General features: G+C 40.1%; 2 protein-coding genes across 9 annotated transcripts; one reads left to right on the top strand and one right to left on the bottom strand.

Annotated features, from left to right (window-relative positions):
* Positions 1-155: 155 nt before the first annotated feature.
* Positions 156-64,815, top strand: Pur-alpha (Purine-rich binding protein-alpha). 5 transcript variants are annotated; one of them, XR_010517436.1, is made up of 5 exons: positions 156-466; positions 8,037-8,334; positions 8,949-9,701; positions 42,219-46,239; positions 46,281-46,922. XR_010517436.1 is itself a non-coding variant. In XM_065217570.1 (5 exons), the coding sequence occupies exons 4-5, from the start codon at positions 42,436-42,438 to the stop codon at positions 63,379-63,381; spliced, it is 918 nt and encodes a 305-aa protein (XP_065073642.1). In that variant the 5' UTR covers positions 156-466; positions 8,037-8,334; positions 8,960-9,701; positions 42,219-42,435; the 3' UTR covers positions 63,382-64,815. The 5 variants fall into 5 exon arrangements, 4 of the variants coding, with proteins under 4 accessions (XP_065073642.1, XP_065073640.1, XP_065073641.1 ...); XM_065217570.1 differs by lacking the exon at positions 46,281-46,922 and adding an exon at positions 63,285-64,815 and having other exon boundaries at positions 8,960-9,701; positions 42,219-43,256; XM_065217568.1 differs by lacking the exon at positions 46,281-46,922 and adding an exon at positions 63,285-64,815 and having other exon boundaries at positions 42,219-43,256.
* Positions 64,816-75,056: 10,241 nt separating this feature from the next.
* Positions 75,057-139,081, bottom strand: LOC135697715 (cationic amino acid transporter 2). 4 transcript variants are annotated; one of them, XM_065217506.1, is made up of 9 exons: positions 138,935-139,081; positions 138,464-138,872; positions 95,152-95,443; positions 94,806-95,090; positions 93,932-94,658; positions 93,684-93,874; positions 93,352-93,627; positions 91,387-93,201; positions 75,246-75,791 (listed from the first exon to the last, which is right to left on the bottom strand). In XM_065217506.1, exons 3-8 carry the CDS (start codon positions 95,390-95,392, stop codon positions 91,487-91,489), a joined length of 3,435 nt encoding a protein of 1,144 aa, XP_065073578.1. In that variant the 5' UTR covers positions 95,393-95,443; positions 138,464-138,872; positions 138,935-139,081; the 3' UTR covers positions 75,246-75,791; positions 91,387-91,486. The 4 variants fall into 4 exon arrangements, with proteins under 4 accessions (XP_065073580.1, XP_065073578.1, XP_065073579.1 ...); XM_065217507.1 differs by having other exon boundaries at positions 138,954-139,081; XM_065217505.1 differs by having other exon boundaries at positions 138,464-139,081.
* Positions 139,082-144,179: the final 5,098 nt, after the last annotated feature.

Genomic DNA, 144,179 nt, shown 5'->3' with positions numbered 1-144,179 from the left:
ATGCTCGCCGCCAAGGTGACGGCGCATCGTTGTGTATGTGTGTGTGTATGTGTATATGCGTTTTTCGGTTGTTCGTTCCACTAAATACTGATGGGTTGAGAGTCCCCCACTCGCATTTTGGACAAAAAGTCACTCAAGTTTCGCGATTTCTAGTTGCTGACTGCTGCTGGCTTCTCACTCTCGTTGTCGTCGGTGTCAAGTTCGGTAGAAGGTTGAACACTTGGTGGTCGTCGTCGATCGGATTTGAAAAGAAGTGCAGAAGAAAAAAAAGCTAGAGGCTGTCCTCTGTGCTCCAACTGTGCGAAGTAAAATCTACAATTTATTGTGAGTGCTTAATTTTTGGGACGCCTCGTCGTGTGCATCGGAAAGTGATCGTTCCTGGCGTCAGAACACGGAAAATAGGATGTGGATTACGGCCTAGGTTGTGCGGATTAGCGGAAAAGTGGAATGCGTTGGCCAAAAGCTGGTATGTGGAATTTCTGTGAAAGTTATGAAATTGGAAGAAAAAGGTTTTTTTTTTCTCTGCCTCTTGACACTCAGTTGGTTGATGGGGTTGGTTAGTGGGTTGCTCTGGGAGGGGAATAGGTATGTGTTGTGTTGCAGGGGGTGAGCGTGGTGAGTGGTTGCAAAAGGTGGAATGAGAGCGTGAGTTGCTTGAAAATGTATTGAGCCGTCAGGAGAGTGAGAGAGCTGAGATCCACCACCCATTTGGTTCTGTAGGTGGTGTTTGTGATGGAGTGCAATGTCCAGGAAGTGTTGCTAGGCAGGCTGTTTGTTTTATTATCGAGAAAAGAGTGTGAAATTGTTTTGAAATTGTCAGAAAAAGTGAATCACAAATAAAATCTGAGGGTTCAATGCATCCAATGCATTTCGAAAAATTCAAAAGCAGTTTTTTTCAACACATTATTTCAGATTGCCAACCGCGTCATTTTTCTTTTTAATAGCAAAAGAAATATAATGACGAGAGCTTATTACAATCTGAAATGATGCGTCGAAAAAAAAATCTTTTGATGGTTTCGAAAATGCATCAATTCAGTGGCAAAGGGGCGTAATTGCTTTTGTAAACAATGGCTTTAACCATCCATTTCTCGCGAATAAAAGCTCACACATGAAAATCAACGACATCAACAGGTAGAGGAATATATCCTCTACCAGCTGGAATTGTTAATTTTGAGGGGTGAGCTTTAATTTGTGAGAAATCGACGGCTAAAGCCATTATTTACAAAAGCAATTACGCCCCTTTGAAATGTTGACACTGAATTATTGAACCTTTTCTGATAGGTTATTCACCACCAACACCTAAGTGTCGTTAGTGAAAAAAAAAAACACTAGTACTGGGTGCTTTATATAATGATAATTGAGAAGTAGAATTCTGCAGGTAAAAATGTTAAGCAATTCATTATTGTTTGGTCATTTTAAAATCACAAGAGTTTTACTTTGTGCGCTAACCGAAATCTTTACAGAATACTTTTTCTATTAGTGAACTTGTTTTCGATCCAGTTTCAACCCATGCAAACCTCCACTAGAGCAAGGCAACAAAATCAAACGATCAAACTGACGCTTGTTGAGAATTATGTGAATTCTATTTTGATCCAAAAATGAACAAATTTGGTTTACGGATTACATCATGCAGTATCCTCCCGCTGCGAAACCGAACTTTTTGTCGGTTTGAACCTCAACCTGAGCTAGGTTTTAAAAACAAACGAGCAAACTGACGTTCCGGAGAACTTTGAGATTTGGGCGTAATTGCTTTTGTAAACAAACAACGAATAAAAGAACAATCTCGCGAACCAACTATACAAAATGATAGAGGAACCATTCCTCTACCTGTTTGTGTTGTTAGTTTTTTTTAGATTGGGTTTTAATTCGCGAGAAATCGTCAAATGACGTGTTTGTTTACAAAAGCAAATACGCTATAATCTCGAAGTTCTTCGGGTTTGTCAGAAAACTAGCAGACCCAATCACAAATCAGAATATTGACAGAACAATGTATTCAATCGCGTGTTTATGTATACTTTTTAATATGACATTTTCCGGATTAACAGGGTCCGGATTATCAAGTAATCGGATTAGCGAGTGTTGGATTAGCGGGGAATACTGTATATTCACAAATTAAGGTTTAATTGAGTTTTTGTTGTGAATGTATGCCGTTATATGAAGTTCAAAGATCTTTAAACGTCATGAGTTTCTTTTACTCATGTTTTTATTATGGTAAGATGAGGCCGATGTTTGGATTCTATGGAGTACTGATATACAGAGTGTCTATTACCTGGAAAAATGCTGGAAAATTTGGAATCTTCAAGGAATTTTATTTTCCCTAGAAAAACCTGGAATTCTTAAAGAATTTTCAAATTCCTTTATCAAGCAAATTTTCAAGTTACTTTTTCTCTTTGAGCGAAATAATTCTTGAGTGAATTTATCTTTAGTATCAACATAAATTCATATGCTTGATTTTTTTTAAGGATAGCATGAATAATTTTAAACTTAAACAATTTTTTTTTTTAATTTTATATACCTAATGAAATTACACTTGTAGAAATTTGCATGATCCTGGAACGAAATAAATATTCAAGACTACGGACATAGAATAAATTCCATAAACCCAGATTTCAAATAAACTAAGGGCCTTGCAAGGGAATTCAGTAGAAGTGAGGATTCCTTTCAAATTAGTCATGAGACATTCCATACTCCAGGTAAAACGTAAATAGAATTCCAATGTAGTTCTGAGTAGAATTCCAAGGGAATCTTGACCATGAGTAGGATTCAAAGTAAATGTACAAGGGAGCTTTGTGGAGCATTCGAAGTATAATTCATAATAGTTCTGTCTAAAGCTGCAAAGTAATTTTGAGGACACTTTTTAAGGAATTTGCAAGGAGAACTGAAAGCGAACTTGTAAGTTGAATATCATGAAAAGAAGGAGAATACAAAAGGAAGTCTGAAAATAATTGAGAGAACATTCTGAGGATGATTCGAACAGTATTCACCTTGAAGTTAATAATTTTACTAGTGACGGTATCCATCCTTGACGTAATGGATGAGACGTAACTAAACATGTCATGTAAAATTAAGTGCTCCGTGATCACTTGACGAAAAGTACGATTGATTGAGCGGAATTTCACGTCTGTTATGACTAAATTTTATGTCAAAATTGACGCATCAGTCTCAGAAAACAGTGTTCACTTGGCTGTCGACAGAAGCAGACCACGCGATCGTCTGTTTACCTGTTTACTCGTCCATTGTGTGGTCTTCCTCATTGTTCTTCATCAGCAGTTCTTTCGGTCGATGCGTCGTCGACTTTAGAAAGCAACAGTTTAGTGATGAGTGTGTGAGTGCTGACCTCGTTTTGCGTCCATTGCTGCAATGGAAGAGCTCTGCCCCCCGTTAGCGATACTGCCATACAATGACACCACCGGAAGCGGCTCCCGTTCTGATGGAGGAGGCTTATTAGATAGCGGAAGATAAAGTGTTTATTGTGTTGTACCTTTTGATTATTGTTTTAAGATGTATTGTATAGTGAACAAGAATCCTCGGCTCTGTAAAGTTATTTCAAATGAGCCTTGTCAAATAAATTAATGAACAAAAAAAAAAAAATTGTCATAGCACCTAAATTTACACGATTTTTTCTAAGTGTGTACTCTTAGGAGTATTTCAAAGAACATTTGAGGAAAGTTTCATGGAAATTCCCAACGGAGTTTTAAGATAAATTTCAAAGGAACATTTCAAGGTTGTTCCTATAATCATATTAAGTTTATAACGTTGTTTTTCCTTTTAATTGTACTACTATTGTATCGCTTTCACTTTCAATAATTCGCTATTCACTTTCACTATTTACTTTCTCTATCACTTAAAAAACTATAACCGGTACGTATTTCGTCTACTACTTAGGTTAGGTTAGGTTATCTTTATTAATGAGACTACCCAACTAACAATTTTAGCTGCAGCTCAGCTTATACAGGCAAAAATTAGCTGCATAAGCCTAATTTTGGCAGTATAAGCTAATCTGCAACTGAAATTGTTTGTTGGGTACTGTTTACTATTTGCAGTGTCTAGTAATAGACTATATCTATGACAAGTCTATGATTAGATACTGAATAATCTTGCAAGTAGTAAACGAAATACGTATCTGTTATAGTTTTTTTTAGTGAAAGTGAAAGTAAATAGTGCAAGTGAATAGTGAATTAATGAAAGTGGAAGTGATACAATAGTGGTAGAATTGAAAGGACAAGCAACGTAATAAGGTATACAATTATTCTACTAACACGCTCATCAATCAATTAAGATTCAAAATCCTAGAAATTTTCCGTCGAAGTCCTGGAAAAACCTGTAAAACTCAGGTAATTTTATTTAGCAAAATGATAGGTTAGTTAGTTAGTTAGTTAGTTATCTTTATTAAGGAGACTTTCAGTCGAATGCTGATTCGTCTCCGAAAAATTGATACGTCGAGCGGCATGTTTTGGTTATAAAAAAAAAAATCCCCAAAAAGCGCTACCGGAACTTGCTTCACATGTTCCGGAGTGGCCACATCAGTTTGTACTGCAGGCAATGTATGTCTATAGGCTTGATTTTTCAAAAATAGGAATTTGATACGTCGCACGGCATGTTCTGATGAGTACGTTGAAGTCGCTTGATCTATCAAAATCATTAAGTTTCATACGTCACTCGGCATGTTTTGTTGATAAAAATCAATTGTCCTCAAAAACACCCTATCGGACCCTGCGGACCCCTAGAGGTCACATCGGTTTGTACTGAAGGCAATGTATGCCTATAGTATGGTATTTTGCATTTCTAGCTGGACTCCTCATAAGTGCGGCATAGCTAAATAAAGTGCGCTTTTACGTTGTATGCCTTGGTATCTTCTGCGCATTTTTTTTTTGTTCTGAACCAAGGAAAAGTGCTTCCAATACTCCAAAACGATTTAACGTAAAAGCCAAGGGGTAAGTCACTCATCACATTGTGCCGCAATTAGATTCGGCACAGCTTGGGTACATCCATCGACACACCTTCGGCACACATTCGGCTCAATCTCGTAGGCATTGAATTGTTGTGAATAAAATGGGAGCACCGCTGGACAACTGTCATTGAAGTTTTTCACAACATTACGTGCTGTTTGACTGTATATTCAGGAACATCCTCTAACTGGATATACCAGGGAACTCAGACCAGCAGTTCACTTATAGATCTTAATACGAAAGAGTGAACTCAAGAGAAAGAGGCAGTTAATCAGACCCCATTATTTAGTACCCTTAATTCAAATAATGCTGCAACTCACACAAAACAAACTACAGAAGTCTATTCATCATCCTCTATAGTTGGTCTCCAACAATGTTCCCAACTGGTTTTGGCCGCTGATAGACCGTTGCTTTTCACATCACGAAAGGCTAGGTTTCTGGTCTACCTTTGAGGGCAGGGCTGGAAAGCACCTCAGAGCGTTAGCAATGCAACTTTGTGCATGCATCTCACAACACTCGACAAAGAGTGTGTGGTTCTCCCATTTACTTCGCATTTTCTTTTCCAACTAATTTGTGAGAAAGTGATCCACACAAACCAAAACATTCAGGTGTCAGAAATACCGGGTTGCCGGGATTTGTATTTTACAAACAACGCAGCTTGCTCTATGACCGGCACAATCGGCACACTGACACAAAAGATGACCCAAGATTGGTGGGCGGAGTGACCTACCCCTTAGTGTGTCCGTACTTTTCGTCACGCTTATCCTGATGAATGTGAAAGTCTTAGTGGAATAACTGTATAAGAGAAGGAATAGTAATGTACATTTAATTCCACTACCTTATTTGGTTAGCCTTGCCAGATACGCGTATTTCGTCTACAATGTGCTTAATGCGCTATATTCTGCAGATCTTTTTTGGTAGTAAATGGTAAAAAAAAACAAATTGTTTATAAATGCTGTTCGAGGGATCTTCTCCAGAATGAACCATGGCAGAGAACTCTCATAGTCATTCCATGATCCTTTAAGTCCTTCATATATCCCCCTATTATATCAAGTTGATCAGGAGTTATCTTGCGGTATAAAACTAGTCAAACATTGAAATTGAGTCTTTCAGATATTCTCTGATAATATCAAGTTTATCAGAAGTTAAATTAAAGATTTTCCACGATATAGACGGAAGTTGAATCCTTCAGATATCCTCTCACTATATCAGATTGATTAGGAATCATTCTGATGATCTTCAGTCACTTAGATATTATCTCATCATATCAGGTCGATGTAAGATTATCTTGAAGACCTTCAACTGATCAAAAACTGAAATTAAGTTGTTCAGATATTCTCCCGTCAGTTCAAGTTTATCAGGAATTGTCTTATAGGCTTTCCACAGGGCAACAACTGAAGTTGAGTCCATCCGATATTCTTCTATCATATCAGGTGGATCAGGAGTTATTTTGAAGACATACACTGCCATAATCGCTTGGTTTCCTAGCCATAATTTGCTTGGTTTCCTATCCATATGAAACAGTGATACGATTATGGGCGATTATCTAGGAAAAAATAGAAACTGTGACCTTCAGATATTCACCCATTATATCAAGTTCATCAGGAATTATCATGAGGACCTTCAACTAATACAAACAATTAATTTGAATCTTTCAGATATTCTCTCATAATATCAAGTTGATCGGGAATCCTGAAGACCTTCGACTAAAAAAAAAAAACTAAGATTGAGTCCTTCAGATATTCTCTCATCATATCATGGTTGTAAGATTGTGTTGAAGACCTTCAACTGGTCAAAAATTTAAATTGAGTTCTTTAGATATACTTTACCTTATATCAGGTCGATCAGAAGTAATTCTGATGATTTTCAGTCATTCGGATGTTCTACCATCATATCAGTTTTTTTTTTTCGAAAATCACGGCGGCGCCGACTGGGATTGAACCCAGGCCTTTTGGGGTGATAGGCAATCACGCTTACCACTACACCACCGGTGCCACTATTTACAGTGTTTTGTACATTACAATTCTCTGTTCCATTTGACCAACATACAATGTTCTGTAGAATAATTCAAACAGTAAAAACGCATATTTTTGCTTTAGACTGTAATTCGCTATAATCAGTCCTTGCTTAATTATAGCATATTTTAACCTTCTTATTTCATGAGCTTATAGGGGAGAACGGGGCAAGTGGAAATACAAAGTCAACTAGGCTCATCTAGGTATATGACTCGACGGAACCCTTGGCGGGTGTCTTACGAGCACAAATCAAGACCAACAATTGAAATGGCCTTAACTGCATTTTGTAAACAAACTCTCGCGAACCAAAACCTTCATTCGCAAACCTAAACCACAATCGGGTAGAGGAGAATTTCCCCTACCTGTTCATTATGTTGGTTTGCCTTTGCGGACTTCGGTTCGCGAGATAATGGCCTTGCAAGGTTTAAGCCGAAACGAAGCGTTTTTCGTATGAACGCTTGTAGGAAAAAGCCCGTTTCCCGCCTTGGTTCCATAATGTTGTCCCTGGTCAAAAGCCCTGCTGATCAACTTGCTTCAACCTAAGTAGGTCTCAATTACAATAATCACCAAGTGGCATCACTGATCGATGAACGATGCACCTACATATACTCGTATGTTTGTATGATGTCAGAGTGAAGTGGTGTTCTGTTCCGAGATCCAACCAACTTGTTTCCAAAGGGGGGTCAATCCCACAGCACTCGATGCGATTCCCCCTCACGTGTATGTTGTCAACGTCTGTATGGGTATGAGCGAGCGTGCATACATGCGATTCGGAACATCAGACGGACAAGATCGAAAATTCAGCAAACATACAAGCATCTCTCCACCAGACCAGCCGTTCAGAGCATGATATTAGGTGGTACAGCAGCGATAGGGTAGCGTGCGAGCCTGAGCACCGTCAGTCAGTAGTGAGATCACGCTCGGCTCGGGAGAAAGAGTGAATATGAGTGTACGCGACTGAGAAAGGAAGGTAATCAGGCAGGCTGGCAAATGAAAAAAGAAGAAAATATGTTGGAAAAATGATTGAACTTTGCCAATTTCAGAAAAGATTTTTCTTCTCGCACACTTCCAGACGTTCCCAGTCGACTAAGCGGAGGACACAGCCGGATCGGTGGTGATCGGAAGTAGGTTTCCGTAAGTGAAATCTGGTTACAGCTGCTGGAGGACGGGACCGAGGATAGCAACCTTCTGGGTCTGGTGGTGGAATCCGAGGTAGCCGCCAGAATCTGGTATCGAGACGGTGGAAAATTACATGGAACAACACCATCCGAAAAGTGAATCGATCCGGAATTGCAGCATTTGTCGTTGTTGGTGGAACCAGAAAGATTGTTTTCGGGCTGCTTGAGAAGTGTGCTAGAAAATAGCGAAATGTGAGCAAAATCGTTTGATATCGTTTTATTGAGGAGGGCAGATAGAGAGAATAGAAGGTAGTTTCGAGGTGACTGTGCAAATTATCAAGAGGTCTGACTGGAAGGGAAAAAAAATAATTTAGTGACTTAGTGGATGACGTAGATCATTTTCGGGAAACGAATCAAGAGGCACAGTGAAAAATCGAATCGAACAAAGCAAATCTCTCTGTTATGAGATTTTTTTTTATCTCTCCTTGCAATTTCTAGATTTATTGAATTAGGTAGTTGTTGGCTGTTTCATTTTTTAAACATCAATTTTCTTTCTTTTCCTCTCTATTCCGGTGCATTGCGACGACTACTGGTGGATAATCGTTCCTGCTGTTTCATCTTTGCTGCCTTGTTTGTGGTGTCTTTGGAAAACGAAACGGAAAATCAACGAATGAAATAATGATGATTGTGTGATGATTATGGTGATGTCTATATACGTGCATTTAAAATGCAATATTGAAAACTCGCGTTTGGTGTAATAATTCGCGTGCATCCACACGTACGTATACGCGGTGAACAAATACTATCGAACGTAACAATAAACGTCACATACGTCAAATCCATACTTAACTATCGATAAAAAAAAGACACACTACAGTGGAAAACGCGAATCAAAGTGCACCAGTACAGGTGATCGGTGGTGAGGTGCAAGAGAAGATACGAACGAAGACGAAGAAGAAGAACCACGCGAAGCCAAAAATGATTTGCGAATGACCAAACGAAAGGAAAAGCGATAAAGCAAGCAAGAAAGGAGCAGCAGCAGCAGCAGCTTCAAAGCAAGCGAGAAGAGTGCTATCGATTTTCCTCGTGATCCAGAGCAGAAAAGAAAGAAGGTGACAGAACGAGAAAGGGAGAGCGAGTGACCGAGCGTGTGTTGAAGAACAGCTGAGACGCGGACGAATTTGTAGGCCACTGGCAGAAAACAGCTGCGGTAGAGTGCTGCTGCAAGGCTGCTAGCAGGGGGTGTGTGTATGTTGAAAAGTGGGTGAAAATTTTAATGATATGAAGAGTGAAGAATACTATCGTCGTCGTTGATCGATTGCGGATTGTGATTTTCTAAATATCTGATATTTTTTTTCGGGGGAACAAAGCATAAGAGTGTGTGTCCTCCAGAGCGGAGAAGGCAGCTTGGTGGTGTGAAGAAAGGAGTCGAAGGAGAAGACATCAGAGGGCGGTGTTGAGGCGTTGAAGGTGGAAAAGTTCACGCACTCACGCACGCGAGTGAAACATCTGTTCGTCGTCGGACGGATCGAACGTGGATTGGTGTGAGAGAGTATCGGACGGAAAAGCGACGAGAGCGATAGCACCAGCACAACACAGGTTAACGACAGCGTTGCCAGGTAATTGTACGAAGAATGTAACACAAATCTCTGAGGGCATTTGGAAGGAAGCAGAGGGAGCTTATATTCGATTAGTTGGGTGCAAATTTCATTCGCAGAGCAGTACCAAGTAGGTATAGTTACTTCGGAGCGAATGATCAAAAGTGTAATGATTGATTTCTGTGGCGCAATTCTCGTGTTACAACTGCGAAATTTGGCCACCCCACGCCCGATTCTCGGTTCAACCGGGGTGGAGTGATATTGGGGTTTATCATGCATTCTATGTAAACCGATGCAGTAGGTTCAATGATTTCAACATTGCATCCAGTTTTACGAGGTTATCAGCGGTCAATAGTTTGAAGGGGATTTAGGGGAGACACCTTGTCTCGAATATCATGTATCTTTTTTCTCGCCTTAAAGTAGTTCAGAATGGAAATGGAAGCATTGTACAAAATGTTGTTCTTCCAAATAGAAGTTATGAAAATGGATACAACAAAACGTTACTTTATCTCAGCATCAGTTTTTTGTTTGCTGTCGCACATTTTGGATTCGCTGTTATCATTTATGCATTCATGCTGACAAATCAAACAGCTTGATTTAAAATAATCTAATATGAAAGGACAATCTTGATCTAGATCAATCCAGCTTATCAACAGTAATTTGTGTGATATCAAAACTGTATGAGGAATTGGCTTTTCGCTATATATTTAAATACGGACAACTTGAAAATAAAAGGTTCACATAGTCGTGTGAAATAGTATAAATTAAAAATATTAGAAAATTTCTGATAAATTTGATTTTTATATTATTTGCTCAGTTTTCAGATCATATTTTTCTCAACCCCCACTGTTTGGAACAGTTTTTTTTTAATTCTGTTCAAATTTTTAAATTGCCATAATTAAAGTTAATAATCTTTCCGATCTTACTAAAGTTAATAGAGTGACATCAATGTTCATTTGCATAATTAATGTTTCGTACACTTTGTATTCAGTAGTATGATTTTCTCGCCGAAACGGTATTGAAGTAGAATTGAAGGTCCTAGGATATGGCAAGTTTGCATAACTCGATAAATCAAGACTTATGATTGCAATTTTTTACCGATTTACACCATATGTTTCTTTCGATTAGCTACAGAAGTTTCTTTCTGTTTACTCCAGATATTTTTTTCTACTCCTCGCAAAAGCTTCTTACAAAATCCAACTGAAGTTTATATCGATTTTTCCACGAAAACTCAAGGGGTGCTGTGATTTTTTTTAATGGACATTTATATTTAGTATGGCTTCTCTAAACAAATAGCAATTTCTCGGGAAACCATATCAAATTAGTGAACGTGATTCGTGATTTTTGGTAAATTTCCCGGCCATGGTTTGAGAACGCGCTGCAGTTTCGTGTGGTAAGCTAACTGATCTCATACACGCATTTAGGGCAGTACAACCTTAATAAAACTGTGACGTTTTTGGACAAAAGTATATTTTAGACTTGAAGTGGACCATAAAAACGTTTAACATGGTAAAATTTTCCTGTCTTAAAAAGTCGTGTTGCACTGTGTAATTTGAAGTGTTTTCTTAAGAAAGTTCCAAGGGAATTCCGCAAAAATATCAAGGGTATCGAATTTTTAATATATAATCAAAAAGGCGGCATTTTGAGAAGAGCTGTAGGTGAATTCTAAGGATACTTTTGAGGGCAGCTTGAGATGAAATAAGACTGAGCAGAATTTCAAGACGATTTCGTTGTAAATTTCATGAGAATTCTCAGTAGAGCTAAGAAATTTTTAAAACTTATCCGGAAGTACTTTAACTATTTATTTTATATTACTTCTGAGCGAAGTCAACGATTTTCATAGTTGAAGATGCTAATTTCAAATAACAGACTAAAGTGGTAATTTTTATACGATAGATGAGGAGATGAAAGTATAGGGTTGATAGTCAGGGTTACTTCCACTCACTTGCTATAAAAAAAAATGTTTTTCGGAATTATGAAATCATGATATAGTATAATGCTAATTAGTACTTGTAAGTTACAGGAGTAGGTCATGAAGTATATGTTTGACACATAAAATCTGTCAAAATTGCTTTCAGTACGTCACAATCAGCGATTTTACGACTCGTGAGCGCTCACTCTGAGTGAACGCTCACGAATCATAAGATCGCTAATTGTGACGCTCTCAAAGCGAAATTGACAGGTTTTATGAGTCAAACACATACTTTACTACCTCTTCTTGTTATTTACAAGTACAACATAGCATTATTGCATCTAATGATTGCACAATTCCGAATAATATTTTTTATAGCAAGTGAGTGGAAGCAACCCTGTTGATAGTTCCGTTAAAGTACGGCGGTGTGAAATTGTATTTATAGAGAATAGAAAGCGAGCAACGTCAACTTTAATGAATGAAGGTACAAATCGGTTTGATCATCTCTCTTTACCAAACTCCCCTGTTAGAGAGCGATTATGAGGGGCAGGGTTGCTTCCACTCACTTGCTATAAAAAAATATTATTCGGAATTGTGCAATCATTAGATGCAATAATGCTATGTTGTACTTGTAAATAACAAGAAGAGGTAGTAAAGTATGTGTTTGACTCATAACTCATGACACGAGTCGTAAAATCGCTGATTGTGACGCACTGAAAGCAATTTTAACAGATTTTATGTGTCAAACATATACTTCATGACCTACTCCTGTAACTTACAAGTACTAATTAGCATTATACTATATCATGATTTCATAATTCCGAAAAACATTTTTTTTATAGCAAGTGAGTGGAAGTAACCCTGATGAGGGGTATTCCCCCCCGCACTGGCAAAAAGAGATGATCACCGAAATGCTCAAGTACCGACGATGTGTTTGAAACAGTTCTATCGATTTTTACCGCACTCAAGTTGTTATCTGAAGCAGGCTTGCTTCCACTCACTTGCTATAAAACATTGTTTTTCGGAATTATGAAATCATTAGACGTTATAATGATAATTTATACTTTTAAGTTACAATAAGAGGTTGTAAAGGATGTGTTTGATTCGTAAAACCTGTAAATGCTGCTTTCAGAGCCTCACAATTAGCAATTTTGTGATTTGTGAGCGCTCACTCTGAGTAAATGCTCACGAATCATAATATCGATTACTGTGACGCTCTGAAAGTGAAATTGATAGATTTAATGTGTCAAACACTTACTATACAACCTCTTCTTGTAACTTACTAGTACAAAATATCATTATAACATTTAACGACTTCAAAATTCCAAAAACCCAAATTTTATAGCAAGTGAGTAGAAGCAACCCTGATCTGAAGGAAGGCATCCACTCGTAGGTTTGGAAATTGCAGCTATTGTTACCTCTACCACGGTATGTGCTCCTGTCATCGTCAACTTGACGATCTCCTGGGGAAACGGGAAGGGTAGGTGTCCCATTGTCGGTACTTGAGCGTGTCGGTGATCATCTCTTTTTGCCAGTGGTGGCGAGGGGGAATACCCCTCACCATACCTCTCCAACGGGGGAATTTGGTAAAGAGTGATGATCAAACCGATTTGTACCTTGATTCATAAAAGTTGTCCTTGCTCGCTTTCTATTCTCTATATATACAATTTCACACTGCAGTACTCTAACGGAACTATCAACTCTATACTTTCATCTCATCTATCGTATAAAAAATACCACTCTAGTCTGTTATTTGAAATAAGCATCTTCAACTATTAGCTGGAAGCTATACTAAATTCTCGAAAGAATCATCAAAAATCCGAAGAGAATCTTAGGATTAATTAATTGTTGGAGTGTTCTTCAGAGAATTAAAGGATCATTATTTAAAAAAAAATTAGTGACTCGCAGAGAGAAGCTCAAGCATGTAGTTTGATCAAATTTATTTTAGAGGAATTTTGAAAAGAACTCTGTGAAGGGAAATTATTCTAAAGTAAAATTGTTGAGAACATTCCAAAGAAATCCTGCAAAAACATGTTGTTAAAACATAGGTTGATAAATTATGGATTTTTTTTTTGAGTAATTACCCATTAAACCTAGTGATCTCTTTGGATCAAACGCATTCGGTTTAATTTTTAATTTAAATGTATATTGCACAACCGGGAAAATTTGCTGAGATATGCTGGTCACCATGGCTAAAATTTCCGAGAAATTTACAAATTTAATGTGTAGAACTATCAATAAATTAAGACAAAATTTCCAGTGCATGCTAATGGAAACGTTTCGGAGAGGTTGGAAAAAACTTAAGGGGAGACATTGGAAAAAGTAAGAGGTTGTATCCAAGACACGACCTAAGAATTGACGTAGGATTAAGTGCTCGGTATCTATATTCGGCAACTGTGTTAGGGAAGCTTCTTTTTCCCATCACAGAAATGCTTCGTTTTCTGATGACAAAATTACGTATTTTCGTGCACTGAACACACGAATTTTTTGGATTATTCAATAGATAGTTGAAAAAAAAAACGAAATTTGATTGAAGGAATTTTTTTCTAAAACGAGCGGACACCACCACTCACCACACGATTGAATAAACACCGTTCGGCGAGACCGGATGGAATTCGATTTTGAAATCTGTGCTAGGGAAAGCGCTTTTTGCATGCAATCGGTGATAATTTTGATCACCATTGCAACAGTTGTGTAATTTTCAATAGTGACCTATTGAAAATTTATGCGGTGTTCATTTTAGCAGATTCGTTTTGCTTGTAAAGAATTAAAATCTATCTGCTATTAACAGAGTTATAAGTGGTCAATACCTGACCACTTTTCGTAATGCAGTCGATTTTGGTTTTTTGACATTCCACCCCCAATATGTTGCCGAAAGACGTGATCCTATGTAAAAAAAAATCATCCGGAAAAAGTTAGATGAAACTTCTAGAGGAAGGTGACCAAATTTGTCGCGATAAATAAATCCAGAAAAAGCCAATAGAAATTTCCTGGGCAAGTCGGAAGAAACTTTCAGAGAAAGTTTAGAGAAACTTCCAGAGGAAGTTAGAAGAAACTTGGAAAGCAACCAGGATAAATCGTAAGAATTCTACGGTGGAAGTAAGAAGAAACCTACCCCGTAACGTAGGTAGATCATCTTTTCGTGGTACGTTACCGGATGCAAGATCTATCACCGATTCCTAGTCCTGACTACAACAATCTTTAGTTAGTCTTCATTTATGTTATTTCTTATTTTCTATTCATTGTTCCCTAGTTTGAAGTGGTTAAGATGGTCATTATCAGTGTCATTGCTAAGGAATCCAATTTTGACTGGCACGCCTTTGGAGGGTGCTCTCACTCTTCGAAGGGTATAAATAGTGGCACCTTTCAATAAGAATCGTTTCCTTGCGATGAAGGCAAGAACCACAACTGTATCAAAACCGAATATTTTATCATTTCTCAATATGTAGTGATGAACTACAATACTACAATAGATCAAATTACTGGTCGCAGTGGTTTTATGCCTGAACAGATGAAAACATAAGAAGAAACTCCCAGGGGAAGTCAGAAGAATCTTTCAAAGGAAGTCGTAGAAAACATCATAATAACACTGAAACAAGCTTCCGTGGAAAAATAGCAGAAAGTGGCGGCAAAAATTCCAAGAAAAGTCAGAATAAAATTCCGCAGTACTCTTAAAAATAGAGAAAGTTGAAATAAATTAATCTGGAGACGCCTGAAGCATCTTTCAAAGGAAATCACAAGATTCTTTCGGAGGTAGTTAGAAGAAACTCCTTAAGGAAGTCAGTAGAAATCGGCGAACCTGGAAAACTAATTCTGATGAATTCGGATGACTTTCAATCCTGAGTTATCACCCGCTGCCTTGTGAGTCAATTCTCAACAAAACTGTTCACTACTCGTCCATTTGAACAACTTTGCTGAAGACAGGAAACTGTAGTGTATTGACCATACCCTGTTAATACAACTTGGCTCACCTCCAAAGATAGAGGTAAAACATACTCTCCTATCAGGAAGGGACCTTACTCTTGGAGTAACAGATACGGACGAAGGTGAACGAGGGGATTGATTGAACGTACGAGAAGAAGAGGACGGACGGATTCCACGAAGACTGAAGGATACGACGGGACAACATCCAGGAGACCAGGGCACAAATTCTACAATTTTCAACAAAGTTGTAGCTGAGAAAATTTGCTACAATCACTGCTATAATTTTTAAAAACATAGTGATGTGGTGAATTGTTAGATAGATATGAACAAAAACGTTGCACGTTAGTGGCGGCCCCTGATGCACCGGAACCAATGATCCGCAGCAAACTCCCATCTGCTCCATGGGAAACAGTAGCTCTTGATTTTCTTGGTCCACTTCCAGAAGGACAATATCTGCTGATTGTTATTGATTGTTACAGCCGTTTATGGAGGTCATCGAGATGGAGAGTACGACCACGAGTGACGTTATCAGAGAGTTATCGATCATATTCAGTAGATTCAGCTCCACATTTCAGCGCCGAGTGTGATGAATTCCGAGAGTTTTGTAAAGCCAGCTTTTGAATACTATTCCCTACCGACCCAGTCTAATGGGGAGCTCGAAAGGCAAAACCGTTCAATTCTCGAGCGCCTACGAATCGCACAAGAGTTGGGCCATGACTGGAGAAAGGAGTTAAGGCTTTACATGCTTACTTATCATGCCAGCAAACATCCGTCAATTGGAAAATCACCTGAAAAAAAAACATGTTTGGCCGTCGTATGAGGAGTAAACTACCGACTTTGCATATTTTCCAGGAGGATGCCAGCGTTCGAGAACAAGATTTGGTTTCAAAATAAAGAGGGAAGGAATATACGGATCGGAGACGTCATGCGAAAGCAAGTGACTTACGTGAAGGTGATGTGGTTCTGCTGAGAAGAATCGTAAGATACTGACTTTGCAAAACATACTCACCTATCAGGAAGGGACCTTGCTCTTGGAGTGACAGATACGGACAAAGGTGGACGAGGGGATTGATTAAACGTACGAGAAGAAGAGGACGGACGGATTCCACGGAGACTGAAGGATACGACGGTACAACATCCAGGAGACCAGGGCACAAATTCTACAGAAACTCCTATCTGATCTCGATCTTGAGTTATGTCTAGAAGAACCATATTTGCACCTAGTGAGTCATATTCCACCAAAAATGTTCATTACTGAACGGGTGTCGTCCATTTGAACAACTTTGCCTAAGAAACGTCTATCTGGACTTGATTCGGAGTTATCAATATTAGATCTTTATTTGTACTCTGGTGCCACCTAGCGAATCAATTATGAACTAAACTATCTACCGCCAGACAGATATTGTCCAGCTGAACAACTTTGCCAAAGACTGAATCATTCTATCTGGTATAGTTAAAGAACTATAACTGGAATTGTTCGCCGTATACTCAGTCATGACAGCTTGTGTCACTTTTTTTTGACTGCTGGAAAGTTATCTTTAATTCAGTGCCAACATTTCAAAGGGGCGTAATTGCTTTTGTAAACAATGACTTTACCCGTAAATTTCTCGCGAATGAAATCTCACCTCTTCAAAATAACAATGCTAGCTGGTAAAGGAAACATTCCTCTACCTGCTGGTGTCATTATTTTTCATGAGTGAGCTTTTATTCGTGAGAAATCGACGGCTAAACCCATTGTTTACAAATACAATTACGCCCCTTTGAAATGTTGGCACTGAATTAATGAAAGTATTTGTAAACATCAGCATAATCATATGGTCGAACATATGATACTCCAGCTAGTCGTGTTGCCGGTTTATCCAAAAGAGAAAACATGTAGTTTTATTATAATTTATATTTACCATAAAATAGTTTTTCATCGCCTAGGATTGCATGTTTTCGATGAATAGTAAATAGTGTGTGTGTTTCCAACTTGTATTAGACCTATCTTCAAACGTTCTTCAGAAGGGCCTCTTTCTTCTTTTTCTGGCAGTTTTTTCGGTATCTTTCAGAATATAATTCGAACATTCCGATTTTCTTGAAAAGGTCGTTCTTAGTTCAAAAGTTTTAATTTCGCCTTCAAAATTGACAAAAATATAAAATTAATTAAAATAGTAAATACCGATAAATACTGATTTTTTAAAAACCATTGATACCGATAAGCTTGAAAACAATCTGGCAATGCTGAAGAGAAGCAGACTCGAAAGATAATATGAAAGATATTATGAACGTTAGAAGGAGCCAGAATCAAGCAGTCACGAACTGTCATTGGGAACCAAGCAGTTTTATTATGCTTTTCTTACAGTTGAACAAAAATACTCAAGTTGGTGTTGAAATCTTGCGTAATATAATTTATGCGAAAACAGTACACAGTTTTGGTCACAAACTGCTCATTTTCTAATAAATTTCACGCAACATAGTTCTTTTTGAAGCAGTAGATAGAATAGAGTTTAAGCTTGTTATAGTTACGTAAAATAGTACATAATTCTAGTTATAAACTGTATTTGTTTTTTGCGTTGTAAAAATAAAGTGCGAAATGGTCACTGCACATCACGAACTTTAAGTGTAAAAATTCATTGGTGTTGATTCAAATGTTAAGATTCACCTACTCTTTGCATATCTATAGTAAACTATGATTCTAATATATCAATTATTTTAAAGAAAAACAAATTTCAACAACTGCGTGACGTTATTAACAAATGAGCAGTTGGAGTGTACAGGCATAGAGGTAACTCTAAGACTTGTAGGTCCCGAAGAAACGAGCTCTACTTTTTGGCTCAGCTCTGGTACTATCTTCGGTCCCAAGCTAATCGATTTACCCCTCGAAACATAGGAAATTCCACTAACCCCTCAGTTTATCTGTCAAACTTTCATAGCGAATCAAAACAAACATTGTGTAGGACTAGAATTTTGACTAGAATGGGGTACGTTAATCGATTTGCTTGGTACCAATAGGCTAGTCAAGTAGTGAGCCAATTTCAAATCGATAGTTTCGTATTGATTGTTGGTACAACTGTGATCGAATCTTCCGTCAGGAGCTGGCAGAGGTTCCTAAATTGATTGAAATTTTGATACTTGCTACAAGGTAACAAAGCATTGCTAAAAAGCACTGTAGGAAGTATTGCAATGTTTTTATTATTCTGGTTGCTTAAGAAAAACTATTTGGGAGTGAATAGCACTCCAATCAAAGTTGAGAACAGGAAAAGCATGAGAATTACCATTGCCGGCCACACCTATCCTCTCCGTTACGGGGAAAGGAAGGATATTGTTGATGTAACATCTACTTAACGAAAGGCCAGCGACTCACCGGCGCTCCTATAGATGCTACGGAGTTGCATAGTTGGGTAGGAGATGGCTCAGGATTCGCTTAAGCAGGTGATGCGATCATAGTAATTGTTTTGTTTTGGATGAGCTTGGGAATAAACCCACGATCTTCTACTCCGTAAGCAAAAGCGGAGGCAGCCGCCAAGCAACTCGAGCTCCTCGTTGTAAATTCCAATCCTGTTTAAAGTCAAATGTACACAAACAAAAAGGAAGGGCCTCACCCGAATGATCCAAGCCATGCGTGATAAAAAAGATTTGAAAGAATATGCACTTTGAGGGGCACTTGGCCAGTTCTGAGGACGGAGATGAACCAGCTTGCGGCTGAAAATCTCCTAAATAGAGATAATAATAAACAGTTCTGAGGACTACTCCAACGACGGTCGATAGCCGTGAACATAATGCGTACTCGCGACAATTGGGAATGTTGTAGGAATTGACGCACTGTTTTGCTAATTAACTGAAATATAATTCTGTTCATAGGTTTTGGGGAGAAACACCATTTCACGTGACACTTCTGACACACTTAAATTTTTTCGCCGAGATTCCAACAGCCGAGTAGTTCTGCAATTTATTTGACTGAGATTCAGTAAAACAATTGCCGAGAGTCCATAGCTGGTAAATATCACGGCCGTCATGTGAGAATGAGAAAATAGGTCCTCTCACTATCACGAGACGAAACTACCTATCATTAGTTTTCTTGTCATTTTCCAATGATCAAGCACTCATGAGAATAATTCTATTGCGGTTTTTGCATCTACATTTCTAACTGATTTAGATTAATTCAAGCTAGTAACCGTATGTAATCGGTAGAGTCAATATATTATTACGATTTTCTCGGTACAAGTAACTTTAAAAGCACTAAATGAGCTAGTAATTACGATGATCACAACACTGTCACATTTTGTCATGACGAAAAATTCGATGAGATTTTGAAGAAAATCTCTATCATCGTTTTCTCATCCGATGATAGTGACAGAAGTATCTCTGCAAATATCGCGTGAGATCTTTCATTGAAAATGAAATTTGCCAGCCCAGACCGAGACGAGATACCAGCTAACAACAGATATTTTGCAGTGATATCAGCAAAAGTAAATGCCGAGGTAATCGGCTGTTGGAGATTTTACCGAGCTAGATTAAGTGTGGATGAACTGATTTTTTTCAATTCATTAATAAACTTTTACAGTTATACCACAGACAAACCGACATAACTCATTGAATATTTCTCATTGTAAAACATCGTCGCTAAAAACATTACCGCCATCTGTTGAGTACACTGTGGTGGGTAGAAGGCTGAACAGATGGCGGTAGTGTGTAAACGTCAAACGCAAGGGAATTTACTATGTGCGCCACAGGTGGCAGTACTACCAGCTGATATAAATGCTTGTTCGATGAACAACCTATGAGTGTTATGTCTGTTTGTCTGTGGTTATACCTACCCGCTGAGAGTATTAACACTCCGAATACGGTGGGTAAAAAACTTTACGCCGACTACGAAGCCTCCGAAAAACGTGTAACGGCAAGTTTGCAATGGCACAACTTAGCCATTTCTTAATGAATTTCAAAAATTGTGGTACCTTTAGAATTCCTAGGGTTTCTAGATGATTTTGATTGCAAAAAACTTGAAAATAGAGTCGTCTACTTTTTTAAAAAGCGAAAAGAGTTGTTACACGTTTTTTTGAAAGGTGTGTTTGTAGGGTTTTGCAAGTGGCGCAAGATCTGTAATTTAGATTAATGGGCACAAATGTTCACAATTAGCCAGAATACAGTCATGGTTCCTATATATGGATCCTGGAGACAACGGAACGGTCCTCGAAAAATCCGGAACATCCGTAAAAATGGTCAATCAATGATCCTGATCCTAGAGCTCCGCGTTTTTTTTTATAAACATTAGGAACTGTGATGATAGAAAGAATTTGGGCTTGTGACATAAACATGAACCTGGATGTCCATAGGACCGTCCTCCGGAAGATCCGGAACATCCGTAAAAGTGATCAACCCATGAAACTGATCCTAGAGCTACGCGTTTTTTTTTAACATTAGGATCTGTGATATAAGAATGAATTTGGGTCATGGACCAAGATGGCCATCGGACCGCCAGCGGAAGATCCAGAACATCTGTAAAAGTAGTAAATCCACGATCCTGATCCTAGAGCTCCGTTGTTTTCTTGAAAACATTAGGAACTGTGATGATAGAAAGAATTTGGGCTTCTAACATAAACATGAACCTGGATGTCCATAGGACCGTCCTCCGGAAGATCCGGAACATCCGTAAAAGTGATCAACCCATGAAACTGATCCTAGAGCTACGCGTTTTTTTTTTTAACATTGGGATCTGTGATATAAGAATGAATTTGGGTCATGGACCAAGATGGCCATCGGACCGCCAGCGGAAGATCCAGAACATCTGTAAAAGTAGTAAATCCACGATCCTGATCCTAGAGCTCCGTTGTTTTCTTGAAAACATTAGGAACTGTGATGATAGAAAGAATTTGGGCTTGTGACATAAACATGAATCTGGATGTCCATAGGACCGTCCTCCGGAAGATCCGGAACATCCGTAAAAGTGATCAACCCATGAAACTGATCCTAGAGCTTCGCAGTTTTTGAAAAAAAAACACTAAGAACTGAGATGATAGAATGCATTTGGGGTCGTGACATAAACATGGACCTTGATGGGTATGGGACCGTCCTCCGAAAGATCCGGAACATCCGTGAAAGTGAAAAATTCACGAAACTGATCCTAGAGCTCCTTGGTTTTCTTGAAAACGTTAGGAACTGCGATATTAGAATGAATTTGGGATCGTAACATAAACATGGACCCAGATGGCCATCGGACCGTCCTCCGCAAGATCTGAAAATTCCGTAAAAGTGGTCATTGTATGAAACTGACCCTAGAGCTCCACGGTTTTTTTCGAAATCACTTGGAACTGTCATATATAAATTAATTTGCGGTCGTGACATAAACATGTACCTAGAACGCCATGGGACCGTCCTCCGCAAGATCTAGAACATCTTTAAAAATGGTCAAAAATTCTTTCAAATTTCTATCATTTCTTCAAATTCTTTCTATCATCACAGTTCCTAATGTTTTCAAGAAAACGGAGCTCTAGGATCAGGATTGTGGATTTACTACTTTTAAGGATGTTCCGGATCTTCCGCTGGTGGTCCGATGGCCATCTTGGTCCATGACCCAAATTCATTCTTATATCACAGATCCTAATGTTAAAAAAAACCCGTAGCTCTAGGATCAGTTTCATGGATTGATCACTTTTACGGATGTTCCGGATCTCCCGGAGGACGGTCCTATCGACATCCAGGTTCATGTTTATGTCACAAGCCCAAATTATTTCTATCATCACAGTTCCTAATGTTTATAAAAAAACGCGGAGCTTTAGGATCAGGATCGTGGATTTACTACTTTTACGGATGTTCCGGATCTTCCGGAGGACGATCCCATGGCCATCTGGGTCAATGACCCAAATTCATTCTTATATCACAGATCCTAATGTTAAAAAAAAACACGGAGCTCTAGGATCAGTTTCATGGATTGTCCACTTTTACGGATGTTCCGGATCTTCCGGAGGACGGTCCCATGGCCATCCAGGTACATGTTTATGTCACGACCCCAAATATTTGTTTATATCACAGTTCCTAATGTTTTCAAAAAAACCGCAGAGCTCTAGGATCAGGATCATTGATTGACCATTTTTACGGATGTTCCGGATTTTTCGAGGACCGTTCCGTTGTCTCCAGGATCCATATATAGGAACCATGACTGTATTCTGGCTAATTGTGAACATTTGTGCCCATTAATCTAAATTACAGATCTTGCGCCACTTGCAAAACCCTACAAACACACCTTTCAAAAAAACGTGTAACAACTCTTTTCGCTTTTTAAAAAAGTAGACGACTCTATTTTCAAGTTTTTTGCAATCAAAATCATCTAGAAACCCTAGGAATTCTAAAGGTACCACAATTTTTGAAATTCATTAAGAAATGGCTAAGTTGTGCCATTGCAAACTTGCCGTTACACGTTTTTCGGAGGCATCGTATTCGGAGTGTTAACAACAATATTATCAGTTATGTCAGGCAAGCTGGCTGCAGTCATTGCGTAAAATATATAATATATCTCATGACTATAATTCATTATGCGTCTCTAGTAATCATCACTGGTGGAAGTGTGTTAGAGAGTGTCGCAGTATGTTATTGATGTTCAAAAGGGGGTGCTTGCCCGGTTGGTTCTTAAGGACAGAATGATTAACTTTCTGTTAAAACATACTAATCCATTTCCCTCTCATCATTGTCACTCACTGGGTAACAGTAACAGTGATGTTTATTCCAAAAATGAATATTGATCGAAATGAAAGATATTTTCAACAAAATTTTATAGGATTTAGAATTAATCAGTAGGGGGCGACCCCGGCGTAGTGGTTAACATTCATACCTCGCACGCCAAAGTCACGAGTTCAAATCTCACCCCGGACAAGTCACGAATGACCCAACGAATTTGACTTAGATTTGAGTACAGTTCACTCAAATTCACAAAAACGCAGGTCACTTAACGACTGAGTATAATTTTCCTCGGTTTTCCTGGAAAACCGTTTTGAATATAAGGAAAATCGAGATATGTTTCACTCAGTCCATTAGTATACTCGTAGACTGAGTAAAATTTTCGTCGAATTTCTTCATATTCGAGCAGATTTATGAGGAAAAGTGAAGAACATAGGGGAAATGGATGTAAAGGGTGTCCACGATGAAATTGCCACACACAAAATTGATTCGCAAAATTCGAGTTTTCATCCGATTGCCATCAAATTTTCAGGGATTGAGAAATAAATATTAAACTTCATTTTACCATTTTACTCGTATTTTATTTACAGTCCATACGCAAATGCCCGCACCTTGGCCTTAACCCCGGCCATAAGATTCTGCACAACCTGTGAATCAACCGTTTTTTGCATGTAAACCCATACTTTCTTCAGTTCCTCGACTGTCTTCACTACCTTATGTCGTTTAAGAAGGTGCTGCTTCATAATCGCCCAGTACTTCTCGATGGGGCGGAGCTCCGGAGTGTTGGGAGGGTTGAACATTTTCGGCACGAAATTGACCTTATTGTCCGCATACCACTTCAGCACGTCCTTGGAGTAGTGGCATGAGGCCAAATCCGGCCAGAAGATTGTTGGGACGTTGTGGGCCTTCAGGAGAGGAAGCAGCCGCTTCTGGAGGCACTCTTTTATGTACACCTGTCCGTTCATCGTGTCCTGGGTCACGAAAGGTGCACTCCGCTTCCCGCACGTGCAGATGGTTTGCCAAACCAGGAATTTCTTCGCAAATTTGGACATCTTCTGAGTGCGGACATGCTCCGGAACGCTGAACTTATTCTTGGCCGTGAAAAATAGGTTGCCGTGGATCTGTTTGAAGTCGGCCTTCACATATGTTTCGTCGTCCATGATGCAGCATTCAACTTTCGTCAGCATGTTGAGGTACAACTTCCTGGCACGGGTTTTGGCGGACTTGTTCTGCTTCTCGTCGCGATTAGGGGCCTTTTGTACCTTGAACGTTCGAAGCCCAGCCTTAGTTTTGGCCTTCTGGACAAAACTTCGGCTTAGGTGCAGCTTCTTAGCCACATCCCTAACGGAGGCGTTCGGATTTCGGTTAAGGCCCCAACTACGCGGTTGTGATTTTTGGTGTTGTACGGAATACTTTTTCCTTCACTTCTGGGCTTCCGATCGGTGGTCAACCGTTCCTCGAACCGCTTAATCACTCGCGACACCGTGGAATTCGCGATTCCCAACGTTTTAGCGATGGAACGATGCGAGAGATCCTTGTTCTCGTGATGAATGCGCAAGATTTTATCACGCACGAGCTGTTCTTTCGACTCTATTTCCGCGAGTTTTGATCACAGGACTTTAAAACTTGCAGGATGTAAATAATGCACTATGAACTAAATCCACCCAAATCATTAAATTCTACCCAACGGTTAAAAAGTTAGAGCAATTTCATAGTGTGGCAATTTCATCGTGGACACCCTTTAATGTCGGCCTAAATGCCCCTAATTTGGGCCCATACATAAATTCAGCAATCGACTAATTTTTCAATTGCGACCAGAAATATCCATTAGTACCGTCCCAATGACGCGTTCATCTAGATAAAATTGATAAATAGCAGATTTTTAGTGATGGGCCCAATCTTAGATCCATAGGCCAACATTAGAGCCATTTCCCCTATTACTCAGTCATGAGTGACCTACATTTTTGCGATTATGAGTGAAAAACCACTCAATTTTCAGTCGATCGCATCGGCCGTGCATTAAAATTCCGATTAGGCCCTTCGGACTATTACTTCTAGACCAGCATGTTATAAGGTCCTATGAGCCGAATGTAAATAATGACTTTACACGACTGCTTATGAATCACAACACGTCCACGCAAACTAATTTTGATAGAGCAAACTTACTCTACCAGATGCTGCTGTTGGTTTGCCTGAATGAGTCTTAACTCGCGAGAAATCGACGTTTAAATCCATTGTTTACATTTGGAACATAGGCATCACATGTTGTTCTAGAATTGACTTGACAGTTCGTCGTATGTGTGGTCGTAAGATGATCTATTTGGCTTTTATATTGATTCTAAAAGCATCGTGATTTATGTTATCTGGATCAACTGGAAAGAAAACACTGTCTCTTTCTTCCTCATCACCCAAGTAATCAACAAGCCCGCTAATTGGGTTCTTTAATTTTGAAAAATGTATAGTATTTAATAAGCTTCGTTTTCTGAGCACAGCGATATTTTTTTCGAACCCACACACTTTCATCTCGATTTTTAAATCAAGATTTAAAGCAAAATAACAACATCACTGTTTGACACTGAACTAACAAACTGACAGCTCGCTCCCATATAAAGTGACTCCGAGGGGCGCTAATAAGTTTCCGCATTTTTTGACAGATAATAATTCGGCTAACTGTCAAAAAACCAGAAAACTTATCCATTGTGCGCCGGCCTTTACGCGAGAAGTGTGAGTGACGTTAACAATTGACGAGTGCACGGATGGATTTGAGTTCACTCACTCGACAAAAAGTGACACAACAGCGGGGCCCTGTTTACTAAAAATGAACATATATGTGTTCATTTTTAGTAAACAGGGCCCCGCTGTTGTGTCACTTTTTGTCGAGTGAGTGAACTCAAATCCATCCGTGCACTCGTCAATGGGGTGAATGATAAGGAGTGAAAAAGTAGCGTGATTTCACATGCCGGACCTTTGTAGGTCATCTGCGATAGGCCGAAGTTGCATCCATTTATAGACCCAATTTGAGTACAGCAGACCGACATTACATCCACGTACCTGGAGAGTTTTCATGTTAAAATACTGAGTTTTACAATTTTCAGTCGTGCTTAACTAATATCCAAATAATAAGAATATCTAAGCTTGCATGTTGACAGTGAAATCTTTTGCAGCTCAATTATTAAATAAGATACATGACTTAAAATGTAATTGACGGTTTCATATCAGACCGAGGTTAGGGACATGTACCCTACTCAAATCAATATTGAGATACCATTAACCAAGGTTTAGGTAAAAATATTTAGCACAAATTTTCATAACAAGAAGAACAAGCTATAAAATAAATTCCGTGTGTGCTATCTGCTACTTCATCCCAGGGGATGCCTAGCTTAACACATACTTCCATACTATGCGCCTGTGTCAGTCTTGTTGTAATTGTTCGTTGCTCACCGGCAAACCGCGGATAATTAAGCAGTTTTCAGCAATTTTCGGGAAAAATCGTCTAAAACTGATTAAATTATCAAAGTAGATTTATGTGCTGATGTAGTGAGAATAGGTAAAATTCTGTATCCCTTCTGAAAGTGATTGAAATAAGCGGTGCTAAATTAGGCGCTGAGATTTATTGTTATTGTGATGACTTTGTATGTGTCGTAGTTCTAAGCCGAAATAAAATGCAATGTTTTTCTAAAGCAGTTTTGAGATGCTGCTTGAATAAAAGGTGAGCTTATAAAGATCATTTTACGGAAAAACCTGTGATGTATTTATTGTGTTTATGCTGGAAAAAGCATCAAAAGTTGCTGGTGGCTATTTTCCTCTTAAATGCAATATGTGATCATAAGAGAGTTGTCCCTGCTCGGCCCGTTCAAGGTGGCCTTGTCATGGTCAGTCGATTGTGTCAATGAAGGAAGACGCCTGGCTGAGAAAAATTTCCTCCGGATTCGTCATCTTCCAAATCCATCACTGCAGCCCGTGCCGCAACTTTCTGGCCACACGGTAGTGCACGAGCAGCCGTGTCGATCAATGCCAGCGTCGTGATGCCAAAGGAGATTCAGCTGCTGCAGTAAGTGCGGCGTTTTAAGTAAACTCTCGATTACACGCCACACATCTGTGAAAACCCACTCCAGCACGCCGCAGTAAAGGGCAAAATAAATGTTTTAAGAAATGTGAATTTTCATTGGTTTACCATACTTTGTTCGCGAAGCCCTCCGATTACCCGGTAACATGTTGGCCATGCGACACAGTTCAGAGGTTTTATGCTGATATGCTAGTTTACCAGGGAGTTTTGGTTCAGTCATGGTCACAATAAGTACTTAGAATTAGACTGTTTGTTGTATCGAAAAAAATATGAATGTGGAACTTTTCAAGAACAATATTCAAGAAGAAAACTTTTCTTGGCGTATCTACAGGAGAATTATGTAACCATAATAGTCATACCGTACTGCCGTTTGAGGACAAAGTGACGTATACATCACTATGGTAAATGCTAATTTCTTTTTCCATTTTGAAATTCAGTGTATAACGACAACAAAAAAACTTGAGTTTGGGTCATTATTCATCATACGAATGTTTGTTGAAATTGATGATCATCTATGGAAACATTGTAGATTAAGTCATTTTAGGAAACTTTGTCGAAGACGTCAATTTTCCATCTCTTAAGTGGACGAAGTTATAGGGTGAAAATGGAGTACAAACGGTAGTACCCCCTTAAAAGCCGTTTTTTACCATAACTTTTAAGTTTGAATTTTACAATTTTTTCAATGTTCTACAAAGTTGTAAGTGCTCTAAAACTGCACATTTTTGCTGCAAAGAACAAAACGGTATCCCTTTGATTTAAGTATTTAAGCCCCTTTTTTATATTTTTTAACGCTATCTGTAAGGGGGTATTAAGAGATGAACTAGCCTATGGCTAAAAATCTCTCAAATAAAGAAAAAAAAAAATGTAAGGGGGTATATCTTGCAGGTTAGCAGGTATTAGCAGCTAATCTCAACGTTATTTTGTTCAGCATCTTCTAGTCTGCTGTTACATACACATTTCATAGGGGGATCCAAGGGGATGCCTAATGAATTTTCCCACTGCTCTTTCAATGCTTATTCTGGTCCCCTACAACTGGGCAAAATTTGAACGAATTTGGTTATAATCTCGATTTGCGGGAGAATTTTAAATTTTGTATGGGAAACGAAACGATCCTAATCATTTCTCAAGTAACCATAGGCACGTTATTTCGCCATTTTGGCTATATACGGGCCTCGTCGGAACTTGCAAACACTGGTATAGCCGTTGTTCAGCTGTATATAGCCGGTTTTCAAGGGGGTACTAGCGTTAGTACTCCATTTTAACCCTATAGCTTCGTTCACTTGATAGATAGAAAATTGACGCCTTCGAAAAAGTTTCTTAAAAAGACTTCATCTACAATGTTTCCACAGGTGTTGATCAATTTCAACAAGACATAAAAAGATATATTTTTTTATCTTAGTGTATACCGTCCTTAATCAAAAATGTTCACTTCTCATTAAGGTATTCAAAAAATGAAGACAAACACATCAAAATGCTACACTCAATAGTTTCGTCGCAAATAGCCATAGGGTTAACTACCCCATTTCCGGCCTATTAAGCACAACCCGCACTTAGTCTTTCTTAATATAGCGCAGTTAAGCACCAAACGGAATATTATTGTTACTGATGGCTTTCAAATTTATTTACCTTTCCGTACATACCGTAAGATTTTATGAAGACAAACCAATCGTTGACATATTGTCAAAAGTCTAACACTGCTTCTTGACGCCAAACTCGGCCTACGGATTCTAAACTCGGCCTAACGCATTGAAACATCATTGAAATGCCAATGAATTCACTTCGGCCTTTCGGATGAAGATAAAAATGAATTCGGTCGGAGCGCTTGTTTTGTTTTTGAGAATAATGGGTGCAAACCTTCATATCACGCGTTCTCATTACTTCGTTCGGTAGCTTATTAAATAAAGTATCGTACCAAACGCATAATTGACTTGTTAACTCTGAAATCATGGACTTATTTGAAGTTTTCTGTTCGATAGGCCCAAAATGGGCGATTAGGCCGAAGTAGTGCTCTGCCCTATCTCACTATTTTTGATTTCGTCCCACTGTGTGACGTTTGTAGATGAAAATTGCAAAAAAAAATAACATCTTCTTTACAGGACTTTGTCAATAAGGGTTATTTTTTTTCCTCTGTACGGGACATAAATCTACTGCGATCAGTTATTTGATCTATTGTGGTATACCACGTGTCTTAAGTTTAGTGCATGTCGTATTATCAACCGGTGGAAACTATCGATTTGAAATTGGCTCACTACTTGACTAGCCTATTGGTCCCAAGCAAATCGATTAACGTACCTCATTCTAGTCAAAATTCTAGTACTACACTATGTTTGTTTTGGTTTGCTATAAAAGTTTGACAGATAAAATGAGGGGTTCGTGGATTTTCCTATGTTTCGAGGAATGCATCGATTAGCTTGGGACCGAAGATAGTACCAGAGCTGAGCCAAAAAGTTGAGCACGTTTCTTCGGGACCTACTAGTCTTAGAGTTAGCTCTATGGTATTACTCTATCACTATTGAGACATGATGAAGTATTCGGTTTTGATACAGTCGTCATGCTTCGCATGTTTTGTTCAAGAAAATATCGTAAAAAAATCCAAAACAAGGCTACCACATCCATAAGAGTCTACGGGGAAATAAACTTTTAGCAGCGTTCGTGTCGACGTGCCTCCCTTAGCTCAGTCGGTAAAGGCGCAGCTACAAAGCAAGACCATGCTGGAGGTGGCTGGGTTCCATTCCCGATCCAGTCTAGGAATTTTTCTGGTTGGAAAAATTATCGACATTGCTGACTCTATGCCACACAATTATGCTAATGCAAAAATGGTACAGGCATCGAAAGCTGTCAGTTAATAACTACAGAAGTGCATCTAGAACACTAAGTTGAGAGCACGCAATGGGCTGATATGCGATAAGCAATAAGCTTACAATACGAAGAAGAAGAAAGTCGTCTCGGCTTGCTGTTTTTTCCCAGATGGGACTGATATGCTTTTATGGATCGATCGAAAAACTGACTCTCCTGAACAATTTTGGTTTTTGCGTGTACGTCACATTTTGTTACACGACGGCAGCATGATGGTTTATCAAAACCATTTCACCAACATATTTTTAACATTTTGTTTTCGCTTAAGGATAATGTCATAAAAGGACTTGAATGAGTTGTGTAACGTCAACAATCTTCTCTCCTAGCGTTAAGTAATCAATGAATGCTTTCAAAGTGTATTGTTTAATTAAATTACAAAGTCCAAGGCAACAGTAAAACGTGCGTCAAGCAAACTAATAACGATTGTTTTTAAGAAAATTTATTTATGGACTTAATTATTATGTTCTAATTCAGTTTAATGACGATAATATTTAAACCTCCAACGTCATTTGTTAGCTACACGGTGATTCAGAGTAACAGTCGGTTTAAAAAATGGTCATAACGATTGAACGCTTGCATGGATTTTTGATAACAGTATAAGTCAGACTTCGATGGACATTATATACATGCCCATCGCAAGTACCAGTATATCACAGCTGATACCCGTTCTAAATATCACACGTGACTCTTCAGGAGACTTTGGTCCACCACAAAGGTAAACATAGGTTTCATAAATCTAGATGAACATTCCAATAGGTCCTAGGGATGATCCCTTAATTTCGCAACACTCTAATGGGGGTAAGGGTAAGCTCAAGGGGGGAAAGAGGGTTCAAAATTCTATGATAAGCAATGTAAGGTATATGAAAAACGTGAGACAGTACCACGTGACATAATTCTCGCATAACACAAAAAAGGCCTATAATAAGGTTATTCAAAATACATATTTTGCTCCACCAGACGCAATCGATTCTATATCAGGTCCTGATCATCCTCCCAAAATTTGAGCTCAGTTGGATGCGAACTCATACTGTACTGACTCATCATAACATCCCCATTCTTCCTGAAGCTGGTGAGTACATCCCTGCGCCATCAAAGATGGACATTAAGCGAACATCCAAGACTTCAGAAGTGGTACTTGCCCGGGACCAGACGGTTTAAATGTGGAATTGTTGAAAAATGTACCCGAAGAGTAAATATATGAACGAACTTCATACAGTGATCGAAAATATTTGGATTGAAAACAGGGCTCCTGAAGATATTTCTGAAACTATTCAGATACCAAAGAAGCTGTATACCTTAAGGATTAAGTACAATAACTCTTTGTAACGTGGTCAGCTCGATCAGTTTGCTGAAAATACCTGAGAATGTATTTACATGGCGATGGGGATACAAAGAGAAGGCCAACGAAGAGAATCTGTCAATGTTACTTAGGACATAATTCAAAGTTCAGCTTAAATTGTTCCCACTATAAATACTATGGATTCCACATATAAGCGGAGGCACAAAAAGTGCTTTTGGCAACCATGAAAAATAAATACTCTTACTGGCATCCGTGAAAAATGTTCATGCCATCAAGAGCTGTTCTGCAGCTTTGCTTTGTGCGGGAATTTTCAAAATGAAATGCAAAGCAAATCTTTGCAACAATGAATAGAAGAGTGGTTTGCGTAATATTTCCGTCTTCCGTTGTTCGTGAAATAAATGGAAATGTGGAGTGTGGAAATCGTTATGTGGTCTTTCATCAGACTTCCATCCAACCGCAGCACCGTATTTGCAGCGTAAGATTGTCGGGTATGGCGATACATTCGATTTATAATTTATTCAAGAAAAAAAAAATAGAATGAAATTAATTAAATAATAATTTGCTCAGAATATTGCAATACTTCCTCTGCAAAAACACCATAATGACGTCATGCTCGTGTGGCTACACTGACAGTTCGATTGACTGCATTCTACTTCGTCTCCGCTTATCTATGGAATCTATAGTATCTACACGCTCGTCAGATTTTACTCTAAAGTGAGTAACTTTTACTCAGTTTCGTATTTGTATGCTGAATGTCAAAAACTGAGTAACATTAATTTAACAAAGTGAGTAATATTTACTCTAATTAATTAAATGTGGATCTTAAGTAGCGAAAATTTCATCAGGATTCATATACTTGTTCAAATGATATCGAAGATGGAACGTGACAGACGTGAATAAAATCTGCACACTCATGTGCAAAATTCAACGTGGTCAGGAGGAATGATTGCAAAGGCTCTCAAATTTCCAAAATCGACTGTAAATACCGTGCTTAAACGCTACCGGTAAACACTAACGTTTGATCGTGCAAAACAAAACAAACGTTCGGTAAAACTTTGACCTTCATTTTAAAGGCTATTGAATTTGAAAATAGTATAAAAACATGTTCAACCTTGTTAAAATGATCAAATTTTGTCATTTTAGTGGAGATTTAGTTTCAAAGTAGCTGAAAAGCAATTGAAATGAATTGCATAAATTTTACCGAAAAGTTCAGCTGTTCAGATTTCGGTAAAATTGTTGAAGTCAGCGATAATTTCTAAGTGTGTATGACCGAAAACTACGAGCGAAGGTCATAAGGGCAGTCCAAAAGAATCCTGGGATCTCCGGTGGCACATAGTACAGTTCGGCGAATCTGTATGCGAGAAAGATTCCGGTCGTACCATGCCAGCAACACGAATGTCCCAACAGGACGCTGAAACAAAAACCTGGTTGCCAAAAACCGTGCAAGGAAGCTGTACGAGCAAGTTCTGACAAAGTATAACGGATGTATTTTGATGGACGATGAAACTTACGTAAAAATGAACTTTGTACAAATCCCGGGCCAAAAATTTTACTTTGCTTGACGTAAAGCGCCCATTACATATGTCAATACATTGACAAGCATCGTATTGTCAATTTTCCTTACAATATAATCAATATATAAATATTGACAACATTAATGACAATTCACTAAAGCGTTTGTTACACAGGTCAATATATTGACAATAAATTGACATACTGACAATATTATTGAAAAGGTAATATTGATGACGATGGTTTGATGACGAGTATTGTTGAGAACTGATTTTCATTTCACTTTCTCAATATTCTTCCCCTATCCAAGAGGAGGGAGAACGTACGTCATTTAGACCGACTGACTCACAATGCACCTTCACACATGCAGTGTTGCCATTTTGTTTAAATCTTCGTGTGTGATATAAAATGAATATCTAACTAAATAAAAAAGTATCATTTTTCAGTCGCCAATCACTAGCCAGGCTTCGTCTATATGGATGTTCATTTGCTACAAAATCACAAGCATAATCATGTAATTTTTTTTACTTTAAAATAAAATAAATACTATTTGCGTTTCACATGCCTACACGTAACGCAAATTAAATAATATATGCAAGTTTTTCCTTTAGGAAGGTTTACCAAAATTTCATCAGGATTCATATACTTGTTCAAAAGTTATCGAAGATACAACATGACAGACGTGAAAAAAATCTGCACACTCATGTGCAAAATTCAACGTGGTCAGGAGGAATGAATGCAAAGGCTCTCAAATTTCCAAAATCGACTGTAAATACCGTGCTTAAACGCTACCGGGAAACACTAACGTTTGATCGTGCAATACAAAACAAACGTTCGGTAAAACTTTGACCTTCATTTTAAAGGCTATTGAATTTGAAAATAATATAAAAACATGTTCAATAGACTGATGCAAATTTTGACATTTTCGCTCCACAGTGCTTAAACGGTTCCAAATCGGGTCCTGATTAGTCTCCTAAAATTTGAACTCATTTGAAAAGAAACTGACTTCGCACAAACCATTTGAAGTTTATATGGAAATTACTATGGGAAAACCAAATGTTTTGTTCATATCCATATAACAATTTACCATATAGCTCTGCTTTAAAAAATGATAACTGAGCTCGTAGAAAATTTTCTCAGCTACAACTTTGTGCTGAACCACTTTTCAATATAATGTTAGCATCAAAAGTTATCAATAATTCAAGCCACTAATGTCTTACGATTATGCTCAATCAACTGTTCAGCAGGCAACGTTGGTGTTTCTGGCGCTTGGAATAGAGCACAAAAATCATGGCTACTATGTCACACTGCAAGATACAGTGTTGCTCACAAAACAACTGCTTGATCATGCCATAAGATTATCAATCTCTTAAACAATTAATAACTATTTTATTTGACGTTTGGCTCAACAACTACATTCTGCTAAGTTGAAGCTGAGAAAATTTTCCATAAGTATAGCTTTTGAATTTTTGAACAGTGCCATATGGAAAAAGGTAAGAAGACAATGAACAAAAAGTTTGGATTTCCCATAGTAATTTCCATATAAACTTCAAATGGTTTGTGCGAAGTCAGTTTCTTTTCAAATGAGTTCAAATTTTGGGAGACTAATCAGGACCCGATTTTGAACCGTTTGAGCACTGTGGAGCGAAAATGTCAAAATTTGCATCAGTCTAATGTTCAACCTTGTTAAAATGATCAAATTTTGTCATTTTAGTGGAGATTTAGTTTCAAAGTAGCTGAAAAGCAATTGAATTGAATTGCATAAATTTTACCGAAAAGTTCAGCTGTTCAGATTTCGGTAAAATTACCGAAGTAAGCGATGATTTCTAAGTGTGTATGACCGAAAACTACGAGCGAAGGTCATAAGGGCAGTCCAAAAGAACCCTGGGATCTCCGGTGGCACATAGTACAGTTCGGCGAATCTGTATGCGAGAAAGTTTCCGGTCGTACCATGCCAGCAACACGAATGTCCCAACAGGACGCTGAAACAAAAACCTGCAAGGAAGCTGTACGAGCATGTTCTGACAAAGTATAACGGATGTATTTTGATGGACGATGAAACTTACGTAAAAATCCCGGGCCAAAAATTTTACTTTGCTTAACGTAAAGCGCCCATTACATATGTCAATACATTGACAAACATCGTATTGTCAATTTTATTTACAATATTGGCGTCTTGCAGTGAAACTTTTCCAAGATTTCGCCACCTACATTTCGAAGTGAGAACTACTAGAAGGAGGATAGTTTCCAAATTCTCCAAGTAAAACAGACGATTTTTGGGGCAAATCGGTCCATAAAGAAAAACTAATAATTTCCGGTGGATACTTTTGCTTGAATCGTGTAAGAAAACGTGTTTGCAAACTAACTGTTATTATTTCGGTATGGATCGGAGATGTTTTCATGGAAAATTATGCATAACAAGTTTGCACCCACAGGGAGAGGTTACCTCCTGCGCAGCTGCATTTTTCGGAAAATGGTGAATATGTGCGATTTCCACTAGGATAAAAGTGGAAATTAAGTGAATTTACTTATACCCCGTTCACATTACAGCCTATATCACGTAATATAGGCTGTCTTGCAATGAGCACTCATACATATGATTTCCAGTGAAAACTAGATGTATGAGTGCTCATTACAAGACAGCGTATATCACGTGATATACGTTGTAATGTGAACGGGGTATTAGGAAAGATTGTATCATGCTGGTGATAATGAAAATGGTTGTATAGGACGCCAATATTCGATAAATGTTCATTTTAGCCTTTTTTAGGTAAACAGATTGATACTCACAATTTTCGACGGAAAACGCAACGGAACTTGATTTACTCAACACGCACCATACTATAAAATGGTGCTAGATGGTCTTCAAAGTGATAACAAGATGACAAATCATCTTTATTTTGAGTAATTGAGTAATTTACTTCTGTTTACCATCATATTTACGATGCAGCATTGATGGAGCCGTGAAATGAAATGAATATATCTTATGAAAGTTCACCTGGAAAAGTCAAAGATGCACATCAGTCTGATCGTAAAAACGTTTTCTTCTTCAATTCGAATGTTATATTGGAAGGATTTCACGTAGGCTTGATGAAAATTATGATTTAATGCTAATTTTCACGAATTTTATATGCAGTCTGTCAACATTATCATCATCATGCAGTGGCGACATCTGCGTTGAGCTTTTGCGGCAATCTTCCAATAATCAATATATAAATATTGACAACATTAATGACAATACACTAAAGCGTTTGTTACACTGGTCAATATATTGACAATAAATTGACATACTGACATTATTATTGAAAAGGTAATATTGATGACGATGGTTTAGCAAACCCCACACGCATCAATATATTGACGCGAAGGGGAATTATTGACAATAATATTGATGATGTGAACTCAGAAATATTGTCAATCTCGATATATTGACGTCAATATAGAATGTTTTAACAATACGATTATTGTCAATAAAAGCAATCGTGTAGGGTCCACTTTTGATGACGAGTATTGTTGAGAACTGATTTTCATTTCACTTTCTCAATATTCTTCCCCTATCCAAGAGGAGGGAGAACGTACGTCATTTAGACCGACTGACTCACAATGCACCTTCACACATGCAGTGTTGCCATTTTGTTTAAATCTTCGTGTGTGATATAAAATGGATATCTAACTAAATAAAAAAGTATCATTTTTCAGTCGCCAATCACTAGCCAGGCTTCGTCTATATGGATGTTCGTTTGCTACAAAATCACAAGCACAATCATGTGTTTTTTTTTTACTTTAAAATAAAATAAATACTATTTGCGTTTCACATGCCTACACGTAACGCAAATTAAATAATATATGCAAGTTTTTCCTTTAGGAAGGATGACCAAAACATCAGCATAATATTTTATATATGGGAAACTGCATACCATGAACGTGGGTTATTCAACACGAGTGGTAATTCCACGCAGTCGACAATCGATTTGATTCAATTCCATTAATTCGTTATCATGTTGTCCTGTGTATTTTCTGTGTCCTGTCAAAAAGTTACAACATTATTGCCGTTGACGGAACCGTCGAGAAATCGACAAATATTGACAGTTTCTTATTGGAACTTTCAGAGGAGTGAAAGGATAGTACCTGAGTGGTGCGAAGTGAAATTTTCTTCATGTTGGTAGTGTTGAAATAAACGTTTCATCACCGTCGGTTGGTAGAGAGAAGTGTCAAACGGCTTTTTGTGCAGAGCCGATTCGTGACTTTGTGATTGTTTGTTGACATTGTTCATAGCTGGAGTTTTTACGGAGTGGAATAAAATTCAGAATGAAGTGTTTTGCTCACTTTTGCAATTATAAATTGTCTGCAAAATATACTTTTCATTTCAGGGAAGTCAAGAAAGAATAAAACCCTGACACATCCTCTACCTGACTTGCAATCAAACATAGTAATTTTTATTTGTATAAATTGTTGCAAATCAGATGCAAATTTAATGTGGCCGACGATATCTATGGAAGTGCTGTCGAAATTCCCTGGGACCTCCAATGGCAACGATTTGACTTCCCTCCAAATCGTGTGAAACTCGAACATGAAAACTCTATAGAACCCCCGTAGAACCTCGCTGGCAGCAACTAAAATATCCACTGAAACCTCTTCTGTCGCGGGAAAAATCTGTTGAAATTTCCTGGAACTTTTGTACTATCATCACAAATCTCCTTAGAACGTTCTCCGAAGTCACAGTCGTTCCTGAGCGAAAAAAAATCGGAGGGGTTTTTTTTCAGCGCAGGAGTCTACTTTGGTCCAAAATACGCAATAATACTGTTATTTTTAATTGTTTGAGTCGTTTCGAATCACGTTATCAAAAAGATCAAAAACATTACTGAAAAATATTTATTTTTTATTTTGGACGATAACAATACTTCTATCTATTTCAACGAACCACAATGATAAAAAAGTGGTTCGATTTGACAGCTCGAAAGTGGTTCGATTTTGAGGTCCGTCTTCGCACCACTCAGGTCGGTGATATGTGATTTTGCTGGAACCAGTTCAGTAATTCAGTTTGCTGGAACTTGAATCTAAATTTTGGTGTCTACATGTCCAATCAGTGACAGCTACTCCGAATCACCCTGTACACTGCACCAAAACATCATCCTCTGTTCGAATGAAACTTCAGACTATTCAAATCGACGGTTGTTTTATAATCAGATGATGCTCTTCTAGAATACAGGATGAACATTGATACGATAAGCGAACGGACCTCAGTTAGAATACACTGAACCAAAACATCATCCTGGCATCGCATGATTATTGCCTCACTCAAGCCCTTTAACTATTATCAGAAGATTTTGAGATGATCATCTGTTGGAAAATGAATAAATGGATGATTTTAGATCGATTTGCAAAAACCTAAGTAGTCATAAATCATAGGATAATCCTATTATTTTCAACTAATTATAAAATGAAATTGTATGATGGAATTTCGGTTGAAAATCAGGTCAAACATCTAGTCATATTTACAATTTATTTATGATTATATTATTAACAAGTTGGGATTTCAACTGAGGTAGGTCCTTGAGAGACGAATGATGATGGCGAGGTAGAGCCAACCGACTGTCAAAGATGTTGTTATACAGCAGATTGATGTTGGCTTCGTAGAACTCCCAGGAGTTGTCAACGATGTCATTACAGGAGCGAGTATCCGTAGTTGATATGGGCCTGGGAAAGAATGAGAAAACTACAATAGTCTCATCGTGCATGTGTATCTGGAAGGAAACTTATCTTCTGGCTTCGTTTGTAAAATTGGTCGACCACAACGTTCTGGATGTTCCAGTAGCGCTGACCGTTCATAATGCTGACATTCTTGAACATTAAATACATGTGGGTTAGCAAAATGATACGTATACTTACATCTGAGCATTTCAATTATCTTAAAACATTTGAAAACATATAACAACTGTGCACTCAAGCTTTCACATAACGTGTGTTATCATTTTTATTCGGTTATATTGCTGATTGCAACTGAAACTGGATTGCTTAAATAATCTAAAAAGTGTGATAAAAGTGCACGTTTCGGTCAAATCGTTTTGGTGTCTTTGGTGCACTTATTGCTTACTAGCCAAGGAATAAGTGCACCAAAGGCACCAAGCCGATTACGGAAATGTGCACTTTTACCACACTTTTTAGTAAGTGAAAACGCTGTTATAAGTCCAGTTTGGTGTGAAGTGCGCAATACAATATTGTATAATTGAAATCAAATGATTTAAGCTATGGGACTATCTCAAAACATATTTCATCCGTTTCCGTACTGAACGTTTTGCATTATATCTAACATATGTATTGCTAACGAAATACAAACAAAAACATGTCAATGTTCATTCACCAATCAAAAAAGCATCACACGTTTCCGAATAGAAAATCATCCGACTGATTTTGTCATACGGTTTTCAGAAAAATTGAAACTGGATGCAACTGAATGATGTTTCATTCTCTTAATGGAGGGTGATTTGGTTCAGTGTATGTAATGCTCTCTGTAGAATGATTGTCATCCCAAATTGAAATGCATATGGTATCGGTTCAGCCCCATTACGCAAATCATCCAAAACGACGATGAAAATAATGCTATCGAACGTCATTTGCTTATCTGAGCTGACATAAGAGGTGGAAACATAGTCATCGCTATCAGAGGGTTGGTACGAACAATGGTGAAGCGTGGAAACCGAAGATTGTCTGTTTCGTAAATTAATTGTTAATTAACGCTAAACGCAATCATCACATTAGAATAACCAATTAACTAGAACAAAGATGAAGAGCCAAAGACTAACCAATTGAAATGTTAAACCAATGTTAACACATAAAAAAAACCAGCAAATAAACGTACATTTTACTACTACTACTTAAAAAATGGTCTATTTCGTGGTGGAGGAAGTTTCCTCTACCAACGTATGGAATGACTGTTCATGGCTATTCAATATGGAAATGTAAACAATAGAATTATAAATCTAATTTGAAGCATTTGCAAGTAATCTTATTCTTAAATTGTTTTCCTCTGAGAGCTGTGTGATTTACAGCAAATTTTCAAATAAATATCAAATCATTATTTGGATGACAGTCATATGGATGCTCATCAGATGATGACGAATTCAACCATAAGGCAATCATCCGAAATTCTAAAGCACATTCAGCTATTCCATAGCAAAACGATATAGTGGTTCTCAGAATTTCGTAACAATTGGTAGTTTTGTTCCTAATCGAAAAATATTAGACCCTATTTTTTTTCTTATTAGGGTGACCATTTCCATGTTAGGGTAGTCAAAAAATCGATTTTTTTCTTTTTTTTTTTTCCAAAAATTACATTTTTTAAAAATCTTAACTTTTGGACCACTGGTCCGATTTGAATGATTAAAATATCAAATAAAAGGTTATTAGAAATACTTTTCACCATTTATAAAATTGGAATTTTGTATAAAAGGGTACCCCTCACCATCCCTCTCCATCCTATATACAATTTTCACACTGCCGTACTCTAACGGAACTATCAACCCTATACTTTCTACTCCTCATCTATCATATAAAAATTACCACTTTAGTCTGTTATTTGAAATAAGCATCTTCAACTATGTAAATCGTTAACTTCACGCAGAAGTAATACAAAAACAAATAGGGGAAATGACGGCTTCGGCATGCCAGACTATTTTCGGCAACCCAAATTGAAACACTATTTTCACTGGATTTTCTTACGAAAACACAAACGCTGAATGCATGCAAACGATTCTTTATGCTTTAAGCTTCAATTTGACTATATTTTTACCGATGAGCAAAAGCAATCTAGCAAGGTTTTCTTGAAATGAAACACACGCACTACAAATTGTAGCTGATTTCGAGTTGCCGATAATAGAACAGCAGATTTACATGCAGTTCAAATGGAACGGTTGCTGAAGAAAAACTGGTTGCCGACAATACTCGCTCTCACTAGAGAAGTTTGGAGCTTTGTAAAAGCGTTTCAAAACAGTTTTTGACAATTCTTTCGACTGAAATTGTTAGAGCAGCTGGCAGCAATAGATTGTAAACAAACCAATACTGCATATGTGTCCGTTCGTTAGAGAAAAAGGCTATAGAAAGAAGGTCGCTGCTTAGGTTGCCGAGAATACGTAAATTCCCCTAGTTAAAGTACTTTGATTTGTTTTGGTGTGGACAAGATTGGACCTGAGTTGGTTCCAAACAAAAGACTTTTTTTTACTATGGTTTATTTTTAATACGCGTTTTAAGGGCACTAACGAACTCCCAAATTGCAAGGTATAAATGGAAATGAGTTTACTTGAACAGTTACATTATGGGCGCTGGAGGATTAATCTCCTGCTTCAAAAATTTAAATAACAACATTAGCGTAGTTTGTAACAGCAACACCTATTGAAGTTGCATTCTTGCTCATATTTCCTTTAAGGATGATAGCTCTTTCTAGTTAAAAACGTCTACGGTAACACGAAATGTTTATCTCAACTCTCTCTCTATTGTTGGCATTTTGCTTTGATGATACATATTGCCATTAAATTCAGCTGATCGGATTGAGCATTCCCTGAATTTACTTGATTTTGAATAACATGTTAAAGTTCAATATCCTTAGCGGCGGCTTCGGGCTCATTGCGTTTCTATTGCAGATGACTTTTTTTTTATTTTGCGATGGATTGTACCTACGTTCTAGTGAACCATCATAGTCGGATTTCCTTCAATTGATCGATTCTGAATGTCAATACAAAGAGCAAATCTATTATTTTCGTTTTATATCTCAGCAGTACCTACCTATGCGACGCTGCAGAGCAAAGGTGTCAATCTCATTATTGTCGAAACGGAATTCTTTGTACACTGAAGAAGCATTTAAAGTTCAAATTTCGATTAAAGGTAACTCTTTTTTATGTGGTCTGTTTCTCGGGAAGCCGAGGTAGGGTTGTGATTAAAGCGAACCTCTGATATGAAATACCATGCTGCTCCATCGCCAAAGATCATTTTGTGGAGCGTCATTCGATATTATGCGTGAATAAGCACGAAATAGAATTATCAAAATGCCACTAGCTAGCAATAATGAGACCGTTTATTGCTGTGGAAAAGGCTAATTCTCAAGTCGTTATCGTCTCAATAAATAATGTGTTTTGCTTTTGCTGCTCCGAAGGACCGTGCTTTTCTATGTAATCAATTTTCCAATAGATTTAAAAAGTGAATTCTGTTTTTGGGGCAATATCAAACAAATTAGTGTATCAACTGAATTCAACTTGTTCTTAGTAAAGAAGCCCTTGCAATAAAATGTTACTAACGTCCTGTCACTCTTTCTTTCTGTTCTAGATCAACCGGTTGACTGGCAACTCTGTTGTTGAACGTTACTGTTACGTCCCGCCATCCTCGGTAGGATAGGGAGCCCCCGGCGCGGGAGTGCGTGCAGCGACAGCGGTAGCACTCTTTCCGCGCTACCTACTAGATTTTCTTTTGGGACCCGGTTACAGAAGCGGCTTAGAAAATAAATTTTAATCTGACGCTCGGTTGGTTCGGCGGTGCTTCTGAAATGTCCGACGCCGGCAGTGGACACGACGGGGCCCAAAAGGACTACTCGCAAAAAATGGACGGCGGGGGCGGTGGGGACTTTGACTCTGGCCAGCAGAGTCAACAGACCGAACAGGAACTGGCCACCAAAATGCTACAGATCCAGTCGAAACGGTTCTACCTGGATGTGAAGCAGAACCGACGCGGCCGGTTTATCAAAGTGGCCGAGATCGGTGCCGATGGGCGGCGTAGTCAGATTTTCCTGGCCTTGTCCACGGCGGCCGAGTTCCGAGATCACCTGTCGACATTCAGCGACTACTATGCCTCGCTGGGCCCACCGAATCCGGACAACGTGCCCGAAGACGGCAAGCTAAAGTCAGAGATGATGATCAAGGACAACCGACGGTACTACCTTGATCTGAAAGAAAACGTCCGGGGACGGTTTCTGCGCGTTTCACAGACAATTACCCGCGGTGGTCCCCGGTCGCAGATTGCCATCCCGGCGCAGGGGATGATCGAGTTCCGCGATGCCCTGACGGATCTACTGGAGGAGTTCGGCACGAACGACGGCGGGTTCAAGGGTGAACTGCCGGAGGGCCGCCACATGCGTGTGGATAATAAAAATTTCTACTTTGACATCGGGCAAAACAGCCGGGGCATCTACATGCGGGTGTCGGAGGTGAAAAGTAACTTCCGGACTGCGATCACCGTGCCGGAAAAGTGCTGGTCACGGTTCCGTGACATCCTGACCGATTACTGCGACAAGATGAAGAAAACGTCCGAGTCAACCACATCGTCGATCACTGCCGATAACCCATTGCAGAAGCAAACATCAAATAATATGTAAATTAGTGACGTGAGAGAGAGAAACAGATCTTTTTCCCCCGTTTGTTTCTGTTCCCTGGCTGAGTTTTTTTCCCCACGCTTTATTATTTTTCGTTTTCGGTTTTTGCCCCGTTTTTTCAACTGTTCTCGACGATTTTTCTGGTTTTTTTTCTCTTATTTTTTTTTCGGTTAATTGTTATGTTTCCTTACTCGTTCACTTCCGGAAGGATGATATACTAAATTGTAGAGATGAAATGAAGAGTATAAAATATATTATACATATAGTTATAGAAGAAACAGAGAGGATCAGATGTAATCTGAATATAAATTGCAGTTATAAAGATTTAAATAAAGGAAACAGAAGAAGAAAAAATTAACAAAATTAAATTTAATAACACAGACGAAAAAACAAAACCGAGCGAAGAAAATAATAACACACAAACATAGGAAACAAGCGAAAAACACAACAACCTACACACAGTTTCACACGCAAATCGTGCGTTTTTATTTTATTTTCGGCCAATAAATTCGCCAATCCTCAAGCCACCCCTGGATTCGGACGATTCTGTCCATAGAGATGCGATTCCTGTGCATTCTGAAACAAAAAACGTAGGATTTCCTGGTGTGCTGATGGCAGCACTTCCTTCGAAAAAGATGCAATGAAATGTCGGAATTTTGCATGGAAATGTCTTAACTTCCAGCTTTAATATAACAGACTTATCTGGCAAATTGAAAATGATGTTCTCCGAGCCGGTTACCAGCAAAAATTCAGTCACTGCTCAATTTTGCTGGATAAAATGGTGCAACATTCAGTAGAGTAGTTGAGTCTATCCATATGGAGGTTCGTAAGACCAAAATAACGCGTAATCTGTGATCAGTTGTTCCAATTACTTGCCATTTTTGAAGTTAAAGAACCGATCATTTCGGAGTAAGTGAGGAAGTTGTCCAGCTGTTGATATGATGTCATTTTTTTCACTTCTATCATCAAGCTTGAATAATGTGCATGCAACTGAAAGCTGACGCTACATTTTCGCTGGCAACACTTGAATTTCCTATGTCGACAGTGGATTTTGACGTCGGAAGGTGCAACTCGGACAAGAGTTTAGTGGTGGCGCTACAATCTCGATTACTTTTTCAAAGGGACGTATCAGCTTATGTAAACAATGCATTTCATCGTCGATTGGGCGTAGCTGGTAGCTCGCATACACTTACTAACACCACTAGCAGGTAGGGGAAATTTCCCCTATCTGATGGTGGTGTTAGCATGCGTGGGCGAGCTACCAGTTGCGCCAAATCGACGATCAAATGCATTGTTTACAAAAGCTGATACGTCCCTTTGAAAAAGTTATCGAGCAATAATAATTAAATTTAGGGACGATCCATAAATGACGTAGGATATTGTAAACCCCTCTCTCTACCCCCTCGTAGCGTATTTTGCTATGCTTAATAAATGGCTGGCCACAACTTCTGAACCTTTTTTGGGAACTTCCCTGAATTTATTAGCCCCTCAGTGAAGCTACCGGAGCTTATCTCAAGAACTGTAATTACTCCAAAGTTCTCGGAACTTCTCAGAAGTTCTTTAATTTCTTTCAAGTTCTCGTTATTTCTCCGAAAATCTTGGATCTTATCTCAAGTTGTTGGAACTTCTCAGAATTTATTGGAGTGAAGTGTTTGAACTTTTCTAAAATGTTTCAAACTTCTTGAATCTTCGCTGAAGTTTCCGGAGTTTTTCTCAAGTCCTTCGAACTTTGCTGTAGTTCTTAAGGGCCACCCGCAATAGATTCGTCTGCGTTGACGTAACTTTGCCGCAACGCATCAGATTCGAATCTAATGTGGGTGGCCCTTTAGGCCTTCGCTTAATTTCTTGGAACCATGTTAAAGATATTTTAACTTTGCTTAAGTTTGGATCTTCGCTGAAGCTTTTTGAAATTTTGCTGAAGCACTTGAATTTTCGCTAAATTTCTTGGAGCTATGCTAAAAACATTTGAACTTCAGTGAAGATACATGAACATCACTGATGTTTTGGGATCTACGCTGAAATTTTTGAAAGTTCATGGAACTTCTTTGAAAATCTTGGAAAATTTCCGAGAATTTTAGAGAAGTTTGCAAAAAGCCCCGAGATCTGCATCGATGGTCCAGAAAGTTAGTCGGAGTTCCAGAATCGGCAAAGTTCCAAAAACTCCAAAGAAGTTTCAAAGATTTCAGAGTAGTTTGAAAAAGTTCCACAAAGTTCATATATCTTCAAAAAGGCTCAACTATTTTAAGCAAAGGTCCAAGAAACTCCGTGAAGGTCCATCAGCTTCAGCGAAGTTTGAGATAAGTTCCAAATGCTTCCGAAAAGTTTCGAAAATTTCTGCAAACTTTGGAGAAATTCCAAAAGCTCCGGAGAAATTTTGAGAACTTCGTAGAAATTGTGCGAATGTAAGAGAAGTTCCGAGAACTACGGAGAGGTTCATGTACTTGTGGTAAGCCCCAAGAAAATTCAACTAACTTCGAAGAGCGTCATCAAAGTTCCGAAAACTTCAGCGATGATGTTTGCAAAATGCCCAGAGTTTTAGAAAAGTCCCAGATACTCTAAAGAAGTTTACAAAATTTCAGGCTAGTTCGAAAAAGTTCAGCAAAGTTCAACTATTTTAAGCATAGCTTCAAAAAATTCCGTGAAGGTCTAACAGCTTAGGCGAACTGTGAAGAGCCTTATGCTAAGTTCCAAATGCTTCACCACAGTTCCGAAAATTTCAGCAAAGTTTAACAAATATTAGAAAATTTTCAGCAAAGTTAAAAACACCTCAGTGAAGTTCCATGAACTTGAGATAAGTTCTGAGAACTTCGGAGATATTCCAAAAGGTCCGTAAAAATTGTGGAAATTTCGTAGAAATTCCGAGAAATTAAGAGAATTTCCGAGAACTTCGGAGAGGTTTATGTACTTGTGATAAGCCCCAAGAAAATCCAACTTAGTTAGAAGAGCGTCAGCAAAGTTCCAAAAACTTCAGCGAAGATCTTTGTAAAGTTCCCAAAATTTCAGAAAAGTTCCCGAAACTTCAGAGAAAGTTCAAATATCTTCACCACAGTTCCGAGAAATTTAGCGATGCTTCAGCGAAGTTTGAATATCTTGAGATAAGCTCGGAGACATTCATCGAAGGTTCCGACCCATGTGTTGATGGGTTCGATGGATTCCAGGCGTATTAGTCGTCTCCTTGGCACTCGATTGCCGTCAGTGATTGGCACACGATTGTGGAACAAAGACCGACGTTAAATAAAAGAGGTTTAAACATGTGCAGTTTTCAATTTCTGTTAATTCTGAGAATTATCTTCTTTGATCGGTATCAATCAAATTTTACCAGCTGTTCAGTGTTGGAAAAATCAATCACTTAAATGAAAATAATATGCTTGATACTGATTCTACAAGCTCCTTTGATATTGCGAGACTATTTACACTATGTAAAAATGAAGCTGAAAGTTGACTCGACACAAAGATGATTTCGTTGCACATTGGTTTTCTTTGAAAGAGAAAGTGTAGTTTGCTATTTCTCTTTACGCTTCACCGATGGCAAACACGAAGTGACTGCTGCCAGCAGTGACGGTAGTTTCGCGTCACGTTCGGGTGTAAAGCAAAACTCATGAAACTCAAACTCACCTTGGTTTGGTGAGAACTGTAGCTGGTGAGTTTTGTTTGCTTGATATTCGTGGCCAATTGGGACATTTTTGTATGGCTGAAATTTTGGTCATCCACATAATCTGGTGCTTTTTCACTTTGGTCACCGGACAGTTTTAGTCAATTAATGATCACATTGACCTAAACAGTTGAATTGTTCAGATTAGAAATCACTGTTGAAGGGAGTGAAGCTATTGTAAAGCCAAACAATTTCTCAAGTGATTACTATTCCATTGACCAATATTGATGGCTATTTTCCGGCAAAACTACCAGTTTCGATTTGGCCAACGGTATGGACCAATTGTTGGATGAAATTATGGAATTTTTTGCACTTTTTCGGGTAAATATAAAACATTCAAACCTCATGATCCGCGTTATCTACGGATGCGGGGTAGTTCAAAGCAGCCTGTTAGAAGCATTAAAATTGGATTTGAGCTGAAAATAGTGCGTTTTTGATGTTTGAAAAATTGTCAAATCTTCATTATGTACACTTTTTTGGGTAATCAAATTTACCACAAATATTTCAAACTGTTGCAGACATTAGACATGTTTATGGTCTTTAATGAGTAAAAAACAAATTTCATGAATCCAAATGTATGTCCAATAACTCACACGCTTACTATGACCAATTGAGTACTTTAGTCATCAGCTGAGTCGGGCTTATACAAGCTTGTGCATGCTCTCAACTTAGTGTTCGTTGAAGCACTTCCACAGCTATTAATTGAGAGCTTTCTATGCCAACCAATGCATGAATTTGTATATTTCGTGGCAATCACAATGATGCTCTCTATGCCCTGGGAAACCAAGAAATGGTTCAACTCAAAAAATCACTAGACCGGACCGGGAATCGAACCTAATTCATTCGGCTTGATAATACCGTACCTTTACTGACTAGGCTATCTGAGGCCCCAAGGTTTCTCACCTACCCGATTTTTAGCCAAAGGAATCTTCAATCCCAAACACGACATGCATCAGCTCTGCACAGGTATCGCTTCCCGCAAAATTCTATCCGAAATCAGTGCTAAATAATACCAAGCAAAGCAAGAACACGAGCAGTGAAATTGAACGTAGCCGAATTCTTAGCTGGCGCCGAAGTTACAAACAATGAAAAAGCGAGAAAAAGAACAAAGCAAAAACAATTTCCAAAAAACAACAACAACAACAAAAAAAGATAGAATGATATAAAAGAAAAACGAAAATAGTAGACAAACATAGTAACAGATAAATGATGTAACTGCAAGCCACTCACAGCATAGATAAACACACAAACACACACATACACAAATACACAGAAACACACGCGTACCAGAGAGAAGAGAATGACGACGATGATGATGATGAACATTACAAAATAGAGGCAGTGTGGAGAAAAACATAGAACTAGAGTTAAAAAGTCCCTCTTTTTGAGCAACAGCAACAACATCCAAGCCCAGAAGCTACGGGAATAGCGAAGAGAACAAGTAAATGATGACAAAGTCAATATATATTACTGTTAAATGTTACACACAAAACAAGTGGAAAAAATAGAAAGGAAGAAGGTGATGAAGCGGTGAGGATGAAAAAGTATTTAAACTGCGAAGATTGTAGAGAGAGAGAGGAGATCTTGATGAATCAAAATTTTTAAATTATATTTCTAGCGTTGAGTAAAACCGTACCCTCATATGGATATGAGGTCAAAGGAGAATGAAAAAGTTTAGATCAAAAAGATGTCCCATTTAATCGACAGTAAGTTGTTTTTATTGAATCGTTTTTTTTTTTTCGTTTAAGTTTCTCTCGTATATTCAAAAAATAATAATTAAATCGCAAACGAATCGATGTATAAGTAGTAATTGCGTTTCGAGAATCATGCTTGGCATTGATGATGAAGTAGAAGAAAGCTAATTGAAGCAAGAAACAAACTGAAATACTGGTCGCCCGAGCGAAAATAATGGAAGAAAGCCTCCTAGAGGTAACACAAAAAAAAAAACGTGCATGGAGATCGGGACCAACAGCTGTGATCTTAAACAAGAAAACAATATGAAACCTTTTTCTTTAAAACAAAACAAAAGGCAAACAAAGTTAGCTTTTGTTTAATGTGAAATGCAAAGCACCCCCCCCCCCCCTCCCTCTTTTTAAGACAATATTGAACCTTAGTTTTTTGTTTTGATTGCTGGAAGAAGCTGCTATAGGATTAAAACGTGTGCGTGACAATCCAACAAGTGACACCCGTTGTCGTTTCGCGGTGTCGCTGTTTCCAGTTGTTATTTGTTGATTTTAAAATGTTTGAAATAGAACGCAAAATCCTGTTTGATTGTTTTGTTTCCGGTTGAAAAGTGATTATTAACACTTTAGGAAAAAATTGTTGAATATTTGTCGTTACAATCGATTGACTTTCCGTGCATGGAAGATGCGGGTTGGTTACTTAAAACATCGAATTTTGATCGGGCGCATAGCGCGCTCTGGTTTAATTTTGTTGATGCCGTGTGTTATCGATGCTGGTGAGACGTTTCGGCTAGAAAGTGTCATTGGATGTGTTGCTGTCAGTTCGTGCAGGCTGTTTGGGATTTTCTCTGTTTGCCCACTACGTCATTAACTATGTAGGCAGTTTTTTTTTGGGATTCTTGTCCCCCTCCTAATGCGTAGACGATTGTCCATACACAATTTTTAACATTTGTATGGGCCGTGGATAATTGCCAATTCACACAATGATGCGCTATACAGCGCACTATGTCCGACGCTATGTTTAACGTACAGAATGAGAGTAAAATCGTTTGTCGCGTTTGGGTTTTTCCGATGTCCAACTTGACCGACAATATTAGAAGCAAAATCAGAGGAAAATATTTTGTAGGCCGGGGAAAATTAAATCTTTTAAGTGTACCGAATTATTTTTTTTCAAAAATGATTCTAATTTTGTGAAAATCAATTTTTTTTCTCGGATTTCTTCAAAATAAATCGCCATAGCTTTGTTTTACTAGCGACATCTGTTGCGAAAATCTGGTTCACAGGGTAAGTATAGATCCAGGGGAAGCTCTTGTATTTAAATTTCGACTGCAAGACCAGACAACTTTTGGTGACGTTCAGGTTCAGATTCAGGGGGGCATGTTCAGTCGGTTGGGCTTACGAAACATCCTGAGTTAATTCGGATGACTTAAAAAACACATGCAGAAGGGCTTCAGGGCTGGACGTTTTGTCGTTACCTTTGGTGAAATTTACAGATAGCACAGCCAACTAACAATTTCAAATGCAGAACTGCTTTGACAGGCAAATATGGGCTAATGCAGCTATTATTTTCCTGTATATGCCGTAGAAGCTGATCTGTAGCTAAAATCGTTTGTATGGCGAGGCTTTCAATGTTCTGATGAGTTTTGATGGAGGGTACGTAGAGTCTCGATTACAGGCATTCAGTTTCGGGAATCTTCAGGAGCTTGTTTAATGAGCTTGCCGAGCATATTTGTACAATGTATTAGGCGTATTCAACATTAAAATCAGATCCAGAACAGTTTTGGGGACTTTATCACTGAATTTTCTTGAAATCTTGTTCTACACACCCATTTTAGCTGTATTTTGCCGAGTTGCATAGGCCTATTCTGCGCGGCGTGTGAGGTAAGGTGACTCACTGTCACTAGTGAAGTGACAATTGTCACCTCGGGTGTGGTGACTCTCCATTTGATTTGCACGGAAAGTCACCTCACCCGAGGTGACAATTGTCACTTCACCATCACTTCACTGTCACCTCACCTCACACGCCGCGCAGAATAGGCCTAGCAAAACAAGCAATCCTTCCAGCAAAGTAAATTTTGCTGGTTTTCCAGCAAATATGTTTTGACAGAAGATAGCTGGAATAACCGGAATAATCTAGAATAAAAGACAACCTAATAGAAGATAATATTTTCTTCAAAGTATCCCCCTGTCTTACCGTTATTATTACGAAAAATAGTAAACTTCTTCAATCAGAATTCAGGAATTATGAACACTACGTTTTTTGCAGAATTTTATCTGTAAGCGGTCGTCCAGCTAATGAGAAAAATCGCAAGTCTTTTTGACAGTCCCTGATTTACTAGTTTCCAGCAAAAACAGCTGATTTAATGGGTCAGCAACGCATTTTACTGAAAGATGAAAATAAAATTTGGTGTGTAGCTCTCTTCTGGACTTTTCTGTTGAGACCGACCATTTTAGTCGTCTGGATTTTAAACTTTCCTGGACTAGAAACAGAGTTGTTTTGGATCTATTTCCAGGTCTATGGTCTTACTCGTGAAGTTAACCTAACTTGTCGTTAGGTTGATAACTCTACAGATGCCCCGGAGATTTACTGGGCCTTTAATTAATCTGGCGGAGATGAACTAGCGTCTGACTGAAAATCTCCTCAATAAAGACAACCAACCAACCTTTAATAAAATTTCTAATTGCAGTTCCACCCTTTTTCTTCAGTATGTGCTTCACAATTGACCACTGTGACACCATTTTCGCTGTACCACTTTTTGGTGGAATTTGAGTAGTGGCAGCTTGCCAAGTCCGGCTGGAATAGGCAATCCACCTCATGCTGCTTCAGAAAAGGCAGTATTTTCTTCCATAGGCATTCCTCCTGGTAAATTTGCTGGTTCCCAGAAGTAACGAAAATTTAGATTTTCAGCCCACAACTGCAGATTGCTTACCAGATAAGAAACTTTTTGGGGAATTTCAACTTCTTTTTGATTTTACATTCTTCCGGGGCACTCTTTCGGTCAACCGGGGTATAAAATTCCTGCCCAGGAATTTGATCGAAAACTGCCACGAGCGGAATTTTCGTTTCGAGCGTGCAAGATCGAATCATGGCGTACTAGCTCCGGTGAAGCTTTGATGTAAACAAATTCACTTATCCTGACAACCAATGGCTACTGTGATTCTATTCACTCTTAGCTTGATTCAGGGAAATTTGGAAAAACCTGTGAGACTTAAAATTAGAATAATTAATGTGAACAAGGGGTATTCAACTCTGTACACCTTAATCTGTGCCAAAAGATTTAGCAAAGCCGAAAGCTGTGCCAAGCGTTGTGCCGATCGTTCCAAAGTAGGCCAAGGTGTCAATATCCACTGAGTTTGACAACCCTAAAGATAGACTTTTGTGATTGTGTTTACATGTTCAATTTCTCTAATTCATGGCCCTAGTTCATGGCAAACATTGAGTTTTTTTCTCATTAGAACGAGAGTGAAGGCCCAAACGCAATGTGGGCTGAAGCGGAACGGAAACGGAAAGTTTGACAGTTGTCACAAATGACATCAAGCTGCCTAACCGAATTCGATTTGATTCTAACTTGTTTTCAATCCGACAAGTAGGCTTTACTCTGATCGGGCTTTTCCGCTGCCGCTGCCGTTCCGCTTCCGCTGTCATTGCGCTTGGGCCTTGAAGTATAGTCGCTATATACATAGTCTGGCGGATAGAATCTCGGGAACCTATTGAACTTTGACAGCTATGTGACATAGCGGAACCAATCGAGCAAATCACGACCAACAACAGAAAAGAGCTCATCAGTTATTACGAACAAAACTTCGGAAACCTTTTTCTCGTGACTCAAGGCTCGCCTACGCAAACTAACACCATCTTTGGTTTGGGGCAAGTTTCCCCTATCCGATGATGCTGGTAATTTGCGTTCGGTTGGCGAGGAAATGTTTATAAGAGTTGATAGATAGTAGTTTTCAATTTTTGGTCTACAATATATTGAATTAGTTCCACTTTTTGATAGATCGAAATTCTATCCACCAGACTATAAATATAGCGACTATAGAGTGGAGTGGGCAGTGGAAGAGGAATTGGAAGCAATTCAACCTATACCGTCCACAAGAAACCTGTGCAGAAGCGAAGGTGTAGCCTGATTGGTGGTGAACGAAATGTTCACCAGCTGCCAGTAAAATGCTCCCCGCAAAATCAAACCCAGAACTCGAACGGGCGAAAGTTCAATCCCGCCCTAGAAACAACATCCTCGAAACAGTTCTGATCGACTTAGAAGTACGTGACATCGAAGACATCACCCAAAACTATCGTATCGCTGATTATGGTGTCTCTTACCACCACCCAATAACCACGTTGAAGCCTACAAAGTTCACGATCCTTTGCAGTGGTGAAACTTTCCACAATGTACCACCAATCAAACCCAATGGCCACCAATCAAAAGCCAGTGAAAACCATCAAATGTCCTCCCACTTCATATCTGTCATACTCGTGAAGTGGAGCGCGATCCAGAAGCTTCGCATGTGCAGTTCAACTGCAGGCAGTACCCTGTGGTGGTTGCTGATGTTCATCTGCACGCCCATGGGATCTTGCTGAACAGCAAATTACTTAGTGTCGTCATGCGGGACCTACTGACCCCACCGGAACCTCCTTTGCCGTAAATCAAAATTTCGAGATTGAGCAAGGCCTTATTATAGTTGACTGATTGGCAGGCCACCCATCGTACCGGGTCCGTTGATGATGCGGTGTACTCACGGCATAGAATGTAATTGCATTCCTGTTTGCATTAATCTGTTCCTATAAATCCTATACTCTTTCGCTAAGGCAATCGTACATCGGTCCAGATCTGATGGAATATTTGGGATTAATACGTATCGACATCCCTCATGCTCATTACAGGTAAAATGCTATTTTTCGGATGTATGAAGCTATGAGATATTTCAATGATAATTCTTATTTACAAGATGCAAGAAAGGAAGGTAAAGTAAAGTGTGTGTATGACACATAAAACCTGTCAATTTAGCTTTCAGAGGGGTCACAATAGCAATTAGCTATAACGATGAGCAACGCAATGAGCGAGCAATCAGCGATCATAAAATAGCTAGTTGTGACCTCCTGAAAGCAACATTGATAAATGTTATATGCCATACACAAACTTTACCACCTCTTCTTGCTTCTTACAAATAAAAATTATCATTTTAGTATCCCATGGTTTCATAATTACGAAAACTAGCATTTTAGCTGTAATGAGCAATTGCAAGCCTGCTTGTATGGACATCCCTATAAAGTCCTGTGGATTTTCCATCGCAGTCCATACCAATTGAAACTAATGACTGGCAGGGATACCTGAAGAAAACGTAGGGGAAAGCGAGAAAGTTTTCCTCCCGGACGATCCTTGGCAGTGATGCCGTTTTATATTATACTAGCTGAGTGTGTCCGGTCTGGCTCGGGATTCAATATTAGCTTGAGTTTATGCGTCGATTAAAAAACCACCACATGTCAAATTTGGTTCCATTTGCTTGATTAGTTCTCGAGCTATGCAGAAATTACTGTGTCATTTGCATGGGAGCCCCCACCCCCAACCCCCTTACAGAGAGGGGAGGGGTCTCGAACCATCATAAAAACCTTTCCCTGCCCCAAAAACCTCTGCATACAAATTTTCACGCCGATCGGTTCAGTAGTTTCCGAGTCTATAAGGGTCAGACAGACAGAAATTCATTTTTATATCTTTAGATAGATAGATTGTTTGTATCCTACTTGTCTACGTGTGTCCTGAGAGCAACCGTACCAGTGAGTAAATAAGGCACATTTACCAACCTCTACCATAACGCTACTTGCGTACCGGGGGTTGTTATTCAGTTGTGGGAAATAGCAATCTGCACCTCGGGAAGTAGTGAGTTCACAAATTTAGCAACACCGTAGCAACAACAATCAATACGAAACTAACGATTTTAAATTGGCTCACCTTTTAGTAGCCTATTGGTCCCAAGCAAACGATTAACGTACCCTATTCTAGTTGAAATTCTATTACTACACTATGTTTGTTTTGATTCGCTATGAAAGTTTGACAGATAACATCAGGGGTGTGTGGATTCATGCAGAACATGCAGGGGTGAGTGAAATAGCTTGGGACTGCTTGGGACCGTTGTTCTGGTACTGAGTGAGCCAAAAATAATAATGATTTTCTTCGGGACCCAGTGGTCTTAGAGTTACCTCTATGGTAGCAACGCATCCTCGAACGCATCAGAAGGTTGCTATTTTGAAAAACGTCAAATGTTTGTTTTGTTTTCTATTCTTCTATTTTGTCTACCCGTATCTTCGATTTCCGCAATGGCATGGGCCTAAATCAAAACATGGCTCATTAAATCCAGACCCTCGTCACTTGAATCAGAGAACAATTCCAGAAAATGATCCATGTTCGATTTTTATGAGATGTTTGCAAGCACCACGTAAAACTGTAGATCTCAAGTATTTCGTCCCGGCCGGTGCGAAAAACGGTAACTTAAATTATGACTCTGATAGCAACGATCGGTGTGGAGAGGACTAAAGCCAAAATGGAAACGCTGAGCGCAAGCAAAATAGTGCTGCAAATTGCAACGACTAGTACGGTTGCTCTTAAGAGCCGAATAGTGTGCCATGCTATGTTTCGAATAGTGTGCCACTGTGTGTGCAGAGTTGATTACCCCTTTAATGTGAATTATAAAACTCTAAGAAGAGTTTTACTTCTTTAAACGTGAGCAGTTTTTTAGAGTTATCCTGTATTCGTAATCTAGTTAAATTCATATAAAGTAGATACGTTATTGAAATGTAATTCCGGATTTACCACGAAGCGGGACCTTAATATGGGTATCACTTCACGGTGAAATCTAAGTGAAATGACAAGTTGTCATTCACGGTGAAGGGATTCCCGGGCAAATGAAATGGGAATCACATCACCGTTAGTGAAAAATTGTCACGTAACTTCGTATTCACCGTGAAGTGACACCCCTAATAAGGGTCACGGAATTCTTGTTTTCCGTACTGAGTACCAATGCTACCGACGCCAGGGAGGCAGCTCCCACACCTGGACCCTAGCTATCGATCCATCAACTTAAGGACCGGGGACCTACTTCCCTTCCGAAGAAAGGCGTGATCAGAGATTTAATTCCATAGAAAATGCCGGTGGCGCCGACTGGAATCGGACCCAGGTCGGTTTTGTGTTTTTCCAGATTTTGGTTGATGTTCTATTTACTTTAGTGGATTTCGTGAATTTGCTTGAATAGTAAAGTGATATCGATAAATACCATGTTTCCTTATAAGAGCTCGTAGGCTGTCGAACACGTACAACTACAAGTGCCACAATTCTCCCGCCATGTATGAAGACAGAAACTTGAATTTCCTGAATAAAGTTTCACAGTATCCGAGACAGTGTCCGGATTATATCAAACGGCCTGGAAACCAAATACGGAATATCGTAAAATCCCACAACATTCGCCACAAACCGGACTAGTTCATGTCGGTCCCCGTCAAGCGAACCGTTTACGATTTGGACTTATACGCTTATACTTCATAACATTAAGGCAGCTTGTTACGTTCACTTGGCGAGTTCGTTGCTTCTTGCCCTTTAATAACCTTTTCATACTTAATTTCCATGAATCCGTGTTTAATGATTTAGTCGTAACTTTATTGCTTGTGTATTAAATTACAAAATATTTATGGGAAATGTAGGTACACCAACATAGTTTATGACATTCACAACAATTTCCCAAAATGTGCTCCTTTGACTCGTACACACGCCTTCAACCTCTTGAGGAAATTATCGACGATAGACGTTAGTTCCTCCACAGATATTGCATCCCAGACTTGCTTTCAGATGATCTAAAGATATGTGTGACTTAGTACAGGCTCTGGACTCAATAATAGATCAAACGGAATAGTCCATTGGATTTAAATCAGGAGAGTTTGAATGCCATTCATCTTTTTTCAAATATCTAGGAAAAAGTTTACTACAAAGTTCCAGCGTCTTTTTCGCTTCATGCGATGGTGCCCAATCCTGTTGAAATGTCCAATCGTTGTTACCGAAATGCGTACGTGCCCAAGGTGCAACCAACAATCAATACGAAACTAACGATTTTAAATTGGCTCACTACTTGACTAGCCTATTGGTCCCAAGCAAATCGAATAACAAACCCCATTCTAGTCAAAATTCTAGCACTACACAATGTTTGTTTTGATTCGCTATGAAAGTTTGACAGATAGCATGAGGGGTTAGTGAATTTTCCTATGTTTCGAAGGGTGAATCGATTAGCTTGGGACCGAAGATAGTACCAGAGCTGAGCCAAAAAGTTGAGCACGTTTCTTCGAGACCGTCTGGTCTTAGAGTTACCTCTATGTTGCAACTGTGTCCGTCAGCAGCTTCTGGTAGACAAGGGAGTTTTACCGGAAGCCGTAATTCCCGCCCAAACCATCACCGAAGCTGGATGATGTGATCTGGAAACATTCGTACGGCTAGAAGAACCTTTTGGCATTAGCTGGCGATCGTGTGGGTGGTTGTGGTATTGTTCAACAGTGAAAATCGTCTCATCGGTGAATAAAGTCGTGCGATGCCGTCCATTACCGAAATCCTTCAATAAAATCTTGAATTTTCGGTACCGATTCCTGTTCATCCTGTTATTTAGGTAATGGTTCTTCGAAAATTTGTAGGAATGCAATCCTAAATACTTGCGTAGAATAGTTGGTACTGACTTTGGGTCGATTTTCAATGATTCCGCCATTGTTCGGATAGACCGTCCAGAATCTCGATTAATCCTAAGACGAAGTATGTTTCGGTTCTGAGGGGTCCTCGTACTTCTTTTTCTGCCTCTTCCTGAACGGTCCTCCAAGTTTCCGAGTTCATGGTACCGTTTTATAGCATCCCGAACGGTTTGCGAAGGCATTTGCAATATTTTTGCAATACGTGCTGGATGAATTCCTTGTTTGTAAAGCTTAATTACCGCACTTCGTAGTGGACTGGACTTCATTACGGCAATACACGTGAACCGATTCAAACGAAACTACAAGCGTTTGTTTATCATGTATCAAGGTCTCAATTGGTAGAGGTGTGCTCATTTCAGTATCTGTCAAATTCGAGCTAAACTCTGAGAGAAAAAACACGGATAATATTTCCTCACCCTGCGAGAATAGAAATATCCTTATAACTTTTGGCAAATTTCTATTGCTGATTATTCATAAAATGTATAAGTCAACTAATAAGCAGACGCCGAAACGAATTATTCGTCGTGGTTTCGAAGGAATTTCCTGAACTTTTCCCTTAATATGACCCATCAAGCAGCACACAACGGTGTCGTCCACTGTTTTAGGAGGTTTTATCCCACCAATTTTTCATCAGAGCTGCCGTTTTGATGACTGTACCTTTTGCCTTCAGTTTCCTCTTCATAATTGCCCAGTAGTTTTCAATGGGCCTGAATTGGGGACAATTGAGCATTGTTGTTCTTCCTGGCTGTAGTGACAACTCGCTAGATCCGGCCAAAATGTCACCGGACCATCGTGTGACTGGGGCAGAATTCGCTTCTGGAGACATTCGGTTTGGTAAATCTCCGAGTTCATCATTTTCTCAGTGACGAAAACCTTTGTCTTCTTGCGGTAGCTGCAAATTCCTTGCCAGATAATATATTTGCGAGCGAATTTATCTACAAAAACAAATTTGAATCTGCCAGGGACACCTCCTGGAGCCTTCGGCTTGTGAAATTTTGGTTCTGGAAGCTGTCCGAAGTCGGCCTTTACAATGGTTTCATCATCCATAAGTATGCACCCACCGGACTTGGTCAGCAGCTTGAATTCGCTGCACTGTACTACGGGCGGCATCATACTTTTTACTCAAATCGCGATCGGACATACCTGGGTTGCTTCTGATGGACCTTACGACCTTTCCATGGAGCTGACGGTTGGCAGCTCCACTTTGGCGTTTACTTTGAGGCTTCCGATTCGTCGTCAAGGTTTCCCTGTACGTTTTGAGCACGCGTCATACGGTGTTTCTTGGAAAATTCAACACTAAAGGGTGATACGGTCAAAATTTGGTCAAGGGAAAACGCGTGTAAATCGGTGAAATCGTTTATTTAAAAAATCAAATTAAATTTCTTTTTCAAGTTCAATTAGTATAAAATTCAGGAAAAATATTCAGTTGGGCTTCCGCTTTTCCAAATCCGAATTGCCGGGCTTTACGCTTGACCCCTGCCATCAGATTTTGTACAGCCACCTTGTCCACCTTCTTCGCCGCAGAAAGCCAGTTTGCCTTGAACTGCTGCTCGCCCTTAGCAGTTTTTTTGGTCTTCTTTAGGTTCCGCTTGACAATAGCCCAGTATTTCTCAATTGGGCGGAGCTCTGGCGTGTTGGGAGGGTTCTTGTCCTTGGGAACCACCTGCACGTTGTTGGCGGCGTACCACTCCATGGCCTTTTTACCGTAATGGCAAGATGCCAAATCCGGCCAAAACAGTACGGAACAACCGTGTTTCTTCAGGAAAGGCAGCAGACGTTTATTCAAACACTCTTTCACGTAAATTTCTTGGTTGACAGTCCCGGAAGCTATGAAAATGCTGCTTTTCAAGCCACAGGTACAGATGGCTTGCCAAACCAGATATTTCTTTGCGAACTTTGACAGTTTCATGTGCTTGAAAACATCTGCTACCTTTCCCCTTCCTTTTGCCGTATAAAACTCCTGTCCCGGAAGCTGCTTGTAGTCGGCTTTGACGTAGGTTTCGTCGTTCATTACCACGCAGTCAAACTTCGTCAGCATCGTCGTGTACAGCCTCCGGGATCGCGCTTTGGCCGTCGTATTTTGTTTATCATTGCGATTTGGAGTCACTACCTTCTTGTAAGTCGATAGTCCGGCTCGTTTTTTGGCTCGATGCACGGTTGTAGACGATACACCCAGCTTATTTGCGGCATCTCGGAGAGAGAGGTTAGGGTTTCGCTTGAAACTACCGGCAACTCTCTTTGTCGTCTCAGCGGCTTCCGGTTTTCGATTTCCCCCGATCCAGACTTCCTGGCTGTCGACAAACGTTCCCCAAACACTTTAATTACACTTGTAACGGTTGATTTGGCAACTTTTAGCGATTTTGCCAACTTTGCGTGCGAGTAGCTCGAATTTTCGCGATGCGCGAGCAAAATTTTGATACGCTGCTCTTCTTGCTTGGACGGCATTTTGACAACTGAAGAGTGAATTCCAAAATCAAAATAGGAGCAACATTCTACACACACACACACACCTTCAAAATGAGGGGTGTTCAGGTTTTTTAAATGCAAAATTGAAAGAAATACGTCAAGTTGATATTGACCAAATTTTGACCGTATCACCCTTTAAGTAGCCAGCTTGGACGCGGACCACAATGGATTTTCCAGGTGACTGTGCCCGATTTTTTTTCTACGCTCTCCAAAACACGAGCGTTTTATGAACTGAAAAATACACTGTTATAGTTAATGTTCTTGTCAAAAGCTTCCGAAAACGTCCACTAGGAGCGCTGTAATAAACAAAAGAGTTTGTTCCATTACCAAATGGGACATGGTTTACAAGGTATCAGACAAACTGTGCGCTAGATGAGGGAGTCGTGTTAGTCAGGCCCAAGTTATGGCGGATAGTTAGGCTAGTTATTTAATGGAAATTTTCGGATCGATATTATAGAGCGTCTGATTGTTTTCCGACTGTCTACAGTTTGTTTGATGATCCTATTTTGAGCAAATCATCAGACGAAAATCCGAATGTGTATTGCATGCTATGTATTCCCCGTAGTAAGAACGTTCTGTTGGAAGGAGATTCTCTTCCTCTACCGTGGATTTCGCTTAAATGTCTTTGCTGATGGATTAACGAACCGTCCGGTATTCGGATCATTACGGTACGTGAAGAAACCGAATTCATCCGATTTCACGATTTCACGAAACTCAGAGAAACGAGAGAAAAATTGAGAATTCTAGGATTTAAGTTATACCAAACAGGCAGCAAAATTGACAGCACGCCACGTCCCCTCGCCCGTCTACTTGATAACACACACATTTTGAACGCTTATTTCAACAACTCAATCACAATCACAATAATTATTCCTTCAAAAGGATCCAACCCTGCCTGGATGAAATCAACTGCTACTACGAGCATAAACCGTTTTTATTAATTTCCTACTATTTTTTGTTCATTCGGAAATATGTCCAACGTGCGCGTGATCGCGCCTGGGAATTAAAACTTCGGCATAAAGAGATATCAAAACCATGTGTTCGTACGTATTATATGCTAACGGAAAATCAACGTTACTCATGTAGCTACAAAGAAAAATAAAAAATCTAAATATCGTTTTTAAATGTGATAACCGAAATAAATGGGAAAAATTGCAGCTAAAGCATTTCCAAACATGCACATCAACACGATGCGTTATTATAAATATGATGATAAACAAAATCGAAACCCAATGAAATTGAACGTTCTTCGAGCTAAGCAAAGAGTCCTTATTCCGCCAAGCGGAGAGCTAAAATACACACACACACTGACAGAGACAGCAAGCCACCATCAATTTTGAAAGGAAAGAAAAAAAAACATAGTAGGCCACCGAGCAATCGCGACAGCAAAAGCAAGCTACTTGGATCAAATCCAATGGACGACGACGAGAATTAAAAAAAAAAAGAACAAGAAGAAGACGAAGAAGAAGCATGATTTTCGAGTAACTTGTTTACCCCGTTTAGGAATCCCTTGAATTAGATGGAAAAAAAATAGAGGAATCAAAGCAAACCAACATTTGGACCGCGTTCGTGTTGTTTAGTTAACTCAATATTTGGTCAAAAATAATCAAGTTCAATGAAACGTTTGAATAAATGATAGGGAGATGAGTAAGCAGATCCAGTAAAAACCGAATACCTACTTAAACAGTGGATTTAGAAGTAAAAGAATTGTTTACTGCACAGTTGGAGAATGATGTACACAACACATACACACGCATGCAAACACGGTGAAATAATGTGGGTTTGAAGTAAATAGAGATCATGTAAATTGGAGCAAATCGACAAACACACACACACATACACACTCAAGAAAATTATGATGAGAAAAAAAAAGCAAACAAACAACGGAAAATTTGTTTTTGTTTTGGGACACACGGTGTGAGGTATTTTATGAATTTGGAACCTGAAGAAAACAGAAACAGCAAACAGAAGCAAAGCAAAAATGATGGTTCTTTTTTAACACGCAGAAAAAAATAGACAAGAGTAAGCGAATTAAAATATAAAAAAAAAAAATCAACGGAGGAAATACGCGAAACCAGATTATCATCAATCATTAATTGCATTATTATCTATTGCTACCATTACAGCAAACAAAACAAACAAAACACTATTATGAATATTGTGAAGAATTTTAACTTATGTTGTCTTTTTCTCAAGTCTATTATAGCGATAAAGAAAATAAATAAATATAATAATGAACAACAACAAAAAAAAAACACACGACAGATAGGAGGACAAATAATAAAAAAAGAAGAAAAAATACAAAAATATAACAAGATGAAAAAAATATAGTAGGTATATAATAATGATACAAAATGTTCCCGAATCGAGATGATATGTTCAGTTAAGTCTCACAAAGCAGCTGCAGCCGAGCGCAAACCGAGTGCGTAGAACGTTTTTTAATTTTTATCGGTTCTGTTCCAGCAGAGCTGCGCTCGTATCGCCTGGCGATGATGTGTTGATTATTGTTTTGTTTACGTTTTCCTCCAAATCGAAGTAAAATATTAGCGCGTTCAAAACGCTCGGTAAAAAAAAAAAACAGTTTTTAAAACCGTACGTGTACACGAATAATAGCAAACAAACAAAATGAGAGCTAGCGACATGCACCCTGTAATTTTTGTTTTATTTTGTTTTTACCTTAGCTTGTCATTCCTCTGACGGAGCCCCCTGTGTATGTAATGCCTGTAAAGAGAGAGCGAGTGATGACATTTCACCCGTTCGACAGGTTATCAATAGTGATCCATTGTTTCAATTTCAACGTGCCGTCACTCTATCTCTAAAGGCAATCTGAAGCAAACTAACGACAGCAAAAAAAACAAGTTTACTACGATTGAATCGGTATCAAAGGAGTCATCTTTTTCCGTTGGCTGTTCGTTTCAAAACACGTCACACAAACGTCAAATGTTTCCTATATAACGCAAACAAATACGCAGGGGCGACGTCAACGCCAGTTTTGTTTTTTGATGACAAGGTTGATAAACTCCAAAAATGGTCGTTGTAATTGCTGATTTGCCTTGTAAAATCAGCCATGATAGCGGCCATTTGTGGATTCTATCAATCTTGTCCTTAAAGTTTATTTTTTGTCAGTCTGCTACAGGGTGATCGGTTTCCACTCTATTTTCGTTTCTAGTAGTAGCGCTATACGTAAAAAAAAAACAGAAAACAACTGTAGTTCAACATCAAGAAGAAGAAAAAAAACACGAAATCTGTTCGCCATTTAAAAGAGTAAAACAAACGACAAATATATAGATGAAAAATTTATTGAAAAAAAGAAGAAAATAATAAACTAGTTTTCCTTGCAAAACAACAACACAATAGCAGACCAGAGAACGAAACACCTGGGCGATTTTATTTTTTTTTTTGTTTATTTTTGACGCTTCAATAAATTCTGTGTTTTAGGTTAAGTGCCTTGTTTACTCGGTAAGATAACTTATTACTTTTTGTTTGTTTTCTATTTATATCTCTCTCTTAGGCCATTCGATTTTTTCAACATGGTACTCTGCCCGATAGTTGACATTGGGAATGATGAGCGCTGTCAGTTGGAGGCCTTCTTTGATCAAAAATGTTGAATCTGTTTTATTTTTTATTTTCGTTCTTTTCTCTTAACTGACTGACAGCTGACAGCTGCATGCGCGCTGTCCAGAAGACCAGATCTACAAGTTTTTTTTTTAATTTCTTATATCTTTTTCGTTTAGACCTTGTTGACAATATTTAGTGATTATTTTTTAATGATATTTTATTTACGCGTTTCGCAAAACTAGGTATTCAAATTGGAGTAAAATGAAAGCTATGACTACCTTTATCGATGATACAAAAAAAAAAAAATGAAGATGAGAACGATACAAACAAAAAAGAATAAATAAAAAGAATATTTTTAGGTGAGATGAAGTTTTTCGGTTTGATTTTTTATATAGGAATCTAAATTATTTAATCCGTTTATAAACGCTTTTCCTGAAAATAACACGAAAAACAAGAGAGAAAAAAAAACACAAAAATAGAAGAAAAATCATTAAGATTTAAAATAAACAAAAAAGAAGGAAAGTAAAACCACAAAAAGTAAAAACGTTGATGCAGAAAATCTCAACAAACAAAAAAAGGATAACGCTGTAGAGTTCGCGAATCAAATGATCAATCTAGATAAACGGTTTTATTCTTTGATTAAGATACTAGAAAGAAAGAAGGAGAGAGAGAAGCAAAATGGAAAAAAGCAAGATACAACTAGAAAACACGAGTAAAGAGAGGAAGAAAAAAAAAGGGATCTATAGAATACGAAATGTAGGGGGTTATAATAATAATAATAAATGTCCCACGTGGCCGCGGTCCCCTCGAAGGGGTCTCTCGACGGTGTGTTCACGGGGATGATGTGATGTGTGTAAGCAGTAAGCATTCATTCGTAAGTAAAGGTAAGCAACAGGTCTCACAAACACAAACAAACCACAACAAATGGTAAACCATTATAAAAAAAGGCGAAAGCTGTGATTCAGAATTCAGATCGGGTTTTTGCAGAAATTCTTCAGTAAATATCTCCCGCGCTGGCGATGCAAGAGAAACCCTTTTCAAAACAATAACTATAGAGGAAGCTAATCCGACTTTGAAGAAGCACCTTTGAACAGTGACGAATTAATGAACAAACTATCACGTTCTACTACCATTAAACACGTTTTAGAAGGGAGCTACATTTGAACATGTGGGTTGGAAAATTCCCATACAGACTAATAGCATTGATTGGTTCGGCTAAAATGCAAACGGTCCCAGCAGATACCACATACAGAAGAAAGGGATGACGAAAAACAAAAACCCATACAGAAGCGAAAAGTGGTTAACAGATGGTAAAAAAAAAAACAAACATGCACTAGTGTTGTAATGGATTAAGGAATAAACAAGTCGACAGCTTAAAAACAAAAGGTGTTTTGATTATTTGATTCAGGTGTTACAATGTTAGTAGGAAATATACTAATAAATGTGATTACAAACAACAAAACCAATAAAGAAAAACAAAACGGGTCGTTCGTTTGATTTGCTTCGAAATTTCGTAATATTAACCCTCTCCTTCCCATGGCAGCACAGGTAATCCATAACTTTTCGGTCCGTCTCATGTTAGTCAATCTACCACTAAATAGTCAGGACTTATTTAAGGGGTTAGGCCACTGTAGCTTACAACCCGATAATTTTTTTGTTGGTCTTAAATCAAGCTGAACATTGCATTAGGCCCTAAGTAACATTGATCGATTCTCTTCGTCGACTTTCTCTTTCGTTAATAACATGAGCACATAACCGTTTCTTGTTGTGTTTGTTTTATTAGATGGTAGATAAAAGCTTCTTTCATCGATCTGTGTGCTGAAAATACCTGGGAATGTCTTTACATGACCTTGGGGATGCAAAGAGAAAGTCGACTAAGAGAATCTGTAAATGTTACTTAGCACGTAATGCAATGTTCAGCTTGAAATGATAGTTTAGAGTATAAAGAATACGGGACAGTTGGTTTTATATCCGGGAACACTTCTATACAGAGCTGGAAAAAGGGCCTATATGCTTTGATCGATTCTCTTCATCGACTTTCTCTTTTGATAACCACAACTATGCAAACAGTTTTCGTGTTATTTTTGCCACATAGCATGATAAAGGAGGTTTTTATCTATCGTCCATATCGTCAAATACAACAGGGAATGTTTTTTCAGCTGCAGTACCACCTCGCATGCACATATCAAAAACCAAAATGTGGGAAAAAATATTTAAAATATTTTCAATAAAATGTTGAAAACCGCATTCTTTTAAAATGTTTCTGATCGCCAAAAAAAAATCACTAAATTGACCTTTTTTCGGCTTCTACTCTGTCTAAACCCCTTAAGCATATGTATTCTTGGGAATTCAATTGAGGATCTGTTGAAAATCTACAACTTTTTCAAAAACATATTTTTGCATCTCAATACAACGAAGAACCGCTGCATATGTATAGTGACTACCGTTGACCCCCGTTAATTTGAAAGACACTTCGTGCATACAAACGAGGTTAATTTTTAATTTTAATCTCTAGCTACCCTACAACCATCAGAAAAGCGTGTTTCTAGTAGCCTTATTTTGCTGTTTTGTTTTGATTCTGCGTTCCGTTTCACGTTTCGTGACGTTTGAGCAATTTTAAGTTTGCTTGGCATGCTAGCGGGGTTCAAATTAAAAAAAGTGTTCAAATTAAAAACGGTCAGATTACCGGGGGTCCGTATAGTAAATTTCACTACATGATAAAATACCATAGTGGTAACTCCAAGACCAGATTGTCCCGAAGGAGTCTTGTAAATATATTGACACAGTCTTTCGGTCCCTAGCTAGGGAAATTTAAGTATTCTCATCAATCTAAGTAGCGTCCGTGCTTCTATAGATGTGGAGGCGAACCAGCCTAAGGCTGAAAGCCTCCTAAATAAAGCTAAATAATAATGCTTCTATAGACTTCTCTGCCACCGTTAGTATTAGCAACCGGTGGAAACTAACGATTTTAAATTGGCTCACTACTTGACTAGCCTATTGGTCTCAAGCAAATAGGTTACGACTAAAATGAGAGGTACGACCATAGAGGTAACTCTAAGACTAGTAGGTCCCAAAGAAACGTGCTCAACTTTTTGGCTCAGCTCTGGTACTCTCTTCGGTCCCAAGCTAATCGATGCACCCCTCGAAACATAGGAAAATCCTCGGGAAAATCCACGAACAAACATAGTCTAGTACTAGAATTTCAACTTGAATGGTGTATGTTAATCGATTTGCTTGGGACCAATAGTCAAGTGTTGAGCCAATTTAAAATCGTTAGTTTCTACACACACAAAATAATCATTGATAAAATTAAAAATAACATTGGTAGAATTGAAAGTTTGCGTTGGTTCTTTTTGGTAGAAAGCGGATAGCTTTCGAATCGAAAGTCTGCCAACTGTCAATTCAAAAGTTGCCCGCGCCCTACTTTTAAAAGCTGAAACTTTCAAAATATTTTTTTATTTTAAATTCAAAATTAATATTTTTAAAACAACATCGTAGTTTTATTTTAAATTCTAAAAAAATATTAAATTTAAAGTTTCATTTTTTGAATAAAAAGGTTCAAAAATATGTTTAATATTATTATTATATTTTTTACTATAATGATCGAACTGAAAATGAAAATAAGCAGTCAAGTTGCGCGCAGTTCGACAGTGAGCATGTATAAGGGCGAATACGCGATGATCGATTCTCTTCATCGATTTTCTCTTTGCATTGCTACAACTAAGCGAAACAATTTTCTAGAATTTGTTCAATGCAGAGTAGTAACAGGTTGTATTGGCTATCAAAAGCAACAGCAAACGCACCGAGAAACGTTAAATCTAGCAAGTTATTAACAAAAGAGAAAATCGACGAAGAGAATCGATCATCGCGTATAGGCCCTTATGCATGCTCACTGTCGAGTTCACCGTTTAACGTTGCAACTGAATAATCTTGGAGTTTAGTTCGAAGTTGACCTCTTTCGACCGGAGGTAATATTCGCTTGGCAAAAGCGTGTGGAACAATGATGCCGTCTTCTCCTGTGACCAGATTTTTGCAATAGTTCTCTGCTCTAAACAGGGGAAGCAACACCCCAAGAAATCGACTTCCAGGGACATCATTCACGGATAATCTCGCAGTTTCCGAGGACAAATCGTTCATTCCTAATCGGAGCTCTCTTTTCTCGTGTACTATTCGCCAGTGGATTTTTCCTTTCTCGTTACCTCGACATGAAAGGTTGAAGCATTTTGTGAGACAATTCTACCGAAATTTCCTGGTTTCCCGTGGTTACCTTCACCCTACTTCCGTAATTTTGTATATTGAACAGCATAATCGTAGTCGATGAAGTGGTACGCGGTGGTAGGTACATAACATCAGCGACTCCGGCAGGGGATCATCTTCGATGTGAATGCCAGAGTATCACCCATAATCACCTGTCCGCTGGTGTATGATCTACTGGAATGAAATAAAAAAGTTAGTTATGATATTTATTGTCGAAGTGAGATAAGAAAGCACATACCAATGTAAAGATTAGCGCCAATTTTTTTTTTTGAACAGAACGATGCTTTTTTGCATTGAAGAATTCATAGCGTTGCTGTTTTTTTTTGCCAGCAAGGCTAAGGTGATAGCTATGGTATCCTGTCAGTAACGATGGGCGCTCAAACGGGTAACTGAAAATGGATTGTATAGAAGCATTCCTTGCCGGTCAGTGGACGGCCCCCCCTTACATATCTGTGACTTATTTATCTTTGTGAGGATGGTGAGTTATTTACGGGCGTGGGAATATCATCTCTTCCTCCGGAAGTTTGCTCATGCATTCAGCGCAAATTGCCGGTAATCGAAGCCACTGGAATGATGGACGGGTGTTATAGCTTATCTAATTTATTTGTTATTTTCAATACTTCCATCGATTTCTCAATCATCTGGACACAAAGATTCTCCACTGCTATTGAGATTATTCAACTTGATTTATTTTTTCGAAAAAAGCGGCAAAAGAGGGTTCCGTGCTGCCAGTAAAAACATCGGTATTTTGACAGTTGTACAACTTTTCATTTAAAAGAAACACTTTTAAATTTACGAATCGAAAGTGAAAGAAACACTATCAATTAAAAAAAATAATTTAATTTTGAATGTTTTCGTAGTTGAAACTATGAGTTTTGGGAAATTTTTAATTTAAAAATGCTTTATTTTTGTTACTACAATTTTAGTTTTTTGTGTGTACCGGTTGATATTACCGTCCGGAGGATCCATCTGCGAGCAGGTTACCGTTCATGACGATGAAGTAGAATCTAGTGGCCAAAACATGCGCCCGGAAGTTGTACGACCGGGCTCTGACGAAGTACATAGGATGCCTTCTCATGCACGACGAAACCTATGTCAAGGTGAATTTCAGACAGGTGATATGCCTCTTTTGCTATTCAAAAAACAGATAATATTAGGTTGGTTGGTTGTCTTTATTAAGGAGATTTTCAGTCAGACGCTGGTTCATCTCCGCGATACAATATTACATCAATAGATGTAATTTGGTTCGCAAAATCGATGTAAATCGTACAACGTAAAATTATCATAGATGTAACTCTAAGACTAGTAGCACAAACGAAGTGACAGACGACTAACTGGCGAAGAAATCAATTAAAATAATGTGTTTCGCTGTAAAAGAATTTTCTAAGAAGCTTGTGCAATCATCCACTAGATTCGCTGGCCATGAACGGAGTTTTCGGAGGACTGCCGAAAAATGTTTGCATTTTCGTGTATGCAGACGATGTACTTATCGAGGGGGACGACTCTATCTACGATGCAGAAAAAATTGTGTTATGCTGTGGCTAGCTGCGCGCACGCTGAGTAGATAGAAAGAAGATTGATGACGATTCTGAAGATTTCCTGCAAGAAGATGATGCGCGATGCAAGTAGATGCGACAAATGAAAGAAGATTTTTCGATGATTGATTCGCTAGTGTGAGATTTGTTGAGCATCTAAACTTGAGATTGAGATGTGTCGCCCCCCTCGGTACTTATCGTAACTACCGGCACAACAGCAGCACGCAACAGGATCAAGGCCCAGTCAGCAGTCTCCGCTGTAGCCAGGTGGGCCAGCGCGGTAGGTTTTTTAGCTTTCGGCCACGAAAAGCGTCAGGTGCCACGTGTGTCCATCCCCGCACCGTGTCAGCGGGCCACCTATTAAAGTTCAAAGCCAGCCCATACCACTGAAGAAGACGGTCCGTATTCTGGGGGTACTTGTTGACCGGTCCCTCAACTTCGAGCAGCACTTTAAGGCAATCAAGAACAACTGCCGCAGTAGGATCAACTTGATCCGCACTATCTCTCGCCCCCACCGGTCTAACAATCGTGACTCTCGTTTCCGGGTTGCAAGAGCCGTCATCGATAGTCGCCTACTGTACGGTCTTGAGATGACGTACATCGCCACCGAAAAACTCGTGCAGATACTAGCACCAACTTTTAACACCTACGTTCGGATTGTTTCCGGTCTTGTTCCGTCAACGCCCGCCGATGCCGCATGCATCGAAGCGGGTATTCTGTCCTTCCGCCATCGTACAACCGCAGCAATTGCAACGAAAGCCGCAATGCAATGCAATGCCTTTACCGCAATGACCTCCGGAAATGACAGGATCTTTCTCCTCGATGAGGGTGTGGTAGATAAGGTTGATGCGGAATAAAAATATTAATAAAATAAATAAAGAAAATACTTGAGAGTTGTGTCAAGTAATGCAACACTCCATTTGAGTTGAGCTAAATTAGCGTGAAGCATGACAGATGTGAAAGGAAATCCTGACACAGCAAGCAGTGCTGGATAAATGAGGGAAAAAACGGATGGTATAAATATGAAGCGACGGATAGCAGCAGCAGCAGCAGCAGCAGAAGTAACAACAACAGCAGCAGCAGCAGTAACAACAGCAGCAGCAGTAACAACAGCAGCAGCAGTAGCAACAATAGTAGCAGCAGCAGTAATGGAAGCAGAGCGGCCGTAGCAGCCGAGATTCGTGTAGCCGTGACCGAGGCTGGAAACCTCGGTCCGGTCACGACAGAGGGGAACAGACTCCTCCGCATGACTGCCAATTCGGAGCTCCCCCCAGTGGCCAAGGTCAACTGGTACGGAGACAAAAGTTGGCGCATACCTCCACCAAAAATCGATAGTCGGATAAAAAGCAGGTTCATGGCTGGAGATAACTCTGCAGCGCTGAAGAGAACAATAGCCGAACTGCTAGGCTCGGACTATCCAACCCATGCCCACATATACACAGACGGATCGCTTTCCCGAGCCAGGGTCGGAATTGTAGTACCTCGAATTTCAGCACCGATGAGTAGCAGCCTACCACCACAATGCTCGGTTTTCTCCGCCGAAGCTGCGGCCATCTTTGTTGCCGTTACAACACCCTCTGACCGGCCTATACTGGTGCTATCCGATTCGTACAGCGTGATACAAGCCCTTACATCGGAGACCATGACTCACCCCTGAATACAGGTGGAAAGAAACGTGCTAAACTTTTTGGCTCAGTTCTGGTACTATTTTCGGTCCCAAGCTTATCGATGCACCCCGATGGAGCACGTTAATCGTTTGCTTGGGACCAATAGGCTAGTAAAGTAGTGAGCCAATTTAAAATCGTTAGTTTCGTATTGATTGTTGGTGTAACTTTAACGCATACACTCAATGACGTTGCACCGTTGTTGTTTATGTTTACTGCAGCTTTCTGTTTGTCATAATTTTTGCCTAGATTTTCGTTTTCGATAGCTCTGATCGATTTCGACTTCGGCTTTTCATGATAAAAACGGTACTGGACGTTCCCCCAGCAACAAATCTCTCCAAGTTGCATTCTCATGGCGAATCGAGCGTAATACCATAGAGGTAACTCTAAGACCACTGGGTCTCGAAGAAAATCATTATTATTTTTGGCTCACTCAGTACCAGAACAACGGTCCCAAGCAGTCCCAAGCTATTTCACTCACCCCTGCATGTTCTGCATGAATCCACACACCCCTGATGTTATCTGTCAAACTTTCATAGCGAATCAAAACAAACATAGTGTAGTAATAGAATTTCAACTAGAATAGGGTACGTTAATCGTTTGCTTGGGACCAATAGGCTACTAAAGTGGTGAGCCAATTTAAAATCGTTAGTTTCGTATTGATTGTTGGTAATACGACCACGGGACCATCACTCTGGACTTCCGTTAACAGGAACGGCGTTGTCAATCGATTCCCGTTCCATAGGAGAACAGCACATTGGTTCACAGACGATGAAGAATTCGTGGAAATTAATTCCTGGGAATGGAAGTGCGGCCGATTATGTGCACTGAGAACAGCTACCAAAAAAATGCCGAATTTATGAGAACAAGGAGCGGATTTTGGTGTCGGTGGCCAGCAAGATCACAAAGGAATGACTTGCCTCTCGTGTGAAATACATTTTTGATTAAACGAATGTCAAATGTACACTTAAAACAAAAATAAACAAAAACAAACAAAAAACAACTGTCAGACTAAGTATAAGATTCGCAAATATCACACATATTAAAATATTTAATATTTCCACCATCGGTATTGATACTGATACTTGGAGCTGTCTTTCCCCTAGGTCCTAAGCTAATCGATGCACCCCTCGAAACATAGGAAAAGCCATGAACCCCTCATTTTATCTGTCAAACTTTCATAGCAAATCAAAACAAACATAGTGTAGTACTAGAATTTCGACTAGAATGGGGTACTCTATAGGTAACACTTTAACTTAAGCAACATTAGGGGCCACCAAACGACATATTTTATAAATTTTTGACTCAAAAAACCAGTATTTTTTTAGCATGAAAGCTAGCGATCTACTTTGCAAGATTAAAACTCTGCTTAATATGTTAAACATTGCTATCACTATGAGATTATATGTGTTTAATTGGAAATAGGACTAACTTTTCGGTCATCAAATCAAAACTTTTTTTCTCTCGGATCGGTGTGAATGTTACTTTCGACATAATGAAATTTTGCTCAAGATGTAGACAACAGGCAAGAAAGCAATATACAAAGGGCTAATTTATGATTTTCGTGGTGAAATGAAATAAATCCAAACAAATTGAAACAGATTGATGGAGGTCTTTCTTAAATAATCAAATGGCAATAGCAATACTTTGGTTACTTCAATAATGTTTTGCTCTTGAAATTGTCAGTCTTGAGAATAATGTTTCTGAGCATAGTTGTGCATAGTAATGGGGTACACTCATGAAGACTTGCCATGGGCCTTATCAATAAAAAGAGTAGACGTTCCCGTCTTTCTATTACAGGGTAAACAAAAACTTACAAATTGATTCTTTTTAGCAGTGCGGTTTGCCGTGGTAGCGAACTTTTCGTATATCCATTTAAAAATGAAGAAATAAATAAAATTAAATAATAAAAGTTTACCCATCCAGGATAAGTTTGTTTTAAACGTATTTGTTTGTTAGGGATGCCCATGCTGATTTTCCAAAATGCATGGTAGGTATGAATATTCAAATCCACTTTAGGTTGAATTGAAACTCATAGAGCGAATTTGGAACAAGAAGAAGTGATAGATTTTTAATAACATAAAAAGAATTTGTAACTTTATATCAAATGGCAAGGTAAGTCATTGTTACCGTTGCGACCTAATATCCCAACTTGCTTGCCTAATAAAAACTTATTCGTATTAAAACTTCAATGATTAATTGTTATATGTCTAATTGTTATTTGTATAAGTCTAAAATTAAATATGAAAGTTAATTTAAACTTCTAGCTAGTAACATAAGATTGCATGCACACTCTATGAGTTAAAATGTGGTATTTATGTATAATAAAAGCAAGAACAAATTTTGTTAAAATACACATTTAGTACACACAAGAACACGTTAAAATTGCTGCAGGCGATGGTTATTGGATTGTCGCGGGTGGATATAGGACTAATGAAAAGAGAGGAACAAAAAAGGAGAAAAAAGGAGAACGGCAAGCTACTGGGTCTTCAGTGAGAATCGAGTGTTTTCCCAAAGTAGACACGGAAGTGAGAATACCATCGTGCGAGCATTAGAAAAGTAGTTAGAACCTCACGAGCGATAGTGGCCGTTTTTCCCCAGACACCTACGGAGCGAACGGGTTAGTCTGTACCGAGTGTATCCTGAAGTTAATCGGCAACTTGAGACTTCGGTCTTGGGTAATTTCGCCAATTAGGCCCACGACGATCTACGCTAGCTTCCAGTTTGGAACTCCTGAGCGAGCTACGCCCGACGGCAACCGTGGCCGTAGCCCGAACCACGACCAATCACGCTGGTTCCCTGGGTGAACTAAACCAGACGACGGCGCCCAGCCCCCCCTCGACCATTCGCCAGCGACCACGTGCCCCCTCAGCAGCCGGCCGGCTAACAAATTCACACCAAACCCACTGTGTAAGTTAGCAATTAAAAGGAGTAAAAGTTAATTTGTGTCTAGTGTCGTTTAATCAATGAAAGATTGGACCTTTGAATAGCAATTCCCATGAGAAAAGCCGACCCTGAGAGCGAGAGGCCTCAAGCTCGAGCTAGCCAGTAAAAAGAGGCGGATTTAGCCCACCCCATATGACCTCCGTGGCTAGACCAGAGGTCAGGGGAACCTTTAGACTAGCCCTTCTGGCCTGTCAGTAACATCATTTAGTAGTCATCTTTGGAAAAAAAAAACATTTGTTTGTACAAATGAAGTGAGATGAAGTGCGGGCTGTGCATAGTAGAAACGGAAATTAGATCAAAAACACTACCTAGTTACTCCCCTTTTCTGTTTCTCTTTCCAAACAAGTTAACAATTTTACGTACGTCGTACTAAAATCCAACTCGACATAACGAAGCAAAAATATATCGTTTTTCTTTTCATAACAAAGTATAATTAACTGCCTTATCCGATCTTGATCACTCACCTGTCTATGAACACCAACCACATTGCTTGAACAACCATACAAATTAAATACATTTGTACTCCCCTCCTTCAGTCGCAACCATCACCACCGGTCTGAGGAGCGAAAAAAGACACTTCCCCAAAATTGACTTACCTTCAGCGTCAGCGATCATCGATAAACAACCATCAACGCAACGCGAACATTCACTTAGCAGTTTGTGGCGCGAAGAGGGTCGAATTTTCCTTTCCCTACCCCCACAGTACCAGCTGAGTTTGTGGATGAATTTCCACGAACACCATCGCCGCTACCGCCGCGGCCATTAACGTGCTCAAAAGCACGTGATTTAGGCTGCTCACTTATCCCGCATTGTTGGTACCGCTTTATTTCATAAGTGCGGCTCTGTATATGGTTCGGAATGGATATCTTTCATGCTTTATTACTTTCGCTTTCGTTAAAATAAATTAAAACAAATAAAAAGGTGAAGTTTTCTTTTCATTCGCATTTTTTTCTTCTTTTTCCTGCAATCATTTCACTGTTCAACTGTTACACTTTTCATTTTTCGGGGCGTCTTCTTCCCCGACCAGATGATCTTGACGTATATCCTACTATATTATGTTATGAATGTTTAGCGTTTTTATCGTCTGCATTATCGAACTTGTATCACTGAGCAGCTGTTGTTAAGCTTCACAGCAGATTCGGATAATCTAAACAGAGACTAATTAGGTGTGCGGTCGATGCGTAACCTTTCCTTCTCTATTCCTCTTCTCTCTTCTTTTTCTCTGTACATATGGCAAGTTTTACTTTCGTGGGTCACTTATCTAATTTGCTACATTGTTTTTTTCCCTAGCCTACTTTGATTTTATTTACTACTTTTCATCGGTTTTCGTTGCTTAGTTTTGCATATTTGGGTACATAAATAAACATTTGCTATACGCGGAACATTTCCAGTTAGGTTCGCCTTAAACCTACGATATAACAGTAATTTCAGAAAAAAAATATCACTTTTGCTCACTATTACAATGACAAAGGAATCCCCTGGACAAAAACAGCAATCCTCGGACCACCATTCAACGAACATACTTGAGCTTGGTCCACCCGGATTGGCTGGAGTACACCTCGTGGTAGCTGTTCCGGAATCCGTAGAGCGCGTACAGGGCCAAACCTGGTGAATTGGTAGGTGGAGTAGCAGCAGCGTCGGCAGCAGCAACAATAACAACAACAATATGCGAGTAGGGTGAGTTTTAATTGTTTACGGCATTTCATAAATTTGGTCGTTTTCGTGAGCATTTACTGACGGCTTCGACGAGCCACGGGTTAGCTTGCTCACTTACATGCACTTTTCGGGTATTTGATGATTGATCGTTGATCGGTTTGTGGGTTAGCGAGGGTTATTATGTGTTGTATGCACACCGGGGAGGAATTGTTTTGGAAAATTTAGTTGGTTTAGTAAGCCGCCGTCGTCATGCTTACTGGTTCAGCTGAGCTCGTGTAGCGATCTAAATACATAAGACATGCAAACTGATCATCATTTACTCTACAGACATGGAATCATGCAATCCGGCTGCTACATTAGCTGCTTTGGTCGATTTGAGTTGTTTGGCTACGGGTGGATATGCTGTAGGGAATTTTCATAATTTATTGAAAGGTTGAGTAACATGGAAAATGATTGAAGCACTCGAATCTGGTTGCTGCGTTGTTCAGCACATGGTTGAATAATTCTAACCAGTGCATAGTGGTCTAATGGCGAAAAGGCCTTACGGATTGAGTATATAGGTTGAATCCTGAGGATTATTGATGGATTCCAACCTCGACTCTGCTAAATCTGCCCAACTTAGATGCAGAATGTTTACGAAAAATTCTTGATTATTTTCTGCGATCTACTCATGTACCGGGCTTGTAGCATGTCGCTTTTTTAGTGGCTGGGTAACACCAAAAAGTCACTAATGTCACTATTTCCCAAAAAATAGTCGCTAAAGCCACTTTTTCACAACCAATATACTGCTGTTCTACGCAAAAAGTTCAGCGTTCAAAGTAAGATTCCGGACCTTGGAAACTTTTCAAGGCTAGTGTGGAAAAGGTTTTGAAAATCATTAAGTGAATTTTATAAAATTTCCACAGGACGAAACATCCCAAGTAAAAATTAGGCAATCATTTGGCATCCACTCTGATTTATGATGGTTTTATAATGGCAATGAATAATCCATTTAGTTTAAATACAGCATTTCACAGTGTAAAGCGTTCCTGCTTAGTAGTTCACCTTTTCGCTGTTTTAAAAACCTTTTACAGTCTGGCGAGAAGTCAAAAACTGTCTTGTTTTAAAATTAAATTTAAAGTAGTTCTCAATCTCACCATAAAACTGTTCTAAAAATCAATCATAAACTTCATTAGCAATTTTTTATGAATGTCTTGATAAAATACTCTATAAACCTGTTCTATCATTATAAAAGCAATCATAAAACCATTCGGTTTTAAATGAGAGTAAAATGCATATATTGTTACCTTTTAGGCTTTTAAAAGTGTATCATAAAATCTCCTCTGTTTACAAACTAAACTTTAAGGATGGATCCTCATAGTGAATAAAAACCAAATTTATGACAAGGATATCTCGAAGAATAAACGAAGTTGGAGGAAAAAGTCAAGCGATGCTAACGACCGAAGGGAAGTCGATTTCAATAAAATTTAGTTCTTCAGAAGAACCAGCACGTCCGGCGGAACGGGTACCATCAACGACTGAGCATCTGGTGGAGAAGAGTGAAGTAAGCGTGGTCCTCAAATTCATAAAACATTGTCAAAACAGTCTGAAAACAGACCAGCCTTCTTCAGACCTTGCGAATAGATGAAGATCGGAATAACTTGCATCAGTACCGACAGCAAACCTCTGAAACTGTCAGTTAGCGGACACTAGTTGGTTTCCGATCCATAGCTGCGATTTTCTTCGGTGAAAGGGTCATCACTTGGAAAAAAAAAACCATTCAACCGTACATTCTTGCACCGTTTGATGGTGCACTTCCAGAACCATCCGGAAGAAGGGGATCTTTTCGGGAATGATCGAGGTTACAGCTGTGCAAAATGCGAAATGTTGTGAACACTTTCTGGGTAACTGCTTCCAAGCCATCGGGAGAGTATCGCCTGCAAAAACGCTGAATCGCACAGCACAACTTTCGAAAGATAAACAAACTTTGACGTTTAACATTTTGTAGGCAACATGCCGCCATAAATGCTGCATAAATCTTAACGGGTTAGGATCAAGCAAAATGGCTTTAGATTAATACAATTCAGTCTACAAGTTTTCTTCATAAAAGCCACTTCATGAGAACTATTTTATAATTTTGGAAATTCGGCAGGATTTTTATACGATCAGTTTTTATTTTAATTATTTTGATCGGATGGTATTTATGAATGCTTTTTTATCTTGATTGTTGTTTTTCTAGTGAACTTAGCAAGCAGCTAGGGTAAATGGCTCGGATAATGGTTTTAATTATTGCCAAATAGCTTTTATTGTAGCTTAAATACGGTTTTGAAATGGGTCTCAATGCGTTTATCGTACAACCATTTTGCAGTAAATCAATCTTGAAGAGCTTCGAAAATATACCCTTCAGAACCTTTCCCAGAGTGGGCCAACTAGACAGATTCTAGCATCAATGAGGTTTTAGTGGATGTATCAATGGCAAAGCAGTCTTGACCAGGGTTTTATGAATGTTGTTTTATAGTAGCTTTGTAGTATTTCATAAAACTTAAATTGTTACTTGGGATAGATGGAATTCTACATATGGATAACACCAATATAAAGGGTGTCCACGATGAAATTGCCACACTATGAAATTGCTCTAACTTTTTAACCGTTGGGTAGAATTTAATGAAAATTTGGGTGGATTTAGTTCATAGTGCATTATTTACATCCTGCAAGTTTTAAAGTCCTGTGATCAAAACTCGCGGAAATGGAGTCGAAAGAACAGCTCGTGCGTGATAAAATCTTGCGCATTCATCACGAGAACAAGGATCTCTCGCATCGTTCCATCGCTAAAACGGTGGGAATCGCGAATTCCACGGTGTTGCGAGTGATTAAGCGGTTCGAGGAGCGGTTGACCACCGATCGGAAGCCCAGAAGTGAAGGAAAAAGTATTCCGTACAACACCAAAAATCACAACCGCGTAGTTGGGACCTTCAACCGAAATCCGAACGCCTCCGTTAGGGATGTGGCTAAGAAGCTGCACCTAAGCCGAAGTTTTGTCCAAAAGGCCAAAACTAAGGCTGGGCTTCGAACGTTCAAGGTACAAAAGGCCCCTAATCGCGACGAGAAGCAGAACAAGTCCGCCAAAACCCGTGCCAGGAAGTTGTACCTCAACATGCTGACGAAAGTTGAATGCTGCATCATGGACGACGAAACATATGTGAAGGCCGACTTCAAACAGATCCCCGGCAACCTGTTTTTCACGGACAAGGATAAGTTCAGCGTTCCGGAGCATGTCCGCACTCAGAAGATGTCCAAATTTGCGAAGAAATTCCTGGTTTGGCAAGCCATCTGCACGTGCGGGAAGCGGAGTGCACCTTTCGTGACCCAGGACACGATGAACGGACAGGTGTACATAAAAGAGTGCCTCCAGAAGCGGCTGCTTCCTCTCCTGAAGGCCCACAACGTCCTAACAATCTTCTGGCCGGATTTGGCCTCATGCCACTACTCCAAGGACGTGCTGAAGTGGTATGCGGACAATAAGGTCAATTTCGTGCCGAAAATGTTCAACCCTCCCAACACTCCGGAGCTCCGCCCCATCGAGAAGTACTGGGCGATTATGAAGCAGCACCTTCTTAAACGACCTAAGGTAGTGAAGACAGTCGAGGAACTGAAGAAAGTATGGGTTTACATGCAAAAAACGGTTGATTCACAGGTTGTGCAGAATCTTATGGCCGGGGTTAAGGCCAAGGTGCGGGCATTTGCGTATGGACTGTTAATAAAATACGAGTAAAATGGTAAAATGAAGTTTAATAGTTATTTCTCAATCCCTGAAAATTTGATGGCAATCGGATGAAAACTCGAATTTTGCGAATCAATTTTGTGTGTGGCAATTTCATCGTGAACACCCTTTATTTCAGAAAATATTCCCAAGGTGTGCACTACGAAAATCTCATGTAACTATTATTCGGTATAATATCCGGTAACTATAATTTACATGACATGTATGTTTACGATCCATCCTTTATGTAAAATATGAATTCCATCAATATAAATTTAGATATTTCTAAGTACCGTGCAAGCACCATTAGCAGAACCGTGCCTTATTACGGAAAGGTCGGTGATTGTCCGATTTACTCGTTGAATTAGGGACTACCAATTTGATTATCGTCTAAAAAGACCAGGGTCCTACATTTTCGAAACAAAGAATAGAAAATGAACTCTCCGTAGAATCGCTTCATTTCGAGCAATATAATTGTCATTGTGTTTGTTGTTATCGAGTCAAGATGAACAATCCTCCTATCAAACATGACTTGGCAATCGCTTGTTTCGTTCGTCAAGATCATCAGTTCATTTCATTTGAAGCAAAGACTAGTTTCAATTGACGCAATGAATGACTAGAAAATTGCTTCCTTCATTTTTTACTTCAATTCGGGGCTCATTCGACTTGTCACGCGTCGCGTTGTCAGGCATCAAAATATAGTATCCGGATAGTACCCGCACAATATCGGTTGCCGGCATCTGGATTATATGTAGTAATAAATTGCTATTTTATATTAAACGAACATTAAATTAACGAGACCATTCTAAAGTCGGGCTCAGGAAAAGACTCAAAAACCCTAGAATATGGGTATTTTCAGAACGAGGAAGACGTGCAGATGCCGAAAATCGACACTCAACGACATTGGTAATGTACTTGGCACTTCTTCTTAAATCGAAAGCCACCATCTTTAATTTCAAGATGGCCTCTAGATGTCACCCCAATTCCAAAAAATACCCACATTGATCGGCGTTTGACACTTTTTCTGAACCAAAGCCTTTTGAAATCGCGTCAAACACTGGTTGTTAGCCTCTACACTGAACGAAATCATCCTCCTGTTGTAGAATGAATTCGCATTTTTTGAATTTTGAATGACAAAACCATTTGGATGATTTTCTTGCACAAGAACGTGTGTATTACCATAGAGGTAACTCTAAGACTAGAAGGTCCCGAAATAATGTGCTCAACTTTTTGGCTCAGCTCTGGTACTCTCTTCGGTCCCAAGCTAATCGATTCACCCCTCGAAACATAGGAAAAACCAATAACCCCGCATTTTATCTGTCAAACTTTCATAGCGAATCCAAACAAACATTGCGTAGTACTAGAATTTGGACTAGAATGGGATAGTTAATGGTTTGCTTGGGACCAATAGGCTAGTGAAGTGGTGATCCAATTGAAAATCGTTAGTTTCGTATTGATTGTTGGCATTACTTTCGACTGACGAATGAATATTAACTTATGTTTCGTATGTGAACCATTTACAGAGCATATGGTAGGTATGATGGATAGTTTTCAGCTGCTTTTAAGGATCAATCGCATGTAATGGACTCATCTCCAGAGAAACGAAATCCGTGAATTTCAGAGTAGTCAACAACCTTTGGAATAAAAAAATAACGATAAATCTCATTCAGCACGAGATTTACCCATGCCACCCCTGCTATAATGTCATCCTGCCCAGAAAGTACATTTGTTTTTTTTTTTTTTTGCAAATCATCTCAATATCATCTGATAAGTGGTATAGGCATAGAGGTAACTCTAAGACCAGAAGGTCCCAAAGAAATGTGCTCAACTTTTTGGCTCAGCTCTGGTACTATCTTCGGTCCCAAGCTAATCGATGCACCCCTCGAAACATAGGAAAATCCACGAGCTCCTCATTTTACCTGTCAAACTTTCATGCCAAATCAAAACAAACATAGTGTAGTACTAGAATTTCGACTACAATGGGGTACGTTAATCGATTTGCTTGGGACCAATAGGCTAGTCAAGTAGGGAGCCAATTTAAAATCGTTAGTTTCGTATTGAGTGTTGATTGAAGCGCATCCACTTTTATGTGATATTAAAATTATTTTTTTACTGTGCATATTGTTGGGTATTCGACAATATTTCCCACTTTTCTGAAACCATAAGTCGCCATCTTGGATTTCAAAATGGCGTCCGACGTCGATTTTCGACATCTACATACGTGTCATCCCCATTCCGAAAATACCCATATTTTAGGGTATTTCACACTCTCTACATACGATGCAAGAAATATTTTGTTTTGCTGTGGTTAGCTGCGCGCAGGCTGAGTAGATAGAAAGGAGATTGATGACGATTCTGAAGATTTCCTGCAAAAAGATGATGCATGATGAAAGTAGATGCGAGCAATGAAAAAAAAAATTGTCGATTGATCCGCTAATGTAAGTATATAGAATTGCGACGCCCCCTCAAAAAACGTATGTATGGGTATTTGATAGAATTTCCCATTTTTCTTAAACCAGAAGCCGCCATCATGGATTTTAAAATGGCGTCGTATATATATTTCCAATCTCTACATGTCATCCCGATTTCAAAAATACTCATATTGATGGGTATTCGACAGTATTTCCCACTTTTTTTAAATGGAAGCCGCCATCTTGGGTTAAAAAATGGCGTCAAATATCGATTTTCATTCTCTACACACTAAGATTTTTTTACAGTATACTGTAATTTTTTACCGAATATGGAACAGCTGAACATTCGGTAATCCATTCGGTAGATTTTTATTTACAATCCGTTCTGTAAATTTTCTTCGGTTGTGGGCTGTCAAAATTTACTGACCTGGACTGTAAATTTTACTGAAAGATCGTTAATGTTTACCATAGCGTTCAGTATAATTTTTACCGAATCGACTGTTCTTTATTTCCTGAATAAATAATAAGCATTCTAATTTTTAATGACTAATTAACTGTTTTCTTGTTTCGCCAAACCAAAAGATTCATTCCTTTTAACTATATATTTTTGAAGAGACATTTTCATCTTGCGTTCGTACAGAAAATTAAAAAAAATCATTGAAGAACCCGGACTCGATCGATTCAGTAGCAAACTGCGCTAAAATGCAGTTTTTTGCGGTAGAGGAGGCCATTGAGTTGCCTAACGTCTATGGCGTCTGAAAGAAATTGGCCTAAAAATTATTCTAATTATATTTTCGGCATAAATTGCACGGAATCTAGCTAAAAGTAAAGTACTTACATTTCACAACGTAGAACCGAAGGACACGCAACATCGAAATGGCAGCCAATATTGAGTTTGACAGTACAAAAATATGTTCAATAACTTTTACAGAATTCGGTACTTTATTGCTGTTACAGTACATTCGTCACAAATTTTACAGAATTGCGGAATCACAGCCTTTTACAGTATCAATCCGCAAATTTTATTTACAGTTTTCGGTAAATGTATGTAAATTACGGTAATTCAGCAGTTCTGATTGCCGAAAATTGGTAAAACAATATTTTTTACAAAGCATTCGGTAAAAATTACATTTTACCGAACAAATCCAGCAAAAATAGTACCGAACAAGATTTAAGGAATTTGGTGTGTAGACGTCATCCCTATTCCAAAAATAACAGTATTTCCCACTTTGTTTTTCAAATCTGAAGCCGCCATCTTGGATTTCAAAATGGCGTTGTTGATCGATTTTCATCCTTAAGATATCATCCCGATTCCAAAAATACCCATATTGATGGGCATTTGACAGTATTTCTCACGTTTTATAAAATCGGAAGGCGCCATCTTGGATTCAAATGGTGTTGGATATCGATTTTCAGCCTATATACGTCATCCCGATTCAAAAAATACCTTTATTAATAGTAGTAGTTCCCACATTTTTTTTAAACTGGAAGCCGCCATCTTGGATTTTAAAATGGCGTCACTTATCAATTTTTTATCTTAAGCCAACAATCAATACGAAACTAACGATTTTATATAGGCTTACTACTTGACTGGCCTATTGGTCCCAAGCAAATCGATTAACGTACCCCATTCTAGTCAAAATTCTAGTACTACACTATGTTAGTTTTGATTCGCTATGAATTTTTGACAGATAAAATGGGTTCGTGGATTTTCCTATGTTTCGAGGGGTGCATCGATTAGCTTGGGACCGAAGATAGTACCAGAGCTGAGCCAAAAAGTTGAGCTCGTTTCTTCAGGACCTACTAGTCTTAGAGTTACCTCTATGCTTTAGCCTTGGGTGACGACCCAAGCAACACAATTCCATCATAAAAAGTTGCTGCAACTTGATTGTGACTGAAATAAGCTACATACAAGTTACCACAATTACTCAGTGACAAGGGCACCCCGATCCCAAAAATACCCATATTGATGGGTCCCACTTTCTCTGAAATCGGAAGCCGCCAAAGATCTGTGCGCATGCGCTTAAATGGGCCAAGTGAACAATCAACAAAAGCCAGAAATGCGAACGAAGCTCGAAGAGAAGACAAAATGACTTTCAAATGAAAGTGATGGTTGACAGCTTCCTCGTCGCTTGACGATTTTCGATTGAAAGTGACTTAGTTGGGCCCGATGGAGACCACTACTCAAATAAAGATAATCATTTGACAATCTGATAACTTACGGTGAAAGCACGGTAAGAAGCTCTGGTTTTAAAAGAAAAAATTGCTTTTGAATATGTGAAAATTAGTGACGTCCTCTTTCACCTTAAGAAGAGTTCGAAGAAGAATTCGTTGACGATTGGACAGCTTTAATTCTAAAACAAACAGTTCTCAGAAGATTTTTTTATAGAATTCCGAACCTTTGAGGATGATTATAAAAAAAATCCTGCGGTGATTTCAAGAGAATTCTTAAGAAAGTTAGTAGGGAATTCCGAGACAAATACCAATGGAATCGAATTTTTAGCGAACAATGTCAAAAGGATTCTGAGAAGACATTACACGATATTTTTTCTAGAATTCTGAGGAGATTCCATGGGAATTTTGAGGAGAATTTCAGTTGATTTTTTAATAACATTTTGTGGTTAAGTGGATGATTATTCTGAGCAGAATTTTATGTAGAAATCAAGTTAGTAAGTAAGATATTAAAACAATATTTTGCAAGGAATTTTCAGTGAAGCCTTGGGACCATCATTGCAATTAGAATACAACCTTAGGCTAATTTCCAAGAAGCGGCGCCGGTGGTGTAGTGGTAAGCGTGATTACCTCTCACCTCAGCAGCCATCTCTGATCACGAAGGGAAGTAAAGCCGTTGGTCCCCGGTTCATGAGTAGATGGGTCGATAGGCAGGGTCCAGGTGTGGGAGCTGCCTCCCTGGCATCGGTAGTATTGGTGTTCAGCACGGAAAATAAGATCGACGGAAAGCAAATCAAGGAAAAACAAATAATTTCCAAGAATTTTGTGGAATGTTCTGCAGAGAATTTCTGGAGTTATATAAACTTCAGAGGTAATCTCAAGCCAGTGGCGCTGCCCATTTGTAAAATTGTAAACATTCAGGGAAACGATTATCCCTAATTTTACCAAAAATCATGTTCCCTTCTTGACCAATTTCCGGAGAAATGGCTAAAAAAGACATGCATTGAAAATAGAGTACTTGAACCAGGAGACCATTCCCGGGAAATTTTATCAATGTAGATCTATCAATAACTCAAGATAAATTACCACTGGAAGCTGATGAAAACGTTTTTGCGAGGTTTAAAAGAAGTCAGAAACAGCTTCCAGGATAAATTGCAAGAATATCCCAAGTTACAATTTTGAATTTAAACCATGGCCCACTTAGTAATGGAGTAAACTCTTTTGTTCATTACAGTGCTCCTAGTGGACGTTTTCGGAAGCTTTTAACGTATATTTGTTGACAGTTCATAAAAGGCTCTTGTTTTGGAGACCATGCAAGAGGAGCGTAGAAAAAACAAAACGTGCACAGTCACCTGGAAAATCCTTCGTGGTCCGCGTCCAAGCTAGCTAAAGTGTTGAATTTTCCTAGAAATCGGAAGCCTCAAAGTAAACGCCGGAGTGCAACTGCCAACCATCAGCTACATGGAAAGATCGTGAGGTCCACCAGAAGCAACCCAAGTTATCCGATCGCGATTTGATTAAAAAGTATGGTGCCGCTCGCAGTACAGTGCAGCGAATTCGCTATCGCGAAGGCTTACAGGCATACCGCGCCAGTAGGCAACCAAATCGATCACTCAAGCAGAATACCGTAGCTAGAACTCATTCTTTAAAGCTGTATGACATCCTGCTGACCAAGTCCGGTGGGTGCATACATATGGATGATGAAACCTATGTAAAGGCCAACTTCGGACAGCTTCCAAGACCAAAATTCTACAAGTCGAAGGCTCGACGAGGTGTCCCTGGCAGATTCTCATTTCTAGATGCTCAAAAAATCTCACACTACCGAATCAACTGTAACCAGTGGTGTGTTTGTCTGTCTAAGATTGTTGAGATTGTCGCGAGTTTAGTGTTTCGATTTAAATGTTATGAATGCCAGGAAAGGACTCAAATATTAGTGCCAACACCACCTACCACCCACTGGACAGCACGCAACCACACCACGAAGTTCCGCTACTCACAGCCAGATGCCGCTGACAGCAGGATTGGGATGCCATCGGGAGGTGGGGTAAAGGGGGCCATGATGGGCGAAATTGGGCTGAGGGAAAATTGATCAACGATCGAGAGTGCAAGGAAATCACCCGCCATCGTTGCTAGCCAATTGCCTGGAAATGTCAAAAGTTGTAGTCGAAAACCAAGCTCGACAAACCCAAAACGATTATGATATACATCTATCCTAGCTATAGTGAAAATCGTTATTCGAAAAGGGAAATAAAGTGATTAGTCTGCACGAGTATTGAGGCGTAAACTTCGATCAGTAGTGGAGGAGGAGCCAACCTACTAAAATATCCAGGACCCCGTAGTTTACCGTTAGCATTTATCTACGGCGCGGTCAGACCCCGTAGTGTTCGTTGTGTTCGACCTACTGCGATCAAACCCCAAAGTTACCGTACAAATACAACCGTATTCACCGTTCACTAGTCCGTGTTCATCGCCATTTTGGATCTGCCTTGAGCGTCGCACAGTGGTCCAGATCTGTAAAAACCCGGTCAAAAGTGATTATCTCACGAACGATGCATTTTAGACATGTGGTGTCTTCAGGAAAGTCTCTGGATATGAAAAGCCCCTTCTTATGACATTGACAGATCAATGATTAATCCCCCTAGAAGTGAGATCGAAAATTTATTTTTGTCAAAGTTTCATATTTTGGATCGGTGTCTTCGGCAAAGTTTTAGAAAATATCATCACAAGAAACTTTGTTGAAGACACTAGGTGTCCATTTCTTTACCCTATTGAAATATGGAACGTTTTTTATAGAAACCCCCTTAATTTAAGTTTTTGCTCTATAACAATGTTCATTCAACTGCTACAGGCTTAAAATGTTCTACAAAATTTTTTAAAACATCAAAACACACAAAATTTCTGAACATTATAGGATACTAAATTGCATAATAGGTCAGTTATTATTGATTTTTCCGAAAAAATAATAATTTTTGGCCACTTAATTATGATTTACTACCATTCTCCACGAAATCCCACGATGAAATCAATTGCAAAATAATCGTTTAGGTGTGTTTTTATCAAAACATTCGACATTTCATGCAGAAACATGCAGAAACATGAGTTAGAGGTAACATAATGCGTAATATGCGATGTTTTCTATGGAAAACACCTTAATATTGAGTTTTTCGTACATATAATATTCTTTGAACCTCTACTGCTTCAAAGTAGGGCCACATATTTTCAAAATATTCCACCGTACTGTATTCTCAAATAGAAGTAATTCTTTATTTTTATTGAAAAATATATGTTTTTGCAGTTTGATGGCGATTTGCTGCCGCAAAACAAAATTAAGCTTTCTTTATTTTTTCAAAGCCTAACTTCTTTTTCAGTATTGCTAATACTTTATTGTTAGCTTGGCACAATCATGGTTTGGTAAACGTACATATTAAGTAACAGATATTAATATTATATAAAAACTTGGCTAATTTCAAACAGTCTTCATTCATGCATTATAATTTCAACAAATTTTGCCCAGCATCAGGTAATGTTTGGGATAACTTGGATTTCATTGGTCTGGTCATTGACAAAAGTATATCGCCTGTAATAAACCAAGAGATATGTTATTTCTTATTTTTCCTGTTTTTAAAAGAATTTTCTTACCCGTTAAAATTAATCTTTGCAACAGATCCGTCATTGTGGCTTGGCGAGAGGTCTTTCGCGTCCGATGCTCTCGAAATGACCTTACATTTTTATTCCGAGCTTCTAACGCTTCTTCCGAGTAAAGACCCATCGGAAGCTCCATCGACTCCATTACATCAGCACCATGAATTAGTATAAAGTGCACTGATGATGGCATGTAGTACCAAGGATACTTTTTCTCAAATAAACGGGCTGTCTCCAGTGCGAATATTCTGAACTCGGTATCAATTTCGCGACCACAGGCTAGAGTAGTTAAAATCACCGAGAATCGCTCCATAACTTCTCTGTCGAACCCAGTGATATCTGCCACAATGGAAATATTATCAAAAAATTTGCGAGCCGTATTGCCATCATTGGTAGTTCCGCTTCCTGGCTTGACAACATCGACGAGCAATCCCAGTTCTTCCTTTAATCGTTTCTGGATCATCTCTTTCCTTTCTTTATACAATTGCTGGTTTACGCTCCATTTTTTAAGCTCCATTTTGTAGGAAACATGCAACTCTAGCTCCAGAAAGCGAATCCGTGCATGAAGAACTGTAATTCCGTATTTAAATGTTGAAGCGTTTACTGGTCGCAATAACACTTGATCCACAGCCATTGCGGATGGAGTTGCTCCACAGGCATAGCAGGTAGCCATCGATGACGTATCCGTCAGGATGGTTCGAGCTTTTCCGTCAATCATGGTCATACTGAGACGATGATATATTTTCAACTCATTTCCATTTTTCAGTTGTACCATGGATGGCTGCAGTGACGCAATTTGGTCATATACATACTGTTCTTCACGCTTCAAGGTTATTTTATTTTCTTTTATGAATTGTATGTGGATAGGCTTGCAAAACCTTGTTGACGAGGGCGCAGGATTTGTCCAAATGGTGATTGGAGGACCGGATTCATTGATAGTTCTCAACTGTAGTGGCACTATAGCTGTCAACAGTACAGAGCTATCATCTGAAGACTCGGAGGAAATCGACTGTTTATACTGTGAGTGCCCACTACTGCCATCACAGCCCCACTTATGCAGCAACTCCAATCTCATCTCAATTGAATTTTCCAACAATCCTTCACTTTCCAAGTGTTCCGCGATCCTTTTAGCGTCCAAGTCTACCAAATCCTGGAGCTTAACTTCTGCACTTGTTTTAGATACTGTGATAGCTTCTGCTGGGGGGTACGCTTTTTTCTTGGCCTCTAGTACCACATTATATGCAGGGAAAATGTCAGCATGGTGCGCTTTTCCAACAGACCTAAGCAAATTATATTGATTTTTACTTAGATCAGCTTCAATGATCAATGAAACACCTTCCTCAGGAGTCAGTTTGACAGGCAATGAATGCATCTCTGTATTCTTGTACGCATCAAGAAAATCACTGGCTTTTTGAGGATTTTCAGCAACAAATTGAAGCAGCTTTGCTGCAGACTCATTCCCAACGGTTCTGAACTGCATGGCAGCTGCATGCAGCAACTCTGCACCACTATGCTGCTCTCTGAGTGTCTCTGTTTTCCGCCGCTTACTGCGAGCTGACGAATTCTCGAAAGCCACAGATGACCGACCTTTATTCGCCTCCTTTTCCTTCATTTCCACAGAAGTATCCTCGATATAAAACAAAACATCCTCATCAAGCCACTTACTATACTTAGCTTCAAAAGCAGAAAATTTTCTGTGACATTTGTCCCATCGCTCATAAAGCTTGTCTATTTCAGATATATTGAATGGGTCTTAAGCTATTGGTAGTTAGTATTAATAATCAAAACATACCACAAAATGATGAAATTATGCTTCGAACATGTTGAATGATGAGATCCGTTGGATTTGTTGCATTCAATGAACAAACGCAATTCAACACATAAGAAGTGACGTGGCTGCTCATCTCTATTAAAAGCTGATTTCTCACGGATAATTTCTAGCAGCTTCCGTCGCGTTGAAGAAAATGGCTTCATTCTATGAAAAACGTAATTAATTCACTATTCAAATGATAAGAAGGGATAAACAAACCTGCTAAATTTCGGCTTCAAGCACACGATTTGGATACTGGAATTTTAATCTCTCGAAAAACACGTGCGGACTCAAAACCATGTGATTTTGAAAGACCGAAGGGTACACAAAAAAGCAACGCATGCTATGTACGTTGCACCAAAAACGTTATGCAGATTTCGTGGAGAATGGTAGTAAATCATAATTAAGTGGCCAAAAATTATTATTTTTTCGGAAAAATCAATAATAACTGACCTATTATGCAATTTAGTATCCTATAATGTTCAGAAATTTTGTGTGTTTTGATGTTTTAAAAAATTTTGTAGAACATTTTAAGCCTGTAGCAGTTGAATGAACATTGTTATAGAGCAAAAACTTAAATTAAGGGGGTTTCTATAAAAAACGTTCCATATTTCAATAGGGTAAAGAAATGGACACCTAGTGTCTTCAACAAAGTTTCTTGTGATGATATTTTCTAAAACTTTGCCGAAGACACCGATCCAAAATATGAAACTTTGACAAAAATAAATTTTCGATCTCACTTCTAGGGGGATTAATCATTGATCTGTCAATGTCATAAGAAGGGGCTTTTCATATCCAGAGACTTTCCTGAAGACACTACATGTCTAAAATGCATCGTTCGTGAGATAATCACTTTTGACCGGGTTTTTACAGATCTGGACCACGGTGCGTCGTGGACTCGTTATACCGTGCGGGAACCGAGGGGGGCGACACATCTAAATCTCAATTCTAGATGCTCAAAAAATCTCATACTAGCGAATCAATCTTCGAAAAATCATCTATCATTTTGCGCATCTACTTGCATCGTGCTTCAAATTTTTGCAGGAAATCTTCAAAATCGACATAAATCTTCCTTCTATCTACTCAGCGTATGTGCAGCTAGCCACAACAAAACACAATCTTTTCTGCATCGTAGATAGAGTCGCCCCCCTCGGCGGGAACGGCTCAGCAAACGGTACCGTGGGAGCACTCGAAGGAGGAGAGGAGAGTGAAGTGGTAAGAAGTGAATCGACTGGGCTACCCACAGTCGAAACCGAGGGACGAAGGACAGAATCAAAAGAAAGGAGAAAGTGAAGTTGAAGGTGTAGCGGACGACGGAAGACGAAGGAAGAACTTGTGAAGGCTAAGGTAGGAGATAGCTGATAATAAAGTGGGTTTAGGGAAATAAAAGAAACCTGTGTGAAAGTTCATCAGGGTGTGTTAAAAGTATTTGAGTGGTTCCTTGGCCACGATAGTCACACGTGTATGCCGACCCTAAGGCAGTGTAGAGGGGGGTCTCATAAGTGCTGGGCAGAGAGTACCTCACCTGTTACACAATCTTCGAAAAATCTTCTTTCATTTCTCGCATCTACTTGTATCGTGCATCATCTTTTTGCAGGAAATCTTCAGAATCGTCATCAATCTTCTTTCTATGTACTCAGCGTGCGCACAGCTAGCCACAGCAAAACACAATCTTTCTTGCATCGTAAATAGAGTCGCCACCCACAGAACTTACCACTTTTACGGGTGTTTCGGATCTTCCGCTGGACCATTATGAAGTGCCCAGGGTCCATATTTGGGTCACAAATCCGAATTTATTCTGAAAGGGCGTTTATGAGTGGTTTTGAAAAAAAAAAACGTGGAGCTCTAGGATCAGTTTCATGAATTGACCACTTTTCCGGATGTTCCGGGTCTTCCGAAGGACCAGACATGTGACTTTCCGGATGTTATTTTTTTCCAAAAAGGGGCCAATAATAACCCTACAATAAGAATTTGTCCCCAATTAGCTCTAATCCTATATGGTAAGTTTAACCGTAATATAAGAATCTTGTCTGTATTCCGGAGTTGACTCATCTCGGAAGTTTACTCATAAAGCCTTCAAACACGAGCAACAATGCCTCTTGAATAATCCCCAAGTCCTCAGAACCTAATCCATAGAACCTCAAAAGTTGACCATAATTTCATCACAACCAGATTTGAATGCTACAACAATGTCCAACAACAAGATCCAATCCACTATCGTACCTCTCGCTGCCATCCTGATCCATTTCGCATCCGGCGTAATGTGAGCATCCAATGAAAGTTATAAATAGAGCATCTCTTGAACAATAACACCAACCATGGATCACGCATCGGGCAGGAACTGTTTCGAAGGCACCGTCTTCTTGAGGCCGTTCTTGAACTCAGAAAACGACATTCGATGTTCGAGCGAGCTTCGTATGCTGCTGGGTCGAGTGTCCGGATTGATCTCCTTCAGAACATCGTCAAAGATCAGCTTCTGCTTCTTCTTGGTTGTGTCGAAGGTTTTTGCCAACGCCCGAAAGTTGCTGGGCGTGGAGGGGTTTGTATTGGCAGGTGGTTCAGCACCATTGGAGGTGGGTAGCTGTGCTTCCGACGACGACAACGACTCCGGGGTGGGATTTAAGGCCGCTTGTCGGTCTAGCACTAGAGGAGGTAAGGTTTTTGGGCGAATATTTGGTGCTGGTCCTCGTGACAGTAGTTGTTCCAGTTTGGACTTGAACGCTTCGCGAGGATTGTCCGAAGACTCTTCATCGTCGTCGGGGGTTCTGCTGTCCACGGCCGGAGGTGTAGACTGCGGATTGAGCTTCCGAAGCGTTACTTCGCTGTAGCCTGAGGTAGTTATCGGTGGGGAGAGTATAGTGGACCGTTTGGATTTCTCACGACCTAGGGTGTTGTAGAACACCGGATCAAATTTGGGTGCTGCAGGAACTGGGCTTTCGGCTGTGATGTCCGGTTGGGGGCTTTGCACCTTCTCCAGCTCACTCTCGGGCTTGATGGTGTTGAAGAGGGCTTCATCAAACTTTGGAGGAGGAGGTACGGTTTCGTTCGGAGATCTTTCCGGACTGTCAGTCTCGCTTTCGTTGTTCACATTGTTTTCTATGAGTAGAAGAAAACTAGGTTCACTGTTGCTGCGTTTTAGCTCAGGACTTTCAGCACTTTCGTCCGTTGTTGATTTTGTGTTCTTTTTTTTGACTGGCATTTGCTTAGGATTGATCAACAGGGTACTCAACCGAGTCATAAATTGTTTCTGCTTTTGACTGTCCAGCCGATTGTAGTGAATTTCTTCCTCGTCTGAATCCGCGGTACGCTTCTCGTCTTGCCCAACTACGAATGCTGCCCTCGCACGTATTGGTGGAGGATCCAGCTTTATAGGAGATGGTGGAGATTCCTCCTGAATCGGTTCCACGGGAGATTCTTCAAAGGGTGGCATTGAGATCTCATCCTCACGATGGATATCTGCAATTACCGACTGCTCCCGGAACACCGGACTAGCTAATGACTCGTCGTCCAACGATCGATACACATTGTCCATCGTTTTCTCCTCATCATTCAATATATCATCCAAGATGGCGATGGCTTTGCTGGTTTCCTCGATCGATTGATCGGAATTTTTCTCGTTCACATCCTCCACAAAGTAGGCCTTACCATTCGGTTCAACCTTCTCGGTCACTAGATCGGACAGTTCGGAAAGGGCTACGATCTCGTCTATGCTGCTCTTTGGAGATGGAGTTCTCGACTTAGCTTTGGTTTGAACAACTTCTTCCTCCTTGTCAATCTTTGGCCTTTCCACTCCTGCCACGGGAATCAGCTTCAGTTGCTTTTCATCCCCACCATTGATTACGGCACTTAGATTTTGTGAGTAGTACCCGTTTGACGTGATTGTCGTCGAGATTTCGCTATTCTCAAAACCTCCGTTTTCTACCCCTTCTGAACAATGCAGGTGCCCATTTTGACTAGGTCGGGGACTCTGCGCCTGTTTGGTATCACTCTTTAGGCTTTTATTACCGAAATATACACATGCTACGTACATAGGTAGACCTGAGTTTCGGATAGTGACGGAAAATAGTGGGAGCATGGATTAGTGTACGTTAGAGCATGCAGCATGCAGTACTACTATGATTTTGTTTTTAGTACAGGTGTTAGTTTTGATCTAATTTTTCTTGAGAAAGAGCTAAGGGGCAGACTTACCGATTGCCATCCAGATCCCAAAGCGGATCCATGTGTAGACGTCCAGCATCAGCATCAGGTAGATGTTGACGAAAATACTGATTGCGGGCAGCAGTGGTACGAAGGGAACTTTGAATGGTGCCTCGGCCGTTTCCCGCGGTTGAATCGATATCAGTAGCAGTACCAGCAGCAGTAAACCGAGAAGAATGCCGGCCAGCGTTAATGCCCATGGTTCCAGATCATACAGTGGTTGCTTGGCGTAGAAGATCGTCAAGGAGAGGGCCAGGGCTACGACGCCTGTCAAGAAGCTTGATACATGTTTTTAACTGAAGACAATGTCAGACAATACTCACAATATAGGGTAACCAGCACTCCGACAACACTGGTCGATGCGTGGGAAGGTATCCTGAGGCAGGATACGTTGAAAAGTTGTTTCATGAAGGCGGATCCTGTCATTCGGTCACCGGACTTCAGAAGATTTGAAGATTCGAACGCTTGCTTACTGGTTGATGGAATGGAGTCAGTTTTGGGAGCTTCGGAAAATCTGCGAAAAAGTCAGTCAATTTTAGCATCCATCTTCATCCTGAACATGTCTCCTTACCTAAGAATGAGTATTGAGATCGCTACTACGGTGTACGCCATCAGCGTACCAATCGACAGCATATTGACTAGAGCTTTCAAATCGAACAAACCGGCCATCGTTCCGGTTAGAAGGGCAGCACAGAGCGTTCCAAACACTGGAGTCTTGAACCGATGGCTAACGTCACCCAAAGCTCGAAAAACCAGTCCATCCTGTGCCATTGCGTAAATGATTCTTGGTTGAGGGAACATCGCACCGAACAGGCTGGCTACGAGTCCGATAATTCCACCGATTGCCACTGTCCACTTGGCAAATGTCCATCCGATTTCGTTGAACACAAACGGAAGTGGGGCGTTGACATCCTGTTTGTAGTAGGGCCACATCAGTGTCAGCACTGTCGACACTCCAAAGTATGCCAAGAAGATCGTGCACAACGATAATAGAATCGCCCTAGGAATCGCCTTCCGAGGATTCCGAACTTCCTCTCCGGTCGTAGCAATACAGTCAAAGCCTACAAATCCAAAAAAGCATGTCGCCGCTCCCCTTAGGGTGCCCTCGAACCCAAACGGGAAAAACCCGCCTTCTCCCACGTTGTAGATCGAAGACACGTTGGCCGGATTGATGTGCCAGTTGGAGATGTCCGCGTTGATCGCTCCCGCAATGATAACAAACAGCACTATCCCGATGTTCAGCACCGTGAAGAAGTTGTTCACCATGGTTGACTTCTTGAGGCCGAAGGCCAGGGCGACTATCAATGGAGAATATGATTCAATTTAAGCATTAAACAATTTGATAAGAGTGATGTGTGACATATTTTAGAATCCATCTTTAAAAAGACAATCCAAGTGTCTGACTAACAAAATCAGCGTCTTTACTAAAATTCAGTTCAACTCACCTCCCAATAAGATCGCCACCGAAAACCCGAAGAAATCGAAATAGCTGGACATAAAGTCCCACTCCATGGGGGCAATCTCCCGGAAGCGTATCTTCATCGTATCGTTGGCCAACGTGTCGATGTACAGACTCAGCCCCCGCGAAACGCTTGCCGAACCGATGATGTACTCCAGCATCAGGTTCCAACCGATGATGAAGGCCATAAACTCGCCGATGCATACATAGCTGTAGATGTATGCCGAACCGGACTTTGGTACTCGGGCTCCGAATTCTGCGTAGCAAAGGCCTGCATTGGAACAAAATTTATGAAATTCAAACCCTAAGAAACCACCAAGTTAGTCACCTACCAGCTAGAAAGGAGGCAGCGGCCGCTATAAGGAAAGACAGCACAACCGAGGGTCCTGCTTGGTCCTTCGAGACATGTCCGGCCAGAACGTATACCCCCACTCCGAGGGTAGCTCCGACACCGAGGGCGGTCAGATCGAACGTATTCAATATCCGTCCCAGCTTGCCATTGTCCGATCCATCACTGTCGAGGGAGAGTATTTTCTTCCGCGTTAGGATCTTCCAGCACGAAGGGGCTGACATATTAGGTGCCGGTGATGACTAAGCCGACGATTCGGGGCTTGTGATAAATGCCTATAAAGGTAATCGGGAAAGGAAAGGATCATAAAAAGGTATTAGTATGATAGCCCCGGTAGTGGGCCGTTATCTGAGTGCGAAATTGATACGTGTTTGCCATTATCATCGTCGTCTACAATCACATTATGTGGATGAGGGTAGGAAGAGCAGGAGGAGGCGTTATCATGAGCACATCTTTGTATTTGCGGTATGATTAATGCAAGGCTTATGGGGTTGAGGTTTTTTGCACAGTGCTGATAAGGAAGAAAGGTATGTGTGCTTGGCGGAGTCACACTGATTGAGGTTGTCTATTATTGTGATGTGTTTTTGCGGAATGGACAATAGCAATAGCTAATGGTGGAAAGACGAAACTGGAGCGATGTCAGGGAAGGTCAGGTAGGTAGCTCACGTGATCCACATAAATATTGGAGGATTTGAGAATGTATGTGTATGGGATGACTACAATATCGGATATGACATTACTTTGCATGAAAAATTATTATCAAATTTATAGTTTATTGTAGAAACACTGCGGACACCGAGCGAACACCTTTGTCGTCGACCGTTTTGGTAATCTATTCCACTATAATTCATTGGACTTGTGGGTCGCAGATTTTCAGACATCTTGGTCTTATGTTTTTTTTAGACTCTAATTTTGGGCCTACTAAGCACAACCCGCGCTTTACCTCTATTTTTCGAGCGGATTTTTTTTCACAAAATTAAATGTTTTTGCTGGAGATGACTTCTAAATGTATTTACCTTTGCGTACGTACCGTAAGATTTGATGTAAGAGTAACTAATTGTTGAAATATTGTTAAAAATCTAACACTGCTTCTTGACCCCATACTCGACCTACGGAATCTAAATTCGGGCTAACTCATTAAAACGTCATTGAATCGCCATTGAATTCACTTTGGCCTATCGGAAAAAGATAACAATTGATTCGATTCTTTTGTTTTTGAGAATAATGGGTGCAAACATATCACGCATTTTTATTGACTTCGTTTGGTAGCTTTTGAGCTAAAAAAATCGTACCAAACGCATAATCTGTTAACGCTGTAATCATGGATTTATTTGATGTTTTCTGCTCGATTCATTCCGCTCCAAGTGTTTGAGGCACGTGAAATTAACCTCTTTTGATTTTGACCAAATTTGAAGATGTTTATTTTAGTCTAAATTTTATGAATCCGATTTTTTGAGACGATCGAAACACCCCTCGGTACAGGGGAGCATTTCTGTTTCTCGTGTTTTTCAAGAAAGCGCTACTTTTATTTATCAATATCTACCACTACTACTACTACTACTACTACTACTACTACTACTACTACTACTACTACTACTACTACTACTACTACTACTACTACTACTACTACTACTACTACTACTACTACTACTACTACTACTACTACTACTACTACTACTACTACTACTACTACTACTACTACTACTACTACTACTACTACTACTACTACTACTACTACTACTACTACTACTACTACTACTACTACTACTACTACTACTACTACTACTACTACTACTACTACTACTACTACTACTACTACTACTACTACTACTACTACTACTACTACTACTACTACTACTACTACTACTACTACTACTACTACTACTACTACTACTACTACTACTACTACTACTACTACTACTACTACTACTACTACTACTACTACTACTACTACTACTACTACTACTACTACTACTACTACTACTACTACTACTACTACTACTACTACTACTACTACTACTACTACTACTAGTAGTTTGGATCGGTTTCGTCATGACAACGGAGAAATCTTGCAACAGTCGGTCAATCCATTGTAACTCTTTGCAACACTCAGCGAGTACCACAAACTCAGTTTCTGTTCTGCTCAAAGCAACACATGTCTGCTTCCGGGATGCCCAGTGGATTGGACCACCACCAAACATTACCAGAAATCCAGAATTCGACTCCCGGGTCTTCACATCGCCGGCTCAGTCAGTGTCGACGTAAACCTCCATGACAGCTCCTCCTGATCCAAGTACAAGATCGTGGTCGTTGGTGAACTTGAGGTATCAAAGTATCCGTTTCGCTTCCGTCCAATCCGCTTGTGATGGGCAGCTCACCGATCTTCCAAGAATCGATACGCTGACCGCGATGTCCGGTCGAGTGTTTACTGCCACGTACAACAAACCACCAACCAAACTTGAGTACTGGTGGTTGTTCGACAGGAAAGGAATCTTCGAGGACTTTGCGTCAGTCAACCCAAAACGCTCCAACAACTTCTGGATGTAAGCCCGTTGGTTGAGAGAAAACTCCTTCTCGTTGTATTGCACTTGGATGTCCAGGAAATGGCGGATGTCTCCCAACGATGTTACCGTAAAGCTACGGTTAAGGGCTGCGATGAACTCGTTGTACTCCTCTTCGGTGTGGCAAGCGATGACCATAACGTCCACGTAGATGACTAAATACGTGAATTGCCTCGACGTCGCACGTACAAACATGGATCATTTGCTGACTGTGTGAAACCAAGATCCTTTAATACGCCGTCCAGTTTGTTGTTCCAAACATTTCCCGCTTGTTTGAGGCCGTACAAGCTTTTCTGCAACAGATATACCGCATTCACACCACCAGCTTCGTAGCCTGGCATGAAAATCGTTTCGTCCAGATCGCCGTGGAGATAGACGGTCTTCACGTCCGCACGTCAGCAGTGTCCTAAATGTTACCTGCCGCACCACCGGGGCGAACACTTCGTCGAAGTCCGTTCCATACTTCTGGGAAAATCCTTGCGCAACCAGACGCGCCTTGTACCGCACTATGTTGCCGTCCTCATCGAGTTTGTGCTTGAATATCCATTTACTGCCGACTGCTTTGCTGTCTGCGGGCAGTTTCGCTTCCTTCAACGATTTGATCTCTTCATCCATCGCCGTACGCCATTGTTCCACCTCTGGCCCGTTCATTGCCTCAGCGAATGTCCTTGGTTCCGCCACAAGCCTGCGTGCCATTCCAGTGGTTTCTGGATAACGAACCGGTATCTGTCCCCTCGTATTTCTGGTCGAACGCCGGAGTGGCGTTTCCACAGCTGCAGTATCGCTTTCGTATTCGTTGCCCTCATCAATGCCGTCGCATGTTGAGTCATACGACGAGGTATCTGACTCACACTCCTCCTGAGCCGACTCGTTATCATCGGATTCTTCTTCCCCTTCTGGAGTTTTCTGGGATACTTCAGACTCGTATTCCACAATACTCGGTGACGTTGAACCTTCGTTTTCGATATCATCCTCTATTTTAACGAATCGAACATCACGGCTGACTATAACCTTCTTCGTTGCTTTATCGATGAACCGGAACGCCTTGTAATTCTCGGAATAACCGACGAATGTTAACTTTTCCGCCTTCGCCAGCTTGCTTCGCTTCTCATCAGGAACGTGAACGAACGCAGTGCAACCAAAAATATGCAATCGTCCGTAATCCGGTTTCTTCCCAAACGAATGCTCGAAAGATGTTTTCTCGATGGACCGTGATGGAAGTATATTCTCCAGGTGCACGGCCGTGTTGACCGCTTCCGTTCAGAACTGGTAGCCCATCTTAGCGTCGATCAGCATGCACCTAGCCATTTCGACAATCAACCGGTTTTTCCTCTCCGCGACTCCGTTTTGCTCCGGTGCATATCCCGCCGTATACTGGGGCGCTATTCCATTCTCCCTGTAGAATCGTCTCAAACGCTTCGATTTATATTCACCTCCCTGGTCCGAGCGAATAACCGTTGGATTTCTTCCGAATCGATTGTGCACCATACTCACGTAATCCTCTATTATTTCCGCAGCTTCCGACTTTCTTTTGAGGAAATACACCATGGTGTATCGACTGAAATCGTCGATCATCGTAAGGAAATATCGTGCACCGCCAGGCGATAGCGTGTTCATTGGACCGCAGATATCCGTGTGCACTATATCCAGGATCCTTGCTGATTGTCGATCGAGTCTTCTTGACACAGCACTCACATGTCTTGAACACTTCACACTTGTGGATGGTCACGCCCGTCGCCAAATTCTCCCGCACAGCTTGCTGAATTGCTTCGGGATCACGATGACCTTACTTCCGATGCCAATGGTGGATGCAGTCCTTTTTGTGGTATGACGCATGCATACCGCGCTCTTCCGCAAACTTCAACTGGTACAGCCCACCAATTTTCTTCGCTACGGCTGCTACGACTCCGTTACGTTGGATCACGCTACCACGGCAACCAGAGAAAACAACCTCTGCTCCCTTGGCAACCAGTCTTCCAACAGAAATCAGGTTCGATTCCAAATTTGGAACGTATTACACGTCGGACAGGATAACTTCTTGCTGTTCTCCTTCCTCGTTTTGGCAAAACATGCGGCCAGATACGATGCCTTTCACCAACGTCTCGTTTCCATCGGCCAACGTGATGGAAATCCCCGAGCTTCTCATCGTAAAACGAACGGTTGCAGCACATCTGGGACGTTGCTCCAGAATCGACGATCCAAACCTTCGATTTATTTTCGGTCGTAGTAGCCATAAACGCAAACGGGTTCGCCTTGCCAATCTTCGCTTTTGAACCTTGACTTTTCTTCGGCTTCGAATTGCTGCTTGCTCTTCCGTCACCAGCTCTTGCCGCTGGGCATGCTCGCTTCATGTGTCCGGGTTTATGACAGTTGTGGCACACAATCTTCTTGTCGCCACCAGCACGCAGAATGGACTCTCCACGATGAAATTTTTCAGCACGATTCTGTGCTTCATCCAGCAATTTACGTTTCACCAGTTCCATGGTGAGCTCCTCGTCAGAACGGCTTTCCAACGCAGTAGTTAGGGTATCGAAAGAGTCAGGCAGGCATCCTCTTCAATTGATGAATCTACGCAAAACTGATGCGACACCTAGGTTTGAAATCCAGAACCACAAAAGTGATGATGTACTAAAAAATATTCCATACGATTTGACAGCTAGCAAAACGTCATTATCATTTTCACATTATTTCCATCTACTGGCCGACCGTAACGTAGATTCATCAATATCATCGCCACTTTCAGGCTGGATTCGAGATCCTGGCCCGCGTTCGCGAGGCTTGCGAACAGTTGTTCCATCCGGAAAAGATGACCTTCCATGTCCCCGTCGTCGTTATACTCAGCTTTGCATAGCTTTTTCAGGTACGAGACACGAGTGGACATCGTCGTCTTCTGGTGATGTTTCTTCAACTCGTTCCGAGTCTCCATGGCGGTCTTGATGTTCCGGATCAGCAGGTGCTGACTGTCGTCTACGAGGAAAACGATCATGGCCCGTGCTTTGGCATCTCCTTCTTTCCATGCGTTCGTTAGAGGTTCAGGAGCGGCCTCCGTAACGTGCTTCCAGAGATTTTCTCTTACCAACAGCATTTCCACCTTGAATTGCCAACATTCGTATCCGCCACTCTTCAGCTTTTCCAGACCGAACTTGCTTCCGTCCATACCGGGAACGTGAAAAAATCTTGATTATATGGTGGAAAAAACTTTCGCTTGAACAGCTTCTTGAATTTTCTTCACTAAGGCCCATAACCTATGGGAATATGCCGTAGGTCGGACCGAAGAATGAAATGAACTTGTTTCATCGACGGTCAAGAACAGAATGAAAATTTTATTGAAACCTATTAAACACGCTCTTAGCCACTAATTCATGGCTTGCTGGAGCCTTCAGTCGCTTCATCTTCAACACTAGGGGTGCTTGTTGATTTTTTTTTTATTTTGCTAAACTACGGTTAAATAAAACTCGCAAAGATGCTATTCAATCAAATTGCGTCAAGGCAACTACATTAAGTATATGTAGAAATCTCCATCTCTTCGTTGAAATTTATGTCCGGAATTCAGCTAATTCATGGAGCGCTAATTCTTGACAAAATAGCTAAATCACCAAGACATGGGTCTTCCTTGTAGAGCATGTACAAACATGTCCATAAAATATAGATTCATCATTCAAGATTCCATCAGATTCAATTAGCTGGAAAAGTTTTTAATATTTCCTGAACAACCTACAGTCTTGAAAGAAAATGTGAATTTTTAAAAAGTTGGAGATCCTCAGAACTTGATCAACCTGAATTCTTTGAAAAATATGTCTGAAAGAATATCCTGTAACTCAGTACTTCCTAACACGGGCACCGCGGCGCCGTTCCTTGAAATTTAATGGAGTTGCCAAAACCTGCAAGAAGTTCATGCAGCTTTTTTGAGATAAGATCTCTTCTACAAAATTCCGTGAACTTATATAAAGTTTTAAGCAGCTCCTCAAAATGCTACGAAATTCGCAAAACTTCTACAAAGTTTGCTGCATTTCTACGTTTCTGGTTGATTTTTCGCAAAGTTCCACGAACGAAATTTCTTGAATTTGTTCGTAATTGGGTTACTTAGGGGTATTGAGGTGAATCGTTATCTGCATTAAAAATGGAACCGAAACCAAAATTTAATCAATTTTGGTACACTGGAACTGTTTTACATAAGTACGATTACATTAGCAAAAATCAACATCTTAGCGCCCCTTGGTAGGCCTTTGTATGGGAGCAAGCTGTCAACGATCAAAAATTTAAATCTTGATTTAAAAATCGAGATGGATGTCTACGGAATCGATAGAAATATCGTTGTTCTCAGAAAACTAGACTCTATCAGATGATTTATAAAAATCGGTGTATTTTTCGAATTTAAACAACCCAATTTCTACAACTATTTCAAGTCCGTGAGGCTTAAAAAAAATGGTCCCAAAATTAAATAGAGGTTGCTGATCAATAATGAGCATCCCTGAAATAAAATATTGTTCCATTGACTTCTACGATGCTCCTCAAACTTAAATAAATTTTCCACTTCTACGCTGTTTTTAGAATTTTTTCAAGTTCCTTGTTTCTACGAATTTGTCTGAAGCTCTATGAAGCTCCCTGAATTTCTACTAAGTTGCCTCAATTTCTAAGATGTTTCCTGAACTTTTCAGAAGTCTTTGAAGTTTAACGAAGTTCTCAGAAGTTAAAGAAAAATCCTTGGGCTCATGGCCAATTTGTAGAGCCTAAAGACGTCTTATTATCGATCGATCAAAATCACTTGCATCCCTGCTTCCAAGTTTGGTTACAAGATTACAACTCTGGAGAGCATTTTGTGTGGTTCTAAATATGGCGATGAGTGTGCAAAATGTTATGCAGTTGCATCCTCCCTATTGACACACGCCCGAAGATTGGAGGCGAATGCCAATTCAACTTGTTTCGTCTACTAACGACTCTCTGATGGCAGTGTTGGGGAAGGAGCAATGCTACATCGACATGTTTCGTCTCGAAACGATTCTCTGATGACTGTGTTGGGGAAGCACCATATGCATGTATGTTATTGGTGGATTTGTTAGTTATTTAAACGCTTTTGGACAATGCTTGAATTTTACCACTTTTTCACTTCTTGCTTAAAATTAACATCCGAAAGCATTGCTATTGATGCGTAGAGATATTACTGATCGGTTGGTGATAAAATTATTGAAATTGGTCCAGGGGCAGCTGAGTTATTAATTTTCAAAATCTTTCATAATATCGTTAAATATTCCATTTTTGGATTTCACAATGTGTACCCCCATATAGAAATCACAACCGCAGTCCTACGTCAAAAATAAACTTCAATGTTTGACCTATGATCCTTATGTAAAATCGTACGCTGAATCCAAAAATGTAGTCAAAAATCTCATTATGATAGTTTTCTAGGTACAGCTTTAAAACGATATTTCACTTAAAAAAGTTTGATTTCTACAATACAAATATCTCCGGCCGTAATAAAGCTTTGTCAATTATGTTGACGCTAAATTGAGAGGGAAATTCACTTTCGATCTTCTGGACATCATTTTTCAGTAAGACTAGTGGTGTTGTTGTAAATTAATAGTTTGTTTATATATTTTCTTTTTATTTTTTGCCTAGGTAAATATTTTTTTTTGTAGTGGTTGTGGCAACAATAGAATTTTAATAACTGAAAAATAAATTCCATTTGAGCGAAAGCAAATTTTCTTATCTTTAGTTTGGCGTTAAAATAATTGACGTAGATTCATTACAGCCGGAGATATTTGTATTTTAGTAAACAAACTTTGTTTGAGTGAAATTTTATTTTCGACGTAGGACTATGTCTGTGATTTCTATATGGGGGTACACTTTGTGAAAACCAAAAATGGAACATTTAACAAAATTATTAAAGATTTTGAACGTTAATAACTCTGCTGCCCCTGGACCAATATTAATAATTTTATCACCAACCGATCAGAAATATTTCTACGCATCTAAATCATTTTTGAATTTATCATTTTTCAAGATGTAAATATTGAAAATTGCACGAATGTGAAACTGTTACTATAATAATTGAAATTATCACCAATTGCCTGCGAAAAGCGATTTCCCTAGCACAGATTTCAAAGTTGAATTGGTAACATTAGAGCATGTCCCATTAAATTGATATATACCCATTATAGTAATTGTTTGAAAGATAGGAGCTAGAACTAGTAATTGTTATAATATTTAAAATAAACTCGCCTATTTGAGCGCCGTCCGCTACCAAAACTGCTCGAGTAGACAACTACCACCCTCAAGGGTTGGCAAAAGTGAGTGGGAAGGAAGTTCAGTCCTCTAATTGCGAGCGAGGGATAAGATAAATAGGCGCTCGATCGCTTGATGGGGTCTCTTTTGTGGAAAACCTTTTCGATAGTACGGACGCGCGGAATAAAGTCGAGTGTTAAAAAAGGAAAGAACAGATTTTTGCCTTCGCGTGTGTGACGCCTAGTGTGGCGAGTGAAACGGGCTGTTAACCTGGCCAGAAGAAGCAAAACCCAGTCTTGGTAGTGCGTAATTCTGGTGTTCGGACGAAGTGTCCCGAAACCTGCACGTGGCGTGCGTATTAATTGCCGCCGAGCTGGTCCCCAATCCCGCCATTAGATATATGCGTTCTCGACTGCATGGGATTGGTAGGTCGCGAGTGTCCGTCGGTTGTGTGGTAGCCGAAGAAGTGAAGAATTGCCTCCTTCGTGCTCCTAGTGTTGGTCCGAGAAACCAGACCAGAATCTGCCGTTAGAACTGTCCACATTAGTGCGCGAGTGGATGAAATTTTGAACCAACGTCCGAAAAGTGGCGTTGAGCATTGTTCTCCAGTACACAACGAAAGGCTGCCTGCAAGCAGCGAGCTGCAGCGCACATGAACATCCATAAAAGAAGGAAGAAGCCGCACCGCTATTCATCGGAATCAGTAGCTCTTCGTAAGTTGCTGTGGGCCATCTATGTCAAGCGCGTCATACTAAAGAGTATAAACAGGGAGAACCCCGCTCAAATTCCTATTCCTACACAAAACACACGCTCCTGCTGATGTTAACAAATAACATTTATTTTATAAGACCACGTAGTCCTACGTCACCATTGCGTACAACCCCAAAGGGCTGTCCCTTGTAGTTTTTAGCTGTATCTAGAAAACTATCATACTGAGATTTTTTTCTGAATACATTTTTGGATTCAACACATGATTTTACATGGTAACTGATCTCCAGCGTACAAAGTTCAAATATACTTTAAACTAGTGTTATTAAGCAAAAAATAATCTCGTAGTCCTACGTCAATAATGCGGTCGTGCTTCGGACACATCCCTTGTTTTTTTCATTTCACGCATCTATATCCATCTACTCGCGATGCATCTTTTTGCAGGAAATGTACAGAATCTTAATCAATCTTCTTTCGATCTACTCATCACGAGCGCATTTAACGACTGCAAAAGAAAAACTTCTCTGCATTTTCGATAGAGTCCCTTCGTTAAATCATCGATATTACTGACAATATTTCTCCTGCTTATGTCAATATTTAGATGAGTGTAACGGACGCTTATAGATAAACCTAGTAGGCGCAGGTGAAGAAATCGACCCAAAAGCTCAACACATTTTCACGAGTTGCAGGGTGCGCCGCAGTTTCTATGTCATGCCGGATTTCAATCCAGCATCCTTACTTGTTGATCGTTTCCATACTCAATCCACCTCCTCTCTCAAAGTGCTATTCATATTAATTTCTAATTTCATTGATGATAAGGTACAGCATTCAAGATCGAATTGTGAGGCCACCAAGCACGAGTTATAAATATTTTGCCGGTGAATGAAGGCCAGTTATGACGACCTGCTGCTTTTTAGATATCAGTACAATCGGGTGCATCTGCACACCCAGTGAGGACCGCACTCTCCACTCAACATCAAGGTCGACAATGCGGATAATGCGGTATGCATATATGCTCTATAGAGCTAATCCATACTGTTTGGTTGTCTTTCTGTCTTCTCAACCTAGGATTCGAGATCCCGCACTAAGTGTAAAGTACATGAAAAGAAGCGATGTTGAGCGAGCTTGACCGTACGGTGGGGGAACGCTGAGAATCGATTAATTCAATGAGATAGCTCAGTCATATCCTTCATCGGTCCAATTTAACCCAATAAAATCTACAATCTATACCAAGACTAAATACCAGTAAACAAAATTCCGAACATTCCGTTACGCTTTCTCTGCGCCTGCCTCGATTGACCCAAATCTATCACTCCATTTGGAACAAAGCTCGATTGAACTTGACAAAACAGACGGTCACACTGATATTGTAATTATTGACAGTGGAATAATCCGTTGCGTTCTACTGAGGCAGCAAAAGTTCTCCTTCGATTCCATTGCCCAGACACAGACGAGAGTGACTCCAAGCGAAAAACAATGGATCGATTACTCGGTTGCTATTTGCTTCTGAAGTTGTTTACTTATTACGGCATCACTGTGCGGCGCGGCGAGAGTGAGTGTGTAACCCAGAAGAACACCACCTCACAAGTGATTGACCACGCTTTAAACATTGAGTGAACCGTGACCACTCCACCGCACAAACTCACTCGGTTTGTTGCGGAGGAATATGAGCAGCTGATAAATGCCGGTGCTGACGGACTGAGACTGCAGCGGTTAACGTTGCTTCGCGATAACACGGGACTTTTGTCCGCGTGCGGTTTTCGAACCCGGTACAAGGACGCCGAGCAGTCTGTGCTGGCCTGGACGTTACAACCGATCAGTCCCGGGGTATCGTTCACGCTACTGTACGGCTATCCCTCACCACGAGCAGGATGAATGTTGAACCGAGTTGCTCGAGTGAGTCACCGTTCTCACAAATGGCACTCGAAGCAATCGTTCGCGCAAAATTACTCTGCGATAGCGAATAACAACAAACATTCTTAATTGACTTTCTGTTAAACAACAAAGTTACTGAGTTCCGAAGTGTTATCAAACTCCTCGTACAGTAATTGGCCTGGTGGTATGTAGGTCCATATATACATCCGACGACTTACGTCGTTTGTCACTCTGGTAATCGCTCGCCCACGATCACCGATTAGATCACGTATTTTTCGCGCTTCCCCACCACTACTATCCGACTGGTCCGAGGGGGTGCGTAGCAAAATTGGGAAAATGAATGGCTTCGTTCCTCACCGTCGGTCGGCCAACCTAACACTCTGTTTCGAGATGCGCGCTGCAGTCTGTCATACACGTGTTTATACCGACTTGGAATAACATTTGATGAACATCCAAGTTTTTCCCATTCGCACTTCTATTGGCGGCTCACTGCATCATGAGCACTCAAAGGCGGTTAGTTACACTAGTTGAGCATCGCATTACCCTCCTCTGCACACAGAAAAACACAATCTGAATTTGTTGTTGTGTGTTCCACCATTAGCGTTGGCAGATGGGTATCTGTCATCTTTCGTAACCCGATCACTCTTTACCCCGATCGCGGTCGATTAAAGTGATTTTTTTTTTCATAGATGTAGGATCAACTGACATGCGTTAAAAAGGGTAAATACGACACAAACGAATTGAAGCAAAAAGTGTAGCGTAATGCTCGGCTTAATGAGCTATCGATTGCTATACAAATGTAATACACACTTAGAAAAATTCGTGTAAATTTAGGTGCTCTGAGAGTGACATATACGAGCGTCAATTTTGGCATAAATTTGAGTCATAACGGACGCGAAATATAGCTTAATCAAACGTAATTTTCGTCGAGCAACGCACTTTTCAGTCTCGGAGCACTTAAAATTACATGACATGTTTGTTTACGTCTCAAGTCTCATCTTTTATGTCAAAGATGGATTCCGTCACGTTTTACACATTAGTTATTTCTAAGTGTGTATACTGGCGGCAAATGCAACTCAAAGGCCAAAACATGCCATTTCTTTAGTTAATCGTATGATACTGTACTAACAAAACAGGAGTTATTTTTTTCCGACAGCGATAACAATCTATACTCTTCTGTGCATTACTACACTATAAATTTGAAACAGGATCAGCCGTATTTTGAATCTGTCTATTTTGACTTGACATGGGTCGAGATAAACCGTTTCAAATAATGCTCTATGGTCTAAGTTGAACCGAATTTTGGTTCACGGCTTTTCATGTTGATCATTATGACTCCTGCTATTCTATAATTTCATGTGGAACACACCAATAAAAGATTATATGGCTCCGATGAATTTTCGTAGGGTAAAGGACGACTCATTCAGGTAGAGTATATTTTCATCAGTTGAGATAAATGAGTATCAAACATATAAATCATAATATGTACATACAAGCATGCAGTTTTACCAATTAGCATAAAGGGTGATACGGTCAAAATTTGGTCAAGGGAAAACGCGTGTAAATCGGTGAAATCGTTTATTTAAAAAATCAAATTAAATTTCTTTTTCAAGTTCAATTAGTATAAAATTCAGGAAAAATATTCAGTTAGGCTTCCGCTTTTCCAAATCCGAATTGCCGGGCCTTACGCTTGACCCCTGCCATCAGATTTTGTACAGCCACCTTGTCCACCTTCTTCGCCGCAGAAAGCCAGTATGCCTTGAACTGCTGCTCGCCCTTAGCAGTTTTTTTTTTGGTCTTCTTTAGGTTCCGCTTGACAATAGCCCAGTATTTCTCAATTGGGCGGAGCTCTGGCGTGTTGGGAGGGTTCTTGTCCTTGGGAACCACCTGCACGTTGTTGGCGGCGTACCACTCCATGGCCTTTTTACCGTAATGGCAAGATGCCAAATCCAGCCAAAACAGTACGGAACAACCGTGTCTCTTCAGGAAAGGCAGCAGACGTTTATTCAAACACTCTTTCACGTAAATTTCTTGGTTGACAGTCCCGGAAGCTATGAAAATGCTGCTTTTCAAGCCACAGGTACAGATGGCTTGCCAAACCAGATATTTCTTTGCGAACTTTGACAGTTTCATGTGCTTGAAAACATCTGCTACCTTTCCCCTTCCTTTTGCCGTATAAAACTCCTGTCCCGGAAGCTGCTTGTAGTCGGCTTTGACGTAGGTTTCGTCGTCCATTACCACGCAGTCAAACTTCGTCAGCATCGTCGTGTACAGCCTCCGGGATCGCGCTTTGGCCGTCGTATTTTGTTTATCATCGCGATTTGGAGTCACTACCTTCTTGTAAGTCGATAGTCCGGCTCGTTTTTTGGCTCGATGCACGGTTGTAGACGATACACCCAGCTTATTTGCGGCATCTCGGAGAGAGAGGTTAGGGTTTCGCTTGAAACTACCGGCAACTCTCTTTGTCGTCTCAGCGGCTTCCGGTTTTCGATTTCCCCCCGATCCAGACTTCCTGGCTGTCGACAAACGTTCCCCAAACACTTTAATTACATTTGTAACGATTGATTTGGCAACTTTTAGCGATTTTGCCAACTTTGCGTGCGAGTAGCTCGGATTTTCGCGATGCGCGAGCAACATTTTGATACGCTGCTCTTCTTGCTTGGACGGCATTTTGACAACTGAAGAGTGAATTCCAAAATCAAAATAGGAGCAACATTCTACACACACACACCTTCAAAATGAGGGGTGTTCAGGTTTTTTAAATGAAAAATTGAAAGAAATACGTCAAGTTGATATTGACCAAATTTTGACCGTATCACCCTTTAGCATATCATATGCAATTGTACAAATCCTGGGTGGTTATAGGCCTATGAAACATGACCTCTCGCAGCCATCTTCAAAGTCATCGTATAATGCAGATTTAAAAATGTTGTACCGTGAGGTATGGGAGTGAAATCTTTAAATATAGAAATTAAGAGTGTAGGTAACTGATACAGGTAGAAACTTATTGTCTGGTAAGTAATTTGCATAGTTAGCTTTCCATAAATAGGCGGTAAATAAATTAGAGGTGGACAAAACAGCTAATCTGACTGAGCGGGTCAGACCCGTCCAGCTCACAAAGGGGAGCTGATTCTTTTGAGCAGCTCTTTAGTTCACATTTAAATTATAGAAATTTTGATACAAATTCAAAATCGGAATAGAAATTAGATAATTGGTCGTTTTTGGTGACATAAGCTTAAAACTACATTAAATTGTGAAAGTAGTCTAAACCAATATATCCGTAGCTTACAACATGGCTCTACTTTTCAATTGAAAACGCCACTAACGCAACTACTGAACAACCACCGCGTCACAACACAATATCAGCTTCAATCGACCAAATCGATGCGACGAAGAGACTGCTGGCTTTCTTTTTCTGTTAAAGTTGAACAGCTTCGCAGCATTCTAGCTAAGAGGAAGAGGAGACACCTGGCTCCTTCCTCTTTTATCTCTATCTCTATCTCTATCTCTATCTATATATATATATATATATATATATATATATCTATATCTATCTCTATCTCTATCTCTATCTTACGCACTACAAATTGGCCAATCACGAGCTGGTTCGCGTTTGACAGAAAAGTGGTTCGTTTTCGCCCCCGTATTGTCTCCTCTTCTCTTAGCATTCTAGAACCTCAGTCGGCGTGCACAAACAAATGTTCAATTTAATAAATTCTTTGGAAATCAAACTTCACTTTTCAAGATTGCAAACCTTGAACAAACTCTTTCTGAACTTGGAATGAACTCAAGGGAGATGCATGCTAAGATCTCAATAAAGAAATTATACAGATTTTTGTCAGGCAGGTACAAATTAACGTACAAACAACGCGGGGAGATACTAGAACGCTCTCTTAAGGAGCGTTCCAGGCAGTCTTTTGCAGCAATGCTAAAGACAGCCACACCATCAACCAACGACAAAAATCCCTTTGCTGTTTTGTCTGATGACGAGTCTGAGTCTGACTTGGCTGAGGAGGGAGTTTCTTTCAGTTTTCCGGAAGGTTCTGCACGGAAACGAAAACGCATCCGTTCGCGGAAAGTTGCAGATAAGGAACCCCAAATCAGCTTGCCCAAATCAAGGAGTGATGGAAAAAAGGAAGTTTCAACTCCTCCTGGTTTCCGCAGAACTGACTATAACCAGAACTTTCCATCTCTCCCGGGGACATCAAAAACCCCTGATGGCCCATTTTTAAGAAAAGAAGCCCCTTCTTCATCCGGGTTGTTCTCATTTGATAAAATTGTGGACGATATTCTCAAGTACTTCAATATTTCTGATCCTCTCAAAAGCATTGTTCTGGCAATGCTTCCTTCTGTGAAGACCCTCTTGAAGCAATTGACATTGAAGTGGCCCCTCCTTGCAGCAATCATTTCCTTCGGTGCATAATTTTCCAAACGAGGTCGGGGATTTGATCACTGTTCTACAGTGGAATTGTCAAAGTCTCATTCCTAAATTAGATTCTGTTGCAGATGCAACGTAAAATATCGCAATTCATTATGCATTTTCAAGTTCCCACGATAGGTCACCGCCCTCGTACGGGAAATAAGCGAAAGCAAGAAATTTGTCTAAGAAAGGTGCAAGAAGCACAAAGTCAAGACCAAACCTACCCTAACTCACGCCTCGTAAACGAGAAGTAAACATGCCACACCGCCAGATCTGGCTGACGCATATAGAATCAGTACGCATTTACTTTCCACTTTCTTCGCTCCACGGTGAACCATATGCAGCCCTGCAATGCGTGCAGCGCTGCGGTGTATTAGACGCTCGATGCCAAGGCAGTCCGCGTGCTATGTGAATGGAATGGTAATGAATCGGTCGCATGGAGCTCGGTGCGCCCGGCAATGCGAGCCTGGCGCAAAGGTAATAAAATCTGGTTCCCTAAAAAGATGCGTAACAACGCCAAGATAAACGAATTATCGTAATAGAACCAGTCTTGGGAAGGATAGTTGAAGCATTAATAGAAAGCAATGAAATCGTCCCAAGGGACAATCTTGCGTTCGGCATCCTTCCAAAAACACAAAGGGCAATAAAACCGAGCTAGCGACGCTTCCACCGCAGAGAGCAAAATCAATGGAAAAATGCACTTAGGCCTAGATAGGCAGCGATGCATGCGTACGCATCCAAGCTATAGGCTAGATCTGGGGAGCGGGCCAATGTAAACAGGAAGCCTGGTGCGGATTGATTTAAAGTAATTTACATGCACCAGCGAGGCGCGAGAACTTGGGTCATAAAAGTTAAAAATGAAAACGTTCCCCTACTAGGATGCGTGACCAAGGGAAATCTAGAATTAGGAAGAAAGTGCGTCTAGAACCCCTGTGCGGGAAGATAGACGCACATGCGTACGTGGGCACCGACGCCCAAAACTTAGGTCTAAGGGACGCTATAAAAGCGTTTTGATACAACCAAAATATATTCAGTTTTCACTATCCTATCCAAGTGTACGGACTTGTCGCCAGGTCCACCCTTACTCCTACATATCACCTCAATAACACTCTTCGCCTCCAGCCTATCAAACTCTCTCGCGGTAATCCGTTTCCAATAAGAGTTTCCTCGGAATCGACGCTACTGCCCCCATCTGAGCTGGGCAAGTACCGGCCGAGCACCTTTATTGGTCGGAACCCGTTTCAGAGTTTGGGCACTCCCCGACTAGGCTGATCAGGTTTACCGCTGGTGTATCTGTTGGAATCGCGCTACTGCCCCCATCTGAGCTGGGCAGCTACCGTCCAACCATATCCCAACCGTAGAGCACTCAGCCAAGTCCTAAGGAATCCTGTTCGAAAGTAGGCGAATCTCGCTTCAAGTGGTATCGGTTCCTGCTGTTGGAACGACGAGCTCGAAGCCAGTCGAAACCTACCAATTCGATTAGGATCCTCCGTGAGGCATTCGAACCCCTTCCTCCGGTCTGGTCTGTGAATAACCGCACGCCGAAAGTTCGCCGCGTGATCCTTCGCGGATTGCGAGTTCCTCTCGAAAAATAATAATAAAGGACGAAGCCCCTTCGGCTTCGTCTGATGAACGTGACACGCGCGTCGCGAACATATGGTGGCTCCAGAGAGGAGCAATAGTGCTATAAGAACTCACAGTGTAGGTGTTCCGACACCGGAAGAAAGTCTAATAGTAAAGTGAAAGCCTACGGGCTTAAGTGAAATAAGGAGACTCTAGCACCGGCAGGGTCATCAGGTAAGTAATTATTCTTTTCCTAATTAATAAGTAACAAATCAATAACACCCTGCCAATTAGGACCCAACTAATCAAGTGCTAAAGTGAAGTGTTTAAGATAAAGTGTGAATTGAATCAGTCTCCGGACTATAAGGGGCCTAAAAACCCAAACATAACAGCAGTCTCCGGACTATAAGGGGCCTAAAAACCCAAAAACACAATTCGTTTAGGAACGTCCACGGTGTTAATCCGGGATAGGTTCCAGTAAGACGGGGTTCCGCACGGAAGGTACGCGAACGCCCAAGGAAGAAACGTCTGCAACGGCGTAAGCCGGGAGTTTCGAAACAGTGCCTACATAAGTAGGCCGGGCCCGACAGTAGGTAGGGCAACCTTCGTAAGGAAGGCTGGTGGGGATATTTATCAGTCCCAAGAAGTTCGGGAGGTATTTGTCAGAACCCACAGGAATACGGGAGATAATTATCGGAATTTATATAGGAAAAATTCGAGAATAATTATCAGGGACCCACCGTGAAAGTCGGGAGTCCACATAGGAGGGACTCACAGGAAGGATTCCGAACAAAAGGTTCGTGAATGCCATAGTAAAACATCTACGGTGTAATCCGAGATAGTTTTAGCGGATTTCCAGCTCCTGAGTTGGAAATCCTGCACAGGTCTGCGGTTTAATCCGGGGCAAGAGGAAGTCAATAGTGACTATTCGGGACAAGTTCCCAAGGGTTCCAGCTCCTGAGCAGGAAATAAACAAAATACACCTCGTTAGAGAACACGATCACGAGGAAAATTAAACAGGCAATTAGCCTACGAAGTTCTAAGGGGAAGGAGAATAAAAACGGGTCAACGAACCCATCGATTCCCTGTAAGAAATCCGCCAGGCGGGTCATAAACCCGAAACGTTTATTGCATAACGAGTCAACGTACTCGTTAAAAGAGAAACGGAAAATAAGAAAAACAGGCTCACTTGAGCAACAGAAGGGTGCACGTAAAACCGATATAAAATCTCTAGTGAGATAGAAAGAAAGGGTGTAAGAAAGAAAAGTCATTAAAAAGAAAGAAACACAAACAAAATAGCAATGAATTTTGTAGACAATGTGCTCGGCCATTGTCGCCTATGCACTCGTAAGGACGAGGTGCAAGATATGGTCGCTTGTGACCAATGTGATAGGTGGTTCCACTATGGATGCGTGGAACTCACCTGTCTACCTGATAAAAAAGAACCTTGGTCGTGTGCGAAATGCCGCATGGATGAAAGTATTAAGAAGGCGCAAGCCGACGAACTTATTCAGATGAAGAATAAATTAGCAAATATAGCTTTAGAGCTGGAGGCACGTGCAAAGGCACAGAAATCCTCCGAGATTCACGCGACGTCTATGGAGACGGAGCTAGCGCACTACAAACGTGAGCTTGAATCTAAACATAAGGAAGAAAAGGACAAGCGAGACGTATTGCTGGACATCGCTCAGGCGATCCAGCTGAATAAAGTCAAGCTTGAAAACGAACTCGTAAGAAAAGAGACAGCTGCGGACGACGATTCCGTAGCTATGTATTTAAAACGGCAAGAAATGAGTCTGCCCCAGTTCTCTGGGAACGCTCGAGAGTGGCCAGCATTTAAGAAAATGTTCGAGGCCACGACCGAGCAGGGGAAATATACCAGTTTGGAAAATTTGATACGGCTGCAAAAGGCACTAGGGGGCCCAGCGGCTAAGGCGGTACAGTCCATGATGCTTGATCAAGCAAACGTACCGCAAATAATGGAACGACTCGAAAAACAATTTGGACAGTCAAAACGGGTCTATAAGGAGCTGCGAGACGATCTCGAGCGTATTAGAACAGGAGGCCACTTAGCGATAGTCGAGATATCGAATGGTCTAGAAAATTTGATAGCGCATTTAACCGCCTCCAATCAGATGGCGTACTCAAATGATCCTCGCTTAGTTGAGGAACTGGTAAGCAAGATGTCTTGCGACACCCAGATAAAATGGTTGGAGGTAGTAGAATCTAATGCCAAACAAGGCAATTCAGTACCCTCCCTTAAAGATTTGGCTAAATGGCTAAAGCCTAAGGCCGACATTCATCGTGAGCTCTATAATTCTAATAGAGCTCCGATCGAAAAAAGGAATAGAGTCAATGTGCACTCAGAAAACAACGTACGTTGTTATATGTGTAACGGAACACATAGACTAAGAGAGTGCCAAAAATTTGGAAAAATGTCTGTACAAAACAGACGACAGGAAATACTTAAATTGCGAGTATGTCCATTGTGTCTGTTCAGACACAAAGGAAACTGTAATTTTCAAAGAAACTGTGGCATAAATGGATGCAACGAGCACCATCATAGGCTACTACATATCCCAAGGGATATTCATAATCAAGGTAGCAGACCGGAAAGAAGACAGATAACAGCCTCCGGCGAGCCAACCGAACCACGACCCGAAACTTCAAACTTACACGAGGAGCAAAGGGCACAAGTGTTTTACCAGATCATTCCGGTAACACTTAAAAATAAGAATTGCGAGGTGGAAACCTACGCCTTCCTAGACCCAGGATCCTCCTTAACTTTAATAGATGAAGGGGTTGCTGAGGAACTTGAGTTAGAAGGAGTACGTGATCCACTCAAAATAAAATGGACCCAGAATGTGTCTAGGGAAGAGAAAACTAGCAGGAGGGTCAAATTAAAAATTAAAGGCAATTCCGATAATGAATTCACGTTGACAAACGTCAGAACCGCAAGTAATCTTCACTTACCGGTTCAAACCGTGAACTACGATAATTTGGCAGACAAATATCCGTTCTTGGCCAATTTACCAATAAAGAATTATAAGAATGCACAGCCAAAATTACTTATTGGGCTAAATCATAGCCATTTATTATATCCGTTAGAAAGACGAGCGATGGGAGTGAATGAACCCATCGCAATCAAAACTAAGCTTGGCTGGTTGATATTTGGTAATATCAAACATACCGCACAAGCAGAACATTTAATGGTCATTCAGGAAGATGACAAAATGAATGATCTAATGCAACGATATTTTTCAGTGGAGGACTTTGGAGTCAAAATTCCAGAAAAACTTCCTGAGACCAAGAATGAAATTAGAGCCAAGGAGATAATAAATAAGACCCTAAAATATACAGGGGAAAAATACGAAGTCGGGTTACTCTGGAAAGAGGATGATACGCATCTACCAGAGAGTTACATACAAGCTTATAAGAGGCTCCAAAATTTGGAAGCGAAATTGAAAAAAAGATCCAGAACTGAAGAACTGGACAAACAACACGATTGCGGATTATGTAACCAAGGGCTACGCGCGCAAATTAACACCAAAGGAAAAGGAGGAATGGGCTGGAGAGATATTTTATCTCCCAACCTTTATCGTGGTAAATAAAAATAAAACACCTCCTAAGCCACGCTTGGTGTTCGATGCGGCCGCAAAGTCTTGGGGCATTTCTCTAAATGACGCGTTGTTAGCGGGTCCCGACGCTACAACCTCTTTGTTTGGCGTCACCACTAATTTCCGGGAAGGGGCTATCGCATCCGCTGGAGATGTGCAGGAAATGTTTAGTCAGGTGGGAATTAGTCTAGAGGACCAGAAGAAGCAATGCTTCTTATATCGTGATTGTGACGACAGCCGAGAGCCTGACGTGTACGTCATGCAGGTTATGATCTTCGGATCTACCAGCTCTCCAGCCTGCGCGCAAGCTGTTAAGAACTACAACGCCAGTCTATACGCCGAAACAAAACCCAAGGCGGTAAAGGCAATAATAAAACAGCATTACGTTGATGATTATATTGATAGTTTCGACACGCCTCAAGAGGCAACGCAAACGATCAAAGACGTTATGGAAATTCACGACAAGGCGAAATTCTTTATCAGAAATTTCGTTTCTAATAGTAAAGAAGTGCTAGCTTCACTTCCGAAGAATAGGGTCCAAGTGGACAAGATTAAAACCTTCGAGGATAAGGAGTCCGAAGGTGAAAAGGTTCTTGGGATGTACTGGGATACAAGTAAAGATTGTATTCAGTACCAACTTAAATTTAATCGGCTACCAGTAGATGTACGCCATGAAATTAGAAAGCCGACTAAACGAGAGGTATTATCCTTCGTTATGAGCGTTTATGACCCAATGGGATTAATCGCTAATCTTACCATACATGGTAGGATACTTATCCAAGAGCTGCATAAGGAAACGTCGGATTGGGACGCAGAAATTTCAGAGCGCTCTTACAATCAATGGAAACAATTTTTAGAAATAATAAAACAAGCAGCAAATGTGAAGATACCTAGATGGATGTTAGCTCCAAAGGTACAAAAATTTGAACTACATACTTTCGTCGACGCGTCAGAATACGCGTACGCAGCGGCCACCTATGTCAGAGGATTAGGTAGCCACGGTCAGACTGTTAGTATTCGTCTGTTAGCTGCTAAATCAAGAGTAGCACCAATTAAGAAACTATCAATTCCGAGGTTGGAATTGCTAGCAGCAGTTTTAGGCACAAGGCTCACCAAAACGTTGAAGAAGGAGCTGCGCAAGAAGCCTTCCAAAATTACGTATTGGTCAGACTCGCAAACGGTGCTGTCTTGGATTCATTCTGACCACCGAAAGTATAAAGAATTTGTAGCACACCGCATAGGAGAAATCTTAGAAGAAACAAAAATTGAGCAGTGGCGTTATGTACCCACGGACGAAAATCCAGCAGACGAAGGAACCAAGCTAGCCAAGGGAAAACCTAAATGGTTAGCAGGTCCAACATTCATTTGGAAAGAAGAATGTATGTGGCCAAAATCAAGGTTTATGCGAGAAACGACCGAAGAAATAAAGGAGTCGGTAATGTTTCACCAAGAAGTCGAATCAGACTTTAAATTTATCCGCGAGTATCGTTACTCTAATTGGGAGAAGTTACTCAAGGAAGTCTGCATTTTGAAGAAGTTTGTCGATTGGATAAAAGACAAAAGAAACTTCGATAAAAATATAAGCGAAGACGACATGCAAATAGCCGAATATGCTATTGTCCGCAAGGCACAGTGGGAAGGTTTCACCGACGAAATGCATGACATTACAAAGCACGGTGAAATCACTAAATCAGGAAGGTTAAGATGTCTAACCCCACGAATCAACGATCATGAGGTTATGGTAGTCCAATCACGTTTGGCAAACACAGACATTGTACCGCTATCAACACGGGAACCAATGATCTTACCCACCAAACACCCAATTACCAGACTGATCATGAAATTTTATCATGAAGAAAATCTGCACCACGGTGATCAAACTATTTTAGCCGCGGCAAAAGAAAAATATTGGATAATAGATCCAAGAAGAGTTCATAACACAGTCAAGGCAAATTGTCAGCACTGTAAGAATGAGAAGGTCTCACCTAGCGAACCGCTCATGTCATGCCTACCCGATTGTAGGCTGGATATATACAACCCCGCGTTTACACACACGGGAGTAGATTATTTTGGGCCAATAGAAGTACAAGTAAAACGGTCAATAGAAAAGAGGTGGGGCGTTATATTTACGTGCCTAACCTCAAGAGCCGTTTACTTAGACTTGGCTGAAAAATTAGACACAGACGCATTTATAGTCTGCTTGAGGAACTTTCAAGTCAGACGAGGCCCGGTCAAGCATCTGTACAGCGATAATGGTACGAACTTTATCGGAGCCGAAAAGGAAATGCAGACAGCCGTTCAGGAAATTGAAAGGGAAATGGGAGAAGGAAAGGCCGCAGAAATGCGCATTAAATGGCACTTTAACCCTCCAGCCGCACCACATTTCGGCGGAGCTTGGGAGCGGTTAATTAGAAACATAAAGATATGCCTGTACGAAATGGCTAAAGCACGCCAACACCATATGCCAACAGAAAACGAATTAAGGTCGGCTTTAATACAAGCCGAAGGCATATTGAATAGACGACCAATAACCCATGTATCGCTAGACAAAGCAGATGACGAACCTCTTACTCCTTCTCATTTCTTAGGAGCACACCCAAAGAACCCTCCTGCACCAACCGCACTAACAACAGACAGTTTAAGTAGAGCACACTACAAGCGTATTATTCATTACGCAAAATATTTCTGGGATAGGTGGCGAAAAGAATATCTCCCCACCATAATCAAAAGAAATAAGTGGACCAAGAAAGTCGAGCCAATCAAGGTCGACGACATTGTGGTCATAACGGACAAAGGAACTCTACCCGGCAATTGGCTCAAAGGGAGAGTTGTGAAAGTTCACACAAGTTCCGACGGACAAGTTAGGTCGGCAGAAGTTAAAACGATACAAGGAAATTACGTAAGACCTGCCACGAAAATAGCAGTGCTTGACGTAAAGAGCGCAGCGACGACTAAGGACGAAACAACTACGGCACACATAAACCTTCACCAAGAAGCACCAAAGGTATGTACAAAGAATCGAAGGGAAACTAAACCAGCCCTTCAAGATAAGGGCAAAGGGCAGAAGGCACCACCAATTAAACGTAAAAGAAAGGTGGTAAATCAACCAGTGGAAATCCACCGTATAAACCACCATCGGGAGTACGAGGACGGCGATATAGGTCCAGTCTCCGCAAATAGAAAAAGAAAGGTGGAGGGCGAGTTACCAAGCGCTAATTTGACAATGGATCAACGCGCAGGAAAGAACTTTAATTCTTGGGGAAAACGATGTAAAGTAGACATCGATAAGGTTAAAGAACTAAGAGACAGAATGAACTCGAAACAAAAACCTAGAAATGTAACGAACAAAACTAAAATCCATGTTCCATGGTATATGACCATAATAATGGTATTATTTTTTATAACGGCAGCGTTAGGGCAATACCCAACCGGGCTTATCGCGTATGACTGCGCGAGCCCAGAAGTGAATATGACAAGTTATTCACTATTGGACGTAACGTCTTGTATCCCTTCTACAAAGAATCTTTCAATATCTGAAGTACCTATTCAAGTACTTCAAAGAAGCTCTAAGGGAAGCACAATGGTATATCAGTGCAAAATGATCATTAAGAGATCAATAAGGCACTGCGGAATGCACTCGCACACCTCGGACTATGAGCGCGGATACTCTTACATAGTAAAGGAGTTTACACCCGACGAGTGTAGACGCACTCAACTCACGGGAGCTATTCCCTTAACATTGAGCGCGGGACTCCTCGAACTTAAGAGAAACCACACGACTAGAGGAGAAACCTTAGTCGTAGGTAGCGTATGGGCTAGTTCTTGCAGCGGTGGCGTGTATAAAACACCGGAGTATACTTGGATCAATGCGTTAGTATACTTTGAATATGAAATCGCATTGTATAACTACATGGCAACAATCGATAACGAGAATGATCAAATTATGCTCCGACACGGACTAGTATGTCCATATTCACATGGAAAGTGCCTAGACTCAGAAGATGGATACTCCACTTGGGACGTGAGCCTAAACCAACGGTGTGAAGACACCGATTTCGAAGTTATATATGAAGGAAAGGTTAACAAGACAATAAATATAGAAGGAAATAAACCAAATCCACATGCCGTTTATACCTCCATTTCCGATTCGCATTTGTTTTCAATTCGCACCAAAGATACAGCGAAGATATGCAGATACAAGGGTTATAGCACAGACCACCCGAGAATATTCATATTGGAAGAAGCGGAGTTCAAGTCTCCATTTGCTAGAAGACCATCAAGTGCAAAAAATCATGACATTTTCACATACTTCAATTCTAAAATAACTCTAGTTGAGAATTACGTCGGTCAGAAGCTCGACGACGTATACAATACAGTAATGACTGAAATGTGTAAATTAGACAAGGCACTTTTGGAAACAAAACTTACACTTGCCCGCATAAACCCAACAGAATTCGTTAATAGCATAATGAAAAGAACGGGTTTTTCCGCGGTAGTAGCCGGAGAAGTGCTACACGTATTGGAATGCAAGCCGGTCTACGTGCAACCGTTTGCATCAGAAAGGTGCTATCAAGAACTTCCAGTGAAGTTCGGAAATGTCACAATGTTTCTAACCCCAGTCACACGTACACTACAAATGCGAGGAACGGAAATTGAATGTACACCGTTGTTACCAGCCAAATTCCAATTTGGAGGCAGATGGTACACATTTGATGGGAAGATAAGAGAAACTACATTCCCACAAAAACTGGCCACGGACATAGTGACCAAATGGACTTACACACCTCTTCCAAATTTAATGGAAAGCGGAATTTACGACGCTGATAGTTTGAAAAAGATGCGAACCATGATATACGATCAGGGTGACCGTCGCATAGCCACAAACGTGGTACATAAGATATTAACTGGACAAAATCCCAGCAAGCAGGGATTTCATTTCGAAGCCCTAATGTCAGAAAAGTTAATCGACAACATGATAAACAAGTATTGGGAAAAACTTGTGTCATTGTCATCTTGGTTGGGTAATATAACATCTACAGCCATCGGGCTGTATATCATTGGCAGAATAATCAAGTTTCTTGTAGATACCTTGATGCACGGACGCATATTGTATGACATCTATGGATTCGGATGGCAGCTAATCGCATCGCTGTGGGACTCCATGACAACCTTCCTCACGCATAGGAACACTCTGAAGAACATCAAGAAGTCAACGACCAGAACATATGATGTAACGACGCCTGAAGATGGGACCAATCCTTCAGAAAACACACCACTATCCGATGAAGAACCACAGACGGTGGCTCGCGCCCACCCTCCTGCGCACCCCTATGTAGCGCTCACGATGCCCCGATAGAAGATACCCGCCTAAGAAGTCAGCCAATACGCATATGATAACAAGACGACTGGGTATCAGCCAGTCCGCCAGAAACCAACATTCACATCCAGTAGTGAATGCCGACAACAACGAGATGACGAATCAACTAGACAACATTGCACCAGAATCGGCATTTCAAAACCGAGCCGATTCAACATGAAAGAAAATCAAGCCAAGCCAAGGGTGAGATCACCCTCGAATTCACAAGTAGTAGCAGACAGCAACATTGACGAAAAGTGCATGCGCGACGCTCGGCTGCACCACCCGAAGATGGACACCTGAAATAACATTAAATTAATAAGTACATAATTAGCATAAAATGAAAAGAGGTATATTGATGGGATTTATATCTATTAAAGACAAGAAAATAAATTATAGTTTTTCCTTAACAACTAGAAATATCAAACAAACTAACATCCCACCACCTCAAGAAGAGAAGACATTATTTGACAAATATGTAATCATCATTTATACAACGAATCATTATATATAAACTAAGAAGAAATTATAGAAGAATTATCAAGACATGATATAAACATAAAAACAAAACAGATATATATCAAGCATACAAATACGTAGAAGTACAAAGGCATATAAATCAACTCAATTAGAGTTGCGAAAATTATATATCATGATCAGTAAAAGCAGTACGAAAGTACGGAAAATTATAAACATATTAGAAAAATTAATGACTACATACAAGATCAAACACTGAAATGTAAAACATGGAATTTAAACACTCGGAGCAATGTAACATCCCAATAATGAAAAATTGCAATATTAACATATGATTTAGATTAGTAAATCTAGTAAGAATTACGAGGCCCGGGATGTTGCAGATGCAACGTAAAATATCGCAATTCATTATGCATTTTCAAGTTCCCACGATAGGTCACCGCCCTCGTACGGGAAATAAGCGAAAGCAAGAAATTTGTCTAAGAAAGGTGCAAGAAGCACAAAGTCAAGACCAAACCTACCCTAACTCACGCCTCGTAAACGAGAAGTAAACATGCCACACCGCCAGATCTGGCTGACGCATATAGAATCAGTACGCATTTACTTTCCACTTTCTTCGCTCCACGGTGAACCATATGCAGCCCTGCAATGCGTGCAGCGCTGCGGTGTATTAGACGCTCGATGCCAAGGCAGTCCGCGTGCTATGTGAATGGAATGGTAATGAATCGGTCGCATGGAGCTCGGTGCGCCCGGCAATGCGAGCCTGGCGCAAAGGTAATAAAATCTGGTTCCCTAAAAAGATGCGTAACAACGCCAAGATAAACGAATTATCGTAATAGAACCAGTCTTGGGAAGGATAGTTGAAGCATTAATAGAAAGCAATGAAATCGTCCCAAGGGACAATCTTGCGTTCGGCATCCTTCCAAAAACACAAAGGGCAATAAAACCGAGCTAGCGACGGTTCCACCGCAGAGAGCAAAATCAATGGAAAAATGCACTTAGGCCTAGATAGGCAGCGATGCATGCGTACGCATCCAAGCTATAGGCTAGATCTGGGGAGCGGGCCAATGTAAACAGGAAGCCTGGTGCGGATTGATTTAAAGTAATTTACATGCACCAGCGAGGCGCGAGAACTTGGGTCATAAAAGTTAAAAATGAAAACGTTCCCCTACTAGGATGCGTGACCAAGGGAAATCTAGAATTAGGAAGAAAGTGCGTCTAGAACCCCTGTGCGGGAAGATAGACGCACATGCGTACGTGGGCACCGACGCCCAAAACTTAGGTCTAAGGGACGCTATAAAAGCGTTTTGATACAACCAAAATATATTCAGTTTTCACTATCCTATCCAAGTGTACGGACTTGTCGCCAGGTCCACCCTTACTCCTACATATCACCTCAATAACACTCTTCGCCTCCAGCCTATCAAACTCTCTCGCGGTAATCCGTTTCCAATAAGAGTTTCCTCGGAATCGACGCTACTGCCCCCATCTGAGCTGGGCAAGTACCGGCCGAGCACCTTTATTGGTCGGAACCCGTTTCAGAGTTTGGGCACTCCCCGACTAGGCTGATCAGGTTTACCGATGGTGTATCTGTTGGAATCGCGCTACTGCCCCCATCTGAGCTGGGCAGCTACCGTCCAACCATATCCCAACCGTAGAGCACTCAGCCAAGTCCTAAGGAATCCTGTTCGAAAGTAGGCGAATCTCGCTTCAAGTGGTATCGGTTCCTGCTGTTGGAACGACGAGCTCGAAGCCAGTCGAAACCTACCAATTCGATTAGGATCCTCCGTGAGGCATTCGAACCCCTTCCTCCGGTCTGGTCTGTGAATAACCGCACGCCGAAAGTTCGCCGCGTGATCCTTCGCGGATTGCGAGTTCCTCTCGAAAAATAATAATAAAGGACGAAGCCCCTTCGGCTTCGTCTGATGAACGTGACACGCGCGTCGCGAACAGATTCTTTTAAGTTTTTAGTTCACAATAATGATTGGGATGCATTTGCTGTTTGTGAAACTTGGCTCTCTTCAGATATCGATCTTCCTTTCTATGATTTTAACATTATTCGACTGGATCGTGAGGATTCGCGTGGAGGAGGAGTACTTTTGGGGATCAAAAAGTGCCATTCCTTCTATAGAGTGAATCTTCCACAATTTCCAGGTATTGGAGTTGTCGCATGTCAGGCTATTATTAAAGGTAAGAGCCTTTGTATTGCTTCTGTTTATATTCCTCCTAGAGCCGTTGTTAATCGAAAACAACTTTCAGATATCTGTTCGGTACTTCCTGCTCCACGGTTGATTATGGGAGATTTTAATTCCCACGGTACAGGCTGGGGGGAACTGTATGATGACAACCGTTCTACTTTGATATATGACCTCTGCGACAGCTTTAATATGACAATTCTTAACAATGGAGAAGTAACACTTGGCTGGCCCATCCTCGAATGGAAGTAGATTAGACCTCACACTTTGCTCTAACTCATTATCGTTGGATTGCACGTGGAATGTGATCCAAGATCCCCACGGTAGTGATCACTTGCCGATCAAAGTTTCAGTTGCCAGTGGGTTCAATCCGTCGGAACCCGTTAACGTCGCGTACGATCTTACCCGTAATATCGATTGGACAAAGTTCAAGAATGTGATAGAAGATGCCCTTACGTCGGTAGAAGGGCTTCCACCGTTGGAGGAATATAACTTCCTCTCCAATCTGATCTTGGACAGCGCGCTTCAAGCTCAAACTCGGCCGGTTCCAGCAACGTCTTGCCGTAGGAAACCTCCTTCCCCTTGGTGGGACCAGCAATGCACTGAGGTTTATCGTAAAAAGTCCGACGCGTTTAAGCTTTTCCGGAAACGTGGAACACCCGTACATTTCGAAGCGTACTCGGCTCTTGAACGCGAACTCAAGAGCCTCATCAAAGCCAAGAAACGCGGATACTGGCGGCAATTCGTGGACGGATTATCGCGCGAAACGTCGATGAATACGCTTTGGAATGCGGCGCGAAGGATGCGTAACCGGTCTTCACACAACGAGAGCGAGGAGTACTCGGATAGTTGGATTCTCAAGTTCGCGCGAAAAGTATGTCTTGATTCTGTGCCGGCACAGATGATTCCTCGCGAAACGACGAATTCGGTAGACGAGATCAGCCAGCCTTTTTCAATGCTGGAGCTCTCATTCGCGCTCCTTTCGTGTGGCAATTCGGCTCCGGGGGCTGATAGAATCAAGTTCAACTTGTTGAAGAACCTCCCAGACGTCGCTAAGAGGCGCATGTTGAACTTGTTTGGTCAGTTCTTGGAGCTTAATATTGTTCCGGATCATTGGAGGCGGGTGAGAGTTATAGCCATTAACAAGCCTGGAAAACCCGCGTCAGATCACAACTCGTATCGTCCCATTGCGATGTTATCGTGTATTCGAAAATTGTTGGAGAAAATGATCCTTTTTCGCCTGGACAAATGGGTTGAGTTGAACCACCTACTCTCAGATACTCAATTTGGTTTCCGTAGGGGCAAGGGAACGAACGACTGTCTCGCGTTACTTTCCAGTGAAATTCAGTTGGCTTTTGCTAATAAAGAGCAAATGGCTTCTGTCTTCTTGGATATTAAGGGGGCTTTTGATTCAGTATCGGTTGAAGTCCTTTCAGACAAACTCCACGCTTGTGGCCTTTCTCCATTAATTAATAACTTTTTGTACAATTTGCTGTCAGAGAAACATATGAGCTTTTCTCATGGAAACTCTACAGCTTCACGATTTAGCTACATGGGTCTCCCCCAGGGCTCATGTTTAAGCCCCCTTCTGTATAATTTCTACGTCAGAGAAATTGACAATTGTCTAAGGGACAACTGCACGTTGAGACAACTTGCAGATGACGGAGTAGTGTCTATGACAGGACCCAGAGAGGCCGACCTGCAAGGACCCTTACAGGATACCTTAGACAATTTGTCTACTTGGGCTATCCAGCTAGGTATCGAATTCTCCACGGAGAAAACTGAGTTGGTCGTTTTTTCTAGGAAGCATAGCCCAGCACAACCGAAGCTTCAACTTTTGGGTAAACCGATCACTCATTCCATGTCTTTTAAATATCTCGGGGTCTGGTTCGATTCCAAATGCACCTGGAGATCCCACATTGAGTATCTGAAGCGGAAATGCCAACAAAGGATCAATTTTCTCCGAACAATTACCGGAACGTGGTGGGGAGCCCATCCACAAGATCTTCTGACGTTGTACCGGACAACGATTTTATCGGTTTTAGAGTACGGTAGTTTTTGTTTCCAGTCGGCGGCTAAAACTCACATCATCAAACTGGAACGGATCCAGTATCGCTGTCTTCGTATCGCGTTAGGATGCATGCACTCGACTCATACGATGAGTCTCGAAGTGTTAGCGGGCATGTTGCCACTCTCTGATCGGTTTTCGGAATTATCCCTCAGGCTCCTCACCCGTTGTGAAATTATGAACCCACTGGTGATTGCAAACTTTGAGAAGCTTCTTGAGCTAAACCCTCAAACTCGTTTTATGTCATTGTACTACGTGTACATAACACAGGATGTCAGCCCTTCGCAGCATAATCCCTATCGTGTTTGCTTCTCCGACTTCGACAATTCTGTTCTATTTGATTCCGCAAGATCGTTCTTCATAGATGGATCACTAATAGAGGCGTCCGCAGGTTTTGGTATTTATAACGAATTTCATAGCGCCTCTCGAATGCTTCATGCTCCTTGTTCCGTATATGTTGCTGAACTGGCGGCAATACATTATACGCTAGAAACGATCGCCTCACTTGCACCAGATCATTATTTTATTTTTACGGATAGTCTCAGTTCTGTCGAGGCTATTCGCTCCATGGTAAAGCACTCCTCGTATTTTCTCATGAAAATACGAGAGCTTCTAAGTGCTTTATCTTTCAGATCTTTTGTCATCACCTTTGCATGGGTCCCATCTCATTGCTCGATTCCGGGCAATGAGAAGGCGGACTCGCTTGCAAAGGTGGGCGCTATGGAAGGCGATATTTACGATCGACAAATCGCCTACGACGAATTTTTCTTCATTTATCGTCAACAGTCACTCGCCAGCTGGCAAAATAAATGGAGTGAAGGGAGTTTGGGACGATGTTTATATTCAATCATCCCTAAGGTGTCGAAGTGTCCTTGGTTCAAGGGGTTGGATGTGGGTCGAGACTTCATTCGTATGATGTCTCGCCTCATGTCCAATCACTACTCGTTAAACGCTCACTTGTTCCGTGTTGAGCTGGGGGACAGTAATCTCTGTGAATGTGAACAAGGTTACCAGGACGCAGATCACATTATTTGGTCATGTGCTGAGCACCGTAGAGTCAGATCCGAGTTGTACGATTCCCTTTGGGCTCGAGGTAGACAACCTAATGTTCCAGTTGGGGATATTTTGGCTAGACGCGACCTGGAGTTTATGCAACTCATATATGTTTTCTTGAAGAATATTAACCATAGATTGTAAGTTTGATTAACCTTGTGTTTTGTATGTGTGTGTGTATTTTTTTGTAGATTTGTTTCTGTAATAATTGTATAATTACAGAGTTGATATAACGTCGATAGGATTAAGTATATGTTTTAGAAATAGTGACATTTTTGAATCCTAAATCATATTCCAAATCTCCTTTTCCCTCTCCCGATCCAAACAATTGTCATCCACTAACCTCGAGAAGACCGCGAGTAATCGGTTCCAATCCTTTAATTTTAGATTTAAGACATTTATAATGTATAAAGAAAATGATAACTTGGCTCTGTAAAGTTTATTCGATTGAGCCTGTACAAATAAAGTAATTAACAAAAAAAAAATACAAATTAAAAAGATTTTTTAAGGTGACAATACAGATTGAAATTATAGAAAATGTGGCAACACTGACCCTAAACACAGCGAATAGTAACTTTTCGATACAGTACTTAATATTGATTAACATTGATTAACATTATTAATCAGCACTGTGTCCATTGCAGTGCAATTTGTAGAACACATCATGATATGATATAATTGTTATCCAAACATGTTTATGAGCGTGAGCGTGAGCGTGAGCGTGAGCGTGAGCGTGATTGACCGCCCGAGGATGTATTTCCAGTATTGCCAGATCAGCTGTAATTACACAGAGCACCAATAGACGTTGCTTGGGACTGATCAATCATCCTCGATGTGTAAAAACTGGTAATCTAAAACTTGGTAATAGGGTAGAGAACTGCTTCGGCCTAATCGCCCATTTTGGGCCTATCGAGCAGAAAACATCAAATAAATCCATGATTTCAGAGTCAACAAGTCAATTATGCGTTTGGTACGATACTTTAGCTAATACGCTACGGAACGAAGTCAATGGGAATGCGTGATATGAAGGTTTGCACCCATTATTCCCAAAAACAAAAGAAGCGCTCCGACCGAATCAATTTTTATCTTCATCCGATAGGCCGAAGTGAATTCATTGGCGTTTCAATGCGTTAGGCCGAGTTTAGAATCCGTTGGCCGAGTTTGGCGTCAAGAAGTAGTGTTAGACTTTTGACAATATCTCAACGATTGGTTTCTCTTTATCAAATCTTACGGTACATACGGAAAGGTAAATAAATTTGGAAGCCATCAGTAATAAAAACATTCGTTTGGTGCTAAACTGGGCTAGATTAAAAAAGACTAAGTGCGGGTTGTGCTCAATAGGCCAAAAATGGGGTAGTTAACCCTACCAGCGTCGGCCACGCCCGCATGCTGGTCAAGAAAGGAATGGCTAGGAATATGTTAACGACAACTCGTTGTAATGAAAGTTGAAACCTCTGCACCACCACGAGACATCACTGAAATGTTGGAAAAAATGGTTGGGATTGCAGCAGGATTCGTTTAGGTAAACGATATGCTGAATTGATGACCTAACGATTCAATAGTGCGAAGGAGCTTGGGTTTGAACCCACGGTCTTCTGCTCAGTAATCAAAATCTAGGCCACCGAACTCCTTATATCACAACACAATTCCGATCAAGTTCCCGTTCAACTAGCTGTTAGTACGATAACAACTACTCTTGAGAAGGATTTCTTATAGATTTCCGATCAACAAGTCTTTCTCGAATATAATTTTGCTGTCGCTTGATCTCGTATTAGGAATAAATTCAATTTACACAAACACTTTATTATGTGGAGAACCTTGAGATTGAACCCATAATTTTCTACTCAATAAGCAAAATCAGTCACCACTACGCCACCGAGTTCCTTATATCACAAAACAATTACGATCAAGTTCCCGTTCAACTTGCGGTTACTAGAATTTGGTCCTGTCGGCGAGTTCACAGACGAGGACAACAACTACTCTTGAGAATGATTTGATATGGATTTATGATCACCCCGTCTTAAACAGACGATCTTCTATTCAGTAAGCAAAAGTGGCAGCCATCAAGCTAGCCGACCACCGCTGCCTCGACTAAAACAAAAACTGAAAATGTTGTGAAACAAAGCTTTTGTAATGTTGATTTTGAAAAGAAGAGTAGGTTTTGTGCCTGTTGGAGGAATTATCTCGAAAGGAGAAAACCTCCAGTGGACTTTCCTACTTCACACAAAAAAAAGAATAAAGAACAAAGAATAAAAAAAAAGTGTTATCATGCATTACAATATTCTTAGAGTTGCCTGAATGAAGGCTGAAAAAAGTAATGCTGAAGATACCCTTACATAATTTAATTCAATAAATCTAGCCTGAACATAGACTGAAAAAGTGAATTATTATAATATAAATAATCACTAAACCCAGCCTGAACAAAGGTTGAGTAAAGTGAATTTAAAGATGAAAATAAACTTAAACTTAAATGAGCTGTTCTAAAGCTGCATGATAATTTGATATGAATTATATTTTTTCAATATAATTTTCTTTCTACTCATTAATGAGTAACAGATACTATATAATTAATGAGTCAATAAAATTACGCGACTTTTTTTTGAAAATAAGTCTTTTTTACATATTAATGGCTACTTTCAAGTTAGCGCGTAGCTTTCGCTTTAAGACTTCGTTCCTCGAATTGTTTCTTATACGTTCCATCCTCTCTCCCGACTCTTAGCTCGGTGTTTACCCAAGTCCCCGGCAAGGTGACAGATAACCTTAGTTTCACGTACCCACTTGCAAATAGTAGATGATTAATGGGTATATCCAATTTTCTTCAAACTGGGTGAAATTGTACTCATTAATGGTTACGTCCAAGTCGGAGTGTGGAGGACAGTTTTCACAAAACACCATCTATAGATTAAAGTCCCCCTGACCGATTATAGCTAATGATCAGCGATCTTTGTGATTGTGATTGTGTAGTATAAAGAAGAAGGTCAAGGGCCAGGTCTCCGATACTTTTATGCACTGTACATGTTTTAACCAGTAGACAGGGGGTGGCATCACAGCATCTTTACCAGCATGTTAAATAAGTTCTGTGTAATCCACGAATGTGAAACAGCGTGAGCCACAGTAACATCACCTGTAGGGTAACGTATCGGCAAGACCCCATCTCAACATTAATGAATTATCTTTCATAAGGGAAGAGACAAGGGAGGGGGGTTTGTGTCGATTCATAGATAGCTGTAACTTAAGGTCGTTAATTCGAGTATAAGTAAAATATAGGTAAAATTAGTAAGAAATTACCTGTTGTTCTTGGCGCCGCCCTCTATAGGTCTGACGATGAGTCCGATGAAAATCCCATCACAACTGGCATCACTAGTGTGCATCTTTCAAAATGTAAAGATACAGACAAGCCCTGGAACCTGGTTGCAGTTAAGCAACTCTCAAGGCTATGCCAATGCCCAGGGTAGAGCTAATGATCAACAACCTTTCGGGCTAAATTTCTAAGCCTTTTTGAGCTAGTTTGCATATATGTACTTTCAAACTTTTGCTCTACAGAACTGAGAATCAGTCAACATTTTGTGTTTACCTATCAATGGATGCAATGCACACAAACGCACAAATCAATACAATTTACAGCCAGTCATAACTAAACGCACCTCGTCTCATTAACTCACTTTCGGACCTGCGGACCGTGAAAGGTTTATCGGATTTTTTTGTTCATTCCAAGTCCAAGTGGCAAACTTTTCGCACGCACGCGCACCCACTAATCATCACACTCATTTGTTACCGGCGGCGGCGGCGTCGTCAGTGGCAGCAGTGAAGACGCCGCTCCAGTAGGTGTGCTTATTTAGCGTTTTCCATCTAACGCTAATTTGCTCAGAGTTCAATCCCTTCGGTGTTTGCTGATGGTGGTTGGTTTTGCTAAATAGCACCCGTGTTTGCCGAGCATCAGCAACAAATAAGGGCTATTTTGCTAGACTATACCGGAGCGATACGCGCAAAGTTGTACTTGAAAAATGATATCAATGAGTGAGCGGATATGTGTATGAATAGGCATCACCCTTCCACTGTAAAGGTAGAAGATGCAATGAAGTGTATAGAATTATCATATTCAATCATTTATATGCATGCAGTCAGTTGAATGTATTTGATGGCGACGGGTACTGCTAGCAGTTAGTATCACTCGATTCGAAAGTCTGAAACAAGATCTAGATCCAGGCTGCTGGCTCAACACATATTTACAACAATTGGGACACACCATTTGATCAGGTGCTCGCCTTTCGAGTAGAATTTCTCAACAACCGCACGCATTTCGGCCCTTTGGGCAACAAGAAACGAATTTGGACTCGATATGCGCGCGCTGCAATGGCTGCTTTTACTTGTTGCTGTTGTAGACTACCTCTGGCACGTGACAGATGCCCATTGATCCGTGGCTATAACAACAGTCATCAACATAGTTAGACTAGACGCCTCAACCAACAATATGCAGCAAAACAAAGTTGGCATTTCGGCTATTTCGATTTGGCCGGGTGTCGGTGCCAGTAAGTTTTGAAAGCGTTAAAAACGCCGCAACCTGCTGGAAAACCACAATGCGACCCGCGCCGATAGAGCTGACTTTTCGATGCGAGTAAATTAGCCAATGCCCTTGGCTCTGCGGTGGTGGTGGGCGCAAAGGGTTGTGTACTTTCATGAATTTATTTGCTCCATGCTGCTGAACGACGGGTGAAAACAGCTCATAAAACTATAATTGATCGGAGATTGGATGGTAGCGATTTATTGCTTGTAAACGGTAATTAAATTACAATGTGCCTACAAGTGCTACATGGCTTGAATATGTTTGAAAGCAGGACTTACAACATAATGCATAATCTATCACAACGGCAGCGTCACAGATATAGTTTAAGGGTGTGATCTTAGACGGGTTAGCATTTGACCATTTGAAAAACATTCGTGGAGATAGTTCAATCATTCCAATAAGGGATGCTCAAAACACCATATTCAAAACCATCAAAAGACCTGCACAGACTAACAATCCCAAAAATATCTTCTGTTAACAAAAGCTAAACTTTGGAGGAGATAGGAACTTTCTATAGGGATTGGTTTACATGTTACAGGTCGAACTCGATTATCCGGAGGCTTGAAAAAAAAAATCACTCCGGATAATCAATTCACCCGGATAAACGAGCCATTTTTTTCGTTTCCGCTTATTGAGGAAAGCTTAGAGCATAGATCAGGTATCATTCTGAAGATCTCCAACTACCCAACAATTCAAGTCAAATCTCTCAGATATTCTCTCAAATAGCAGGTTGCTCAGAAATTAATTTAAAGTCCTCCAGGTGATCATAGGTCTCCAAAAAGGCCGTAAAATATTTGATCAAGACTTCAACTTGAGATCAGGTATCATTCTGAAGATCTACAACTGTGATGTGATGTGATGTGAATGGACCCACCATCAGTGCAAGGATTACCAATGTATGCAGATATTTTACCAGTTGTAAAGTTCTGCCTGATGGTTTGTTGCAGCAGGGTGAATCAGCTTCATTGAAGACCTTTGGAAGACAGAACGACCAGATGGCCATCTGTTATCACGTGACAAGGGACTGGCAAATCCACAAACCCACGAATCCACTTATGGACCGGGGACCAACGGCTTTACTTCCCTTCCCGTGATCAGAGATTTATGCCGCAGAAAATCCCGGCGGTGCCGACTGGGATTGAAGCCACGACCTTTGGGGTGAGAGGCAATCACGCTTGCCACTACACTACCGGTGCTGCTAAGTCCGACCTATGTAAAATGATGTTTCTTGATACAGACAAATACAAATTAACGTTAGTTCAGACTATTTGACTGAAGGCTAGAAATGCAACTTGGTCGACAAACCCAATATCTCTTAAACGAAGCATTTCCGATACTTGGTAACTTGGAAAAAGTTTCTTGCTATTACAAAAGCTATCTACTCATCCGCATAGATGGCGCCAAAATCAAACTTTTTACTCTGACATTGTGATAGACTGGCCAAAACTCAGGACCGGGGGTGTAAAAAGTTAGTCAGGGCTGTTAATTTTCGTATCATTCAATTGAAGATGAATAAATACAACCAATCAATAAATTCTGCGCAACGCCATCATGCCCATCATTTGAAGAGCCACTTTCTCAAATGAACCTTATCGTCACTGTCAATTGAGTCACTCACTATCAATCGATATAAGACAGAGAAGTATGGAGTAAACCCAGAAAAAAAATCCAAACAGACATCCGTAATTGCATTTGTAAACAAACACGTCAATCGTCGATTGCTCGCGAATAAGAGCTCAATCTCGAAAACTAATAATACCATGAGGTAGAGGAATGATTCCTCTATCATTTGGTATAGTTTGTTTTTAAGATTGAGCTTTAATTCAAGAGAAATCGACAAATGACCTCTTTGTTTACAAAAGCAATTACGCCCAAATCTCAAATCACAAAGATCAATGTCGACCCAATGTCGGATACATTTTGTATTAGTTTCAGCTCAATGTCTCGTCAATATCGGGTTGGGATCTGTTAGAGGTCAGGTTGATGTCGGGATGGCTTAGCTTTTTCGCCGGAATGTCGACCAGAGCTCCGTTTGTGCGTTACACTCAATTGAATGATATCAAGCGTTTCTCAAATGAGAATGATCCATGCTTTCGTCACAAAAATCAGATCCTGTAAAATCATTAAATTTTCACCATGCAGTGGCACCACCTAGTTACAAATTAAACTACTAAGGTCGATGGGCCTTGGAGAAGACAGTACACCGTTTGAAAAATTCATGTAATTTTCTGCGAGATATAGAGATTGCTAAAGTATGATTGTGTCAGTGATTTGTTTTCATCGGGAAAATTTTCCGCTATGAAGTTTTTTTTCCCGATGAAAACATTTTGCGTATAGGTATACGTGACGTAGTGTGCGTACGATAAACGTCAGCAATCTCTATAGCGCACATAAAATTAACGCTAGATTTAAATTAGCAATATTGTATGCAAACTTTTAAACGATTTCGTTGTTTATGATGCCGTAAGAGAAGGAGGAGACAACTGACTTCTTAATCTTTTATCTCTATCTCTATCTATATCTATCTCTTTCTCTATCTTACGCACTTCAAATCGGCCAATCACGAGCTGGTTCACGTTTGACAGAAAAGTGGTTCGTTTTCGCCCCCGTATTTTCTTCTCTTCTCTTAGTTTATGCCAACTGTAGCTCACGCTATCCAGCATTTTACGATCGCTTATGGCCGCCACAATCTGGCTGAGTTTCTGGTAGGGAACATAAGATTTGAAGTTTGGCTTGTGTCGTTTGACGTGTAAACGATCAAATTTGAACGTTTACCAGTCAAACGACACAACCCAAACGTCAAATCATATGTTCCCTACCAAAAACTCAGCCAGATTGTGGCGGCCATAAGCGCTCGTAAAATGCTGGATAGCTAAAATTCAGATTTTTTTTTCTGTTTATGAGAGCGTTGTGTCAAGCGAAGGATGAAATCGAATGTAAATAATTATATCAAAAAATAAAATTCTTTCGAATATCACGCTTCATTTCACAGAGGGCCATGAATTAAATCTAGCAGGAAATAAATAACAACGTGCTTAGATTGCATTCAATTGACTTTACGTCTTGAGCAATGTTTCTTGGCTTAGCTAGGACTACAATATGGTGGATAAAAATTGTTCAAGTTTTGGCCTCATAGATGGCGCAGCGATATAGTAGTAAACTTTAATTTTCTTCCACAAATACAGATTATAACCAAATTCGTTCAAATCTGGCACAGTTGCTGGGTACCTCAACACAGATCTAACAGATCTAAAGAGCATTGGGAAGTAGGCAAATGTGATCCGCAATACAAACTTGACCCACCGAAATGTACATAATAGAATTAAATAAGCTGAATTTGTTTAAATAATATATATTCCCAAGTAACAATTTTGGTTTTATGATGGTTCTGAAGACCATGATTTAGACTTGTAGAATGTTTTAAAACCACGATAAAACTCGCAATGCTACTTGGGTTGTTTGATTCAAATCCAACTATCTCAAATAAACCTCAATATACCTCTCCGATATAGAGAGGAATTATAGAATAAAATTATACTTTTGAATGAATTTTCAAAATAGGGGAAATGGTTGTAATGTTGGCCTATGGATCTAAGATTGGACCCATCGCTAAAAATCTGTTATTTATCAATTTTATCTAGATGAACGCGTCAATGGGACGGTACGAATGGATATTTTTGGTCGCTATTGAAAATTAAGTCGATTGCTGAATTTAAGTGTGGGCCTAAATTAGGGGCATTTAGGCCGACATTACATCCGTTTTCCCTATAATTCTAAAAACGAGAATTTCAGACAAATTTTATAAAATATCACATTTATCAGTTATTTGAAGATGTACAGCATTTATGTTTTGGAGAAAATTCTCATAAAATGGTACGTTCTACAACTTTGCCCAAGACAGCATACCTCTAGCTTGCGAAATAAAAAAAAGTTTCTATTGGTGCCAGTGCTGATAAAAATCATTCCTTCTACACTCAACTTGGCAGAAAATGAAGACAACCTTAACAGATAGACCAACTACCTGCATGAATTTGAATTTTGACATAAGCACATTTTCTTGATCAAGGCAACTTCCGAGGATCAAAGTCAATATTTGTTTTTGTTTATTCGTGGCTGGATGTTTATTATCGCCTGTGTTGTTGTCAATATCAATATTCATCTTCATCTTGGTGGGGATGATTTTGAGAATCAAATGCAAAATGATTATTTTCATATTATATAAATACATACAGCGCTGTAGAATGTGTTGTGTTGGTTTTTACACACAGATTGATGGAAAATATTGCCTCATACTGAATTGATGATAATATCGAGGTTTTAAGCTCTAGAGTCGACAATATTCAAAATAATCATTTTGCCCAAAATGAATTCGATTATTTGGCTTTTGAGGATCGCTTCTGATTTTGACAATTTTGGGTTGGATAATCAAGCAGTAGTGAATATCAACAAACGCGTATTCGTTGATACATAATGAACTCATTTGTTCATTTCGCTCGTACGTGACAGCGCAGATATTTAAAACGAACGCAATTCATCTACACTGGGTTGAAGCGCTACTTCTGGCGTGTATGGTAAATGATAAAAACAGACATTGATTGGTGCACCATCTTTGCGGCCAAAACTTAAACTATTTGTATCCACCAAATTGTAGTAACTAATAGCGTATTCGTTTATTATCGGGGTTGGCATCAGTGCGAAAACGATTTTTTTTTTAGTGCGAACCTCAACTTGAGTTAGGTTTTAAAAACAAACGATCAAACTGACGTTTGTCAGAAAACAAGCAGACCTAATGTTGATACCCGATCCAGGTTGGAACTTAATAATAAACGAATTGGCTATAAGCCATGGAACTTTGCTGAAGACGTTAAGTCTATTGGCTGTAGCCAGTGTTGGAAATATCGCAAAAAGTGAAGAACTATGACTCGTGAGCTTTTTATTGGTAACTCCTAAGCAGCCGTTAAAGTTAAAATTGTTTGGATGGTCTTTAAGTTCTTCTCAAAATTGCTATGGGATTTTTTTTTTAAATCCGACATCGAAGATAAACATTTTTCAAGCTACAAAATTTGATTTTTCAACTCCAAAATATGTTCAATTTTCAAAACGTGACAAAATTTCAAGTCTTACACACTTAGAAATTATTGCCGACTTCGGTAATTTTTACCGAAAACTGAATCGGTAAAATTTATGCAATTCAATTCAAGTGCTTTTAGCTACTTTGAAACTAAATCTCCACCAAAATGACAAGATTTGATCATTTAAACAAGGTTGAACATGTTTTGAAATTATTTTCAAATTCAATAGCCTTTAAAATAAAGGTCAAAATTTTAACGAACGTTCAGCTGTTCTGATTTCGGTCAAATTTACCAAACACGAGAACAAAATCTTGACGTGTAGAATCCTGAAGATTTCCGTAATGCTTAGAATCTCGAAGATGGTTTTTTATTCTGCAATCTCCCAAAATTGGATTTCATTTCTTTCAAGTTCAAAGCTTTGTATAAAACATAGTTCAAGCTTCACAATTCAATATTCGGCCGAATGACCAATGCAATGACCCAGTAAAGTTTGATCAAGTAAGTTGGAGGCGAACCAGCCTAAGGCTGAAAGCCTCCTAAATAAAGCTATATTAATTAATTAATTGATCAAGTAACCTTGATTCAAATATGGAGTTTTTACATTTTTTAAGATTGTATTTAATTTAATTAAAAGAGCAAGAATTGTTTTAATTACTGCATTACGGAGAGAGCAGTTACCGATCTATCCACTCTTCTGGTTATGCTTATGAATTGCAAATTTTAGCTTTTGACGACATTTTGGTGTTAAGCTGGGTTTAGACAGGGTAAGTCAATTGATCAAGTCAATTGAATTCAACTGACTTGAACGCGAATTGAACGTGTGAACTATGAGCTTCAACTGACTTGATCAACTCACTTGAATTGAAAAAAAGTTGAACCAGGCTCAACTTTTCAAGCCAATTGAATTCAACTGAGTTGATCATTTGACTTGCCTAGTCTAAACACAGCTTTATCAGGGGGCTTCAACGACAGAAACCTGATGAATCCATATTGTAAGAGTACTTTTGAAATTGGCTCATACATCCATAGTTCATCCTATGATTAACAGTTCCAGCCGCAATCATGGAGAGTCATCTTTGGAGATTGCACGAATATAAAATTTTAACTTCCTTCGCTCACGCAAAGCTCGCACCAAGAGTGTGTACAGCTTTTTTTTTATCAGCAACAGACGGCGGCGGTGGTGCGCAGGTAAGGCAAATAGAAATATGTGAGATGATAACAGAAAAACATCGTTCTCTCCAGCCGAGTGTGCTGCACGATTCACGACCAAACCATACCGCAGTTGTTTTTATCTCAAATTGTTGCTTCCATTTGCTCATTAAAGTAGGCACCTACCTACTCTTGACAAGAGACAAACGAAAAATTAAAAAAACAAAATACAGATAGGACCCGCATTGTGGAGCAACGATGATTACAATCATCGGATAGGGAGGTGACACACAAGTGTTATACTATGATGCGGATCGGTATATAGCCTTCCACGCATAACTGTTGGTCGACGATGATGGCTCCCGGGTCAGGTGACTCCAATTCAATCCACTTACCTTTAAGGTTTCTTGAGCATCTGCACCAATCTAAGGCGACAGAGAGGAGTGCGCTGCGATGGCGACGTGATTTACTACTGCAGTTGGTCGACCGATGTATTGTTGATAGATTTTTCCTTTGTTCCAAATTCACTGACGTAACCGTCAAACGATTTCTCTTATCACTGCTTCTGGACGGTTGTTGTACAATCAATCGACTTTTGGAATTGCAATCACCTTAATTTTCTTCTGTGATTCGATTTGTCACTTCTCTAGCTTCTCATTTAATCTACTACACCGATTAGGATTTTTCCTCCAAATTTGATCACGTTTTTCACTTACTTCGCTCTATATTCACAACAATGCTCCTCTCTTCTTGTTACACCTACAAGGCACTGTAAGCATCTTCACCGGCAAAAGAGATTAAGTTCTAAAACAGAAAATCCATTGTCATCACACTTACTACCAGAAAAAAGGAAACCTTAACTTTACATTCTCTGCTGATACAAACCCGTCAACACCGTTCTGAAACTTCCAGAGTTATTAAATAAGCACAACCGACCAGCTCGAGTGTCTAAGCGCAATTAAAACGTGAACCGATTCGCGAAACAATACACTACCAGCGCAGCAGTGAACTACTAACTAGGCGCCGTCTACTACCGAAGATCGACGACACGGCACACACCACCTTAATTGATAGCCGATGAAGGGCTCTTTCTCTCCTCATCAGCCTGCGAACCTGCTCTCCTCTCACGAGCGCATCATCATCACACGACCACACGAGCTGTCGCCGCTCGCTGCTGGAAAAACAACAAAAAAATTCACTGCACAAGGGAAAACAATCAGCTGGATGCGGTTTTGTTTTCGCTTATCAGTGCAGCCTTTCGACAATCGTTGCCAATACTACCAAAGCAGTTGATTGCAGCTTTATAAACTGTTCATGAAGAAGTAAAAAAATCTTATACAAATTTATTGAAAAAATTAAAGGTTGGGTCCGAAACACGACCACATTATTGACGTAGGACTACGAGTTTTCTATGTTGCAAAATTCAATAATAATTACAAAATTATTACACGCAAAATAAATTTCTCTTCCATTCAATGTAAGGCTGGATTTATTTATTAAATCCTCTGCATTTGTTTCATACAATAAATTAAATTTAAGCTCTTGCAATGTACAAGCAAGTTTTTCCAGAATGCTCGATTTTTGTATAAAACCTTCACGAGACAATGCATTTCGAGAAAACAAACTTTTTGTTAGAAAAATATGCATGCATAAAGAATTAAAAAATTACAGCACTTGTTCATGTCCCGAAACATTGCAAATTCTGCATACTTTTCATGCAAATCTGTATTAGAATCTTTCATTTCCCGGTTGGGTGTGGGAGCCTCCTTTAGATCAGTCGGTAAAGGCAAGCTATAAAGCAATAGGCGGCTGGGTTCGATTTCCGGTCCGGTCTAGGGATTTTTCAGATTGCACTGAGGTGACTTCCCTGGGCTACTGATCGTACAATTAATCATGTTACCATGCTTCTGCGTTAATTTTCCTTAAGTGACATCTGCTGTTCTTAATGGTGACATCTATCAGAAATTAACCATTCACTTAGTTCCGTTAATTGTTAACAGAGGGCAGTGCAGTCAAAACATATATGGTACCTCTATACATGCATTCAGATTAACATCCGAAGTCCCTTCATTCTAATATATTCTGCACGAAAAATGTATCCGAGGTCCCTCCTTTTTACATATTCAAAATACATGGCATGTTGAGAAATTGAGCTCGTGAGCAGTGATTGAGCATCAAAAACAAGTCGTATTTTTAAATAAAGAAATATTATGGTATTATCTTCCATAATTTTGAATGGACTTCGGCTGTTCAGATATTCTGATTTCTGATTTCTCCTTTATTATTATTTAATCAATAATAAACCATGTGCCTTGGCGACAAATACGATGATTATATAATATTTTTTTTCCGAATCGGTGAACAGCCATTTTAGTAAACCCACATACTGATTGATTACATTTTGTGACTATTTTGATATTTGATAGCGTCATATTACAACAATTTAATAATGTATGCAATTCGACTAAACTTCCAGTAAAATTTTTGTGTTAGAACTTAATGAAAAATTACGGAGTTGAAAAAAAAAAATAAAATTTGCAGACAAAGAATTTCGTAATCTCAGACATAAAACAATCTAATTCTAGGGAAATGTGATTGTTACTTAATTAAGACAATGTTCAGCCGGATGCAGATTTGCCTCTCAATACTGGAACTCAATTTTCTGTATTTTCAGACTTGTAGGGAAGATACAAATCACTTAAAAGTCAGTCCACTCTCCACAACTCGATGTCCACTAGCTCGATATCGAATTTTAGAACCATAGTAATCTTGAATTTCATGGCTATTATGATAGCGATTTTGTATGGGATTGTTATTCTATAACTCGATGGTCCCTTCAATAACGAGTTGTTGCGAGTTAACTGTTGATAAATTCTTTAGAAAACGTCTTTTGTAATTTTTCAAGATTCTAAACATTGAACAAACTTTTTCTGAACTACACACTTAAAAATAACTATTTTTACACGAGACGTAATCCATATTTGACGTAAAGTATGGAACGTAAACAAACACGTCATGTAAAATTAAGTGTTCCCAAACCGAAACATACGCAACTCAACGAAAAGTACGATTGATTGAATTTATTTTCTCGTTTCTTTCAACTGATTCTTATGTCATTTGGTCCGCTTGCATGTGTCGGTCTCAGGGCACGGAAATTTACATGACTTTTTGGTAGTGTGTATGTATGAACTCAATGGACGTAGATTTGCAATATGACAATCATAAAAAAAGTTATACAGATTTTTGTCAGCCAGATACAGATTAAAAAGATTTTTTGTAATGAAAATACAGATTGAAATTGGAAACAAAATGTGGCAACACTGCTCGTGAGAGCGAATTTTCTCACTGAAATTTAAAAGTTTTGGCGCTCTGAGGACTGGTAGTAAAGCGGGTAAAGCTGTATGGAGAAAAATCATTTTTATTTTATTGTAGCTTGTTTAACAATAAATCCCGGGGAAAACTGAGCGACAAAGTACCCGACTAATTTGTTTAGGTTGTAGTTTACTTTTTTTTAACCTGAATATGAACCTATAGCGCCATCTCTGTTACACAATATATCAAATGCAAAAATGGAATAGGTTTAGAAAGCTCTCAATTAACAACTGTGGACGTGCTAAAAAAACACTAAGTTTAGAACCGGTGTAAAATCCTAGTAGAAACTGTTGAGTTATTAATTAAATTCCAAGCAATAAAATTTCAAATAAACATATATTTTTATAATATGTCTTAAGAACAAGTTGAAACATTACTTCTAGTTGACGTTATGCGAGGAATTAAAATATTGCTTTAATTTGGTTTTTTTTTTCATTGTAAATTCAATGTTATCGCAGTGCTTATTATATGTATCCATCATTTGGTTCAAGGGTCCAAATTTGGCATAATTTGTACGATGACGATTTGTAGCAAATATATTTCTATTTCGTAAATGCCTAGATGGTGTATATAAATTTAAGGATGACAATAGTTCTATTGAATCAATTCGATGTGACACGATATCGTTTACGAAAGAAATCATAGCAAATTCACGACGCTCTTTTAATGTTTGGATATTTAAGAGCATACACCGAGCTGTGAAAGATGGCAGAGGAAATACAGTCCAACCTAACTTGCGGAGTGCATACAATAGAAACTGCTTTTGAACGGACTATTCTTTCTTCGTGTGTGATTCAAAAAGGAGACCAAACTATGCTGCAATATTCTAATATCGACCTTACATGAGCAATGTACAATGTTTTTATCGTATACGGATCGTGGAACCAAGTATGGAATATCTGAATTTCATCTTTGAATCTGATGATGTCTTTGGCATCTTTTATTTCCAAAAAAGTTTAACGCTACCCATCAAATCCTGTGCAACACTTGTGCTATCTTTCTTCCACAACTTTCATCCAATCTTTCTTCAAATCCATGTCGTTTTTGAGGACGTTCCTTGTTTTCCGGAGCGTGCCCTTCATAATCGCCCAGAGTGTTTATATTAGTCGAAGTTCTGGCGAGTTTGGCGGATTTGCCTCCTTCGGCACAAAAACAACATCGTTGGCTTCGTACCACTCCATCACCGGTTTCGCGTAATGGTCAAAACAGAGTGTCATCTTCGTGGGAACGGAGGACGGACAGCAGGCGCTTCTGGAGGCATTTTTCTTTATATATTTGGCCGTTGATGGTACCGGTCGTTATGTACGGCATACTGAATTTGCCGCACTCACAGATCGCCTGCCACATTAAGTACTTCTTGGCAAGTTGGTCAGCCTTCTTCTTCCGGAACTTCTCCGGAACATCCAAGCGGGACTTGCCGACGAAAAACTCCAAACCGGGGATCTGCTTGGCATTCGCTTAAATGTACGTCTCGTCGTCCATTACTATGCATTTCGGCTGCACTAACCACTCGCGGTACAGCTTCCTGGCGTGGGATTTGGCCACCGTATTCTGTGTATTGGTTCGGTTAGGCACCTTCCTTACCTTGAAGTCATGAAGTCCGGCCCACTTCATTGTCTGCTGGACGAACCAGACGGGAGAATTGACCTTCTTGGCCATATCCCGAATCGAAAGGTTCGGATTGCGCTTGAAGGTCGGCTTCGCTTTTCCCCCACTGTCAGCTCATCACCGATGGATAGTCTAGGTCTTCTTCAACGATTTTACCACACGGGACGTCGATTCCAAACTGTTTCGCGATCCACCTGTGGCCTGGATTTTCCACGACCACTCCCATAATTTTTTGTCGAAGCACTTCTTGCTTGAAAGCCATCTCGATAAACACTTGACAGATTGTGACGAGATTTTGCACATGTAAACATTACACTCTAAACTAGTTTAACGCAAAATTTCATCAATTTTTACCCATGCAATAAAAAGTTGCACACAAAAGAAAGTGTTGCATTTTTTCGAGTACAATCTTTAACATCTGCTCAAATATGACGAAAACCGACAAAAAAAATTCTCAGCCACTAGTATGATCCTCGGTATAATCATAGAATTAAAATCCGTAAAATTTTCCCCACTTAGTGAGTAATCCTAGTTTCTAAGATTTTGAATAAAATCCTTCTCAATTTTGAGTTTCTGGTGATTGGCGACTTCTGCTAGTATTGATGAGTTATTTGCCGTTGAATGTAATAAAAATTTATTGTTTTTCCAGGCAAAATGCCCAAACATTGAATTTTCACGAACGGATTTTGACAGGTTTGGATCTGTTTAATACGTCCGGATAATTTAATACGCTAGTCAATAATGTCTTCCCAATGTCCCAAAATGTCTTGTTGATTTTCTACGCAAGTAATCAAACTTTTGCAGAGAGATCCAGTTCTTGAAACTGCCGAAAACATCAGCAGCGCTCCATAAAATATTTAAGCATCATCCATTAGACTGGCCCACATTTATATGGGGGAATTTTTTCATCATTTTTTTTAACAGGCCAACCCCTTAATTTGTGCCATTAGGTGAGAAACCACTCTTTGACAATTTCAGCACTTTTGGATGTAACAAGAGCTGGCACTTTTGATTTAAGATGTAAATGGGGATATTAGTTTAAATGTATAGAGTAAAAACATCCCTTCACTCTTTCGTGCATAGAACTGGTTCAGCAAACTTGATTATGCTCAAAATTTCAGCACACGTAGC

The sequence above is a fragment of the Ochlerotatus camptorhynchus genome, unplaced genomic scaffold (genome assembly GCF_037179485.1).
Source record: "Ochlerotatus camptorhynchus isolate MF236.1 unplaced genomic scaffold, CSIRO-AGI_Acam_v1.1 ptg000077l, whole genome shotgun sequence".
In the NCBI taxonomy this organism is placed as follows: domain Eukaryota; kingdom Metazoa; phylum Arthropoda; class Insecta; order Diptera; family Culicidae; genus Ochlerotatus; species Ochlerotatus camptorhynchus.
Note: the sequence above shows the minus strand (reverse complement) of the source record. Positions and strands in the feature narration are given on the sequence as shown.

What these genes read in the sequence shown, in the direction of transcription:
- Pur-alpha (XM_065217571.1), top strand. Translation starts at nt 42,436, where the DNA reads ATGTCCGACGCCGGCAGTGGACACGACGGGGCCCAAAAGGACTACTCG. An exon ending in AAGCAAACATCAAATAATAT is followed by an intron (nt 43,257 to 63,284) that starts GTAAATTAGTGA and finishes TCTCTCTCTTAG; the next exon opens with GCCATTCGATTTTTTCAACA.
- LOC135697715 (XM_065217505.1), bottom strand. Translation starts at nt 95,392, where the DNA reads ATGTCAGCCCCTTCGTGCTGGAAGATCCTAACGCGGAAGAAAATACTC. An exon ending in GGTGGCGATCTTATTGGGAG is followed by an intron (nt 94,659 to 94,805) that starts GTGAGTTGAACT and finishes CTCCATTGATAG; the next exon opens with TCGCCCTGGCCTTCGGCCTC. An exon ending in TGGGATCTGGATGGCAATCG is followed by an intron (nt 93,202 to 93,351) that starts GTAAGTCTGCCC and finishes TCCGAAACTCAG; the next exon opens with GTCTACCTATGTACGTAGCA.